The sequence below is a fragment of the Leucoraja erinacea genome, chromosome 27 (genome assembly GCF_028641065.1).
Source record: "Leucoraja erinacea ecotype New England chromosome 27, Leri_hhj_1, whole genome shotgun sequence".
Lineage (NCBI taxonomy): Eukaryota > Metazoa > Chordata > Chondrichthyes > Rajiformes > Rajidae > Leucoraja > Leucoraja erinaceus.
In genome coordinates this window covers 2932087-3076265 of record NC_073403.1, presented here as the reverse complement: position 1 = coordinate 3076265, position 144179 = coordinate 2932087, and the positions used below count along the sequence as shown (strand labels likewise).

The 144179-nt window shown below is 45.6% G+C and overlaps 2 protein-coding genes across 6 annotated transcripts; one reads left to right on the top strand and one right to left on the bottom strand.

Annotated features, from left to right (window-relative positions):
- The first annotated feature begins 10016 nt into the window (after positions 1 to 10016).
- Positions 10017 to 19779, top strand: psmb3 (proteasome 20S subunit beta 3). Its single transcript, XM_055656814.1, has 6 exons — positions 10017 to 10191; positions 14072 to 14256; positions 15019 to 15126; positions 16846 to 17023; positions 18223 to 18317; positions 19684 to 19779. The coding sequence occupies exons 1-6, from the start codon at positions 10189 to 10191 to the stop codon at positions 19730 to 19732; spliced, it is 618 nt and encodes a 205-aa protein (XP_055512789.1). The 5' UTR covers positions 10017 to 10188; the 3' UTR covers positions 19733 to 19779.
- A 10155-nt stretch (positions 19780 to 29934) lies between these two features.
- LOC129710095 (phosphatidylinositol 5-phosphate 4-kinase type-2 beta-like) lies at positions 29935 to 134419 on the bottom strand. Of its 5 annotated transcripts, XM_055656809.1 has the most exons (12): positions 134243 to 134419; positions 130055 to 130090; positions 106129 to 106226; positions 103729 to 103825; positions 87262 to 87330; positions 69430 to 69582; positions 61922 to 62068; positions 57597 to 57635; positions 42673 to 42786; positions 40516 to 40771; positions 32728 to 32852; positions 29935 to 30212 (listed from the first exon to the last, which is right to left on the bottom strand). In XM_055656809.1, exons 1-12 carry the CDS (start codon positions 134372 to 134374, stop codon positions 30132 to 30134), a joined length of 1347 nt encoding a protein of 448 aa, XP_055512784.1. In that variant the 5' UTR covers positions 134375 to 134419; the 3' UTR covers positions 29935 to 30131. The 5 variants fall into 5 exon arrangements, with proteins under 5 accessions (XP_055512784.1, XP_055512785.1, XP_055512786.1 ...); XM_055656810.1 differs by lacking the exon at positions 130055 to 130090 and having other exon boundaries at positions 29936 to 30212; positions 134243 to 134418; XM_055656811.1 differs by lacking the exon at positions 87262 to 87330 and having other exon boundaries at positions 29937 to 30212; positions 134243 to 134417.
- Positions 134420 to 144179: the final 9760 nt, after the last annotated feature.

Below are 144179 nucleotides of genomic sequence, written 5' to 3'. Positions count from 1 at the left end.
TCTCTGCCACAGAGGTTAGTTGAGGCTATATTTAAGAGGCCGTTAGATGTGGCCCTTGTGGCGAAATGGATCAGGGGGTATGGAGAGAAGGCAGGTACAGGATACTGAGTTGGATGATCAGCCATGATCACATTGAATGGCGGTGCAGGCTCGAAGGGCCGAATGGCCTACTCCTGCACCTATTTTCCATGTTTCTATATTTCTATGTTTCTACAATGAGTCAGCATTAGACAACAAATATTGCCTCATAGACACAAAAAGCTGGAGTAACTCAGCGGGACAGGCAGCATCTCTGGAGAAAAGGAAAGGGTGACGTTTCGGGTCGAGACCCTTCTTCAGACGGAGAGTCAGGAGAGACATAGGCTGTGATGTAGGGGAGATACAGAACAATATTGCCTGTCCGAGTCCATCTTTAATGGCTCCACTCGCCTGAAAATCTGTTTAAAAAGAAGACCAGCAATTTTTAAAAAATGTATTGTTTATTGTATATTGTTGTGAATCTGAGTAATTCTCTGCCACAGAAGGCAGCGCAGGCCAATTCAGTGGATGTTTTCAAGAGAGCGTTAGATTTAGCTCTTAGGGCTAACTGAATCAAGGGATATGGGGAGAAATCAGGAACGGGGTAAAGGGATCAGGGGGTATGGAGAGAAGGCAGGTACAGGATACTTAGTTGGATGATTAGCCATGATCATGTTGAATGGCGGTGCTGGCTAGAAGGGCCGAATGGCCTACCATTGCACCTATTTTCTATATACCTTTCATAGAAACGTAGAAATTAGGTGCAGGAGTAGGCCATTCGGCCCTTCGAGCCTGCACCGCCATTCAATATGATCATGGCTGATCATCCAACTCAGTATCCCGTACCTGCCTTATCTCCATACCCCCTGATCCCCTTAGCCACAAGGGCCACATCTAACTCCCTCTTAAATATAGCCAATGAACTGGCCTCAACTACCCTCTGTGGCAGAGAGTTCCAGAGATTCACCACTCTCTGTGTGAAAAAGTTCTTCTCATCTCGGTTTTAAAGGATTTCCCCCTTATCCTTAAGCTGTGACCCCTTGTCCTGGACTTCCCTAACATCGGGAACAATCTTTCTGCATATAGCCTGTCCAACCCCTTAAGAATTTTGTAAGTTTCTATAAGATCCCCTCTCAATCTCCTAAATTCTAGAGAGTATAAACCAAGTCTATCCAGCCTTTCTTCATAAGACAGTCCTGACATCCCAGGAATCAGTCTGGTGAACCGTCTCTGCACTCCCAATTTCATTGGGGATGAAATTTCTATTGATATAGGAATTATCATTGGGTTAGAGTCACCAGAATAATGTATAATTTCAACGAAAGCATAAATGCTTGATTGGTCTGATATCGAAGTTCCGTGATGTATATGACAATAAAGTAATAGAAATCTGAATCAAAAAATTAGATTTATATTAGTTTTTAGATTCAGATTTATATCAGTTTATTCTCGTATACACCAGCGTCCGACGAAATCCATTGTCCACATTAAGGCCTACAGAATAAACAGTGTATATGCATTACTGATAAATGCCACGTGTAGGAAGGAACTGTAGATGCTGTTATGGTAGGTAGATAAGACACAAAATGCTGGAGTAACTCAGCGGGACTGGCAGCATCTCTGGATAGAAGGAATGGGTGACGTTTCTGTCTGAAGAAGGGTCCCATCTTCCTGTTGCCGTCTAGCACTGACATCTATTAAACATTCACAAATCGTGCAAACAGATCCATTTAATTACATATCCATTGCAAGATAATCACTGAAAATTACTACAAGATTCATATCTTTGGGATCAGGCCGCTATGCGAGGCTTGTCCCGCCCGAATTGCTGGGTTGAACGTGACCTGGAACGGGGCCCCCCTGCGCCTATTGTCTATTGTCTGTTGTCTAATCCAGAATATTTACCCGAATGGGAAAACTGGCTGCAGGAGGAACTAATTCTCTTCCTGAAAAAATGATTCATTTTACACATTGGAGCCAATAGTGAACTTGGGCCCTAATTCGTCTTTGACTGAAAAATCCTTTCATCAGGATAGGCTGGAGGAACATCACCGTTATCATTTTTTAAACAACTGTGTTGGGAACTCCCTCAACACAAACCCTCAGCGCGGTTCTAAAACATCCCGGCCCAAACAAACCACCCGTTTGTTTAGAATGGACAATGCTTTTCGGGGAAGCGTGATAAATTAAACTGTGATAGAATATGGTTTATTGTATAAAACGTGTAATATCAAACATATTCTGAGTAGGAAGGAACTGCAGATGACGGTTCAAACCGAAGATAGGCACAACAAGCTGGAGTAACTCAGAGGGACAGGCAGCATCTCCGGAGAGAATGGACGAGTGACGTTTCGGGTCGAGACCCTTCTACATATTGTGTTGCGCTGCTGCGAGTAAAAATGCGATTGTTCTATCTGGGACATGTGGCAACAAAACACTTTTGATTCTTGACTCAAAGGGAGACCGCAGCATCCACCGACTCTGCTTCGAACATAAACGATTCGCCTCCACAAATCTCCACCTACATTCCCTGCCCCCTCCGGCCCCAATGAGGGGTTCCAAGTTTGACTAATCCAGTCCCTCCGGGCTAATTACACTGCCTCCTGACATCAATAACGAGGATTGAGTTTAAAAATACAGCCGTGACAAAGGCCATTTCCTTCCCCAAAATGCCCTGGTGTGCTGGCCCATGGCTATCGCCTTGGATTTAAGTGATTTTGATCCCTAAATCCCTCTAGTCCTCCTCGGGGTATGTTGCCCATCCAAAACCAGATTGCCCCCGATATCGCGAATCTCATTAATAGACCTCGACAGCATACAATTAGTTAAAATAAAAAGCATGCCTCGTCACCTTAAATGCGTTTAAATATGTAAAGATTCAATTACATTCTCAAATGAAATATCATTTTCCGATATCAAGGTATAATTTAGCGCCACAGTCCCACCGAACAGTTGCTTCTAAATTAAAGGGAGGTTTTATTCGGGATAAACATCTTAGAACATAGAACATAGAAGAGTACAGCACAGGAACAGGCCATTCGGCCCACAATGCATGTGCAGGAAATGAAGATTAAATATGTAGGAAGGAACTGCAGATGCTGGTTTACGTTGAAGGTCGAAACAAAGTGCTGGAATAACTCATCGAGACCGGCAGCATCTGTGGAGAGGAGGAATAGGTAACGTTTCGGGTCGAGAGTCTCCGCCTGGGTTTTCTCCGGGATCTCCGGTTTCCTGCCACACACCAAAGCTGTACAGGTTTGTAGCTTTATTGGCCTGGTATAACTGTAAAAGTGTCTGTAGTGTGTGCAGGAGGGTGCTAGCTGGTCGGCGCGGACTTGGTGGGCCGAAGGGCCTGGTTCCACGCTGTACAGGTATCTCTAAACAGAATAAAACGAAACACTGCCAATAAGAGGTGGATCAGGGCGAATGCAATATTCCATATCATCAGAGCCAAGATTATGAATGTGGCTTAATTTTCCAATTAATGTCAATATCCCTGCCACAAATGAATTCAAAAAGCCAACGTATTACACATAGCTGTGGCCATAGTCTTCGCGTCTATTTCATTCCCTTCACCAGCGTTCTTCATGGTAAGTGGTTCAGCAAATATATCGACAGCATGCAGCTCCCTTAGTTCAACGTAACGCTGTCTCACTAAAATTAAGATGTATGATTTATCGGTTTTGCATAAACAATTGATTTTTTTTTAAATCATACAGTCTCACAGACACATAAACAAGTAATTTAAAACGATGGGATCGGTGCGGTCGGCGAGAATAATTGCTCTCTGTAAATCATTCTGGTTTAAAAGGAAATCAGGAAGCCAGGACAATTATAAATATGTGTAGGATAGGAACTGCAGATGCTGGTTTAAAGCGAAGTCTGGCTTCATACTGAAGAAGGGTCTCGGTCCCGAAACGTCACGCGTTCCTTCTTTCCAGAGGTGCAGCCTGACCCGCTGAGTCACTCCAGCTTTTTGTAAGCTTCAATTGTAAATCTCATGGTATTTGTAAAACCATCAGTATCTATACATCATGTTCACTGTTAAGACGAATTAGTATGGTCGTTTTGAATTATAGGTAATGAAAAATACCAAAACACTCTCCTGATTCGCCTGATGTTAATATTTCCACTGTCATTGTTGTTTTACCTACTCGATAATGCCTAGTCTTCCTCGTCTGGAAATAAGATTCAAGATTCAAGATTCAAGAGAGTTTTATTGTCATGTGTCCCAAATAGGACAATGAAATTCTTGCTTTGCTTCAGCACAACAAAATATAGCAGGCACGCATACAGAACAGACATCAGTGTGTCCATATAACATTACATAAATATATACACACATGAATAAATAAAACAGATAAAGTGCAATTATACAGATAATGGGCTATTAATGTTCAGAGTTTTGTTTGAGTTGAGTTTAATAGCCTGATGGCTGTGGGGAAGTAGCTATTCCTGAACCTGAACGTTGCAGTCTTCGGGCTCCTGTACCTTCTGTTGAACTGTTTTGACTGTTTTACTGTTCTTTTTACAATCCATGTTCTAGGGATATCTAAATCCAAATTGTATTAGTTATTTATGTTACGACATCGGTTGGAAGCTGCATACCAAATCTCGTTGCGCTTATGTGCAATGACAATAAAATATATTATTATTATTATTCCACCTGAAGGTAGCGGGGAGCTGAGTGTGTGGCCAGGATGGTGTGGGTCCTTGATGATGCTGCCAACCTTTTTGAGGCAGCGGGAAGGGATATTCTGCATTTAAATTTGTCCACCACTTGGACAATTCCTCTTCTCCAACACCACACTGGCTCATCTGTTTGTATCTTTGTTTTCCATCATCATGACACACAATTTCCTTCCACGCATCTATGCCGGGATGCTTCATTTTCTGCGTTGAAGTGAATGCACTTTGCCGCAAGTTGCGACTCCAAAATGCACCACGTTACACTAGCCAAGTGAACATTTGGCATTTGAAATGAAAAAATCTTGACATTTTATTTCTTAAAAATATAACATAACATTTTATTCTTATTCTTAATAAGCATACTATGATAAAAAATTATGTTTATTCCTTATTTTCATTGATTGATTGTGGGGGGTTTTTCCCCTTCCCAAGTCATATTTTGCTATTCCCCGAGTATTAATGAATGAATTATTGCTATTACTATTATTAATGAATGCTATTGCTATTGCTATTGCTATTGCTATTGGGATACAGCGATGACAGAATTCCTCCTCATAGGCTCCAAAGCCACACTCAGCAAAATCAATAACCCCACTCTCACCATCGACGGCACCACTGTCTCCCCATCTCCCCAGGCCCGCAACCTTGGCGTGATCTTTGATTCCACCCTCTCCCTTGAGCCTCACATCCGCCATGTCATTAAAACCTCCTTCTTTCATCTCCGCAACATCGCCAAACTCAGACCCTCTCTCACACCGCCCGCTGCTGAAAGACTCATCCATGCCTTCATCTCCTCCCGACTGGACTATTGCAACTCACTTCTCCTTGGCATCAGCTCCACCTACATCAACTGACTCCAACTGGTCCAGAACGCAGCCGCCCGACTCATCACCCACACCAAATCCTGGCATCACATCACTCAAGTCCTCAAACAACTTCACTGGCTTCCCATCTCCCACCGGATCACCTACAAAATCCTGATCCTCACCTACCAAGCCCTCCACCATCTGCCCCCCCCCCCCCCCCCCCCCCCCCCCCCCCCCCATATCTCACTGACCTCCTCTCCCCCTACCAACCCTCACGCTCCCTCAGATCCACATCAGCCGGTCTCCTCTCCATCCACAAGTCCAACCTCTGCAGTTTTGGGGACAGAGCCTTTTCCAGGGCAGCTCCCAGGCTCTGGAACTCCCTCCCCCAACTGATCCGCAATTCCGTGTTCCTCACCATCTTCCAGTCCCGCCTCAAGACCCATCTCTTCACCTCTGCCTATCCTTAGCCCCACGTCCCCCTCCCTTTTTAATCTGTGCATTAATTGCCTCGTACTGTGTTTTGTATTGAATTCTGTCTTTACTTTGTATACTACTCATGTCTCTACTATTTATTTCATTCCCCTTACATGTTTTTCCTCTACCTGCTAAATTTTGTAAGGTGTCCTTGAGACTCTTGAAAGGCGCCCATAAATAAAATGTATTATTATTATTATTATCATTATTGCTATTGCTATTACTACTGCTATTGCTACTGCTACTGCTACTGCTATTGCTACTGCTGTTGCTACTGCTACTGCTACTGCTACTGCTACTGCTACTGCTGTTGCTACTGCTACTGCTACTGCTGTTGCTACTGCTACTGCTACTGCTACTGCTACTGCTACTGCTGTTGCTACTGCTACTGCTACTGCTGTTGCTACTGCTACTGCTACTGCTACTGCTACTGCTGTTGCTGTTGCTACTGCTACTGCTGTTGCTGTTGCTACTGCTACTGCTGTTGCTGTTGCTACTGCTACTGCTACTGCTGTTGCTACTGCTATTGCTATTGTTACTGCTACTGCTACTGCTACTGCTACTGCTGCTATTGTTACTGCTACTGCTACTGCTACTGCTACTGCTATTGCTACTGCTGCTACTGCTACTGCTACTGCTACTGCTACTGCTATTGCTACTGCTACTGCTACTGCTACTGCTACTGCTACTGCTACTGCTATTGCTACTGCTACTGCTACTGCTACTGCTACTGCTACTGCTACTGCTACTGCTACTGCTACTGCTACTGCTACTGCTACTGCTACTGCTACTGCTACTGCTATTGCTGCTACTGCTACTGCTATTGCTACTGCTACTGCTACTGCTACTGCTATTGCTACTGCTACTGCTACTGCTACTGCTACTGCTACTGCTATTGCTACTGCTACTGCTATTGCTACTGCTACTGCTACTGCTACTGCTACTGCTACTGCTACTGCTACTGCTACTGCTACTGCTACTGCTACTGCTACTGCTACTGCTACTGCTACTGCTACTGCTACTGCTACTGCTACTGCTACTGCTATTGCTATTGCTACTGCTACTGCTACTGCTACTGCTATTGCTACTGCTGCTACTGCTACTGCTACTGCTACTGCTACTGCTACTGCTATTGCTACTGCTACTGCTACTGCTACTGCTACTGCTGCTACTGCTACTGCTACTGCTACTGCTACTGCTACTGCTACTGCTACTGCTATTGCTACTGCTACTGCTACTGCTACTGCTACTGCTACTGCTACTGCTACTGCTACTGCTACTGCTACTGCTATTGCTACTGCTACTGCTACTGCTACTGCTACTGCTACTGCTACTGCTATTGCTACTGCTGCTACTGCTACTGCTACTGCTACTGCTATTGCTACTGCTACTGCTACTGCTACTGCTACTGCTACTGCTACTGCTACTGCTACTGCTACTGCTACTGCTACTGCTACTGCTACTGCTATTGCTACTGCTACTGCTACTGCTACTGCTACTGCTACTGCTACTGCTGCTACTGCTACTGCTACTGCTACTGCTATTGCTACTGCTACTGCTACTGCTACTGCTACTGCTACTGCTACTGCTACTGCTACTGCTACTGCTATTGCTATTGCTATTGCTACTGCTACTGCTGCTACTGCTACTGCTACTGCTACTGCTACTGCTGCTGCTACTGCTACTGCTACTGCTACTGCTACTGCTACTGCTACTGCTACTACTGCTACTACTACTGCTACTGCTACTGCTACTGCTACTGCTACTACTACTGCTACTGCTACTGCTACTGCTACTGCTACTGCTACTGCTACTACTACTGCTACTGCTACTGCTACTGCTACTGCTACTGCTACTGCTACTGCTACTGCTACTGCTACTGCTACTGCTACTGCTACTGCTACTGCTACTGCTACTGCTACTGCTACTGCTACTGCTACTGCTACTGCTACTGCTACTGCTACTGCTACTGCTACTGCTACTGCTACTGCTACTGCTACTGCTACTGCTACTGCTACTGCTATTGCTACTGCTACTGCTACTGCTACTGCTACTGCTACTGCTACTGCTACTGCTACTGCTACTGCTATTGCTACTGCTACTGCTACTGCTACTGCTACTGCTACTGCTACTGCTACTGCTACTGCTACTGCTACTGCTACTGCTACTGCTACTGCTACTGCTACTGCTACTGCTACTGCTACTGCTACTGCTACTGCTACTGCTACTGCTACTGCTACTGCTACTGCTACTGCTATTGCTACTGCTGTTGCTACTGCTACTGCTGCTGCTACTGCTACTGCTACTTCTGCTACTGCTACTGCTGTTGCTACTGCTACTGCTACTGCTACTGCTACTGCTGTTGCTGTTGCTGCTGCTGCTGCTACTGCTACTGCTACTGCTACTGCTACTGCTACTGCTACTGCTACTGCTACTGCTACTGCTACTGCTACTGCTACTGCTACTGCTACTGCTACTGCTACTGCTACTGCTACTGCTACTGCTACTGCTACTGCTACTGCTACTGCTACTGCTACTGCTACTGCTACTGCTATTGCTATTGCTACTGCTACTGCTGCTACTGCTACTGCTACTGCTACTGCTACTGCTACTGCTACTGCTACTGCTATTGCTACTGCTACTGCTACTGCTACTGCTACTGCTACTGCTACTGCTACTGCTACTGCTACTGCTACTGCTACTGCTACTGCTACTGCTACTGCTACTGCTACTGCTACTGCTACTGCTATTGCTACTGCTGCTACTGCTACTGCTACTGCTATTGCTACTGCTACTGCTGCTGCTGCTGCTACTGCTATTACTACTGCTACTGCTATGCTACTGCGACTGCTACTGCTACTGCTACTGCTATTGCTACTGCTATTGCTACTGCTACTGCTACTGCTACTGCTACTGCTACTGCTACTGCTACTGCTACTGCTACTGCTACTGCTACTGCTACTGCTACTGCTACTGCTATTGCTACTGCTACTGCTACTGCTACTGCTACTGCTACTGCTACTGCTACTGCTATTGCTACTGCTACTGCTACTGCTATTGCTACTACTACTACTACTGCTATTGCTACTGCTATTGCTGCTACTGCTACTGCTATTGCTACTGCTACTGCTATTGCTACTGCTACTATTGCTACTGCTACTGCTACTGCTACTGCTACTGCTACTGCTACTGCTACTGCTACTGCTACTGCTACTGCTACTGCTACTACTACTGCTACTGCTACTGCTATTACTATTGCTACTGCTATTGCTACTGCTATTGCTACTGCTACTGCTATTGCTACTGCTACTGCTACTGCTACTGCTGCTACTGCTACTGCTACTGCTACTGCTGCTACTGCTACTGCTACTGCTACTGCTACTGCTACTGCTACTGCTACTGCTACTGCTACTGCTACTGCTGCTACTGCTACTGCTACTGCTACTGCTATTGCTACTGCTACTGCTACTGCTACTGCTACTGCTACTGCTACTGCTACTGCTACTGCTACTGCTACTGCTACTGCTACTGCTACTGCTACTGCTACTGCTACTGCTACTGCTACTGCTACTGCTACTGCTACTGCTACTGCTATTGCTACTGCTATTGCTACTGCTACTACTGCTACTGCTACTGCTACTGCTACTGCTACTGCTATTGCTATTGCTACTGCTACTGCTATTGCTATTGCTATTGCTATTGCTATTGCTACTCCTACTGCTACTCCTACTGCTACTGCTACTGTTATTGCTACTGCTACTATTGCTATTGCTACTGCTATTGCTATTGCTACTGCTACTGCTACTGCTATTGCTATTACTCGCTTTGTCCTCGTCGCCCGGGCCGAGTCCTCCAGTATCCCAGCATTCAGCGCAGACCCACCCGGCCCCTCCGTTCACTTTCCGCACTCTCATGCCTGACAACCTAACCTGCTGGTCTCCTTGAGTGACATCGCAACCGGCCAATGGGAGAGCGGGGAGAGGCGGGGGCCGGCCGCTGTCGTCCAATAGCGTGGGGTCGTGGGGGGCGGGACAAGCAAGTTGGGTTGAGCGGCAGGCCGGGGCCGGAAGTGAATGATCCATTCCCAATTTGTTAATTGTCTATTCTATGTCCATTCGAGTTTTGTTTTCCCAACTCGAGCCGCAGCTGCCGGAGCTGAAACATCCACCGCGTCTGGGCCGGACACACTCGCGCAGGAATGGTGAGTAATCACACGTGTAAACGACTTAAAACACAACATCCCGCCACATTTGCAGCGTCAACTCGAGCGCAGGCTCACAGGCCGGGTTAGGCCTCACATCCCAATTCCACTTTCTCTTCTTCCCACCGTAATAATAATTGTTTCTTCCATCGTCCAACAGGACGTTTATCTCAGTAGCTGATCCCTCAGATCCACCCCCTGGACCTCAATTAGTGCCACTGGCATCTTGTAGAAACATAGAAACATAGAAATTAGGTGCAGGAGTAGGCCATTCGGCCCTTCGAGCCTGCACCGCCATTCAATATGATCATGGCTGATCATCCAACTCAGTATCCCATACCTGCCTTCTCTCCATACCCCCTGATCCCCTTGGCCACAAGGGCCACATCTAACTCCCTCTTAAATATAGCCAATGAACTGTGGCCTCAACTATCCTCTGTGGCAGAGAGTTCCAGAGATTCACCACTCTGTGTGTGAAAAAAGTTCTTCTCATCTCGGTTTTAAAGGATTTCCCACTTATCCTTAAGCTGTGACCCCTTGTCCTGGACTTTCCCAACATCGGGAGCAATCTTCCTGCATCTAGCCTGTCCAATCCCCTTAAGAATTTTGTAAGTTTCTATAAGATTCCCTCTGAATCTCCTAAATTCTAGAGAGTATAAACCAAGTCTATCCAGTCTTTCTTCATAAGACAGTCCTGACATCCCAGGAATCAGTCTGGTGAACCGTCTCTGCCATTTCACCATTGTGTCATTTTCTTGACACAACGGGTCAGTCGGCATCTGTGGAGGGAATTTTATGGACAGGCAGTGGTGAGGGTCGGGGCCCTTCCTCGGCGCCTGCTGTTCCTTGTGTCTCCCTAATAAAAAAGTGAATGTGCGGAAATCTTGTAAGGGGGGATCTTATAGAAACTTACAAAATTCTTAAGGGGTTGGACAGGCTAGATGCAGGAAGATTGTTCCCGATGTTGGGGAAGTCCAGGACAAGGGGTCACAGTTTGAGGATAAGGGGGAAATCTTTTAGGACCGAGATGAGAAAAACATTTTTCACACAGAGAGTGGTGAATCTGTGGAATTCTCTGCCACAGAAGGTAGTTGAGGCCACAGTTCATTGGCTATATTTAAGAGGGAGTTAAATGTGGCCCTTGTGGCTAAAGGGATCAGGGGTATGGAGAGAAGGCAGGGATGGGATACTGAGTTGGATGATCAAAAGCCATGATCATGTTGAATGGCAGTGCAGGCTCGAAGGGCCGAATGGCCTACTACTGCACCTATTTTCTATGTTTCTATGTTTTCCTTTTTTTCCTGTTATTTTTAAACTATTATTTGCTTTTTTTTAAACCTCTTTTTAAATTGTCCTCCACTTTCGCAATTGCTCTCCCAGAACCGAAGAAAATTCCAGATTCAAGGGGTTTATTGTCACGCCAGTTCCATGCACGGTGCAATCCCGTGTGAAAATCTTGTGCTGGGTGATTCTGTACAGTAAATTTAACATTAAATTGTAAAGTGAACATTAAATTGTAAACAAAATTACGGCAGATGTATGTTAACTTTAAAAAAAAAAAAATTTGCATCATTAGAGAGATAATTTTGGCCTGCAACCGAATATGCACGCTTAACTATTTAAGAACTTAAGACAACTTCACGATCTAAATGTTCCTCGTCAGTTACTTCCATTACTTGCAGTTGATTTACTTTCATTTTATAAATTTGAAGTGCCTTCATGTGTTATTTAGTGAATCTGTGCAGAATGTAATATTCTTGAATCAATGCATGAAATCCACTATCACACATGCCAATAGCCAATTGTTAATAGTCAGATTTATTCGGCACATACACAATAAAGTGCAGTGAAATGAATTTGCCAGCAGTGGTACAATAAAAAAAGAACACACAATACACAATAAAAAATTTAGCACAAAACATCCACCACAGCATTCATCACTTCTTCTTGCATATGGCATGCACAGCCGAAAGTTGTAGGACAACCTGTTCTATTTGATCTTATTTGATTGTGCATGTCGGGTTGATTGCATTCGTCGAAACAGGGCGGACCATGTGAAGGTTGCAATCTCCCTCCCCAGCATTCATCACTGTGGTGGAAGGCACAAAGTTTAGTCAGTCCTCCTCCATTTTCCCCCATGGTCGGGACCACAAACCTCCGCAGTCGCCGCTGCGGGTGGCCAGATGTGCAGGCAAGGCAAGTCCAGAATCGGTGCTTCCCTACCCGAGACCGCGGCTTCAGGATGATGTAGGCCGCAAGCCGGCGGTCGAAGATCTAAGTCCCCACCGCGCCGCGGTTAGAAATACTGCAGACCGCTTCAAGATGTTGTAAGCTGCGGTCAGTGGTCGGAGCTCTTCTCCTCCAGGGATCCCGCTCCGTGATCATTTAGTTATAATAATATCTATTTATGTTGTTAGATATTATACTCTGGTTGGTATGTGCTTAAATGGATTAAGTACTCTATACTTACAGTTTAGGTATTGTCAGTCCCTTGAAGTTTTTGTTGTCAGCTTGGTTCAAAGGTACTTCATTCAATATTACTTTAATGTCACGTACCTGGATATGGTAAAATCCCCTTTTTGCTTACAGTTCAGTAAAATTCTTATTATCTGTAGGTTCAATCACACTTATGTACAGGTACAAGAATGTAAAATAGACTGAAAAAGCTAAAGTAACTCAGCCCTAACTAGTCTGAAGAAGGATCTCTACCCGAAACGTCACCCATTCCTTCTCTCCAGAGATGCTGCCTGTTCCGCTGAGCTACTCCAGCTTTTTGTGTCTATCTTCGGTTTAAACCAGCATCTGCAGTTCCTTCCTACACAAGAATGTAAGAATAGTGGATTACATTGAGACAGTACGCAAGAGTTGGCCATATTTCTGGGACCATTTTGTGTGAATCATGTCCAGAGTTGTTAACTTGTTTTCCAGTTTGGTAATTACTCTCCTCCAATAGAAAGACATTTTGGCTCCTGTATTTGACTTTTTTTTAACTTCCCTGTACCAATCTCATTGAAGTTTACTATCAATTGCATTGGTTTAATGCAGTTAGCTGCATAATTAGAGAGATAATTTTTAGCTTCTGTCTGAATAATAGCACCTCTTTTTTTATTTAGACTCTGGAGAATATGCGGAAACAGGCCCTTTGGCCCACCCAGTCCATGGTGATCAGCGATCACCCTGTTCACTAGCACTATCCTACATACTAGGGACAATGGGGCTGCAAGGCAGCAACTCCACTGTGCCGCCCCGATCCTTTCCTTTAATCCAAGGCATGATTCATTTTGATAACCTTTTTAGAAGTATTTTGCCAGGAAATATGACCCATAAAACTCCAGCCAATGGATTTTACAGAAAGTCATGCCTAATTACAAAAAAATTGACATTCGGAAAATTTTCATTCAGATATAGTTTAGAGTTACAGTGCAGAGACAGGCCCTTCGGCCCACCAAGTCAGTGCCAACCCGTGCACTAGCACCTACACACTTGGAACAATTTACAATCTTTACCAAAGCGAATTAACCTACAATCCTGCACGTCTTTGGAGTGTGGGAGGAAACTGGAGCATCCAGAGAAAACCCACGCAGGTCACGGGGAGAACGTACAGACAACACCCGTAGCTTGGATCAAACAAGGGCCTCTGCCTCTGCAAGGCAGCAACTCTACCGCTATGCCACCGTGCCACCCCAATCCTTTCCTTTAATCTAAGACATTATTCATATTTTGCCAGGAAGTGTAACCTGTGAAATTTCAGCCTATAGATTTTACGGAACGCCATCCCTAATTACACAAAAATTGACATTTACAACATTGTTATTCAGATATTATTGTTTGTTAAAAACCACTGGATTCCTAACTAGTGCATGTCTTGCTTTTCCCACAGTCGCACATGTCATATAATGGTGGGGCTGTGATGGCCATGAGGGGCAAGAACTGTGTGGCAATTGCAGCTGACAGACGGTTTGGGATTCAGGCGCAGACGGTGACAACTGACTTCCAGAAAATCTTTCCAATGGGCGACTGGTTATACATTGGACTGGCCGGTCTTGGCACAGACGTGCAGACTGTGTAAGTATGTGAGTCAGACTGGGCGATCGTTTCGCTCAACGCCTAGGCTCAGTCCGCCTTGTGGCCTATGTGATCCCCCGGTTACCAAACATTTTAACTCCCCTTCCCACTCTCACACTGATCTTTCTGCCCTGGGCCTCCTCCACTGTCCGAGTGAGGCCAAGCGCAAATTAGAGGAATGGTACCTCGTATTTCACTTGGGCGGCTTCCAATGCAGTGACTTTGAATATTGACCTGCAATTTCAAGTAACCCCTGCTTTCCCTCTCTCTCCACCCCTCCCGCACCCCAGTCGACATAGAGTGATACAGTGTGGAAACAGGCCCTTAGGCCCAACACACCAGCCAACATGTCCCAGCTACAGTAGTCCCACCTGCCCTCCAAACCTGTCCTATCCATGTACCTTTCTTACTGTTTCTTAAAGGTTGGGATAGTCCCTGCTTCAACTGCCTCCTCTGGTAGCTTGTTCCATACACCCACCACCCTTTTTGTGTGAAAAAGTTACCCTCAGATTCCTATTAAATCTTTTCCCCTTCACCTTAAACCTATGTCCTCTGGACCTCAGTCCTGCCGGTTCCACTGGCCGCCTCCATTTATCCTTTCATTATCACCTCTTGCACAGCCAGCAATGGACCATTTGACTGCAGGGCAAGAAGTCTCTGATTCAAATCGGCGGCCCCTCCAGAATGCTAATAATCTAAATCCACTACTGTGAGCTGAAATCGTCCACCGCTCTTAATCTTTCTCCCATTTTTGTTTTCCAGTTCACAACGTCTCAAGTTCAGGTTGAACCTCTATGAACTAAAAGAAGGCAGACAGATCAAGCCCAAAACATTTATGAGCATGGTTTCAAATCTCCTTTACGAGCGACGGTAGGTTAAATGCTTGTGAAGTGTTTGAATTTATGCCGTGTAATATTGCCCTATTTTGAAATGTTATGTTCGGACTTGATAGGCCAGGGCTTTACTTCCTGTAGTGTGAGAGAGTCAAGAGTGTTTCAATGTCATATGTACCAAAACATAACAATGAAATTCTTACTTGCAGCAGGCACAACAGACTGAATCTGATGCAGAGTCTTGACCTGAAACTTCACCTATTCCTTGTCTCCTGAGATGCTGCCTGACCCGCTGAGTTACTCCAGCATTTGGTGTCTATCACCCCTGGAGTCACTTCTGGGCTGCAGCGCTTCAGTGACGTCTCTCTGTGTTTTTGTAAATAGCTGTGTCTCCCAGCTATTTACAATATATATTAATGATCTGGATGAGGGAATTGAAGGCAATATCTCCAAGTTTGCGGATGACACTAAGCTGGGGGGCAGTGTTAGCTGTGAGGAGGATGCTAGGAGACTGCAGGGTGACTTGGATAGGCTGGGTGAGTGGGCAAATGTTTTGGCAGATGCAGTATAATGTGGATAAATGTGAGGTTATCCATTTTGGTGGCAAAAAACAGGAAAGCAGACTATTATCTAAAATGGTGGCCGATTGGGAAAGGGGGAGATGCAGCGAGACCTGGGTGTCATGGTACACCAGTCATTGAAGGTAGGCATTCAGGTGCAGCAGGCAGTAAAGAAAGCGAATGGTATGTTAGCTTTCATTGCAAAAGGATTTGAGTATAGGAGCAGAGAGGTTCTACTGCAGTTGTACAGGGTCTTGGTGAGACCACACCTGGAGTATTGCGTACAGTTTTGGTCTCCAAATCTGAGGAAGGACATTATTGCCATAGAGGGAGTGCAGAGACGGTTCACCAGACTGATTTCTGGGATGTCAGGACTGTTTTATGAAGAAAGACTGGATAGACTTGGTTTATACTCTCTAGAATTTAGGAGATTGAGAGGGGATCTTATAGAAACTTACAAAATTCTTAAGGGGTTGGACAGGCTAGATGCAGGAAGATTGTTCCTGATGTTAGGGAAGTCCAGGACAAGGGGTCACAGCTTAAGGATAAAGGGGAAATCCTTTAAAACCGAGATGAGAAGAACTTTTTTCACACAGAGAGTGGTGAATCTCTGGAACTCTCTGCCACAGAGGGTAGTTGAGGCCACTTCATTGGCTATATTTAAGAGGGAGTTAGATGTGGCCCTTGTGGCTAAGGGGATCAGGGGGTATGGAGAGAAGGCAGGTACGGGATACTGAGTTGGATGATCAGCCATGATCATATTGAATGGCGGTGCAGGCTCGAAGGGCCGAATGGCCTACTCCTGCACCTAATTTCTATGTTTCTATGTTTCTCAATAGACACAATAGGTGCAGGAGGAGGCCATTCGGCCCTTCGAGCCAGCACCACCATTCAATGTGATCATTGCTGATCAACCCCATCAGTACCCCATTCCTGCCTTCTCCCCATATCCCCTGACTGTGCTATCTTTAAGAGCCCTATCTAACTCTCTCTTGAAAGTATCCAGAGAACCGGCCTCCACCGCCCTCTGAGGCAGAGAATTCCAGACTCACAACTCTCTGTGAGAAAAAGTGTTTCCTCGTCTCCGTTCTAAATGGCTTACCCCTTATTCTTAATGAATGATATTCCCAATTAATAATAACAAACCTTTTATCGTTTGATTAACGTTTTCATAATTATTTCTCATTCTTCCACAGATTTGGCCCGTACTACGTTGAGCCAGTAATCGCGGGGCTCGACCCAAAGACATTTCAACCGTTTATCTGTTCGCTCGACTTAATTGGGTGTCCAATGGAGACAGAAGATTTTGTGGTCAGCGGGACATGCGCGGAACAAATGTACGGCATGTGCGAATCGCTGTGGGAGCCCGACATGGTGAGTCCTTCCCGCCCTTGTGGCTTTGGCACTTGGACCTGTTTATTACCTTGGGCAAATAGAAACTCTGCTGGCTTCATCCACTTCGACAAAGCCCAAAACAAGTTATTTTTGGTCTCTCTCTGACCTTCAGCTGGTGGTACTTCTTTTTAAGTGAGTAATACGGATTCAATTCTGAGGCAGCCGTGTTTAATTATCCCCAGTTGCAGCTGTACAGTTTCCTGTGTAATGTTGTCATTCATCTGACGATTGGGTGGGATTAATTGAAAGCAAGCCTCCCGGATTAAAGGGGGCATCCTGTGATAACAGGTGTCTTGAATTTAGTTTTAAAAGTTCCAGACAACAGTTTGCGTTAACACTTGACAGCTGACAAGACAGTGCCCCAGAATCTTGTTCTGTCCCATTCCACAAGTCAAACTAATAGGAAATTATTAGACAATAGACAATAGGTGCAGGAGTAGGCCATTCGGCCTTTCGAGCCAGCACCACCATTCAATGTGATCATGGCTGATCATCCAACTCAGTATCCTGTACCTGCCTTCTCTCCATACCCCCTGATCCCTTTAGCCACAAGGGCCACGTCTAACTCCCTCTTAAATATAGCCAATAATCTGGCCTCAACTACCTTCTGTGGCAGAGAATTCCAGTGATTCACCACTGTCTGTGTAAAAAATGTTTTTCTCATCTCAGTCCTAAAAGATCTCCCCTTTATTCTTAAACTGTGACCCCTTGGTCTGGACTTCCCCAACATCGGGAACAATCTTCCTGCATCTAGCCTGTCCAACCCCTTAAGAATTTTGTAAGTTTCTATAAGATCCCCCCTCAATCTTCTAAATTCTAGCGAGTACAAGCCGAGTCTATCCAGTCTTTCTTCATATGAAAGTCCTGACATCCCAGGAATCAGTCTGGTGAACCTTCTCTGTACTCCCTCTATGGCAAGTGGCGTTTATTGTTAGTGTACGGGGTGATCGCTGGTTGGCGGGGGTGAGCCAACGGGTCTGTGTCTGTGCTGTATACCTAAAGTAAAATACTGAAGATTTACAGGCCCTCTGGGTTACGCACTTCTTCAGTTATGGACCGAGTCCGATGGGATGGATCTGCTGGCTGCTGTGGGATGCAGGCATTCACTTGCGGGTCGGGACGGGGTATTTAAACATTTCTGTTTCACTTTACCTACTAAATCCACGTTTCGATTTCAGCAAGCAGAAGACCTGTTTGAAACGATTTCTCAGGCCATGCTGAATGCAGTGGATCGAGATGCCGTGTCTGGAATGGGTGTCATTGTTCACGTTATGTAAGTATGGAATACCTTTACACAAGCTGTTGGTTTTCTGCTAACTAACTCCTTGTGAGCTGTCTCAGGGCAGGCATAAAATGACCAGCTGGCAGATCTTAAAGCAGCAGGGAAAGGATATATCTGAGGTGCTTGTACACTCAGGGCATGGAGACGGATTCCAAAATTCTCTGGAACGTCAGAAGTTGAAGGGAGATTTGATAGGTCCATAAAATACAGAGAAAAATAGACAAGGTAGACAATCAGAACCTTTTTCCCAGAACTAAAATGAGTAACACCAGAGAGCATGGCTATAAGGTGGGAGGGGGAATGATTTTCTAAACAGGGAGGGCTTATTGTCAGGGATGGAGGTGGGGGTAGATACAATCGATAGTGGCGTTTAGTTTATTGTCATGTGTACCCTGAGGTCAAGTGAAAAGCTTTTTGTTGCGTGCTATCCAGTCAGCGGAAAGACTATACATAATTACAATAAACAATAGGCGCAGGAATAGGCTATTCGGCTCTTCGAGCCAGCACCGCCATTCAATGTGATCATCATTTTCCTTTCTTATCGAATCCTGAAAATGCCTTTATTTTTTCAAAAACCCATTTGGTTTATTAACGACTGGCAGGCAAAGAAATTAGCGATTAGAAACATGGAACGGTGGATGCTGGTGTATACCAAAGATAGACGCAAAGTGCTGGAGTAACTCATCTTTGGAGAAAAAGGATAGTTGACGTTTCAATAGGGCCCTATCCTGACTTGGTCTGGCTTAATTGTGTCATGGAAACATAGAAAAATAAGTGCAGGAGTAGACCATTCGGCCCTTCAAGCAAGCACCGTCTTTCAATGATCATGGCTGATCATCTACAATCAGTATCCCATTCCTGCTTTTTCCCCATATCCCTCGCCATAAGAGCTAAATCAATCTCTCTTCAGCCAGTCAGTATGGGTGGCGTTTAACTGTCTCCTCAGTTTAATTGGGTATAACAATCATGCATATCTGAATATATTTAAAAAATAATAAAATCTCCCTTATTCCTTTTGTTAGTTAAGGGCCCGTCCCACTTGGGCGACATTTGCGTGTCACACAGGTGGCGCCTGAAGATTTCGTGAATCCCAAAATCCTGGGGCACCGCCCGCGCCACTGCCTACGCCATCACGTCTCGCCACGCGCCATGCGTGCGTAATGCACGTCACCACGCGCGCGTGACGCGTAATTGATCTCGTGTAAATGACGCGCAAATAACACCCAAGTGGGACAGGCCCTTTACCGCGCGTGGTTTTTGTGGTTCAGAGTTTATAATATAGCTGGAGGTCGCTTCAATTATATGCAGTTTGTATTGTTATGTCCCACACTCTAACCTATATATTTTTTCTTTGCAGTGAAAAGGACAAGGTTACCACCAGAACACTAAAGGCTCGCATGGATTAAAGATTGAAATTCCTCAGCAAACTTTGCAATACAGCCTTTGCTGGAAAGGGTTTAAAAAAAAACAGTTGTTATGCTAACCCTAAGCCAGAATTCTGCAATCTACAAATGTCCCATTACAGAATAATATGATCAGATCATCTGTCTGAGTAAATGTTGGTCAGTATAAATACTGGCCAGGATACTAGAGTGAACATGTCCTCGTGTGTCTGTATCTCTCGTTTCCCTTATTCCTAACCAGTCTGAAGAAGGGTCTCGATCCAAAACGTCACCCATTCCTTCTCTCCAGAGATGCTGCCTGTCCCGCTGAGTTACTCCAGCCTTTTGTATCTATCTGCCCTTATATAAAATATGCCCATTTGATCTTTCATTCGTCCAAGGCGGGGTTAATATTTCATCTGAAAACACTTCTGCTGGTTCAACGGCGACAAGCTTGAACCCCAAAAGTGAAACTTTAACCCACAATTTTGTTTCAGAGATGAGATTGCTGGGTGGAGTGGCTTGGACTATGGTCATTTTTCATGTATAAAGTGGCAGCTGTAGTGTTTCCTGGAGTATTAAAAGAAGAGAACAGGTTATATCTTAACTCTTGCGTATCCCACTATTCACTAAGACACGGGTCAGCTCCATTTCCTTTCCCTGCTCCCATTTCCTTCAGGATATTAATCAAATCTCTAGTGTTTAAGCATCCACAGTGCTCTAGGGTAGAGAATTCCAAATCCCCAACGATTAACTTTCCCACCTCAATCCTATATGGACAACCCCTTGTTGTAAATCAGAGTCATACAGCATCATCACCGTTCCCTTCGCCCCAACTTGACCACGCCAACCAAGATGCCCCATCTACACTCGTCCCACCTGCCTGCTTTTGGTCTGTGTCGCTCCAAACCTATCCTATCCATGCCAGAGGGTGGTGAATCTGTGGAATTCTTTGCCACAGAAGGCTCAGTGGATGCTTTTAAGGCAGAGATAGATAGATTCTTGATTAGTACAGGGGTCAGAGCTTAAGGGGGAAGGCAGGAGAATGGGGTTAGGAGAGAACGATAGATCAGCCATGATTGAATGGTGGAACAAAGACTCGATGGGCCGAATGGCCTAATTCTACTATCACTTATGACCTTACCTGTCTAAATGTTCCCTGAATGTTGTGGTAGTACTTCCATCCTCAGTAACAGGGAGAAAATCAACCATCATTTCACTTTCACTAAGAACCTTGAGTAAAAAAGCAAGTTGTTGGTGGAACTTGGCAGGGACCTACTGAGTTTCGCCAGAACTTGCAGATGTTGCAATTTTGAATGCGTCGATGAGATCACCTATCATTCTTCTGAACTCTGGACAATACCGGTTCATTCTATTGAATCTTGTACGACAACTGAAGCGTCCCAGGACCCGAACTAATGAACGTACAGTTGCGTACAGTTTTGGTCTCCAAATCTGAGGAAGGACATTATTGCCATAGAGGGAGTGCAGAGAAGGTTCACCAGACTGATTCCTGGGATGTCAGGACTGTCTTATGAAGAAAGACTCGATAGACTTGGTTTATACTCTCTAGAATTTAGAAGATTGAGAGGGGATCTTATAGAAACTTACAAAATTCTTAAGGGGTTGGACAGGCTAGATGCAGGAAGATTGTTCCCGATGTTAGGGAAGTCCAGGACAAGGGGTCACAGCTTAAGGATAAAGGGGAAATCCTTTAAAACCAAGATGAGAAGAACTTTTTTCACACAGAGAGTGGTGAATCTCTGGAACTCTCTGCCACAGAGGGTAGTTGAGGCCACTTCATTGGCTATATTTAAGAGGGAGTTAGATGTGGCCCTTGTGGCTAAGGGGATCAGGGGGTATGGAGAGAAGGCAGGTACGGGATACTGAGTTGGATGATCAGCCATGATCATATTGAATGGCGGTGCAGGCTCGAAGGGCCGAATGGCCTACTCCTGCACCTGATTTCTATGTTTCTATGTTTCTAACTCTGATCATGTTTCCCCCCCACCCCCGGATGAATTATGGAGAAAATGGAGACTCGGTTGATGCACACTGCGATATAGCAATGCATTGGCAGGTTGCTAATGCAGAGCTTCTATTGTATATATGGGAGTAGGGTTAGAGAGGGAAATATCACTCCCTCCACCTCCTTTGGTGTTTGAGAATCGAGTCCAGAGCATTTAATTGTTCTACGTAACGGAACATTGAAATTCTTACTTGCTGCAGCTTAACAGACCTGCAATAACAATGCAATAACACACAGATAAAAAATAATACAATAAATAAGAACTAATATTAGCTGACGACAATAGTGCAAACACTGAAGTCCATAATGCAACCACCGACACTGGTTTTCCATAGCAGATGGAGAAACAAGGAACTGCAGATGCTGGTTTACAAAATAAAAACCCAACACAAACTGCTGTAGTAACACAACGGGCCAAGCAGCTTGTCTGGAGCATCTACCCATGCTTTCAGATATGCTGCCTGACCCGTGGAGTTAGTCCAGCACTTGTGCCTTTGTCTTTGTTCAGACAAGATCATAATTGCTGAGGTTAGCGCCGTGCACTGTTCAAGAGTTTGTTGGTTGCTGGGAAGAAGCTGTTCTTGAGTTTGGAGGGTCAGGGTAATTAGTGGATCATTTCCACAACCAGGGTATCTCTCTCGGAGCCATAGAACAGACCCTTCAGACCAATGCCTGTGCGGAACTTGATGCCAAGTTAAACTAATCTCATATCCATATGATCCATGTGAGGGAAAGAACTGCAGATGCTGGTTTAAATCGAAGGTAGACACAAAATGCTGGAGCAACTCAGCGGGTCAGGCAGCATCTCTGGAGAGAAGGAATGGGTGGTGTTTCGGGTCGAGACCCTTCTTCAGTCTGAAGATGCTGCATGAACCGCTGAGTTGCTCCAGCATTTTGTGTCTACCTTCCATGTGATCCAGTATGCATATCCTCCATGTGCTTGAAGTGGAAGTAAATGTCAGCAGAACTTGCAAATCCACACAGACAGCACCCGAGGTCAGGATCGAACCCAGGTCACTGGCACTGTGAGGCACCAGCTCTCCCACCATGGCTGTGCCACTGTGCTGTCCTTTTGCCATTGGCAAACTTCGTTATTCAACTAGTGAGCTTGGCATAGTTGCAGCATTTATAAAACACCAGTTCATCACCTGCAGTCTCAGGTAAAATGAGTCGAGCATCTAGCTCATCTTCAAATGCTGTTGGATAAATGATCACGCAATTTGGACAACACTGCCTTAAAATCCTTACCTTAAAATCCAACTGCTGATCCCTTTCTTGGTCAGTAGGAACAGCTCAGCTTTTGGTTCAACTCTTTCCTCAGATGCTGCCTTACCTGCTGAGTATTTTTTATTTAAATGCAAATTTATCAGTTGCCTGCGACTAGTTATCCACAATGAGCATTGTGGAGTATTAAAGCACCTCATACTTGGTAGAGCAACACCTCATATTTCGCTTGGGCAGCTTACAACCCAGGGGCATGAATATCGATTTCTCTAACTTCAAGCAACCCTTGCATTCTCTCTCCATCCCTCCCCAACCCTATTTGTCTTGCTAATGTCACTCTGTCCCTTCTTCATCTCCTCATCCTCAGCCAACAATGGACCATTGTGGGCTCCACCTTTCCTGAGTCATCAATGGAGGCTCTGCTTTCTTCTGTACCTTCTCGTGTCTCTAGTTTCCCTCTCCCCGACTCTCAGTCTGAAGAAAGGTCTCGACCTGAAACGTCACCTCTCCCTTTTTTCCAGAGATGCTGCCTGACCCGTTGAGTTACTCCTGCAATTTTGTGTCGATCATAAGATATGGTAGAATTAGGCCATTTCGCCCATCAAGTCTACTCCGCCATTCAATCATGGCTGATCTATCTCTCCCTCCTAACCCCATTCCCCTGCCTTCTCCCCATAATCTCTGGCACCTGTACTAATCAAGAATCTATCTATCTCTGCCTTAAAAATATCCACTACCACAGCCTCCTGTGACAAAGAATTCCACAGATTCACCACCCTCTGACTAAAGAAATCCCCCCTTATCTCCTTCCTAAAAGAACGCCCCTTAATTCTGAGGCTATGACCTCTAGTTCTAGACTCTCCCACTAGTAGAAACATCCTCTCCACATCCGCTCTATCCAATCCTTTCACTATTCTGCAGGTTCCAATTAGGTCCCCCCTCATTCTTCTAAACTCCAGCGAGTACAGGCCCAGTGCTGTCAAAACTTACAAAATTTTTAAGGGGTTGGACAGGCTAGATGCAGGAAGATTGTTCCCGATGTTGGGGAAGTCCAGAACAAGGGGTCACAGTTTAAGGATAAGGGGGAAATCTTTTAGGACCGAGATTTTCACACAGAGAGTGGTGAATCTCTGGAATTCTCTGCCGCAGAAGGTAGTTGAGGCCACAGTTCATTGGCTATATTTAAGATGTTAGATGTGGCCCTTGTGGCTAAAGGGATCAGGGGGTATGGAGAGAAGGCAGGTACAGGATACTGAGTTGGATGATCAGCCACGATCATATTGAATGGCGGTGCAGGCTCGAAGGGCCGAATGGCCTACTCCTGGACCTATTTTCTATGTTTCTAAACGCTAATCATGTTAACCTACTAATTCCTGGGATCATTCTTGTAATCTGAAATGACCCTCTCTTGAGCCAACACACCCTTCCTCAGATATGGTGCCCAAAATTGCTCATAGTTTAGTGTAGTATGACCGGGAACCTGGTATCTAGCCTACTGTCGTTACCCAATGATGGCTTCAAAGGACAGCGGCAAAAGGCATTTAACAGATACTAGAGTAATTCCCAGGAACTCCAGTGCATCGGAACACAAAGGCGCATGTGATGGACGCATGTAACACACTGTGCCAAGGGTGATGATGGAGATAGATCCATTAGGGGCATTTTAGATAAGTATATGGATTATAGCGGGATATGGATAAGTATATGGATAGTGTGCAGGCATGGAGATTATGGGTCAAAGGGTCTATTCCTTGTGGGTATTGTTCTATGTTTCCATTCGTGGGCGAGTCTCGAACAAAGATAGATCATGACTAGATCAGGGCAGTCGTTTAAGACTCGAGCTACACGGGTGCATTCTTGCGGAGGGTTTTAAATCCAGGGAATTTTCTATTTTAGAGGATTGTGGAGCTAATAAAACTGGGTGTATTTATAGTCTTACAGAGTGGAAACAGGCCCTTCGGCCCAACTTGCCCATACCAACCAACATGTCCCAATCTACACTCGTCCCACCTGCCTGCATTTGGCCCATATCCCTCTAAACCTGCCCTGTCCATGTGCCTGTCTAATTGTTTCTTAAACTGTATTGATTGTTCAATGTTATAATTTACCAGCTGGTGACTTGACTATTAGTGTTGTGCGTATACGTACACATTCACAGACAGGGGGCTAAGACTAAGGGGGCTAAGTCTTTGAAGAGGAATTGCATACATTTTGGAAAGATCGGGGAGCGAGTATTGAAGGCTGTCAGAACTGGAGCACAAAAGGAGATGAGAGAAGAGTACTGTCTGTACGGAATTTGTACGTTCTCCCCGTGACCTGCGTGGGTTTTCTCCGAGATATTCGGGTTCCTCCCACACTCCAATAACGTGCAGGTATTTAATCGGCTTGGGTCTTATAGAAACTTATAGAAAGAATGGCTGATGTTTCGGGCCGGGACGGGACCCTTCTTCAGACCGATTCCTGGGATGTCAGGACTTCCATATGAAGAAAGACTGGATAGACTCGGCTTGTACTCACTAGAATTTAGAAGATTGAGGGGGGGGGTCTTATAGAAACTTACAAAATTCTTAAGGGGTTGGACAGGCTAGATGCAGGAAGATTGTTCCCAATGTTGGGGAAGTCCAGGACAAGGGGTCCTATTTCCTCCGCTCCATTCAAAGAGTTGAACAATCTCCACTATAGGAAATAGGCAACGTTTCGGGCCGAAACCCTTCCGGGTTTCGGCCCGAAACGTTGCCTATTTCCTTCGCTCCATAGATGCTGCCTCATGTTGGGGAAGTCCACAACAAGGGCTCACAGTTTAAGGATAAGGGGGAAATCCTTTAGGACTGAGATGAGAAAAACATTTTTTCACACAGAGAGTGGTGAATCTCTGGAACTCTCTGCCACAGAAGGTAGTTGAGGCCACAGTTCATTGGCTATATTTAAGAGGGAGTTAGATGTGGCCCTTGTGGCTAAAGGGATCAGGGGGTATGGAGAGAAGGCAGGGATGGGATACTGAGTTGGATGATCAGCCATGATCATATTGAATGGCGGTGCAGGCTCGAAGGGCCGAATGGCCTCTACTCCTGCTCTATTTTCTATGTTTCTATAAGTGTAAATTGTCCCGAGAGTGTGTAGGATAGTATTGATGTGCAGGGCTTGCTGGTTGTTGCCGACGCGATGGGCCGAAGGGCCTGATTCCGTGCAGTTTCTCTAAACCAAACTAAAACAATGAAGCCTGGATCAGATCAGTTGTGGGGAATGATGGAACAGATTGACCTACCCCTGCTCCCAATTTAAGATCTTATCTGTTTAAGAAGGAACTGCAGATGCTGGAAAACCGAAGGTAGACAAAGGTGCTGGAGAAACTCAGCGGGTGCAGCAGCATCTAAGGAGTGATGGAAATAGGCAACGTTTTGGCTGAAACGTTGCCTATTTCCTTCGCTCCTAAGATGCTGCTGCACCCGCTGAGATTCTCCAGCACCTTTGTCTACCTTAAGATCTTGGCTCATGATTACTCACAATCGTCTTGTTCATTATGAATGCATTTCGTTGTCTCTGTACTGTACACTGACAATGACAATTAAAATTGAATCTGAATCTGAATCTGAATGGAAGAGGGGTTGAGATCAGAGCCAACGTCTCCCAGTGAATGTGTAGAAAGGAACTGCAGATGCTGGTTTAAGACGAAGATGGACACAAAATGCTGGAGTAACTCAGCGGGACTGGCAGCGTCTCTGGTTTATACTCTCTAAAATTTAGGAGATTTAGAGGGGATCTTATAGAAACTTACAAAATTCTTAAGGGGTTGGACAGGCTAGACGCAGGAAGATTGTTCCCGATGTTGGGGAAGTCCAGGACAAGGGGTCACAGCTTAAGGATAAGGGGAAATCCTTTAAAACCGAGATGAGAAGAACTTTTTTCACACAGAGAGTGGTGAATCTCTGGAACTCTCTGCCACAGAGGGTAGTTGAGGCCAGTTCATTGGCTATATTTAAGAGGGAGTTAGATGTGGCCCTTCTGGCTAAGGGGATCAGGGGGGTATGGAGAGAAGGCAGGTACAGGATACTGAGTTGGATGATCAGCCATGATCATATTGAATGGCGGTGCAGGCTCGAAGGGCCGAATGGCCTACTCCTGCACCTATTGTCTATGTTTCCATGTCTATGTTTCTGGAGAGAAGAAATGGGTGACGTTTCGGGTCAAGACCCTTCTTCATTGAACCATAGAAAATAGTTGCAGGAGTAGGCCATTCGGCCCTTCGAGCCTGCACCGCCATTCAATATGATCATCCAACTCAGTATCCTGTACCTGCCTTCAGACTGAAGAAGGGTCTCGACCCAAAACGTCACCCATTCCTTCTCTCCAGAAACGCTGCTTGGCCCGCTGAGTTCCTCCAGTATCTCGTGTCTATCTTGTCTCCCAGCGAATGTCTGCCTCAAAACGTCCCAAGAGATTTCTCTTCCCGAAATAAAAATCACAGTTGATGATTTTGAGGGTCTTTCTCTTTAATTTTGCATCATTGATTTTCAGAAGTTAACAGCAGCGGCTCCACACCGACTGTGGGACGTTGGGACAAGCCCAGTCAAAAAAATCATGTAAAACACAGCCTCTCCGGAGAAATTAGCAGTGATATGGCCAGCCAGTTATGAATTGAGCTCAGAAGCAACTGAGCCTCTGTGCAACCAACATCAATTTATACATGGGTCACGGTTATACACTGAGGAGATACGCTTTCATCCGGAACTCTGTATAACAGAAGAGGAACACAAAAGCATTTGGTACACTGAGATTCAAAGCTTGGATCCGATGTGCACATATCCCAAAGCAACTGAATTTAGGCAGTAGTTTAATGTTCCTTTTGTCATCCTTTACAATGATCTCAAACTAGCTACAACTGCACTAGAATCTCTATTACAACATACACAGTGCAAGATTTGTACATTTCTTTCCCCAGCAATACAGTTAGGGTGTCAGAAGGTGAACTGCTATTTTTTATTGTTCTTACCTGTAATCTTTACACCTCTGACACCTTCTCTCTCCTGTTCCCAATTGATTTAAAAAAAAAAACGTCTGAATACTTAGTAAAATGGCCACCATCCTTTTAGTAAAGAAAGTCTCGTATTAAAAAGTCCATACAAAGTAATGGGTTAGTGATGGGTTCAAAATGTTAACTTGATTGGCTTTAGACATATGCATATCAATGGTCAATTAGTCACCAATTGGTGCACCTCATCCATTAATAAATGCTATACTACACATAATTAACAGCATACATGAACATTCTGTTAAAGGTTAAAGTGCCAATTAACTCCCTCTATGATTTCTGCAAACTACACATAAGTGGTTCAAATTCGATGCCTGCTAACACCATATTTTATTTGCACACATCCAGAATATTTTCTTTGCAATTTTTGCTGTAATATTTCTGACTCCTTAAGGACTCAATCAATTAGGTAGCTTTTTTCTTTTAACAAAACACTACCGAACGACATTATCATCATGATCACCTTTTTGTAACAGCAAATTCAGCAGAAAACTCTACATTTTGTCAAAAGAATCTTGAGGTTTTTTTTTTTTTTTTTTAAAGTTCCTTACAAAGGAGTTAGCTCTTTCAAAAAAACAAAAAACACACACATCTTTTTTACTCAATGTCTATTGACCTAGAAGACACAATGATATTGTCAACGGAGAAATAGCTTAAAGCATGATTACAGACAGTACGTACTTGGTAAGCCTAGTTGGCCACATCGAAGTAAACGCCAGCCCGCTTGCCAAGTAACGAAACAAAAAGTAAACTTCGATTACATTGGGGATGTTGCAGCTTAGTTCAGTTTACCCATGTTACACATCTGATTCTCTGGGCCATCCACAAATGGGTAACCAGGGGCATACAACATCCTATTGTACATGTGACACTGCTTTTTAGTAAACATTCCCCTTTCCCTTCCTCCCACGCCACCCTCCCTCCCCACCCAACCCTCAAACAAACAATGGTGTCTTTATACAGTTGCGTTGGTTTATTGACAGTTGCTAAAAAAAAAAGTCTTTACTTTCTTTCCTGCGATCAGACTTTTTTTTTTACATTTTTTTTTTTTTAATGGTTCCGAGAAAGAGCATGGCACAGGTCGACAGTGGCGGAACCAACCAGGGATGGGATGGGATGGGATGATGAGTGCAGCTACGCATAGTCACAGGCAAACTAGACGGGGGGGGGGGGGGGGCATTTTTTTCGCCCTGTTCGGACAACCTCTGAAACCGTTCTTCCAAAAAACAAAAGTGATTCTTGCCGTGGTCAAAGTGGCCCCTGCGGTCCTTCACTGCTTGTGATTTCCCTGCTCGGCGGTTTTAAGAACATGCAGAACGTCTCATTCTGGGTTGTGGCGTGTCACTGAAGCATATGCCGACAAAGACACACTCAGAATGCATGGCGGGGGGAAACGTCAAGAGTAATGCAAAATTCAAGGCAAAACACATTCGCCATTAAGTGTGGGTGTGTGTGTGTGTGTGTGTGTGTGTGTGTGTGTGTGTGTGTGTGTGTGTGTGTGTGTGTGTGTGTGTGTGTGTGTGTGTGTGTGTGTGTGTGTGTGTGTGTGGTGTTGTGTGTGTGTGTGTGTGTGTGTGTGTGTGTGTGTTGTGTGTGTGTGTGTGTTTGTGTGTGTGTGTGTGTGTGTGTGTGTGTGTGGGTCTGTGTGTGTGTGTGTGTGTGTGTGTGTGTGTGTGTGTGTGTGTGTGTGTGTGTGTGTGTGTGTGTGTGTGTGTGTGTGTGTGTGTGTGTGTGTGGGTCTGTGTGTGTGTGTGTGTGTGTGTGTGGGTGTGTGGGTCTGTGTGTGTGTGTGTGTGTGTGTGTGTGTTGTGTGTGTGTGTGTGTGTGTGTGTGTGTGTGTGTGTGGGTGGGTCTGTGTGTGTGTGTGTGTGTGTGTTGTGGGTGTGTGTGTGTGGGTCTGTGTGCGTGTGTGTGTGTGTGCGTGTGTGTGTGTGGGTCTGTGTGTGTGTGTGTGGGTGGGTGGGTCTGTGCATGTGTGTTTTTTTTTCTTTTGTTTCTAAAGGATGTGATTTTGAGATTAGTCTCTGCACTTTCAATACTGCACGCAGCACTACCGTGTCAAAGTGTTCGTTCCCACATTGCTGCATTGGCTACTGAGCAGTAGTCTCTCGTTGTGCGTGTGTAGGGTGCGCTGCGTGGCACTATGCGATGATGTTGGACATAAATTCTAAGAAACGCTTCGAGTATTGTTCGGGGTTGACTGTCGAGATCTCAGCACCAGCCTGCAATGCGCAAAAACACACAGTACATTATTCTAACACAGAACTGTGCTAAGATGCCATTAACCTGTTCAGTGCCACCCCCCACCCCACCCCCCACCCCCCCCCAAGTATACTCGGGACATGACCAATAGTGTAGAAAACAGCAAAAAAAAAACCTTGGCAGTGAACAAGTTAACCATTTAAGATCGAACACAGAAGCAGAGGAATACACAGAGTGCTGGAGTAACTCAGCGGGTCATGTGGAGAACATGGATAGATGGCGTTTCTATCAGTAACTCAGCGGGTCGGGTGGAGAACATGGATAGATGGCATTTCGTTGGAATGCATTTCGTTGTCTCTGTACTGTACACTGACAATGACAATTAAAATTGAATCTGAATCTTTCAGGCGGTCTGAAGAAGGGTTCTGACCTGAAACGTTACCAGGGTGGCACAGTGGTAAGATTCGCTGCCTTACAGCCCCAGAGACCAGGGTTCGATCCAGACTACGGGCGCTGTCTGTACAGAGTTTGTATGTTCTCCCTTTGATTGAGTGAGTTTTCTCAGGTGTTCCTGATGCCTCCCATTCTCCAAATTCGTACAGTTTGTAGGTTAATTGGCTTCGGTAAAATTCTAACGTGTCCGTAGTGTGTAGGAAACAAATGCTCCTACTGTGTAGGGAGTGGATTTGAAACTGGGATATCATTGAACTAAATGTGAATGATCGATGGTCAGCACGGATTCAATGGGCCGAAGGGCCAGTTTCCATGCTGTATCTCTGAACTAAACTAACACCATCATATGGTCTACGGACACGATCTCTGCTTCTGTAGACACCAGGAACTGCAGATGCTGGTTTCCAAAACAAAAAGTGCTGGAATAACTTAGCAGGTCAGGCAGTATGTGGAAACAAGGAACTGCAGATGCTGGTTTATTACGACAGAGAGACACACTCAGCGGGTCAGGCAGCATCTCTGGGGAAAAGGGATGGGTGACGTTCCATTGCGTACAGTTTTGGTCTCCAAATCTGAGGAAGGACATTATTGCCATAGAGGGAGTGCAGAGACGGTTCACCAGACTGATTCCTGGGATGTCAGGACTGTCTTATGAAGAAAGACTGGATAGACTTGGTTTATACTCTCTAGAATTTAGAAGATTGAGAGGGGATCTTATAGAAACTTACAAAATTCTTAAGGGGTTGGACAGGCTAGATGCAGGAAGATTGTTCCCGATGTTAGGGAAGTCCAGGACAAGGGGTCACAGCTTAAGGATAAAGGGGAAATCCTTTAAAACCGAGATGAGAAGAACTTTTTTTTCACACAGAGAGTGGTGAATCTCTGGAACTCTCTGCCACAGAGGGTAGTTGAGGCCACAGTTCATTGGCTATATTTAAGAGGGAGTTAGATGTGGCCCTTGTGGCTAAGGGGATCAGGGGGTATGGAGAGAAGGCAGGTACAGGATACTGAGTTGGATGATCAGCCATGGTCATATTGAATGGCAGTGCAGGCTCGAAGGGCCAAATGGCCTACTCCTGCACCTAAATGTTTCTATGTTTCTATGTTCCGGGTCAGGTTCTGCATCTTATTCTGCGGTTCCTTGGTGTCCCCGGCCCAAAATATCACCCATCCTGAGAATGGTGCCTTGCAGCCCAGACGTGATCTAACTGGGGCTTTGTCTGTCTGCATAATACATTCTAACCCCTCGCGGTCCAGACTGTGGCTGCACCAACAGTGGGAGAGACTGAGGGAGGTAAAACAAAAGTGTAAAAAACCATAAAGAATGAGAGCAAACAAATGCAGATCGATCCTGACTGTGGGCGCTGTCTGTACGGAGTTTGAATGTTTTAAGGATAAGGGGGAAATCCTTTAAAACCGAGATGAGGAGAACTTTTTTCACACAGAGAGTGGTGAATCTCTGGAACTCTCTGCCACAGAGGGTAGTTGAGGCCACAGTTCATTGGCTATATTTAAGAGGGAGTTAGATGCGGCCCTTGTGGCCAAGGGGATCAGAGGGTATGGAGAGAAGGCAGGTATGGGATACTGAGTTGGATGATCAGCCATGATCATATTGAATGGCAAATGGTGCAGGCTCGAAGGGCCGAATGGCCTACTCCTGCACCTAATTTCTATGTTTCTATGTGACATCATCTTTTATGTGACATTTTAATAACTCTGGCACTGGCCACTCAAATCAGCTGCCCTGGACATTTTAATGACTGTTTTTACTGTATTTTAATGTTGCTGTTTGACCTGCTTTTAACTATTTATACAGTTTCATCAGGGACTGGATTGTTTTTACTGTTATTATGTGTGAAATGTTTTAAGTTTCATGTGCGATGCTCCGGTATTCCCTGGGGAAACGTCTTCTCATTTTGCACTGTACAACTGTTGCTTTGCAAGATGACAATAAAGGTTGATTGATTGAGTGATTGATAGTGCTAGTGTGCGGGGTGATCGCTGGTCGGCGGGGAGTCGGTGGCCGAAGGGCCTGTTTCCGCGCTGTGTCTGTAAACTAAACCAGACGTGCGTGCAACTCACCCCGTGTTTCACTGTTTTGGCAGCATGGGCAGCTTTCTTCTTTGCGTCGTAGTGAGTTAAAATGTCGATTATCGCCATGAAGAAGACCTCCTTCCTTGGAGTATCTGGAAAATTAGCCAGCGTGACTGGCATTAGAGAACAAGAGCATTACTACACGGTGATGGTGCAAACACGAGAGAGAACACATGCTCACGGTGCTACCGTGGCAACACTAACTTCGCCGTTACTCAGAGTCACCTCCAGTTTAAATTCCATTTGGAATATTTTTGGAGGGGCCAAGAAACCAAGAGGAACCAAGAAGAAGAAGAGTGATAGAGTGATACAGTGTGCAGCCCAACTTGCCCACACCAGCCAGCATGTCCCAGCTGCACTCGTCCCACCTTCCCGCCTGCCTGCCTTTTGGTCCACATCCCTCCAAACCTGTCCTATCCATGTACCTGTCCAACTGTTTCTGAAACGTTGGGAATAGGCCCAGCCTCAACTACCTCCTCCGGCAGCTCGTTCCGTACACCCACCACCCTTTCTGTGTGTGGAAAAGGGTGTACATTTGCATTCTATCCGCGCGGGTGACAATTTACCAAGACCCCCAGTAAAGTGAGAGAGGGAGAGGGAGAGAGCGAGATGGAGCCAGCACGTTACAAGTGCACCATCTAAGTAGCTAACCACAATTTCCGTGACAACGGCCAATGCTAACAGCATGTCCGGTCATCCCCACGGCAACGGCGACTGCCTAATTAGCCGTTACATCGGCACGCCAGCAAACTGATGGAAACGTCAACAACCCGGTGGCTTGTGAGATTTAAAGTTAAAACAAGATACATTCCTGATACAGTACCACAAGTTAGTGACCACATATTACAACCCCGCCCTTATTACATCATGGCAAAATGAATTGTAGGCAGCCTCTCTGATGAATATTGGAATGACAGGAATGGTAAAATCTCACAGCTTCCTACCATATTGCAAAGACGTGCATATTTGTAGGTTTAGGGAATATTTGCATATAGTGCGTATTTGTAGGGAACTGCAGATGCTGGTTTACACCGAAGATAGACACAAAATGCTGGAGTAACCCAGCGGGACAGGCAGCATCTCTGGAGAGAAGGAATGGGCGACGTTTCGGAACAAGGCCTTCCTCCAGATCATCTACAGTGGGTAGGTGAATGGGCTTCTGTAAATTGTCCCTGGTGTGTAGGATAGAACCAGTGTACGGGTGGGCCGAAGGGCCATTTTTTCGCGCTCTATGTATGTGAACTATACTAATGTGCACCAAGAAGTCACAACTTAAAAATCGGCCCTGCTTCACAGTTGATGCATTAGATTCTTTTGGTTTCTCCCAAACGCCTCTCCCAGATGCGATAAATGTTTGTTACAAAAGGCTAATATAACACATTCATTTGTAGGATGTATAAAGTTGAATACATTTTGGAGCGATATATTTGATATACTTACAAAGCTCTTCAAGTCAAGAATAGAACCTAATACGGAATTGATTATATTTGGAATAATAGTGGAAGATATCAATTTAAATAAGGACCAAAAAGTTTTTTTTAATTATGGGTTAATAATTGGAAAGAAATTGATACTTAAATTTTGGAAAAATGCTATTCCAACTGTTAAAATGTGGATTAGGAATATGATGGACATAGCACGCCTTGAAGAAATGAGACTCCGACTAATAGATAAATATGACCAATTCTTAAGGAGTTGGTCCCCTTTTATCGACTTTTTGGAATCATGTGATGCAGTGGTACCCTAAAGATTGCTGATTTCAGGTCAGGTCGTGGATAGATCTACATCTCCGAATAAAGATTTGAAAATTTCTCTTTTAAGGGTCTTTTGCTCCTGTATCCACTCTCTACTCTTTCTTGTCTAATACGCAAACTTCACGTTTTTCTATTTTCTACTATCTACTTTTCCTCTTTTCCTCTTCTCCAATTTTTTTTTTTTCCCTTCTTCTTGTCTTTCTTAATTTCCTTTCAAAAACATAAAACTAGAGGTTGGACATAGAATGTATAACCATATAACAATTACAGCACGGAAACAGGCCATCTCGGCCCTACAAGTCCATGCCGAAAAAAAAATGTTCCCCTTAGTCCCACCTGCCTGCACTCGTACCATAACCCTCCATTCCCTTCTCATCCATATGCCTATCCAATTTATTTTTAAATGATACCAATGAACCTGCCTCCACCACTTCCACTGGGAGCTCATTCCACACTGCCACCACTCTCTGCGTAAAAAAGTTTCCCCTCATATTACCCCTAAACTTCTGTCCCTTAATTCTGAAGTCATGTCCTCTTGTTTGAATCTTCCCTATTCTCAAAGGGAAAAGCTTGTCCACATCAACTCTGTCTATCCCTCTCATCATTTTAAAGACCTCTATCAGGTCCCCCCTTAACCTTCTGCACTCCAGAGAATAAAGACCTAACTTATTCAACCTATCTCTGTAACTTAGTTGTTGAAACCCAGGCAACATTCTAGTAAATCTCCTCTGTACTCTCTCTATTTTGTTGACATCCTTCCGATAATTGGGCGACCAAAATTGTACACCATACTCCAGATTTGGTCTCACCAATGCCTTGTACAATTTTAACATTACATCCCAGCTTCTATACTCAATGCTCTGATTTATAAAGGCTAGCATACCAAAAGCTTTCTTTACCACCCTATCTATATGAGATTCCACCTTCAAGGAACTATGCACGGTTATACCCAGATCCCTCTGTTCAACTGTATTCTTCAATTCCCTACCATTTACCACGTACGTCCTATTTTGATTTGTCCTGCCAAGGTGTAGCACCTCACATTTATCAGCATTAAACTCCATCTGCCATCTTTCAGCCCATTTTTCCAAATATACTTACGTTATGACATAGTTGGCACCTAAAATTAGGTCCCACTGTATTGTTTTGTGTTGTACTAACTTCTAATAAAATAAAGAAAAAAAACAAAAAAAAGATTCTTTTGGTTTCTCGTATGCTGATGTATAACCCGGAGTATATTTACATTCTGACGATGGCATTCGTTAACGTTAGGCATTTTTCTTTCCAGCGTTTTTGGAATAATGGCAGGGACATTCACGGGACCCTGCCGTCCATCTGAAATATCACGCGATCTCTTCTCTGTTGCCTCCCACTTCCCTCATTGGAGGCAGAGTTAGTTCAGCCCCTGTCCCACTTAGGAGACTTAAACAGCAACCTCTGGTCACCTTGCCCGCCACCCAAGGTTTCCATGAGGTCACCGGTGATTTTGGTCACTCCCCCTAATGGTCGAAAGTGGTTTCCGCGTGGTTTAGGATTCATCTAGGTTGCTGTTATTTTTTCATCATGATTAAAACTAAAAATAGATCATTTTTTAGTCGCAGGTCGAGTCGAAACCGGTTTCCTTCATAGTCGAGGAAGGTTTTCAACATACACTTGGGAGGTGGTAGGAGGTTGTAGGTCACCTCGACCTTGATTTTTTTTTGGGTGGCGGGCAAGATCAGCAGAGGTTGCTGTTTAGGTCTCCTAAGTGGGACGGGGGCTTAGAGTCAGAAACAAGCTCCGGTTTCGTCCCACATTCCAAAGACGTTCCGGGTTTGTAGGTCAATTGGCTTTGGTGAGATTATCAATTGTCCCTAGTGTGTAGTATAGTGCCAGTGTACTCGCTGGTCGGCACAGGCTCGGTGGGCTGAAGGGCCTGTTTCCCAGGCAGTGCATTCCAGGCCACCTCCACTCTGTCAAAAACATGTCCCCACACATCTCCATGAAACCTTCCCACTCTCACCTGATGGCTATGCTGGACATTTCCACCCTGGGAAAAACTTTGCCCCTCTCACCTCAAAGCCATGCCCGCTAGTATTTGAGCTTTCCATCCCGGGAAAAATGTTCTTAACTGTTTTGTTAGACAGTTTCGTTGAACTGTTCTGTCAATCTCATAATTTTATTTGCTGCATCAGGTATCCCCGCAACCTTCTGCGTTACTGGGAGAACCATCCAAGTTTGTCCAACCTCTCCCTGTAGCTAATACACACTAATCCACGCATCATTTAGGTAAACACAAAATGCTGGAGTAAGTCAGCGGGTGAGGCAGCATCTATGGAGAGAAGGAATGGGTGACGTTTCGGGTCGAGACCCTTCTTCAGACTACCTTCGATTTTAACTAGCATCTGCAGCTCTTTCTTGCATAGTTTAGGTAAATCTCTGCTCCCTTTCCAAAGCAGCCACGTCTTTCCTGTAATGTTGCGACCAAAATTGGCTTCGGTAAAATTATAAATTGTCCCAGAACAAGGGGTCACAGTTTAAGGATAAGGGGGAAATTCTTTAGGACCGAGATGAGGAAAACATTTTTCACACAGAGTGTTGAATCTCTGGAATTCTCTGCCACAGAAGGTAGTTGAGGCCACAGTTCATTGGCTATATTTAAGAGAGAGTTAGATGTGGCCCTTGTGGCTAAAGGGATCAGAGGGTATGGAGAGAAGGCAGGTACGGGATACTGAGTTGGATGATCAGCCATGATCATATTGAATGGCGGTGCAGGCTCGAAGGGCCGAATGGCCTACTACTGCACCTATTGTCTATGTTTCTATGTCCCCAGCATGTAGTGTGGTGCTAGTGTACGGGGATCGCAGGTTGGCGCGGACACGATGGGCTGAAGGGCCTGTTTCCGCGCTGTATCCCTAATACCCCAAATCTCGTTGCACCTATGTGCAATGACAATTTAAAAAAATAAAATAAAAATAAAGATATTATTATTATATAAACTACAACTAAGAGCCATTTTACCAGCAGCTCAAGAGACTCCAAGACTGAAGATCAAACAGGTTTTCATTGCCTGTACCTCTGACTTGACTCCCCACAGTGACTCCTGATGTTACGGGGGAAAAAGACCAAGACAAACACAGTTTACAGTTGGATCTGACCATGCCCCCTCACTCCGCTTGCCAAATACAACACTGATGTGAAATTCAATAAAAACTATGTACAGCTGGAAGCGATAATCTTTAATTAGCACTTTTTTAACACCTACTGATCCAACTGCACAAATGTGCAAAATGTTGAATGATCAGAACTAGGATCACACAGGCCCCCTACTCTCAATCACAACCGTGCAGGGAATTTTACATTCCGTGTACGAGAATGATCCCGGGAATGACTGGGTTAGAGTATGAGGAGCCATTGTGGGCTTTGGGACTGTACGTACATAGAAACATAGAAATTAGGTGCAGGAGTAGGCCATTCGGCCCTTCGAGCCTGCACCGCCATTCAATATGATCATGGCTGATCATCCAATTCAGTATCCCGCACCTGCCTTCTCTCCATACCCTCTGATCCCCTTAGCCACAAGGGCCACATCTAACTCCCTCTTAAATATAGCCAATGAACTGTGGCCTCAACTACCCTCTCTGGCAGAGAGTTCCAGAGATTCACCACTCTCTGTGTGAAAAAAGTTCTGTAATTCAGAAGGATGAGTGGCGGGGGGTCTCAGGTGAAACCCACTGAATAGTGAAAGGCCTGGATAGTGGATGAGTGTTTAAGAAGGAGCTGCAGGTGCTGGAAAATCGAAGGTAGACAAAAGTGCTGGAGAAACTCAGCGGGTGAGGCAGCATCTATGGAGCGAAGGAAATAGGCAACGTTTCCTATTTCCTCCGCTCCATGCAGAGTTGAACAATCTCCACTATAGGAAATAGGCAACGTTTCGGGCCGAAACCCTTCCGGGTTTCGGCCCGAAACGTTGCCTATTTCCTTCGCTCCATAGATGCTGCCTCATGTTGGGGAAGTCCAGAACAAGGGGTCACAGTTTAAGGATAAGGGGGAAATCGTTTAGGACTGAGATGAGAAAAACATTTTTCACACAGAGAGTGGTGAAACTGTGGAATTCTCTGCCACAGAAGGTAGTTGAGGCCACACAGTTCATTGGCTATATTTAAGAGGGAGTTAGATGTGGCCCTTGTGGCTAAAGGGACCAGGGGGTATTGGGAGAAGGCAGGTACAGGATGCTGAGTTGGATGATCAGCCATGATCATATTGAATGGCGGTGCAGGCTCGAAGGGCCGAATGGCCTATTCCTGCACCTATTTTCTCTGTTTCTATGTTTCTTCTGAAGAAGGGCCTCGACCCGAAACGTCACCTATTCCTTCGCTCCATAGATGCTGCCTCACCCGCTGAGATAGTGGATGAGGATGTTTCCATTAATGGGAGAGTCTAGAACCGAAGACCATAAGTTCAGAATATAAGAATGTAGCTTTAGAACGGAGATGAGGTGGAATGTCTTTAGTCAGAGGGTAGTGAATCTGTGGAATTCATTGCCACAGATGGCTGTGGGAGAGGTGTCTAAGTGTGTTTTTCAGCATTCCAGCATCTGCAGGTCCCTAAATGAGGTGTGAGATTGCAACCTTCACGTGGTCCACCCTGTTTCGACTACTGCAATCAACCCGACGTCCACAAACAAGATCAAATAGAACAAGTTGACCTATAAATTTGGGCGTAAGAAGAAGAAGTCCCCTAAATCTCCAAACACCATTCTCTTTGTTCCTTCCACGCTCCCCGTCTCAACAATCTAAAGAAGGTAGTTGAGGCCACACAGTTCATTGGCTATATTTAAGAGTGAGTTAGATGTGGCCCTTGTGGCTAAAGGGATCAGGGGGTATGGAGAGAAGGCAGGTACAGGATACTGAGTTGGATGATCAGCCATGATCGTATCGAATGGCGGTGCAGGCTCGAAAGGCCCAATGGCCTCTACTCCTGCACCTATTTTCTATGTTTCGATGTTTCTAAAGAATTAAGAGTGTTTTATCGTCATATGAAGGATCTCAACCCACAATGTCACCCATTCCTTCTCTCCAGAGATGCTGCCTGTCCCGCTGAGTTACTCCAGCATTTTGTGTCTATCTTCGGTGTACACTAGCATCTGCAGTTCCTTCCTGGACAATCCACAGTTGCCTGACTTGGCCTTTATGAACCATTGCTTCCCTATGATGATGGTGCCCCCAACAATAGTGCTGCATTGGAATAGTTAGAAATGCCTGACAACAAAATGTTTATTTTAGTTTTAGTCACAGCGCAGAAACAGGGCCTTTGGCCAACTCAGTCCGTGCCGACCTAGATCCCTGCACACTAACGCTATCCTGGGAAAATTTCCAATTATACCAAGCCAATGAATCATCAAAGCTGTAAATCTTTGGAGTGTGGGAGATCCTGGGGGAAACTCATGTAGGTTTTTAAATAAATTCTTATAGAAACTTACAAAATTCTTAAGGGGTTGGACAGGCTAGATGCAGGAAGATTATTCCCGATGTTGAGGAAGTCCAGGACAAGGGGTCACGGCTTAAGGATAAGGGGGAAATCCTTTAAAACCGAGATGAGGAGAACTTTTTTCACACAGAGAGTGGTGAATCTCTGGAACTCTCTGCCACAGAGGGTAGTTGAGGCCACAGTTCATTGGCTATATTTAAGAGGGAGTTAGATGTGGCCCTTGTGGCCAAGGGGATCAGAGGGTATGGAGAGAAGGCAGGTACGGGATACTGAGTTGGATGATCAGCCATGATTATATTGAATGGCGGTGCAGGCTCGAAGGGCCGAATGGCCTACTCCTGCACCTAATTTCTATGTTTCTATGTAGGTCACAGGGAGAACATACAAACTCCGCACATACAGCACCCGTAGTCAGGATCGAACCTGGCTCTCTGGTGCTGTAAGGCAGCAACTCTACCGCTGTGCCACCCAAAATATATATATGTTTGTCAAATTTTCGGCACTACGACAGTTGACAATGGTTACAATGTTACAAAAAGGTAACTCCACTTACTGTCCTGGCTCTTTATAGCGTACACGTCCACTGTCGGGTCAAACTCCCCCAGGCCAAAGATTCGCGGGAAGTTCAACATGTTTCCGGGACTGTCTGGTGGAGTTCCGTACGAACCAACAGGATGGCTCATTCCGTCGTTTTCACAGTCCTCCTCTTCACCTTTCTCCTCCACCTCCACCTCTTCCTGTTCGGCTCGGTCAACGTCGTGGATGCCAACCAACAGACTGTAGTCCATGATCTTCAGCTGCGCTAAAAACTGTTCAAATCAAAGACAAATTATGGGCAAGTGAGGATGTTGAACCAATGAACCCATCATCAGGACCATCAAACTGCCCCAGGTGGTGTATTTCTCTCATCTCTGGGAGTTTGCCTAATAATATAACTGCAGATGCTGGAAAAACCGAAGGTAGACAAAAATGCTGGAGAAGCTCAGCGGGTGTGGCAGCATCTACGGGGGGGAAGGAATAGGTGACGTTTCGGGTCGAGACCCCTCTTGACCCTAAACTTACAAAATTCTTAAGGGGTTGGACAGGCTAGATGCAGGAAGATTGTTCCCGATGTTGGGAAAGTCAATATGATCATGGCTGATCATCCAACTCAGTATCCTGTACCTGCCTTCTCTCCATACCCCCTGATCCCTTTAGCCACAAGGGCCACATCTAACTCCCTCTTAAATATAGCCAATGAACTGGCCTCAACTACCTTCTGTGGCAGAGAATGGCACAGATTCACCACTCTCTGTGTAAAAAATGATTTTCTCATCTCGGTCCTAAAAGACTTCCCTCTTATCCTTAAACTGTGACCTCTTGTTCTGGACTTTCCCAACATCGGGAATAATCTTCCTGCATCTAGCCTGTCCAACACCTTAGGAATTTTGTAAGTTTCTATAAGATCACCCCTCAATCTTCTAAATTCTAGCGTGTACAAGCCGAGTCTATCCAGTCTTTCTTCGTATGAAAGTCCTGACATCCCAGGAATCAGTCTGGTGAACATTCTCTGTAATCCCTCTATGGCAACAGATCACGGGGAGAACGTACAAACTCCGTACAGACAGGCACCCAAATTCTTCATATTCGAATACAAAAGGCATCAAGCAAGAATCAAGTCCTCAGCACAGATCTGTGACAAAAAAAAACTGATGTCGTCCAGTGTCAGGTCACCGTCTGACCTTTGCTCCATAGATGCTGCCGCACCCGCTGAGTTTCTCCAGCACTTTTGTCTACCGTCTGACCAAGCTTGCTTCCTATATTGCAGTATAATGTGGATAAATGTGAGGTTATCCATTTTGGTGGCAAAAACGGGAAAGCAGATTATTATCTAAATGGTGGCCGATTGGGAAAGGGAGAGATACAGCGAGACCTGGGTGTCATGGTACACCAGTCATTGAAGGTAGGCATGCAGGTGCAGCAGGCAGTAAAGAAAGCAAATGGTATGTTGGCTTTCATAGCAAGAGGATTTGAGTATAGGAGCAGGGAGGTTCTACTGCAGTTGTACAGGGTCTTGGTGAGACCACACCTGGAGTATTGCGTGCAGTTTTGGTCTCCTAATCTGAGGAAGGACATTATTGCCATAGAGGGAGTGCAGAGAAGGTTCACCAGACTGATTCCTGGGATGTCAGGACTGTCTTATGAAGAAAGACTGGATAGACTTGGTTTATACTCTCTAGAATTTAGGAGATTGAGAGGGGATCTTATAGAAACTTACAAAATTCTTAAGGGGTTGGACAGGCTAGATGCAGGAAGATTGTTCCCGATGTTGGGGAAGTCCAGGACAAGGGGTCACAGCTTAAGGATAAGGGGGAAATCCTTTAGAACCGAGATGAGGAGAACTTTTTTCACACAGAGAGTGGTGAATCTCTGGAACTCTCTGCCACAGAGGGTAGTTGAGGCCAGTTCATTGGCTATATTTAAGAGGGAGTTAGATGTGGCCCTTGTGGCCAAGGGGATCAGAGGGTATGGAGAGAAGGCAGGTACGGGATACTGAGTTGGATGATCAGCCATGATCATATTGAATGGCGGTGCAGGCTCGAAGGGCCGAATGGCCTCTACTCCTGCACCTAATTTCTATGTTTCTATGTTTCTATTCAACGCTGTGCTTATTCCGTGTGTTGCAGCTGCTTCTGTTTAGATGAAGCATACTTTACCGACAATTACTGACCTCAACATCACGCTTGAGTTTGTCCAGAAACATCTTTTTATTTTCATCTCCTATTTGAATTCTCTGCCCTTCATTGAGAAAGTCGTTGTCCTTCAGCGTTGGCAGCTCCTTGGCCTGAAACAAAACAGACCGCACCTCCATATAATGCAAGTTGCACAACCCATTGATCCCAACGTACAGAGAATGGCCGTCACAGTAATAAAAAGGGACTGCAGATATTGGGTGACACCAAAGATAAGACACAAAATGGTGGAGTAACTCGGCTGGGTCGGGCAGCATCTCTGGAGAAAAAGGATGGGGTGACGTTTCAGGTCGGGAGCCTTCTTCAGACGTGAAAATTCAAGAAGGGTCCAGATTTGAAACGTCACCTGGACATTTCCCTCCACAGATGCAACCTGACCCACCGAGTTCCTCCAGCATTTTGTATCTATCTTTTGGATAGAGCAGTGCAGCCCAGGAACTGTCAATTTATGGTCCACAAGGTCAGTGTTGTACATGATGCCAAGTTAGTCACCTCTGCCTGCATGTGACTCTTCAGCAGAATCTAATGAGTCTATTATTCCACCCATATGTATATTATTCCACCCATCTGATCAGCTGCTCCTTGAGGTACCAAGGTCTAAGCGGAAGCTCAGAGGGGATAGAGCCTTTTCTGTTGCTGCTCCGGCACTCTGGAACACCCTGCCGTTGCACATCAGACAGGCCCCCTCACTGTCCATCTTCAAATCCACCCTAAAAACTCATTTTTATTCTCTGGCTTTCGACACTGGCTGAGACATTGCTCCTGTTTTTAGTGCTTTTAATGTCTTTTAATTTTTACTGTTTTATAGTCCTGTGTTTTACGGTTTTTAATGGTTTGTAATAACTTCTTGTCCATGAGTTCTCATGTACAGCACTTTGTCGCAACTGCAGTTGTTTAAAGTGCTTTATAAATAAAGTTATTATTATTATTATTATAATTACTGCTATGTCAAGTATAATTCTGTAACACATCCTCTTCTCCCCTCTCCCATCAAGCAAGAGGTATAAAAGCATGAAAACGCACACCTTCAGAATTAGGGACAGTTTCTTCCTAGCTGTTATCGGCTACTGAACCAACCTACCAACAACTAGAGAAAGCTCCCGAAGTACTATCGACCTCATTGGAGACCCTTGGACTATCTTTAATCAGACTTTACTGGACTTAATTTGCACTAAACGTTATTCCCTTTATCCTGCACCTGTATGCTGCGGATGGCTCGATGGTAATCGAGTGTAATCTTTGCACTAGGTAGACAAAATTGCTGGAGAAACTCAGCGGGTGCAGCAGCATCTATGGAGCGAAGGAAATTGGCAACGTTTCGGGACGAAACCCGGAAGGGTTTCGGCCCGAAACGTTACCTATTTCCTATAGTGGAGATTGTTCAACTCTTTGCATGGAGCGGAGAAAATAGGCAACGTTGCCTATTTCCTTTGCTCCATAGATGCTGCCGCACCCGCTGAGTTTCTCCAGCAATTTTGTCTACCTTCGATTTTCCAGCATCTGCAGTTCCTTCTTGAACATACTCTTTGCCCTGCCTGAAGAAGGGTCTCGACCCCAAAACGCCACCCATTCCTTCTTTCCAGTGACGCTGCCTGTCCCGCTGAGTTACTCCAGCATTTTGTGCCTAACTTTGGCCCGTCCGGTTCGCACGCAACAAAATGCTTTTCACCGTACCTCGGTACACGTGACAAAAAACTGTCACAGTCTGCCCTCTCCTCATTCTCATCCACTTCACCTCCCGGTACTTTTCCACCAGTCCCTCCTTCTCCTCACCTGCCACTCCCCTCTCATCAGCCCAACTCTCCTCACCTGTTGCACTCAGTTGCCTCTGATCACCTATTAACCCGGTATATAGACTCTCCTCACCGTTCACACAGTGCCATATTGTTCTCAGCATTCATACAAGACTCTCCAGCGATTTCCCGACTGCCTACTCGGATTCGAACCTGCCTGCCCCTGACCATTCCGTCCTGTCGTCTTCCCGGATATCACCTCAGCCTTCTGTCCCGACCACGGCCTTCGTCCCGTACCTCCTGGTTTCTGTCTGCCTCTCTCCTGGGCTGTTTGGTGAATCCCTGCAACGGCTCCTCGACTTCCTGCCTGGCTTCGACTCTCCTTTCATCTGTCCCTCGCTGGTTTGTTTGCATCGTGTGTTGGATCTCCTGGTTACTGGACCTTCCGCTACCCCGACTACGTCTCCTGCCTGCCCCTCTTCGGAACCCTCGCTCAATCCTGAGCCTCTGTGTGAGTACGGTGTACCCATTCCTGTGTTACTACTCTGTGCTGCTATTGGGTCCAAGCTATACCCGTTACATGAACTGAACTGTGCACAAATGGCAATTGACAAGAAAAATCACGGAAAACCACGAGGACACAGAAAACAGACATCTAGCGGGGTTATTTTTGTGGGGAAAGTTCTTAACTATGTTGCACAAGTAGGGTGTAAAGATGGCGTACAAATATTTGAGGAAAGCATTTGAGTAAGGTATTTGCAAATGGAAAGTTAAATTACATACACTTAGTCCTCCCTTTCACAGATCTAACTGTATCTATTTGTCTATATATGTAATTAATTAATTATTTCGGACGGAATAAAAGAATAAAAAGCAAGTGTGAAACAGCATACAAAAAACAAAACAAAAATATTCATAAACAGTATCTATAAATAAATGAAATCGTATGTGTCCGAAAGTCAAACTTATTATTTCCCACCCCTTATTCAACTGCTTGTAATTATCTTATACAAATTTAGCAGCTATATGTACACCATATGTACACCAGCCGCTATATGTACACCAAATTATTTACATTTGAACACTAATTAAATATTTACAAAGCCATACAAAAAAGAAAAAAAGAAAAATAAAATGAAAAAATCCCGCATATGCTATACAGTATCTTAGTCATATATACAACCCATCACTCTATAATCACCCTTCCCAATACAACCAGTATAACAAATATCCCACTCACCTATCCTCATCCCAATATCCTTTTAAACAAGTGTTTTTGTACATCTTTTTCAACTGAATGATGCTTGTGCTAAGTTTTATCTCCTGTTCCAGACCATTCCACAAATTCACACCACAGATTGCTAGGCACATACTTTTAAGAGTTGTTCTGACATTGAGTTTTTTTTAAATTATGTTCCCCTCTCAAATTATACCCACCCTGCCTTTCCATAAATGAGAATCAAAACTCGAGATGTATAATAATTTTTAGGCGGTGTAAGCTCTATTTCAAAGGAAACATCACTGCGCTATGATCCCTGGCATTTTTCTTTTTTTACTTTAAGTCTCGACACAAAAGCTCTACACCGCATCATAATTCTTTTATTTTTCCAACAGGCAGCTTATTCATCCATTGACAACTGAGATATTGTCTGCAAGCAACGCAGCAGAGGGAACAATGTTTCATTGACTATCCCCTTGTGTCCTTACACGTTCTTTCCTCAAAGTTGCTGACTTAATGTATCACGGGAACCGACGGCCCTGTATTAGCGTGTGTAAGCGATGGCCTTTCATCCGTAAGCCTTTACCGTAAGGTGTCAGTAGGACGTGCATCCATTAGGGTTGCGAGGAAAGACATTCTTGCCATAGAGGGAGTACAGAGAAGGTTCACCAGACTGATTCCTGGGATGGCAGGACTTTCATATGAAGAAAGACTGGATAGACTCGGCTTGTACTCGCTAGAATTTAGAAGATTGACGGGGGATCTTCTAGAAACTTACAAAATTCTTCAGGGGTTGGACAGGCTAGATGCAGGAAGATTGTTCCCGATGTTGGGGAAGTCCAGGACAAGGGGTCACAGTTTAGGGATAAAGGGGAAATCTTTTAGGACTGAGATGAGAAAAACATTTTTTACACAGAGAGTGGTGAATCTCTGGAACTCTCTGCCACAGAAGGTAGTTGAAACCACAGTTCATTGGCTATATTTAAGAGGGAGTTAGATGTGGCCCTTGTGGCTAAAGGGATCAGGGGGTATGGAGAGAAGACAGGTACAGGATACTGAGTTGGATGATCAGCCATGATCATATTGAATGGCGGTGCAGGCTCGAAGGGCCGAATAGCCAACTCCTGCACCTATTTTCTATGTTTCTATGTTCACTAAACAGTGCCTCTCCAATGGTAAGCCAGTATGAGTGGTGTTACGCCATTTTAGGAGCACGAATAATTATGGTTCAAAATAGCATTTATTTTTACTCAACATCTCTCAACAAAGAGGTGCAGCATTCACGATGACCGAAGACTCATACATTTTGCTTTGTCGCTACTGCAGCACGGTGGCGCAGCGGTAGAGTTGCTGCCTTACAAAGCCTGAGACCTCGGGTCGATCCTGACTACGGGTGCTGTCTGTACGGAGTTATAACCTTCTCCCTGTGATCGCTTGGGTTTTCTCCGGATGCTCCGGTTTCCTCCCACATCCCAAAGACGTTTGTAGGATAGAACTAGTGCAAGAGCGATCGCTGGTCGGCGTAGAATCGTTGGGGCGGAGGGCCTGTTTCCACGCTGGATCTCTAAACTAAACTAAATTTTGCTGCTTTAATGACCAATGCACAGAAATATTAAACTTCACAAGCATATCCTTCAGGATTGAGATTACGGAGATCAGCAGACATGGATTTGAGTATAGGAGCAGGGAGGTTCTACTGCAGTTGTACAGGGTCTTGGTGAGACCACACCTGGAGTATTGCGTACAGTTTTGGTCTCCAAATCTGAGGAAGGACATTATTGCCATAGAGGGAGTACAGAGAAGGTTCACCAGACTGATTCCTGGGATGTCAGGACTGTCTTATGAAGAAAGACTCGGCTTGTACTCGCTAGAATTTAGGAGATTGAGAGGGGATCTTATAGAAACTTACAAAATTCTTAAGGGGTTGGACGGGCTAGATGCAGGAAGATTGCTCCCGATGTTGGGGAAATCCAGAACAAGGGGTCACAGCTTAAGGATAAGGGGGAAATCCTTTAAAACCGAGATGAGAAGAACTTTTTTCACACAGAGAGTGGTGAATCTCTGGAACTCTCTGCTACAGAGGGTAGTTCAGGCCACAGTTCATTGGCTATATTTAAGAGGGAGTTGGATGTGGCCCTTGTGGCTAAGGGGATCAGGGGGTATGGAGAGAAGGCAGGTACGGGATACTGAGTTGGATGATCAGCCATGATCATATTGAATGGCGGTGCAGGCTCGAAGGGCCGAATGGCCTACTCCTGCACCTAATTTCTATGTTTCTATGTTTCTATGGTCAATGGCTGTATTTCAGTCATCATTTACTAACCAGGAATATAACCGGTAGCATTTGATCATTAGCCAGTTGACTAATTGTTGTGAGACCAAGATGCTTCTTGTCAGTGAATGTTGGTGATCAGGAAAGCTGCTATAAATATAAACACAAAGTGCTGGAGTAATTCAGCGGGTCAGGCAGCATCTCTGGACAATGTTCATAGGTGACGTTTTGTGCCCGGGACCCTTCTTCAGAATGCTGCTCCTTCTATTCACAAAGCTACTACAATACTGATTTTTAGGGTGAGGCGAAATTTAAATCTCCAACCAGGTTTCCCGTCGGGCCACTTTAGTTTCAGTTTAGTTTATTGTCACGTGTAGTGAGGTACAGTGATAAGCAGTGATGAGTTACATTCATCAGCCACATAGTAACATTCGAAAGCTAAGAGAAATCAAAACCATTAGCAAACCCACCGTGCTGGTCTGAGGAAAAGATTGGTGTAGATGGGGCATCTTTGTCGGCATGGGCAAGTTGGGCCGAATGGCCTGCTTCCATGCCGTAAGACTCTATGACCTTTTCTCCAATGCCTATTAAAAATGCATAATGCATGCTGTGTGTGACTCAATCACCGTTAGTGTGTTTATTTATGTGCTGGAGCTGCACAATTAATGCAGTGAGTTTGCAGTGTGCTGCAGATGATTGATGTGCCAAGCGCATACACCCAATACCAGCTGAAGTCAGGCCGACAGCCCATTCATCTCCTGCCTGTTTGCGAGACGGAATGGCTGCACGACAATGGGCGACACACATCAAATAAAAAGCTATTCATTGTGCGAGATGTGCAGATGTAAAGGATTATTGGAGAGGTGACAAATCGTCGGGATACAATGAGCAAAGAAAAAGCCCACTACAGGGTGTACCACCTGCAGGCCAGCGACAGAGCCCGCTCGCACTGTGGCTACAGGCACCTTCGAACCAAGGTGGGTGAGTGGGTGAGTGAGTGAGTGAGAGTGAGTGAGAGTGAGTGGGTGAGAGTGAGTGGGTGAGAGTGAGTGGGTGGTGAGAGAGAGTGAGTGAGTGAGTGTGGGAGTGGGTGAGAGTGAGTGAGTGGGTGGGTGAGAGTGAGAGTGAGTGTGTGGGTGAGTGGGTGAGTGAGTGAGTGGGTGAGGTGTGAGTGGGTGAGTGAGGGTGAGTGGGAGTGAGTGAGAGTGAGTGACTGAGAGTGAGTGGGTGAGAGTGAGTGGGTGAGTGGTGAGTGAGTGGGTGAGGTGAGTGAGTGAGTGAGTGAGTGGGTGAGTGGGTGAGAGTGAGTGCGTGGGTGAGTGAGTGAGTGGGTGAGAGTGAGTGAGTGAGGTGAGAGAGTGAGAGAGTGAGAGGGAGAGTGAGAGAGTGAGTGGGTGAGAGTGAGTGGGTGGATGAGAGTGGAGTGGGTGGGTCAGAGTGGGTGGGTGAGAGTGAGTGGTGAGTGGGTGTGAGAGTGGTGAGTGTGAGTGGGTGAGTGAGTGAGTGGGTGGGTGAGAGTGGGTGGGTGAGAGTGAGTGGGTGAGAGTGAGTGGGTGAGAGTGAGTGAGTGGGTGGTGTGAGAGTGAGTGGGTGAGTGAGTGGGTGAGTGGGAGTGAGTGAGGGGGGTGAGAGTGAGTGGGTGAGAGTGAGTGGGTAGAGTGAGTGAGTGAGATGTGAGTGAGTGAGTGGGCTGAGAGTGGGTGGGTCAGTGAGTGGGTGAGTGGGAGTGAGTGAGTGGGTGGGTGTGTGTGGGTGGGTGGGTGAGTGAGAGTGTGGGTGAGTGGGTGTGGGAGGGAGAGAGGGTGGGTGAGTGAGAGTGTGTGAGTGGGGGTTAGTGGGTGAGGGAGAGAGTGGGTGAGAGTGAGTGGGTGAGTGGGAGTGAGTGAGTGGGTGAGAGTGAGTGGGTGAGAGTGAGTGGGTGAGAGTGAGTGGGTGAGAGTGAGTGGGTGGGTGAGTGAGTGGGTGAGTGGGTGTGAGTGAGTGGGTGTGAGTGTGTTAGTGAGTGAGTGGGTGTGGGTGATTTAGTGAGTGGGTGAGAGTGAGTGGGTGAGTGGGTGTGAGTGAGTGGGTGTGAGTGAGTGGGTGAGAGTGAGTGGGGGTGAGTGAGTGAGGGTGAGTGAGTGAGAGGGTGAGTGGCAGCACAAATAATCAAACTGCCCACAGGCGATGGTGGACCCCTGATGATCGGGACGGGAGGTGTGGCACAGATCCAGCACCTCAAAGCCCTTGGGCGGCACGGTGGCGCAGCGGCAGAGTTGCTGCCTTAGACCCGGGTTCAATCCTGACTACGAGCACTGTGATCGCGTGGGTTTTCTCCGGGTGCTTACGTTTCTATTTACTCCGCATCTCCCACCAAAGAGGTACGGCCTTCACAATGATCAAAGGCTCGTGCATTTTGTTTTATGTCTGACCCGGCACGATGGCACTGCGGCAGAGTTGCTGCCTCACTCTGCCAGCGTTGATGGTTTTCTCCAGTATGAGAGATGTTGAGGAGAAACCTGATAGAAGTCGTAGTAGTTTAGTTTATTGTCACGTGTGTCGAGGTACAGTGAAAAGCTTTTGTTGTGTGCTGACCAGACCAGTCCGCACATGATTACAATCGATCCGTCCACAATGCGCAGACGCACGATAAAGGGAATAACATTCAGTGCAAGATAGTCTAGTAACGTCCAGTTAAAGATACTTCGAGTGTATCCAGTGCGGTAGTTAACGGCACAGGACCTCGCTCAAGTTGTTGATAGGATGGTTCAGTTGCCCGATATAGAATTATGAGACATCGATAGGGGAGACAGTCCCAGGGTGGAAATGGAAATGACTAGACGGCATAACTTTGAGGTAAGAGTGGGAAAGTTTAAAGTTTAATAGACAATAGGTGCAGGAGTAGGCCATTCGGCCCTTCGAACCAGCACCGCCATTCAATGTGATCATGGCTGATCATACCCAATCAGTACCCCGTTCCTGCCTTCTCCACATATCCCCTGACTCCGCTATTTTTAAGAGCCCTATCTAGCTCTCTCTTGAAAGCATCCAGAGAACCGGCCTCCACCGCCCTCTGAGGCAGAGAAATCCACAGACTCACCACTCGCTGTGAGAAAAAGTGTTTCCTCGTCTCCGTTCAAAATGGCTTAGACTGCCTTATTCTTACACCGTGGCCCCTGGTTCTGGACTCCCCCAACATCGGGAACATGTTTCCTGCCTCTAATGTGTCCAAGCCCTTAACAATCTTATATGTTTCAATGAGATATCCACTCATCCTTCTAAACTCCAGAGTGTACAAGCCCAGTTGCTCCACACCGGCGAGACCAAGCGCAGGCTCGCCAATTGTTTCACTGAGCACCTTCGCTCAGTCCGTCTTAACCTACCTGCTATCCCGGTGGCTCAGCACGTCAACTCCCCCTCCCATTCCCACACTGACCTTTCTGTCCTGGGCCTCCTCCACTGTCAGAGTGAGGCCCAGCGCAAATTGGAGGAACAGCACCTCATATTTTGCTTGGGCAGCTTACACCCCAGTGGTGTGAACATTGACTTCTCTAACTTCAGCTAGCCCTTGCTTTCTCTCTCTCTCCATCCCCTTCCCAGTTCGCCCACTCGTCTGACCGTCTCCGACTACATTCTATCCTTGTCCCTCCCACTCCCCTGACATCAATCTGAACAAGGGTCCCGACCCAAAACGTCGCCCATTCCTTCTCTCCAGAGATGCTGCCTGTCCCGTTGAGTTACTCCAGCATTTTATGTCGACCAAAGTTTAAAGGAGATGTGCGGGGCAGTTTTTTGTAAATAAAGGGAGGTGGGTGACTACAGGTGCACAACCTTTTATCTGAAAGCCTTGGGACCAGACACTTGTCGGATTTCGGACATTATCGGATTTCCGAATGGAAGATTTTTAGTGTAGGTAGCGCGGGAGGCTTGAAAAGTCTGGAGCGGCTGCCTCCTCCCCGGAGACCGGGGAATCATGGAAAATCATTGCATAAATGTTAGTCAGTTAGTTTGGAGGGATTTTATGTGGTGGTGGTGGGGTGGGGGTGAAGGGGGAAACTTTAATTCTTAGTCCCCTACCTGGTCGGCGACTCCCAACATCGCGGAGCTGGGGGCTCCATCCGGCCGCGGGCGGCGCCGGTTGGAGCTACGACCCCGGCAACTCTGCCCCTGGCTGCGAGGCGCTCCAAATCCAGCGCCGCCCGCGGCCGGACGCCCGCAGAGCCCCAGCTCCGCTTATGCTGGGAGTTGGCGGCAACAGCGCTTCGGAGCTTACCGAATGGCGAACCGGTAAGGCATTACTCCCCGCTGGTATCCCAGCGATGCGACCCGCCGACTCCCACATTCGCGGAGCTGGGGCTGCGGGCCGCGCTGGATTTGGAGCGCCGCGCAGCCAGAGGTAGAGTTGCCGGGGTCGGAGCTACAACCGGCGCCGCCCGCGGCCGGCCGCCCGCAGCCCCAGCTGGGAGTTGGCGGCCACAGCGCTGCGGAGCTTACTGCACGGCGACCCGGTAAGGCATTGACCGCTCCCCGACCAGGTAGGGGACTAAGAATTAAAGTTTACCCCTTCACCCCCCTTCACATAAAAGCCCTCCAAACTAACTGACTAACATTTAAGCAATGATTTACAGATGTTTAAGTGTCTCCCCGGTCTCCGGGGAGGAGGCAGCCGCTACAGTAGTACAGACCGTGGGTCGTTTCGGGTCAAGTTTGGCGCCAAACGCGAGCTTTGGTGTGCAGACGACATCCTGGAAAAATGGCCGGTTTCCGGAACTCCGGATAAAAGGTTGTGCACCTGTAGTATGTGCTGCCAGTGGTGGTGGTGGAGGCATAGTGGCGTTTAAGAGGCTTTTATATAGGCACATGATATGCAGGGAATGGAGAGATGTGGATCACAAGCAGGCTGATAAGATTAGTTTAAGTTGGCATCATTTGGCACAGACCGTTTATATATATTCTGGTACATTATCGATTATGGAGTCATACAGCAATGAAACAGGCTGTTCGGCCCACACTGACCAACATCTCCCATCCATACTAGTCCCATCTGCCTGCGTTTGGTCCATATCCCTATAAACCACTCCTATCCATGTTTCTGTAACAGATGTTTCTTAATCATTGCGTTTAATGGGATTCAGTTTAGAAGAACAGGTACTCCCAATAGGATGATGCCCTTCCAGAAATAACACAAACACATTACAAAATTACATTGGTAACTGAGAAATTCACCAGAGGTTAAACATCACAAAAACCCATGCACATGTCTCTGGATCAATTGTGTCAGTTACACTAGGGACAGGGATTAAGTTGCGTTATTTCGAGTAGGTTTAACATTGCCATTATGATGTCCCGTTCAATCTTGTTCTTGCAAGAATTATCTGGGGAAGTCTTATTTTGCATCGACTGCCACTGTTAATTCTGAGGAACATCGTTTTTCTCTAACACGAAATACAGGGGAACTCAGCAGGTCAGGCAGCATCTGTGGAGGGAAGGAGTCAGAAGATGTTTCAGGTCAGGGGCCTTCTTCAGACTAGAGCGCACAGCTGTTGCCTCCACCCCTTCCGCTCTTCTCTTTCTGCCGATTACCTCCCCTCTCCTCCCTCCCATCAGTCTGAAGAAGGGACCTGATCCAAAACGGTGCTCTCCATTTCCCTCCACAGATGCTGCCTGAACCACAGTGTTCCTCCAACACCTTGATCTTTGCTCGAGGCTCCATCATCTGCAGTCTCTTGTGTCTTCATTGTTTTTCCCAAAGCTTTGTCTCCCTGGTCTACCACCGTCTCAGACTACTGGCGCCAAAGACGGCCCCCTGGGCCTCGGTCTAATTGTCTTGGAAATGCACAGAAGCAGTGAAAGTCTTAGTTATGTGAACCGTCGACAGATGCAGCAAGCGATCAGGCCATTCAGCCCTCCGGGTCCATGCCAGCCATCGAGCACCACAATCACACTTTTGTTCTAAGTTATCTCACTTCCTCAACGACTCCCTACACAATAGGGGCAATTTACAGAGGCCGATCAACCTACGAGCCAGTTGTGATGTGGGAGGACCCTGTAGATTTGTTGTTGTCACGTGTACCGAGACACAGAGAGAATCTTTTTTGACGCGTGCTATCCAGTCAGCGGAAAGACAATACACGATTACAATCAAGCTGTCCACAGTGTACAGATACAGGATAGAGGGAATAACGTTTAGTGCAAGATAAAGTCCGATTAAAAATAGTCCAAGGCTTTCCAATGAAGGAGATAGTGGGTCAGGACTGCTTCAGTTGCCTAATAACAGCTGGGGAGAAACTGGCCCTGAAACTGGAGGTGTGCGTTTTCACACTTTGGTACCTGTTGCCTGATGGGAGAGGGGAGATGAGGGAGTGAGACTCGTCCTTGAGACCTGAAGGAAACCCATGCGGTCACAGGGAGAACATGCAAATTCCACACAGACCGGGTAAGGATCGAACCTGGGACTCTGGCGCTGTGAATAGACAATAGACAGTAGACAATAGGTGCTGGAGTAGGCCATTCAGCCCTTCGAGCCAACACCGCCATTCAATGTGATCATGGCTGAACATCCACAATCTGGACTTTCAGAAAGCCTTTGATAAGGTCCCACATAGGAGATTAGTGGGGAAAATTAGGGCACATGGTATTTGGGACAGGTTGGGGAAGTGGGCAAATGCATGGCAGATGAAGTTTAATGCAGATAAATGTGAGGTTATCCACTTTGGTAGCAAAAACAGGAAGGCAGATTACTATCTAAATGGCGTCGTTGGGAAAAGGGGAAGTACAACAGGGTCTGGGGGTTCTTGTTCATCAGTCTATGAAAGTAAGCATGCAGGTACAGCAGGTAGTGAAGAAAGCGAATGGCATGTTGGCCTTTATAACAAGAGGAATCAAATATAGGAGCAAAGAGGTCCTTCTGCAGTTGTACAGAGCCCTAGTAGTGAGACCACACCTGGAGTATTGTGTGCAGTTTTGGTCCCCTAATTTGAGGAAGGACATTCTTGCTATTGAGGGAGTGCAGCGTAGGTTTACAAGGTTAATTCCCAGGATGGCGGGACTGTCATATGCTGAGAGAATGGAGCAGCTGGGCTTGTACACTCTGGAGTTTAGAAGGAAGAGAGGGGATCTCATTGAAACATATAAGATTGTTAAGGGCTTGGACACACTAGAGGCAGGAAACATGTTCCCGATGTTGGGAGAGTCCAGAACCAGGGGCCACAGTTTGAGAATAAGGAGTAAGACATTTAGAACGGAGACGAGGAAATACTTTTTCTCACAGAGAGTGGCGAGTCTGTGGAATTCTCTGCCTCAGAGGGCGGTGGAGGCAGGTTCTCTGGATGCTTTCAAGAGAGAGCTAGATTAGGAGACCAAAACTGTACGCAATACTCCGGGTGTGGTCTCACCAATACCCTGTACAACTGCAGTAGAACCTCTCTGCTCTTATACTCAAGAATAGTTTTACCCTACATACTTGGGACAATTTCAGTATAGTTTATTGTCACGTGCAGAGTCAGGGGATATGGGGAGAAGGCAGGAACGGGGTACTGATTGGGGATGATCAGCCATGATCACATTGAATGGCGGTGCTGGCTCGAAGTGCCGAAAGACCTACTCCTGCACCTGTTGTCTATTGTCTATTGTCAGTACCCCGTTCCTGCCTGTAAGCAATAGTTCTACCAGCTGTGCCACCCTTGTTCATCCCTGGTGGCACCTTCTCAAGACAACAGGAGAGCCAACGCACTCTAATGCAAGCCCCTTGGGACTTGGTATCGGAGTGTTGCTGCAATGTTTTGTTATGAGCTATCCTCCTGCTGTGAAACTAATTATTACACATGATCTCATCTACCGCTGGGTGTGTCTCACTAAAGGGTGGCGCTGCTCAGTGGATGCCCCTGCCTCATAGCTCTGGCACCCTGAGTTTCAATAGACAATAGACAATAGGTGCAGGACTAGGCCATTTGGCCCTTCGAGCCAGCACCGCCATTCAATGTGATCATGGCTGATCATCCCCAATCAGTACCACGTTCCTGCCTTCTCCCCATATCCCCTGACTCCGCTATTTTTAAGAGCCCTATCTAGCACTCCCTTGAAAGCATCCAGAGAACCGGCCTCCACCGCCCTCTGAGGCAGAGAATTCCACAGACTCAGCACAACTCTGTGAGAAGAAGTGTTTCCTCGTCTCCGTTCTAAATGGCTTCCTCCTTATTCTTAATCCTGACTTCAGGTGCTAGCTGTGTGGATCTGACACATTCTCACTGTATCTGCATTGGTTCTCTCCGGGAGGGCTGGTTGCTTCCCTTAACCCAAAGAAGAGTGGGGCGGAATGTTAATTTGTGACTGTAATTTAACACTGTGTGAGAAAGAACTGCAGATGCTGGATAAAATCAACGGTAGACACAAAATGCTGGAGTAACTCAGCGGGTGGGGCAGCATCTGTGGAAAGAAGGAATGGGTGACGTTTCGGGTCTCTCTCTCTCTCGAGAGAGAGAGAGAGACTCTCCATAGATGCTGCCTCACCCGCTGAGTTACTCCAGCATTTTGCGTCTACCCTGTAAATCACCCCTCGTGTGCATGTGATTGATAGAAACTGGGAGGAGAGGATGGGGAGAATAAAATGGGATTAGTTTACTTGTTTTGGGCGGCACGGTGGCGCGGCGGTAGAGTTGCTGCCTCACAGCGCCTGAGACCCGGGTTCGATCCCGACTTCGGGCGCTGTCTGTACGGAGTTTGTACCTTCTCCCCGTGACCTGCGTGGGTTTTCTCCGGGATCCTCCCACACCCCAAAGATGTAAAGGTTTATAGGCTAATTGGCTTGGCAAATTTGTAAATTTTCCACAGTGTGTGTAGGGTAGTGTTAATGTGCGGGGATCGCTGGTCAGTGTGGACTAGGTGGGCCGAAGGGCCTGTGTCCGCACTGTATCTCTAAACTAAATGGATGCTTGCTAGTCGGCACAAATCCGATGGGCCGAAGGGCCTAATTCCATGCTGTCTGGCTCATGCCAATAGGAGAAGAATCCTTAAACCTCTGTATCCTTTATGTTCCTGTTAATTCCATCAATCCAAGATTTTCCAAAGCTTTTTATCCCCTTGTACTTAAGATTTTTTTGGGGGGGGGGGTATCAGAAATAAAATGATGCAGTTGATTGTGCATTATAGTTTTAATGATAAATACATTGTTTTAACGTCAGTTGTATTTCTGAGGTAAAAGCATTGCTGTAAAGTTGCTTTCTGAGCCAAGGGTGACATACAGTGCAACAGAGCAGTGGGGTAGCATAGAAGGCGTGGGGGTTGTTGTGTTACACAAATGCAGCTGAGAAGACTGGGTAGAGTGGATGTGGAGTGGATGTTTACATTAGTCGGAGAGTCTAGGACCCGTGGCCATAGCCTCAGAATAAAAGGACGTACGCTTAGAAAGGAGATGAGGAGCTGTGTCTTTAATCAGAGGGTGGTGAATCTGTGGAATTCATTGCCACAGACGGCTGTGGAGGCCAAGTCAATGGATATTTTTAAGGTGGAGATTGATAGATTCTTGATTAGTACGGGTGTTATGGGGAGAAGGCAGGAGAATGGGGTTGAGAGGGAAAGATAGATCAGCCATGATTGAATGGAGGAGTAGACGCGATTGGCCAAACAGGCTAATTTTCCTCCAACAATATGAACCTATAAACATAAGACAATTATGCAACTCGCAAATACAGATCACCGTACCTTTTCTTTTCCACTGGCTTCCCTTGAGACTGTTGAACCCTACGGAGTTAAATAACAAGAAATTATTGCCAATGTCTTTTTAAAAGGAAATTAAAATGATTCTGTTCTTGGATTCCATGCAATATAACCACACTAACATAGAAACATAGAAATTAGGTGCAGGAGTAGGCCATTCGGCCCTTCGAGCCAGCACCACCATTCAATATGATCATGGCTGATCATCCAACTCAGTATCCCGTACCTGCCTTCTCTCCATACCCCCTGATACCTCCATACCCCCTGATCCCCTTAGCCAGAAGGCGGGAGATAAAGAAAATAGCCACAAAATGCTGGAGTCACTCAGCAGGCCGTGCAGTATATCTGGAGAAAAGGAACAGGTGACGTTTTGGGTCAAGACCATTCTTCAAGGGCCTTGGGATGGTGTCCGAGCCTATCACCGATCGCCCACCCGTACACTAGTTCTGTCTTACAAACGAGGGACAATTTACAGAATTCAGTTAATCTACAAACCTGCAATGTGGGGGGAAACCAGAGCACCCGGAGAAAACCCATAAGATCACAAAAGGAATAGGTGACATTTCGGGTCAAGACCTTTCTTCAAGGATCTCGACCGGAAACGTCACCTATTCCTTTCCTCTGGAGGTGTTGCCTAACCGCTGAGTTACTCCAGCATTTTGTGTCTATCTTCGATGTAAACCAGCATCTGCAGTTCCTTCCCATACAGGAGGGAGATAAAACCAATTAGAGTACACTCTGGTTGATCCCGGTATTAAGGCATCCGGAATTCGCAAACTACTGGCAAAAATATGAACCAACTTCAGAACTTTCAACACCATTAACTTGAATTTGGCACTCCGACTCCCTTTTGTTCATGAGCCATCAACCATTAGCCCACAGTTAAGTGGGCACCTAGAAACATAGAAAATAGGTGCAGGAGTAGGCCATTCGGCCCTTCGAGCCTGCACCGCCATTCAATATGATCATGGCTGATCATCCAAATCAATTTCCCACACCTGCCTTCTCTCCATACCTCCTGATCCCTTTAGCCACAAGGGCCACATCTAACTCCCTCTTAAATCTAGCCAATGAACTGGCCTCAACTACCTTCTGTGGCAGAGAATTCCACAGATTCACCACTCTCTGTGTAAAAAATGTTTTTCTCATCTCGGTCCTAAGAGGCTTCCCTCTTACCCTTGGACAGACATGAGATGCTGCCCGGCCCGTTGAGTTACTCCAGCGTTTTGTGTCTATCTTCGGTGTAAACCAGCATCTGCAGTTCCTTCCCTACACAGTGGTCAACTAGATCGGGTTAGGTGAAAGTCTAAGCAGAGCCTATACTTGATGAATTTGGTTTCATGACGATAAGCTCAAACCAGTGGATTTTATTTCAAGTATTATGCAAAGTAACTGTGGAAAGAGATTTTTAGTTTACTTATTTTTATACATAACCGCAGTGCATTGTGCACTGATTAGCAGTGATATCCTCTCTGAAGACTTGGTACTTCATGTGATGGTAAGTACAGCAAATTGATTTATTTTTGCTATATTTTACATTGATACTGTTCTTAAATTAATATTATTAGTCTGTAAAGCAGTGAGGTTCAACAGTATGAATGGAAAATGCAGCAAGAAATATTCTTTAGACTTTAGTGATGCATAGAAACATAGAACATAGGTGCAGGAGTAGGCCATTCGGCCCTTCGAGCCTGCACCGCCATTCAATATGATCATGGCTGATCATCCAACTCAGTATCCTGTACCTGCCTTCTCTCCATACCCCCTGATCCCTTTAGCCACAAGGGCCACATCTAACTCCCTCTTAAATATAGCCAATGAACTGGCCTCAACTACCCTCTGTGGCAGAGAGTTCCAGAGATTCACCACTCTCTGTGTGAAAAGTGTGGAAACGGGCCCTTCGGCCCGCCGTGTCCATGCTGACCAGAGATCACCTGTGCTCTAGTTCTATCCTACAGACAAGGTACAATTTACAGAAGCCAATTAACCGACAAACATGCACGTCTTTGGAATGTGGGAGGAAACCAGAGCAGCTGGTGAAAACCCACACGCAGGTCACGGGGAGAACGTGCAAACGCCATACAGACGGCACCCGATCAAACCTGGGTCTCTGGCGCTGTAAGGCGGCAACTCTACCGCTGCGCCACCGTGCTGCCCCCAGAATTGCTCTGGAAAGTGGAAGTGGTGTAAACATAACGCGATGAACGGCCTCTTGTCCTGGAATTTCCTACAGTTTTATATTGTACAGCTCAGCAGTTTTGGATTCAACTTTGGCCCAATTGATTCCCATGTCTGTGTACCATATTGTGCTGTGGGTTCAGTACTAAAGACCCGAGGGCAGCCAATAAATTTTTATTTATACAATGGATCCATTCACTTTCTATACAATGCATTTGACTTTTTCTAAATTAAGTTAACTTATACTCTGCATCTCATAATTATTCACTTGAGTCAATAATTAAACTACTCGCCCACTCCATAATTAGTTGACTTACAAATAATTAATTAATTTAAGAGCTGGACTTGAAATATTCGGTGCTGAACAGGTTATAATTCAACCATTGTCTGGTAATTATATTATTATTAAGGAGCTAAATGCATTCAAATATTAGCAAGCATATTCTCTGTGGCCATTAATAATATTCTGGGATATTCTGCCAAATACTCAGACCATTTAGTAGACCAGCTAATCCACTTATCATAATAAAATGCCATCATTTTTACTCTCATTGACATGGGTCATTATTCTGAGACCCAATCATGTCCCCTAATCTCAACCTTTAAAAAACGTATCTGTTGGGATTTGTGACTGTTATTTATTTATTCCTTCGCTCCATAGATGCTGCCTCACCAGCTGAGTTTCTCCAGCATTTTTGATACCATATAATGTTACAAAATTGACTGGCCATTAACGCCATAAAGAGCTCACTGCCTCTGCCACAACTGTTCCACGTTCCAACAATCTTCCATTTAAAGATATTGCTCCTAAATTCTCTTGTTGTCACTTCAGTTTTAAATCGATGACCCGTTTGCTGGCTCCATGACCAGTGGAAATAATCTTGCATTGTTCGCCCGAGAAAGCTTATAAAGCATGTGTGTGTGTATATATAATATACATATCTGTGTGTGTATATATAATATACATATGTGTGTGTGTGTATAATATACATATGTGTGTGTGTGTATAATATACATATGTGTGTGTGTGTATATAATATACATATGTGTGTGTGTGTGTGTGTGTGTATAATATACATGTGTGTGTATATAATATATATGTGTGTGTGTATATAATATACATGTGTGTGTGTGTGTGTGTATAATATACATATGTGTGTGTGTGTGTATATAATATACATGTGTGTGTGTATATATATAATATACATGTGTGTGTGTATATAATATACATATGTGTGTGTGTATATAATATACATATGTGTGTGTGTATAATATATATATGTGTGTGTGTGTATATAATATACATATGTGTGTGTGTGTATATATAATATACATGTGTGTGTGTATATAATATACATATGTGTGTATATAATATACATATGTGTGTGTGTGTATATAATATACATGTGTGTGCGTGTGCATAATATACATATTTGTGTGCTATATACACACACACACACGTGTGCATATATGTCTATATATGTGCGTATATATATATACACACACACATATCTATATATATAATATATATAACATTATATATATATTAATTGTTTATGTGTGTGTGTGTGTGTGTGTGTGTGCATATATATATATAATATTATCTATTTATATATATGTGTGTGTGGGTATGTGTGTGCATATATATATATAATATTATCTATTTATATATATGTGTGTGTGTGTGTATATATCGTTATAGCTTCTACAGTTCTGCAGGAAGAAACAGCAGATGCTGGTTTAAACTGAAGGTAGACACTAAAAGTTGGAGTAACTCAGCGGGACAGGCAGCATCTCTGGCAAGAAGGAATGGGTGACGTTGCGGGTCGAGGCCCTTCTTCAGACTCGACCCGAAACGTCACCCACTCCTTCTCTCGAGAGATGCTGCCTGGCCCGCTGAGTTACTCCAGCATTTTGTGTCTACCTTCGGCAGTACAAGAATCTAGTCCACCCACAGAATCTTGCATGGTTTCTCGTGTTTAAATACGAAGAGTGACATAAATCCAAAGACCCTTTCCCTGTCTAAAGAAGCCATTAGCGTTCATTGGTTCCGCTTGTGTATTGTGCTGCTGTTAAATGGACACACACTTAAAACATTCCAATGAAGGTGGCAACTTGTGCCTGAGTCGTACCTTCAGATCATATTTCCTGTGGACAGTAAGTCTGTGACTAAATACATTTCGTGTTACGGTCATATATGTCTCCACGCCGTCCACTGTTAACCGATACATGCCCAGGAACTGGGGAAGTAGTGTGTTGCCATGGCATTCCACAATATACTGGAGAGGAAAAACAAAAGATGACGTTAAGCAGAACAATGTTAGAAACACCACGATTTCATTAACCTGCTGACATTTCAGTTTAGTTTAGAGTTAAAAAGGTTAGAGTTGCTGTCTCACAGCGCTAGAGACCTGGGCTTCGATCCTGACTACGGCTGCTGTCTGTACGTTCTCACCATGACCTGCGTGGGTTTTCTCCAGGACCTCCGGTTTACTCCCGCACTCAAAAGATGTACAGGTTTGTAGATTTATTTGATTGGTACAATTGTAAATTGGCCCTAGTGTGTCTCGTAGAGGGTCAGGGTGCAGGGATCCAGGCAGAAGGGCCTGTTTCCATGCTGTATCTCTAAACTAAACAAAATGGGCCCTTCAACTCATCGAGTCCATGCCGAACATCGAACACCCATTCACACACCGGAAATTGGAGGAACAGCACCTCATATTCCGCCTGGGCAGCTTGCATCCTGATGGCATGAATGTTGAATTCTCCCAATTTTGCTAGCCCTTGCTGTCTCCTCCCCTTCCTTAACCCTCGAGCTGTCTCCTCCCATCCCCCCGCCCTTGGTCTCCTCCTCCTCCCCTTTTTCCTTCCTTCTCCCCTCCCACCCCTCATCAGTCTGAAGAAGGGTTTCAGCCCGAAACGTCGGCTATTTTCTTCGCTCCATAGATGCTGCTGCACCCGCTGAGTTTCTCCAGCAATTTTGTGTACCCATTCACACTAGTTTATGTTATCCTACTGTTGCATTCTGCAGAGGAGGAGGAGCCATCTTGGGGAACGGCTGCTAACCAGCAGCCGTCCGTTTAATTCATTTTTTCCCCCAGTTTTTTGTTAGTTTTGTTCGTTGTTTTTTCGGAAAAATTGACTTCTTATTGTGGGGGGAAGGAGGTAACCTTACTTCTAGGTCCCTACCTGGTCGGTGAGGCAGCTTTTTCTCTGGGCTGCCCGTCGACCCGTCCTCGTGGCCTACCAGCCGGCGTGGAGCGCCGTTTCCTGGTGGGGACCGCCCAGCACCTCGGCTTCGGTGACGGCACAGCGCTGGAGCGCCATCGCGGGCGATGCCTTGCCTGGGTCGCCGCGCTGGATCGACGCGCTGGAGCTCCGGTGAGCTGGATCGCCGAGAGCAACACCTCCGGGCTGCGGGTCTGCGGAGCGGGCGGCGCCGACATTAACATCGGGAGCCTGGGAGCTCCAACTCGGTGCGTCCTTGTCGGCTTCGGAAGCCGACAATCCCCTGCTGGGAAGCGGCCGTTCCAGGTGGCCCAGCCGCTGTGAGGACTCTCCCGACGCCGGGGCAAGACCACCCGGCTAGAACGGCCAGGAACGTCGGGCCTCCGTTGAGGCAACTGCGGTGGCCTTAATAGGCCTGACTTTTGGGAGAACTGGGGTTGGGGACTGGACTTTTGTGCCTTCCCCCACAGTGGTAACCACTGTGGGGGGATGATTTTTCTGTGTGTGTAAGGTACTTTGTTAGTCTGTGTCCAAGATGTAGGTATGTTACAAAACCTACCTGAATTGTGGCTGAGCATCTGCCCTACCCCGTGTGCGCGATTTTGGCGCTGTTTAGAGGGGGCGGGTTTAAAACGCGATTTTTACTAGGCTGTTGCAATCGAAAATGTTCAGCCTAGTAAATCATTAACGGAAAATCGCTGAAAGACCCCGTCGCAAAAGGTATTATTAGTTTTTATGGCCTTGTATAATAGTTATAGTAGTTTAAAAATCACTCTCTCAACCCGCAACCTCTCGCAGCCCCAGGGTTTTATAAAGCAAACAATTAAAGGTATGTACCTTATTTTTACATTAAATGGGGCTTGTATATAACCCTGTGTATAAAGTTTTCTATAGCGAGTAGTTCATTTTGGGCTCTTTATATCATGCAGTATTTTTCTGGGCACGAGGGCACAAATCCAGCGCAATGTGAACGTTCTAAACCAGCGCGTTCACAGGAACCCACTAGAAAGCTGATTTAAATTTACTTTAATTTACAGCAATTGAACACTAAATTCCTTCCATTTGGCCTATAAATTGATGTAAATGAGATTTAAAAATCATGTTTTATTGTGAATTATTTGTGAATATTATTTGGACACTTGGGCTATTTAAAAATGTTAATCATTTATTAAGAAATGGATAGATGTTTAGATCTAGTAATTGAAGTTTGAAATTAGCTACAATTGGGTAACTAACTAATTATATGCTTTAATTTCAGGTCATCCAAGTAAGATTATTTTATATTTGTTTTAGAATGCTTCAATCTATGATAACTGAAAATTTCATTCAGTTCTCTTAAGTTTTAAGAAGGTTATGGGCTTTTGACTGTCCACGATCACAGCTTTTTTGTTATGTCCATAGAAAATCAATAGGGAACAAGATGCTAATTTCCGAGTATGAAAATAGCCATAACTTTTTTATTACTTGAGATATGAAAGTGAATTAGGTGTCAAATTAAACTTATTGTTATGCTTTATCTGATGGGATAAATTGCACACTTGATTTTTTAAATCTCAAAATTTTGTAACATTGCTACAAGATGGCTGTCGGAAGAGAGAGTGTACGCTGGTGCGCTTTAGCTGCCGCTGCTCTCTGTTCACATTGTGTTTTTTTTTATTTTGTGTCTTTGGATCTTTCATTTGTGTATTGATGATGTCCTTATTATTTATCTTTCTCCGACTATATGTTTTTTTTCTCTTCTGTTTAATCTTTGTAAGGTGACCTTGAGATTTGAAAGGAGCCCGAAAATAAAATTTATTATTATTATTATTATTATTATCCACTCCCTACACACTAGGGACTATTTACAGAAACCAATTTTGCATGTCTTTGGAATGAAGGAGAAAACCAGAGCACCCGGAAAAAATCCATGCGGTCTCAGGGCGAACGTGCAAACTCCATACAGACAGCATCCGAGATCAAGATCGAACCCAGGTCCCTGGCGCTGTGCGGCAGCAAATCTATCCCTGCGCCACTCTGCTCCTCTCTAGAAAGCCGATTCTTGCTGGGCATCGAATCCCACGGTGCAAGCCAATTCACAAGATGCAAAAGAATAATTCCCACTTTTACTTGGACCTACATTCCTGCCTACATCAACCCTCGTACAGAGCAGGAAACGTTTTAGAAGGAACTGCAGATGCTGCTTTAAACCAAAGTTGGACACAAAAAGCTGGAGTAACTCAGCGGGACAGGCAGTGTGCTGGCCTTTTGGTGTGCTGGCCTTTATAATTCAGAGCATTGAGTATAGAAGTTGGGATGTAATGTTAAAATTGTACAAGGCATTGGTGAGGCCAATTCTGGAGTATGATGTACAATTTTGGTCGCCTAATTATAGGAAGGATGTCAACAAAATAGAGAGAGTACAGAGGAGATTTACTAGAATGTTGCCTGGGTTTCAGCAACTAAGTTACAGAGAAAGGTTGAACAAGTTAGGGCTTTATTCTTTGGAGCGCAGGTTAAGGGGGGACTTGATAGAGGTCTTTAAAATGATGAGAGGGATAGAGTTGACGTGGAAAAGCTTTTCTCACTGAGAGTAGGGAAGATTCAAACAAGGGGACATGACTTGAGAATGAAGGGACTGAAGTTTAGGGGTAACATGAGGGGGAACCTCTTTACTCAGAGAGTGGTAGCTGTGTGGAATGAGCTTCCAGTGAAGGTGGTGGAGGCAGGTTCGTTTTTATCATTTAAACATAAATTGGATAGTTATATGGAAGGGAAGGGAATGGAGGGTTATGGTCTGAGCGCAGGTATATGGGACTAGGGGAGATTATGTGTTCGGCACGGACTAGAAGGGTCGAGATGGCCTGTTTCCGTGCTGTAATTGTTATATGGTTATATGGTTAGGCAGCATCTCTGGAGAGAAGGAATGGGTGGCGTTTCGGATCGAGACCCTTCTTCAGACTGGTCAGTCACCCATTGCATCTCTCCAGAGATGCTGCCTGTCCCGCTGAGTTACTCCAGCATTTTGTGTCTATCTTTGAGTCAGAAACATTGTCCATTTTATGAATGAATGAATACGTTTATTGTCATCGCACAATATTGTGCAACGAAATTCCATTGCATCTCCTCCGGTTAAAAAAATACAAACACGCCAACCATTGACACATATGTACACTTATTAGTAAAAATAATAAATAAGTATTTAAAAAGAATTTTAAAAGAATGTTGCATTTCTTGGAATTACATTTTGCTTCCCCAGTGTTCTCTGTTGGAATTAAGTTCTTTTATGGCACGTGGGTAGAAACTATTTTTTAGTCTACCGGTGCGAGCCTTCCGAGACCTGAATCGCCTCCCAGAGGGTAGCAGAGTGAAAAGGTGGTTGGCAGGGTGGGATGTGTCCTGCTTGATGTTTGTGGCCCGGCGCAAGCATCAAGCCCTATATATATCATCCAAGGAGGGCAGTTTAGCGTTTGTGATGCTCTGTGCAGTTTTTATAACTCTCTGCACCGCCCTCCTCTCAGCCACAGTGCAGCTAGCAAACCACACCAGGATGCCACAGGAGAGGATACTTTCCACGGCGCATCGGTAGAAGGACAGCAGCAGCGGCTGTGAGACGTTTGCTCTCCGCAGAGACCTCAGGAAATACAGCCGCTGCTGTGACTTCTTCACCAGAGTGACGGTGTTCATTTGCCATTTGAGGTCCTGGGAGATGTTTATTCCCAGGAACTTAAAGCCAGTGACTCTCTCCACCATGTCTCCTTTTGATGTATAAAGGAGCATGTTCCTCTCTCCTCTGCCTCCTGAAGTCGACGACCAGTTCTTTTGTCTTTGATGGGTTGAGTACCAGGTTGTTTTTGGTACACCAGACAGTCAGTTTTTGGACAGTTTTTTACCTCCATCTTCATCATGGGGCATCTGCAGGGTTCGTTTTACTCAATGCCTTTAAGGATATGGACTTTGGACCCAGTCTCTGTGGGCTAATATAACATCAAGCAGAGCTTTTATGTGTGAGTCATCGATGGAACATCTGGTGCTAATTTTTAACCAATAGGTCACAGCAACAAAAAAACTCAACTTCTTAAGGCTTATTAAATCCTGGTGTAGGTGACAGGTTTCAGTCGGGGAGAGTTGCTTCTGGTCATATTTCCCATCAACAGCTAGAGTTATATTATATACACACATTTCTTCCTAAGCAACAAAAATGTGCTACTTCATAAGGCTGATTAAGTCGTAGTGTAGGCAATATATGTTAGTCTGGTGGAATGGCCAGGTCATCATAAGATCATAAGTGATAGGAGTAGAATGAGGCCATTCTGCCCATCAGGTCTACTCAGCCATGCAATCGCGGCTGATATATCCCTCCTAACCCCGTTCTCCTGCCTTCTCCCATTAACCCCTGTCACCTGTACTAATCAAGAAATCATATTTCCCATGTGTATATGTGAGTGTATACTATGTGTATGTATATACCCTGTGTGTATATATGTGTATATATGCTATGTGTGTGTACTTAACTATATATATATACACACACACAAACACACATATATATATATGTATATATACACATATATACTATTCATGTGTAATCTGTGTATGTTTATGCATATATACATATTATGTGTGTCTCTATGTATGTGTATATGTGTGCGAGTGTTTATACGTCTGTGTATATGTGAGCATGTGTTTATACATGTGTGTTTGTGTGTATGTATGTGCGTGTGTCTGTATGTGTGCGTGTGTGTTTATATGTGTGTGTGTGTGTGCGTGTGTTTATATGTGTGTGTTGATCAGCCTTGATCATATTGAATGGCGGTGCAGGCTCGAAGGGCCAAATGGCCTCTACTCCTGCACCTATTTTCTATGTTTATATGTGTGTGCATGTAGTACATAATACACACGTTTTTTTTCCTTGTAAACACTTGCTTCATCTCTCTATACAGACACTTAAATCGGCCCTAGTTTAACTTCCTTGATCATTGCACAGTAATCAATCATTCAGGCAGCCAAGATTACACGTTTTAGCTCAAGGTTAGTCCTCTTCCAGCTTCAGTCTCGTTTGAAGCAGTTGACAAAAGTGTCAATCAGAAATAAATCTCTTTCCCTTCCTCAAAAATACATCTCTTCCGTTCTCCTCCCCCTTTTCCCCACCTCCTCAAAATAAATTAAATCTTTCTCAAGGTGCAATAGGTTTCATATATTTTCATCAGCGAACTACTCCTGTCTAACGGCTTCAACAAGAGGCCAGAGCAGTACCAACGTATTGCTCACATAGTATAGTGTGGTTTAGTTTCGAGATGAAGTGTGGAAACAGGCCCTTCAGCCCACAACGACCAGCGATCGCCCGTACACTAGCACTATCCTACACACTAGGGACAATTTACATTAACCAATTAACTTACAAACCTGCACGTCTTAGGAATGCGGGAGGAACCTATGGTGTACATTTTTGGTCTGCAAATCTGAGGAAGGACATTATTGCCATAGAGGGAGTGCAGAGACGGTTCACCAGACTGATTCCTGGGATGTCAGGACTGTCTTATGAAGAAAAGACTGGATAGACTTGGTTTATACTCTCTAGAATTTAGAAGATTGAGAGGGGATCTTATAGAAACTTACAAAATTCTTAAGGGGTTGGACAGGCTAGATGCAGGAAGATTGTTCCCGATGTTAGGGAAGTCCAGGACAAGGGGTCACAGCTTAAGGATAAAGGGGAAATCCTTTAAAACCGAGATGAGAAGAACTTTTTTCACACAGAGAGTGGTGAATCTCTGGAATTCTCTGCCACAGAGGGTAGTTGAGGCCAGTTCATTGGCTATATTTAAGAGGCAGTTAGATGTGGCCCTTGTGGCTAAGGGGATCAGGGGGTATGGAGAGAAGGCAGGTACGGGATGCTGAGTTGGATGATCAGCCATGATCATATTGAATGGCGGTGCAGGCTCAAAGGGCCGAATGGCCTACTCCTGCACCTAATTTCTATGTTTCTATGTTTCTATGTTACATATAGCTGCTAAATTTGTATAAGATAATTACAAGCAGTTGAATAAGGGGTGGGAATTAATAAGCTTTGGCTTCTTCCTGCTCCTTTTCAGACACATACGATCTCATTTATTTATAGATATTGTTTATGACACTTTATAAATATTCTTGTTTTGTTTTTTTGTATGCTGTTGCACACTTGCTTTTTATTCTTTTATTCTGTTCGAAATAAGTAATAAAATAAATAAATAAACCTGGAGAAAAGCCATGCAGGTCACGGGGAGAAGGTACAAACTCCGTACAGACAGCACCCGTAGTCAGGATCGAACCCGGGTCTCTGGCGCTGTGAGGCAGCAACTATACCGCTGCGCCACCGTGCTGCTCTAGTTCTTCCAGAGCAACTTCCAGATGTTTTAATCACAGTGCTTAATAAGACCAAACTTTGCATGCGTACCTGATGGTATTTCTTTAAAATATTGTGCATTTCCGCGACATCCTCACTAGTTATGGTTTTAATGACGAATCTCTTGTCGTACGTAGTTAAGAACCGAGCTCCCATTCGGTTTTGTGCATCGCTGTTGATGGGGGCACTCCGTGTTACCGAGTTCTGAAAGGAAGAACAGCTTTGAAATCAGACATTGTAGGAATACCATCACAAATTGCAGGCATGGTGATTTATGTTCTAAGGTCTTACTTCTGAAACTTGTTGCCGCAGGTAGGGGTTGTGTCGGATGCCATAGACACGTTTGATGGGAATGCTGAATAAACAGTCCAGAAGGGAATAGAGGTTTGTGCTTGTAAGAAGGAACTGCAGATGCTGGTTTAAACCGCAGACACAAAATGCTGGGGTAACTCAGCGGGGCAGGCGGCATCTCTGGAGAGAAGGAATGGGTGACGTTTTTGGGTCGAGACCCTTCTTCAGACAAGTCAGGGGAAAGGGAAACGAGAGATATAGACAGTGATGTAGAGAGCTATGGAAGAAATGAATGAAAGATATGCAAATAAAGTAACGATGATAAAGAAAACTGGCCATTGTTAGCTGTTTGCTAGGTGAGAACAGGAACCTGGTGCGACTTGAGTGGTGGAGGGTGGGGAGAGAGAGGGAGTGTACGGGTGGGGGAGGGGTGGAGAGAGGGAGTGTACGGGTGGGGGAGGGGTGGAGAGAGAGGGAGTGTATGGGTGGGGGAGGGGTGGGAGAGAGAGGGAGTGTATGGGTGGGGGAGGGGTGGAGAGAGAGGGGGAGTGTACGGGTGGGGGGAGGGGTGGAGAGAGGGAGTGTACGGGTGGGGGAGGGGTGGAGAGAGAGGGAGTGTATGGGTGATGGTGGGGGAGAGAGAGGGAGTGTACGGTGGGGGAGGGGGGGAGAGAGGGAGTGTATGGGGGTGGGGGAGGGGTGAGAGAGAGGGAGTGTACGGGTGGGGGAGGGGGGGGGGGAGAGAGGGGTGATGTGTACGGGTGGGGGGGAGTGGGGTGGGGGAGTGGAGAGAGGGAGTGTACGGGTGGGGGAGGGGTGGAGAGAGGGAGTGTACGGTGGGGGAGGGGTGGAGAGAGAGGGGGAGTGTATGGTGGGGAGGGGTGGAGAGAAAGGGGGAGTGTATGGTGGGGGAGGGGTGGAGAGAGGGAGTGTACGGTGGGGGAGGGGTGGAGAGAAAAAGGTTTTAGTGTATGGTGGGGGAGGGGGTGGAGAGAGGGGGAGTGTACGGGTGGTGGGGGAGGGGTGGGAGAGAGAGGGAGTGTACGGGGTGGGGGAGGGGTGTTTGTGCTGATTGGATTGGATGATTTATGATGGGCAAAGACCCAATGAAGCATAAAGGCATAGAATAAACTTGCCATTTTTTTCTTCTCAATAATGTCGGGCCGGGAAGATCATCAAAGACCCCTCACACCCCAACCATGGACTGTTTGCCCTCCTCCCATCAGGGAGGCGGTACAGGAGCCTCAGGTCACGTACTAGTAGGATGAGGAAAAGCTTCTAGAACAACACAATCACACTGCTGAACTCGGAGTCCCGACAATAGATTTCTCTGGTCCCTCCGTCCCCTTTGTTTAATCATTCTGTATTTCCTGATTATTCTGTATCTTCCCTCTTTCTATTTTTTTTGTGTTTCTTGATGTACAACTACTACGGACTGACGCAAAACTGCATTTCGTTGTACTGATACTTGTGTTTGTGCGATGACATTAAAGTTGAATTGAATTGAATTGAATTTATTATCATATGTCCCGAAATGGAACAACAGAATTCTTACTTGCAGCAGCACGACAGATATGCAAATATATTACTCTGTAAAACCCATAATAAATCACAAAAAAACAATCAGTGTATATATATGTATATATATATATACACATTTTTAAAGACAAATAAACAGACAATAATAGCGCAAATTCAAAACAATGTCCCCAAGTCCATATAGATCAGAGCCTATTTGGAGGTTGTAGTGTTTAATAGCCTGATAGTAGTTGGGAAGAAGCTGCTCCTGAACCTGGACGTTACAGTTTCCAGGCCCCTGTACCTTCTGCCTGATGACAGTGGTGAAATGAGAGTGTGGCCAGGGTGGTGTGGGTCTCTGATGTACATTCCATGCAAGGGGGCTAGTTTTCAAACGCTAATCATCAGTCATTCTTGGTCCCAAATCTCTTGAAATTACTTTTTCAGAAAGTTGTCCAATGATGGGGAAAGTTTAAGAGGTCTTGATATGGTCCACCAGACCACGGCGTCACTTCCACGCCACTTTCTTTCGCTTCCCTGCAGACATTAACTCTCATAGTCTGTTCAAAATGAAAAACCAACCCTTCAAGGTGAGGCAAGAATAACATTAGGCAAAGAAAATTGAATGACGCTCACTGTATGACCATTTTTGGCTATCATCTCCATCGTTCAAACTGGATTCTGCACGTTAATAGGTGCCAAAAAAAACCTCTATACATATTGCTTTTAGATCCATCCATTTTGCACCATCATCCAGATTATTCATTAAGTACTTGCACAGACAAGGTGATGGGTACAGGGAGTGAGGTAGTTGAGGTGAGTACTATCACAATGTTTAAAAACAGATTTGGACAGGTGCATGGATAGAATAGGTTGAGAAGGATATGGGCCTAACGCGGGGCAGGTGAGATTAGAGCAGATGAGGCATATTGGTCGGCATGGGTACGTTGGGCGAAAGGGCCCGTTTCCACGCTGAATGACTCTATGGATGGAAATGTCAAGGACTAGAAAGGGTAGCTTTAAGGTGAGAGGAGCAAATTTCAAAGGACATGTGCGAGGCAAGTGGGTTTTTTTTTGCATAGAAAGTGGAGTGTGTCTGGAACGAATCTGGAGGTGTGCGTTTTCACACTTCACCACTTCTTGCTTGATGGGAGGGGAGGAGAGAAGAGGGAGTGACCGGGGGTGAGACTTGTCTTTGATTATGCTGGTGGCCTTGCCGAGGCAGCGTGAAGTGCAGGTGGAGTCCAGGGAAGGGAGGTGAGGCACGGGCCTAACCTGCCCGTGTTAGGCCCATATCCTTCTCAACCTATTCTATCCATGCACCTGTTCAAATGTGTTTTTAAACAATGTGATAGTTCCCACCTCAACTACCTCACTCCCTGTACCTCACTCGCTTCTCCCCCCCACCCCCTATCAGTCTGAAGAAGGGTTTTGGCCCGAAACGTTGCCTATTTCCTTCGCTCCATGCAAAGAGTTGAACAATCTCCACTATAGGAAATAGGTAACGTTTCGGGCCGAAACCCTTCCGGGTTTCGGCCCGAAACGTTGCCTATTTCCTTCGCTCCATAGATGCTGCTGCACCCGCTGAGTTTCTCCAGCATTTTTGTCTACCAGGGAAGGGAGGATGGTTTGTGCGATGGTCTGGGCTGCATACACAATTCTCTGCAAGGAGCTCCTTAAATGCTTGTATGGGCTTGTTCGACATAAACTCCATAAATAATCGTCTCCAATCTTAGCCAACTCTTGTCTCATACCATTGTTGTGTCGTCGATTCAAATTCAGGGCCACAGTCTCAATCATCTACGTCACTCTCCGTGTTAATGAACCGTTATACCACAATGTCATTGCTCCCCCCAGACTTGAAACAACTGGCTCCCCCCTTCTGAAACTCCCCCAACTCTCTCCCCAGGCAAAATTCTATTCCTTCAATTGCAAATACCCTCTCACCATCCAATCTGTCTGTAGTGATGTGTAATAGAGTACAACTCCATATGTTTAAAGTTAAATGGTGATTTAGCTAAGCCTACCACAAGCTGAAGGTGAGGGTCATTCAATTTTCTCCCACTTCGTATCTCCTTTCTCATTTATTACTTTTCCTTTATAATAAATTGTGGAGCCTTCGGAGTTTAAAATCTTGGATTCGCCTAATTCTACACTGCTATACAAAGGCTTAAAGTGCATACTTCTAAGTTCCGCTCTGGTACCATGCAACAGTGGACAGTTAAAAACACAAATTTCTTATAAATGCTGCCAAAATACATATATTTTGTGTTCTGTTTTGTGCAGGCACACAATGGGCTGCTTATTCATTCTACAGACCTGACAACTTGTTTTACATGTCCAATTACCAGGTTTTATAGCATACAGGCACTTTGACATTCATTAATGATTAAATGCCAGAGGTTTCAGAATAGCTGCTCCAAAAATAGCAGCTTTACCCAAGGCTATTTCACTTTTATCATCATAGAAACTAAATTAAGTTACTCAGCATTTACGGGAAGCTTGGTTACAGCATTTGCTGGGATTTGGACATAGGTGACAGGCAGTTTTTGCAGCATTGTACCTTGTCTTTCACAGGTGGGTCAGAATCATGGAATTCATTTATGATTCAGTGATGATATATTTATAGAACAAGGAACGTAGTAGACCTGTATTGCACAGGAACAGGCCCTTTGGCCTACAATGTCTGTGCTGCATATGAGGCCGCCACGTTAATGGGCAACTGAGCCACGCCACCAACAACTGGAGAGTCTTAAACTACTACAGTATTTACCTTATTGGAGACCCTGCCCAGTCCATCATCGGCTCTGACCTTCCTTCCATCGAGGTGATTTATCGCAGTCGCTGCCTCAAAAAGGCTGGCAGTATCATCAAAAACCCACCATCCTGGCCACACACTCATCTCCCTGCTACCTTCAGGTAGAAGGTACAGGAGCCTGAAGACTGCAACAACCAGGTTCAGGAATAGCTACTTCCCCACAGCCATCAGGCTATTAAACCTGGCTCGGACAAAACTCTGATTATTAATAACCCATTATCTGTTATTTGCACTTAATCAGTTTATTTATCCATGTGTGTGTATATATTTATATTATGGTATATGGACACACTGATCTGTTTTGTAGTAAATGCCTACTATGTTCTGTGTGCTGAAGCAAAGCAAGATTTTCATTGTCCTATACAGGGACACATGACAATAAACTCACTTGAACTTGAACTTGAACACTTGGGCTATCTTTGATGGGAGTTTACTGGCTTTGAACGTCATTCCCTTTATCATGTATCATCTGTACACTGTGGATGGCTCGGTTGTAATCATGTATTATCTTTCCGCTGACTGGTTGGGAAGGCTACAAAAACGTTTTTCACTGGAACACGTAACGATAAACTAAACTCAACTCACTCGGTCTAGGTTTATTATTGTCACGTGTATGAGGTCAAGTAACAATCTTTGTTTTGCAGGCTTTCCAATGAGAGCAAATGTTACTATGTACAAGTACAATCTGAACTTAAAGGTTCTCAGTCAAAATTACTGCTGAAAATATACTTGCCCTGAAAGTGTAATGATGTGGAGCCCCTTGATAAAATGGTCATACCTTTAAATTAAAGGTTTAGATTTAATTTTAGAGATACAGTATGGAAACAGGCCCTTCAGCCCACTGAGATGATGCAACACTGAGGATGCTCATGGCCATTACTTCTATGTTATCCCACTTTTTCACCCCCTCCCTAACACAAAAGGTGATTTCACAGAGGCCAATTAACCTACAAAGCAAATTGGAGCACCCAAATGAAACCCACATGGTCTCAGAGAGAACATGCAAACTCAGCACCCGGGTCTCTGGTATTGTGAGGCTGTGCCACAGTGCCGCCCTGATAATTCAGCTCCTAGTTTAATCCCACGCAGATGTGCCACACTTTACTTCACTTTCTACATAAAAGTTACTTGCGGTTAATAATTTTTCCTTCCAGGCTTGCTATCAATGAGAATGTCGTTTACTATAGATGTGTGTTTGATGGTCAGCACAGACTGGCAGGGTGAGGAACTAGTTTCCGTGCTGCATCGTTCTAAGACTAACTCTTAAAGCATGTTCAAAAGAATCATCAGACGGAGCTGCAGCAGAGATGGTTGAAGCTTCGAGGTCCGAGGAGGAGATATCACCAGCAACTTGAAATGGACCAGCAATATCGAAACAATGGGAGAGTAAACACTATACTTCCAATGCCTCTGCTTCCTGTAGATACTGTAGATGGGTGGCACAGTGAGACCCGGCTGTGATCCTGTCCTCTGCTGTGCCTGTATGGAAAGTGGTGCAACATGCTGGTAGTCGCTGGTCGGCATGGACTCGGTGGCTCCAAGGGGCTGTTTCCATGCTGTATCTCTAAACTAAACTATTTATTAATAGAAGACGGGCACAAAAAGCTGGAGTACCTCAGCGGGCCAGGCAGTATCTCTGGAGAGAAGGAATGGGTGATGTTTCGGGTCACCCATTCCTTCTCTCCAGAGATGCTGCCTGTCCCGCTGATTTAAGCAAACTTTTTGTGTTTGTCTTCTGTTTAAACCAGCATCTGCAGTTCCTTCCTACACTATTTATTAATAGTATATCTGACCTGTTTGGATAGCATGCAAAACAAAGTTCGACACTGTACCTCGAATAGTATATCTGACCTGTTTGGATGGCATGCAAACAGAGTTCGACACTGACACCTAAACCTAAATGGTCACAGGGAGAAAGATTTTAGATTTTCATGAGTAATATCGCAAAAGGAAAAACTGAAGTATAGAAAAGCCCTGAACACTTGAGGTTTCAAAACGGGTCGAGGCTGTGGATTGTAACACACTAACTTCATTGTGAGGGAGAGTTTTAAATGTTGGAACTGTCAACAGATGGCTATTATCATCCAATTCTACATCTTGGATATTTTGCACTGGAGACTATTTTTGGCATGAAGCTGAAAGCTACCTCCAATGCCCGCCTAAACCCTTCAGGGAGAATAATGACAAACATGTTGGGAAACTATGATCTACTGCATGCGGGAACGGAGGATGAAGAAAAGGCCACTGTTACCTAGTTAGCAGCCCCTGTGTCCACTGCCATAAATCAGAAACATATATTTTTTAAGTCGTAAAATTACCAGGTTATTAGTTGAAAAGGCAGCAGGTCTGTAAAAATGACAACATCAGGGGGCAACAAAAAAAGAGACATATTGCTTTGTAGTACAAAAGGTTTTTATAACTTCTGCCATGATGCAATGTTTGTATAAGTGTGTGTTAAAGCCAAAAGTCTTGCAAATGCCTCTCACACACTTTCATCCACTTTTCTGCTATAAAGTGAGGATTTAACGCTCAATTTGCCCAGTTGAAGCTTATGTGTCTTGTGGATCATTGATTAACAACCTTGTGACGGGAAACAGTGGCTTCACGTCCCAACCGGCCATGAGACAATGTAAATTAGCAACTGAACTGAAGACAAAACCACAAGCCGGCCAGAAAATGAAAAAAAAATCACCATCAGAGTTTAGGGGTGATTTTAAATAGTTCAAACACAAACAAATTCCAGTGAGACATGCTTACAAACCACCAGCAAGCCCCCCCCCCCCCCTCATATAAAGACATTAAAACTCTTATCCAAGGCTATTGGAAACCTGCACATTCTCCCTGTGACATTGTGTCTTTGTATAAGCATTTGTAGGAGTTTTAATGTATCTCAATAGACAATAGACAATAGGTGCTGGAGTAGGCCATTCGGCCCTTCGATCCAGCACCGCCATTCAATGAGATCATGGCTGATCATCCCCAATCAGTACCCCGTTCCTGCCTTCTCCCCATATCCCCTGACTCCGCTATGTTTAAGAGCTCTATCTAGCTCTCTCTTGAAAGCATCCAGAGAACCGGCCTCCACCGCCCTCTGAGGCAGAGAATTCCACAGACTCACCACTCTCTGGGAGAAAAAGTGTTTCCTCGTCTCCGTTCTAAATGGCTTACTCCTTATTCTTATACTGTGGCCCCTGGTTCTGGACTCAACCAACATCGGGAACATGTTTCCTGCCTCTAGCGTGTCCAAGCCCTTAATAATCTTATATGTTTCAATGAGATCCCCTCTTATCCTATTTTTAAGAGCTTTATCTAGCTCTCTCTTGAAAGCATCCAGAGAACCTGCCTCCACCGCCCTCTGAGGCAGAGAATTCCACAGACTCACCACTCTCTGGGAGAAAAAGTGTTTCCTCGTCTCCGTTCTAAATGGCTTACTCCTTATTCTTAAACTGTGGCCCCTGGTTCTGGACTCCCCCAACATCGGCAACATGTTTCCTGCCTCTAGCGTGTCCAAGCCCTTAACAATCTTATATGTTTCAATGAGATCCCCTCTCATCCTTCTAAACTCCAGAGTGTACAAGCCCAGCTGCTCCATTCTCTCAGCATATGACAACACATCTCGATCACATTCTCTGGATACCATTGGAGACTTTACCAATATGGTGAACATTGCTGCAACTTTCATATTACCGCTGATCCTCTCAGTCTGAAGACGGGTTCCGACCACAAAGGCCACCTATTACTTTTCTCCAGAGATGCTGCCTGACCCGCTGAGTTACTCCAGCATTTTGTGTCTATCTTCACATTGCTGCAATATTGAACAACTTGGGCATGTCCACCAACACCTTGGCTAGAATAGGGACACAAGTAACAGTAGATGCTCGAGTGAACAGTGATCTGTTGAGTAACAGGAACGTCTCGAGTGAAACCCAAACTGCTGGCAGAACTCAGCAAGTCAGGCAGGGAAATGATGACACCCTTAATGCCCCCTGTCCCACTTAGGAAACCTGAACGGAAACCTCTGGAGAATCTGCGCCCCACCCAAGGTTTCCGTGCGGTTCCCAGAGGTTGCAGGTGGTTGCTGGAGGTTGCAGGTAGTGGAAATAGGTAGGGAGACTGACAAAAACATCCAGGAACCGCACGGAAACCTTGGGTGGGGCGCAAGGTCTCCAGAGGTTTCCGTTCAGGTTTCCTAAGTGGGACAGGGGCATTAGAAACCTCATGTTATAGAAATTTGCGTTATAAAGACAATTATGGAAGGGAGAAGGGGCTAAGGGGCGAGAGTGTTTCAACTTGCTACGTTATTTTTCCTACAATATTTAAAAAATAAAAGCCTTTACAATAATAAGATTATAGGAGTGTTGTATCTGTGGAATTCACTGCCACAGATGGCCGTGGAGGTCAAGTCATTGGGTATTCTTAAAGCGGAGATTGCCAAGTTCTTGATTAGTAAGGGCGTCAAAGGTTACGGGGAGAAGTCAGGAGAGGCAAAGATAGGTCAGCCTTGATCAAATGGCTGAGTGGACTTGATGGGCTGAATGGCCTAATTCTGCTCTTATGATTTATGAATGAAAGGGTATGAAAGATTGAAGGATAAATCTTCAGCATCAAAGATAAAGCCTAATGCCATTGAATTGGTGCTTCAGAGACCTAACTAGATGGTTGGTATTAACACAGTTCCAACAAGAACATAAGCTTCAATGGATTTACGTCTCAGTCTGGGACCATGACGTGCTGACAAACGTTCAAATGCAACAGGGACCAAAACTTGTGAGTTACTGTGTTGTTGCAAAAGATGACTATCTTTCAAACCGTCGTGCAGCTGGACGATCAAAGCGGTGTTTCAGCACATCTGTTGAGAAGGCGGAATTAAAAGTCGACACCGAAACAGGCTTGTCTTTATTTTAACCATACTGCATTCTGTCTGCAGCGGCAAGTTTTGCAGAGACTTGTCAGAACAGGAAGCATGAACAACCTGTACTGGTGATAACATTGTCTTGCAAGATCGGAATGTCTGCACTTCATGTTTTCCATGCGATTGGACTGAGCCAGGGTTTGGTCCATATCCCTCCAAATTTGCCCTATCCATGTAACTGTCTGTTTCTTAAACATTGGGATAGTCCCAGCCCCAACTACCTCCTCTGACAGCTTGTTCCGTACACCCACCACCCTCTGAGCCTGCACCGCCATTCAATATGACGTGCTGATCATCCAATATGCACCGTACATTCAATATGATCATGGCTGATCATCCAACTCAGTATCCCGTACCTGCCCCCTCTCCATACCGCCTGATCCCTTTATCCATATCTAACTTAAATATAGCCAATCAACTGGCCTCAACTACCTTCTGTGGCAGAGAATTCCAGATTCACCACTCTCTGTGTGGGAAAAATGTTTTTCTCATCTTGGTCCTAAAGGATTTCCCCCTTAACCTTAAACTGTGACCCCTTGTCCTGGACTTCCCCAACATCGGGAACAATCTTCCTGCATCTAGCCTGTCCAACCCCTTAAGAATTTTGCACGTTTCTATAAGATCCCCCCTCAATCACCTAAATTCTAGCGAGAATGTACTAACTCTGTAGACCCGTAGTCTGGATCGAAACCGTGTCTCTGGCACTACAAGGCAGCAACCGCAGTGCCACCCCATATTATTAAAATGTGAAATTATAACTGGCACGATTGTTATTTCGAGGGGTTTTATGTGTAGGCTGCAGGTGTTTGATTATGGAACAGCAGGGTTGGCAGGGAGGCCATATATAAAACATGTCAGCAGTTATTTACTTTTAGCTGGATAAGTCAGCCATTGAAAAGATGAAGCAATAAAGTCTTATCAAGGATGATAAGCAGAAAGAACTGGGGCAGCTGTAAACATTACTTAACAGGATATTTTGAAATGCACGCTGCAAATGGTATGCAGCTGCTTGACAATGCTTGAAGTGGGTAGTTAACACGAGGAATGTGGCAATCTCCGCATTCTGGCACGGTGCAAGGCTATGCAAGCCAGCGTCAACTCCACTGTTCAACTTGCAATCCAGATATTTTGCCACTTTTAGTTCATTCTCCGTAACCCCCAAGTCCTCTGATTATTAGAGCCGGGGAGATCGAGGACCAGAGGGCGTAGGTCGAAGGTGAAGGGGAAAAGATTTAATAGGAATCTGAGGGGGTAACTTTTTCACACAAAAGGTGGAAGGAAATAGTTGAGGCTGGGACTAGTGTAAAGTTCAAGAAACAGTTAGACAGGTGCATGGATAGTCTGAAGAAGGTCCTTCAGTCTGAAGAAGGGTTTCGGCCTATTTCCTTCGCTCCATAGATGCTGCTGCACCCGCTGAGTTTCTCCAGCAATTTTGTGTACCTTCGATCTTCCAGCATCTGCAGTTCCTTCTTGAATACATGGATAGGACAGGTTTGGAGGGATATGGGCAGTTGGGACTAGTGGAGCTGGGATTTGTTGGCTGGTGTGGGCAAGTTGGGCCGAAAGGCTTGTTTCCGCACGGTATGACCTCATGTTCTCCTTCTCCCCCACCTCCACTATCCCAAACTTCCCAGCTCTTTGCCCAAGTCTCCTGTCTCTAGCTGAGGGGCCTGTCCCACATAGACGACTTTTTAGGCGAGTACAGGAGACTCTGCGCTCGCCACATGTTCGCTGGCGGTCTCTGGCGAGTCTCCTTCATGGACGCGAGGAGTTCCCGCATTCGGGGAGCTGGTCGCGGCCTCAGTATTGTCGCCGCGACTTTTCCGCCACGGAGAAAATCGATAATCCTGCAGTCGTGGGTGCAGTTGCCGTGGGGTCGACACTTAGTTCTAGTTTTTTTTGTTTTTTTTTTTAATTTCTTTATGCACAACTACTACGGACTGACGCAAAACTGCATTTCGTTGTACTCGTACTTGTATTTGTGCGATGACATTAAAGTTGAATTGAATCGAATTGTAGGTAGTCGAAGTAGTCCTTGGTAGTTCTAGTTAATCGCCTTTTCATTGGCTCATTGGGGGAAAAAAAACGTAAGCACGAGTTTTTCAGAACCAAGAATAACCGACTGGTAATGTTAAATGTCCACCGAACTTCACAGCTGGGTATCTGTGGCTTATTAAAAGTTGTATTCCTCCCCCCCCCCCCCCCCCCCCCCCCCCCCCCCCCCCTTTTAAAGGACTTACCATACACTGTAGGTACACAAAAATGCTGGAGAAACTCAGCGGGTGCAGCAGCATCTATGGAGCGAAGGAAATAGGCAACGTTTCGGGCCGAAACCCGGAAGGGTTTCGGCCCGAAACGTTGCCTATTTCCTATAGATACTGGAGATTGTTCAACTCTTTGCATGGAGCGAAGGAAATAGGCAACGTTGCCTATTTCCTTCGCTCCATAGATGCTGCTGCACCCGCTGAGTTTCTACAGCGTTTTTGTGTACCTTCGATTTTCCAGCATCTGCAGTTCCTTCTTAAATACCATACACAGTGCTAGCCGTCTTAACCTTCCTGCTCATCGCGGTGTGTGTCAGTAGCACCTTGGCTTTGCACCGTGTGAATTTCAGACAGCATTCCCCCCACCTTTGCGTTGTGTTTGTGTGTGTGTGTGTGTGTGCGCACATTCCACTCTGACAGTCGCCAGCAGTCCGTTGAAAAATCGCCTAAGTGGGACAACCCCTGAAGTAACATTTTGTTTGGGCAACTGCAGCCCTGCGATATGAATAATGATCTAATTTGATGTACCTCTTGCATTCCCTCTCTCTCCGTTCCTCCCAACACCCTCGTCATCCTATCACTGACATCCTGCTTAGTTTCACTGTCTGTATCCACACATTATCACATTCTCCACAGCCAACAATGGACCATTGTGGGCTCCACCATTCCTTGACCATCGTTGCTGGCTCAAATTTTTTTCTCTTCTTTCCTTTCATTCGTAAATTCTTTGTATTTTCATACCTCTAGTTTCCCTCTCCCCCGACTTTCAGTCTGAAGAAGGGTCTTGTCCTGAAACGTCACCTATTCCTTTACTCCAGAGGTGCTGAGTTACTCCAGCATCTTGCGTCTAGTTAAGTAACCTCACACTCTTATTGTCTCGGCTTAGGCTCGCGTCTGTAACTTTACTCCCTCAGTCTTTGCTAGCCTGGTCTGGCTAGTTCAATAGTCAGGAAAATATTATTGTCCTTGTATGGTGGTGTGCATGCTTGTGAAAATTGACAGCTTAAAAGTTTCACCTTTTATTTGCTTAGCTTTGATGGTTGAGATGTATATTTTGGGTGCATTTGGAGAAAGTATTTCTCTAGAAAGACTCTGGACCATAGAACAGTATGGTGATATTGATCAGTATGGATGTCAAGGTTTATGGGGAGAAGGCAGGTGAATGGGGACCATTGCCAACCTCTGGCAGTGAGATGAAGTCTCACACCCTGCCCTCTGTTGAGCTTCATGTTCGTTCACCCTGCTCTATTCAAAAACCATCTCCATGTTTGTTTCTCATTCGTCTCTTTGGATCTGTTGTCAATAATGACAATTGGCTTTAACCATCATTGACTGAAGGTGTGTACGAACATCCCTTTCCAATGTCCCCACCCCTCATAAGATCAGCCTGAAGAAGGGTCTCAACCCGAAACATCACCCATTCCTTCTGTCCATGCCTGTCCTGCTGAGATACTCTAGCTTTTTGTGTCTGTCCCCACCACTAAGTTGTACATAGAATAAGAACTGTTTAGATTGTGTTAAGTTCTGTTTCACCACGTTTCAAAACTTTGAAATCCACGATTTCATCCTTGATAGTTTTGTTTAGAGTTTATAGATACAGTGTGCAAACTCAGTGGCCTATCTGCCCACGAGTCCGCCCCGACCAGCGATCACCCTGTACACCAACACTATCCTACTTTTGGCCCAACTTGACCACACCAGCCAACTAATCTACAAACCTGCACGTCTTTGGAATATGGGAGGAAACTGGAGCACCCACAGAAAACACAGGCGGTCAATAGACAATAGACAATAGGTGCAGGAGTTGGCCATTCGGCCCTTCGAGCCAGCACCACCATTCAATGTGATCATGGCTGATCATCCCCAATCAGTACCCCGTTCCTGCCTTCTCCCCATATCCCCTGACTCCGCTATTTTTAAGAGCCCTATCTAGCTCTCTCTTGAAAGCAACCAGCGAACCGGCCTCCACCACCCTCTGACACAGAGAATTCCACAAACTCACGACTCTCTGTGAGAAAAAGTGTTTCCTCATCTCCGTTCTAAATGGCTTACTCCTTATTCTTAAACTGTGTCCCCTGGTTCTGAACTCCCCCAACATCGGGAACATGTTTCCTGCCTCTAGTGTGTCCAAGCCCTTAACAATCTTATATGTTTCAATGAGATACTCTCTCATCTAAACCCCAGAGTGTACAAGCCCAGCTGCTCCATTCTCTCAGCATATGTCAGTCCCGCCATCCCGGGAATTAACCTTGTAAACCTACGCTGCACTCATTCAATAGCAAGAATGTCCTTCCTCAAAGTAGGGGACCAAAACTGCACACAATACTCCAGGTGTGGTCTCACTAGGGCTCTGTACAACTGCAGAGGGACCTCTTTGCTCCTATATTCAATTCCTCTTGTTATAAAGGATTCAGATTCAATTTTAATTGTCATTGTCAGTGTACAGTACAGAGACAACGAAATGCATTCTGTATCTGTGACAACATGCCATCCGCTTTCTTCACTGCCTGCTGTACCTGCATGCTTACTTTCATAGACTGATGTACAAGGACCCCCAGATCCCGTTGTACAAGGACCCCCAGATCCCGGTCACGGAACAGACTCCGTACAAACAGCACCCGTAGACAGGATCGAACCCAGGTCTGTGGCGCTGCAGTGCAGTAACTCTACTGCTGTACCACCGTGCCGCCCTGACCATTAGCAATGATACTTTCTTCTGTTTGGTCGGCAGATTTCCTCAGGCATAAAATAACATTGTCTCGCAACTTTGATTCAACAAATGTGGCAACCATTTTGCACTCGGGATTCCAGAAGCAACACCAATTACACATGCATCTGACCTGTTGCTGGAGGGTGGGTGTTGCTTGGATACTAAGTTGGCCGTAATCCTTTACAGTTTCATGGCCTTTCACGAGAGTGCTGCCAGGAGCAATGTGCTATATTCATTCACTGCCACTCTGCTTTTAAAATCCCGATTCCAGTTTTCAAATCTTCCCTCAGTCATCACCTCTAATCATGCAGCCTCCTCCGTCCTCAAAGCCAACCACTCATTTCTGACTGTTATTTCTTGGTCAACAATTTGGTTTAGTTTAGAGATATACGGCACGGAATCAGGCCCTTCTGCCCGTCGAGTCCGTGCCGACCAGCGATCCCGCCCACACACACACTAATACTATCCTGGGGACAACTTAGAATTTGACCGAGCCAATTAACCTGTACGTCTTTGGCGTGTGGGAGGTAAACGGAGCACCCGGAGAAAATCCACGCAGGTCACGGGGAAAATGTACCAACTCCGTGCAGACGGCACCCGTAGTCAGGATCGAACCCGGATCTCTGGCGCTGTAAGGCAGCAACTCTACCGCTGCTCCACCGTGCTGCCTCTAAATATTCTAAATCAGTACCTCATTGGCATCCGTGTCGTCAGGTTCCAACCACAGCCCTTCCCTCATGGACTGCTTCACCTCTCTCATCCTTCAGTCAATTATTAGAATCTACCTTTGTGACCGAGACTTTAGACATTTAGTCATACATCACCAGAACAAGGGGTCACAGTTTAAGGATAAGGGGGAAATCATTTAGGACCGAGATGAGGAAAACATTTTTCACACAGAGAGTGGTGAATCTCTGGAATTCTCTCCCTCAGAAGGTAGTTGAGGCCACAGTTCATTGACTATATTTAAGAGGGAATTAGATGTGGCCCTTGTGGCTAAAGGGATCAGGGGGTATGGAGAGAAGGCAGGTACAGGATACTGAGTTGGATGATCAGCCATGATCATAATGAATGGCTGAATATTCAATATTGAATATTGAATCGGTGCAGGCTCGAAGGGCCGAATGGCCTACTCCTGCACCTATTTTCTATGTTTCTATGTTTCTACCAGACTGTTTCTCGTTGGGTATTTTTGAAGCAGATTGACAGGTTCATGATTAGCAAGGGTGTCAAAGGTTATGGGGAGAAGGCAGGAGAATGGGATTGAGGGGGAAAGATGTTTCAGCCATGATTGAATGGTGGAGTAGACTTGAGTCTGCACCTGTGACTTATGAAGTGATATAATACTGCACTGGTATGGTTATTGATTACATTTATCGATTGATACAGCATGGAAACAGGCCCTTCGGCCCACCTAGTCCATGCCAAACCCCCATCACCCATTTATCCCAGTTCCATGTTATCCCACATTTGCAACCACGCTCCACCCACTTAACCCATTAACACAATGAACCTACAAGCCCACACGCCTTTGGGATGTGGGAGGAGATCAGAGCACCCGTTCCGAGGAGCCCCATGACATCACAGGGTATATGTGCAAACTCCGCACAGACAGCACCCTAGGGCAGGTTCGAACCGAGGCCTCCGGTGCCATGAGGCTGCCTGCCGCTCAACCAGGTACGCCACTGTGCTGCCTGCTAGTTCTGACCAACCTGTTTGAAGTTTTTGAAGCAAGAGGGTGAATGAGGGTGAATGTGGCATTCCTAATGCAACAGAGTATTGACTAGCGGAGGTTACACAAAAAAACTGGAGAAACTCAGCGGGTGCAGCAGCATCTATGGAGCGAAGGAAATAGGCAACGTTTCGGGCCGAAACCCTTACGGGTTTCGGCCCGAAACGTTGCCTATTTCCTCTAGTGGAGATTGTTCAACTTGCCGAAACATAGATACAAGGAGGAAATTGGCAACGTTTCGGGCCGAAACCCTTCTTCAGACTGAGGGTAAAAACAGAGTATTGACTAGCATTGCACTGCAGCTTTCTACCACACTCTGGCCCCTCTCACCCTGGCCACAAACTCTTTGAATCACTTCCCTCTGGAAGGCGACTCCGGACTGTCAAAGCTGCCACAGCCAGACATAAAAACAGTTTTTATCCACGAGTAGTAGCTCTACTCAACAGCCAAAAATCTGTAGCCTCCCTTTGATCTGGTATTTTGTAGGTTCACGTGCTTGATCAATGGTGTTTTATCATTAATGTTTTATTATTATTAATGTTTAGTGTTTTCTTAGTCATTCGTAACTGTCACTGTATGTCATGTTGTTACTTGTGGGCAGAGCACCAAGGCAAATTCCTTGTATGTGAATCCTTGGCCAATAAACGCACTTACTTACATTACTGTTCAATGGAATTATTCCCTTTCTCTCCATCCCTCCCCCTTCCCAGTTCTCCGACCAGTCTGAATGCCCCTGATTACATTTTATATCTGTTTAGACAAAAATGCTGGAGAAACTCAGCAGGTGAGGTAGCATCTATGGAGCGAAGGATATTTCCTTCGCTCCATAGATGCTGCCTCACCCGCGGAGCTTCTCCAGCATTTTTGTCTACCTTCTATTTTCCCCAGCATCTGCAGTTCTTTCTTAAACATTTTATATCTGTTTGCTATGCTTGGTTACCTTCTCTTCGCTAACAATAATCCATTCTACATTTCACTTGATCTCCACCCTCTTTGATGTCTCTTTTTCATACTTTACAATTGCTTATCTCTGACTCCCCCCACCCACCCCACCCCCGACTCTCATTCTGAAGAAGGGCCTCGACCCAAAACGTCACCCATTCCTTCTCTCCACAGATGCTGCCTGTCCTGCTGAGTTCCTCCAGCACTTTATGCCTGTCTTCAGTTTAAACCAGCATCTGCAGTTCCTTCCTAAACCGTTCAATGGAAATCGGTAACCGTTCACAGATACTTGACAAGGTGGAGTCGCATGCATTCATTTCAATACATGCCTTATGCAATAAAAGACAATTATCGTTCTTATCAAATGCATTGAACATCAACGTTTGCATGCAAATGTCATGCAACTGTGCATTGAGGTTGCATGCTAGAAAATAGTGCTTTTAACTCTTTTTTTTTTAGCCAATGAGGAATGCAATTAGTTGCATCAGGATTTCCAATGAGTCTTACCCAGCTTGTGAGTAACATACAGGACAAACTGTACAATACGGAAGACTCAAGAAGAAATTGATCACACTCAAGGCTCTGCCTTCGCAACATGTTAATAGCAAACCTCACGTCACCTACAGAAGTTCGTGCAGTGCGGAGGAGAGGATGTTGTGGTGACACTGAGACGCAAGTTGCCATTTTAAAACTGACCTGGCGGGCTAAACCCATGTTCACTGTTACTTTATCCAGCTCCTGTGTTGGAAACTTTGACAAAGACCGCTATAAACAATAAGAATTGAAGAAACATAAACACACGCTTATATCCTGAGAACATCACTTGCGATCAATGTCCCTGCTTGTGAGGAAATGAAAAGACATTAAAAAAGGAGGAATCAAAACCAGATTACAATCAATTTTATCAAACAGGGTTGTAGCAGCTTTAAACATTCTCAGTGTTCACACTGCAAATGTCATATGTCATATCTACTCCTACTCTTCTGATTCACTAACTAACATTATCTTCAGAGCAGGCATTAATTTATCTAAACCAGAATGTTTTCCTCGCAACAGCGAGGGTTTTCTCCGAGTTCCTCTCACACTCCAAAGACGTGCAGGATTAGTTTAGTTTAGAGATTCAGCGCGGAAACAGGCCCTTCGGCCCTCCGAGTCCGTACCGACCAGTGATCCCCGCACATTAACCCTATCCTGCACACACACATGGGACATTATTTTTACATGTTCAAGAAGGAACTGCAGATGCTGGAAAATTGAAGGCAGACAAAACTGCTGGAGAAACTCAGCGGGTGCGGCAGCATCTATGGAGCGAAGGAAATAGGCAACGTTTCGGGCCGAAGCCCTTCTTCAGCAGCCGCTGAGTTTCTCCAGCAATTCTGTCTACGGTTTTTTTTAACATTTACACCAAGCCAATGAACCTACAAACCTGGATGTCTTTGGAGTGTGGGAGGAAACCAGAGATCTCGCAGAAAACCCTCGCAGGTCAAGGCGAGAATTCAGAAACTCCGTACAGACAGCACCTGTAGTCAGGGCCGAACCTTGGTCTCAGGTGCTGTAATGCAGTAGCTCTACTGCTCTGCCACCGTGCCGCCCCCTGGTTTGAAGGCTAATTGGCTATGGTAAAATTGTAAATTGTCCCTAATGTGTATAGGGCACAGATGTCGTAGTGCCAGTGACCCAGGTTCAATAATAATAATAATAATAATAATAATAATAATAATAATATCTTTTATTGTCATTGCACATCGGTGCAACGAGATTTAGTTTGCAGCTTTCAACCGGTCAAAAAAATTTAAATAAAATAAACTGTGTGACGTGATCATCTGAGGGAGACAGTCCAGGGGGGATGGGGGGCACTCAGCAGGGCCGGTTCAGAGCCGCTATAGCTCTGGGAATGAAGCTGTTTCTGAGTCTGGAGGTTCAGGCGTAGAAGGCCTTGTAACGTCTGCCGGAGGGAAGTAGTTCGAACAGTCCTGAGGCACCGTGTGTGGTAGATGCCCTCCAAGGCTGGTAGCGGTGTCCCAATGATCCTCTGCGCTCTGTGGACGACGCACTGAAGAGCTCTCCTCTCCGCCTCCGTGCAGCTGAGATACCACACAGAGATGCCATACGTTAATATGCTCTCCGTGGTGCAGCGGTAGAAGGTTGTCAGCAGCTGTTGGGGCAGACCAGTCTTTTTCACGATCTTCGGTGTTGCCTGGGTGGCGTTTGGACCTGTGACCGGGGTAATTTCCTTGGCTCTGGCTTCCTCCCACATCCCAGCGTGATGTGGATAGGCAGCTTAACCAGTCATCGTGAAATTGCCTGTAATGTCTGGTGAGTTACAGGACGTGGGAATAATTGACCCAAGTCTGGAAATAAATGTCAGGAGCAATAACTGTGATGAGGAAACTACTGATTGTTGTCAAAATTAATCGGTTCACCATTTTTAAGGCAGAGATATGGACAAAATCTTGATTAGAATGGGTGTCAAGGGTTATGGGGAGAAGGCAGGAAAATGACTCACAGCTTAAGGATAAGGGGGAAATCCTTTAAAACCGAGATGAGAAGAACTTTTTTCACACAGAGAGTGGTGTATCTCTGGAACTCTCTGCCGCAGAGGGTAGTTGAGGCCACAGTTCATTGGCTATATTTAAGAGGGAGTTAGATGTGGCCCTTGTGGCTAAGGGGATCAGGGGGTATGGAGAGAAGGCAGGTACGGGATACTGAGTTGGATGATCAGCCATGATCATATTGAATGGCGGTGCAGGCTCGAAGGGCCGAATGGCCTACTCCTGCACCTAATTTCTATGTTTCTATGAGATTAGGAGTCAGAGATCAGCTATGATTGAACGGTAGAGTGGACTTGATGGGCCGAATGGCCCAAATCTACTCCTATAACTTGTGAACTTTGTGAATATCCTTTAGACCAGCAACTCTGCCATCTTCATGAAAATGTTTTCGAGGCAGTTCCAGACCCACAGCTACATTGTTGGCTCCAGCCCAAGAAAAGTCCCAACAGCCACTTGGCTCAACTGCAATTAGTGAAGGACAATAAAATTGGGCGACACGGTGGCGCAGGTGGTAGAGTTGCTCCCAAACAGCGCCAGAGACCCGGGTTTGATCATGACCTTGGGTGCTGTCATGTGTGGAGTTTGCACGTTCTCCCTGTGACTGCGGGGGTTTCCTCCAGGTGCTCTGGTTTCATCCAACGTCCCAAAGAGTTAGGTAGGTTAATTGGCCTCCGTAAATTGCCCCTGTGGTGTAGAGAGTGGCTGTGAAAGTGGGATAACATAGAAATGGTGTGAACAGGTGATCGATGGCCAGCGTGGGCTCAATGGGCCATCTATCAATCAATCGAAATCTTGCAATAACGACACAAGGTGTTGGAGTAACAGCAGATCAAGTAAAAAATGTTAGTTTAGTTTGAGATACAGCGCGGAAACAAGCCGTTCGGCCCATCGAGTCCGCGCCGGCCAGCGATCCCCGCACATTAACACTATCCTCTACACACTAGGGACAATTTGTACATTTGCCAAGCCAATTAACCTACAAACCTGTACGTCTTTGGAGCGTGGGAGGAAAGTGAAGATCTCGGATAAAACCCACGCAGGCCACGGGGAGAACGTACAAACTCCGCACGGACAGCGCCCGTAGTCGGGATCGAACCCGGGTCTCCGGCGCTGTATTCGCTGTAAGGCGGCAACTCTACCGCTGCGCCACCGTGACCAAGCATTCCTGTAAAACATGGATAGGTGTCCTTTTGGGTTGAGACCCTTCTTCAAACTGATTGTGGGGGAGGGTGGGGAATGAAAGCTGGAAAAGAGCAGGAGCAGGCTCTGCATGGCATGGGGGGGGGGGGGGGGGGGGGGGGGAAGGTGGGAGTATTGGCTATATTTAAGAGGGAGTTAGATGTGGCCCTTGTAGCTAAAGGGATCAGGGGGTATGGAGAGAAGGCAGGTACAGGATACTGAGTTGGATGATCAGCCATGATCATATCGAATGGCGGTGCAGGCTCGAAGGGCCGAATGGCCTACTCCTGCACCTATTTTCTATGTTTCCATGTTGCTATGAAAAGGGGAGAGGGCTCTTGGATCGCCAGAGCCCCCATGAATAAAATGAAAGCACATAGAAACATAGACATTAGGTGCAGGAGTAGGCCATTCAGCCCTTCGAGCCTGCACCGCCATTCAATATGATCATGGCTGATCATCCAACTCAGTATCCCGTACCTGCCTTCTCTCCATACCCCCTGATCCCCTTAGCCACAAGGGCCACATCTAACTCCCTCTTAAATATAGCCAATGAACTGGCCTCAACTACCCTCTGTGGCAGAGAGTTCCAGAGATTCACCACTCTCTGTGTGAAAAAAGTTCTTGTCATCTCGGTTTTAAAGGATTTCCCCTTTATCCTTAAGCTGTGACCCCTTGTCCTGGATTTCCCTAACATCGGGAACAATCTTCCTGCATCTAGCCTGTCCAACCCCTTAAGAATTTTGTAAGTTTCTATAAGATCCCCTCTCAATCTTCTAAATTCTAGAGAGTATAAACCAAGTCTATCCAGTCTTTCTTCATAAGACAGTCCTGACATCCCAGGAATCAGTCTGGTTGCTTCGCAGAATCTAACTTCATGCAATTAAAAAAAAGCCGCTGTGGTGATGGATGAATTGTTCAGCCGCAGGAAGCCAATGCAGAATGTACACTTCATATAAACGCTGGCTGCATTTTACAAAGCACAGAGATATCTAGTGGTGCAAGGTGGCTACTGCATGCACTGCCCCAGAGAGATCCAAACTTCGATCAAAAATTAGATAGTTTAAAGTAGGATGTCAGATTCGGATTGACATTTATTGTTGCATGCGCCAATTAAGGTGCAGTGATATTTGAGTCACCATGCAGCCATGCAATTAGAAAGAACACAACGCAATTAAAAAGAATGATAGAACTGAACATAGTGATCACTGTTACACAAAAAAGCTGGAGAAACTCAGCGGGTGCAGCAGCATCTATGGAGCGAAGGAAATAGGCAACGTTTCGGGACGAAACCCGGAAGGGTTTCGGCCCGAAACGTTGCCTATTTCCTATAGTGGAGATTGTTCAACTCTTTGCATGGAGCGGGGGAAATAGGCAACGTTGCCTTTTTCCTTCGCTCCATAGATGCTGCTGCACCCGCTGAGTTTCTCCTGCTTTTTTGTGTAACCTTCGATTCTCCAGCATCTGCAGTTCCTTCTTAAACATAGTGATCACTGTGATGGGAGGCATTAAAACACAGTCAGTCTTCTTCCTAATCCAAACTAATGCTAATATTTCTGCAGGTAGAGGGCAAGAGGGAAACAATTAATATTTCTGATTATATGACATTTTAAGTGTTTCCAACTTTTTCTCTTAACTCATTATAACAATTAACTGTGTAGGGAGGAACTGCGGATGCTAGTTATGGTCTATGGACCGACCATATGGCCTATGGTATATAAACACACTGAACTTTTATCTCCTGTTCTGTATTATGTTTACATATTCTGTTGTGCTGCAGCAATGCAAGCAAGAATGTTGTGGTCCTATCTGGGACACATGACAATAAAACTCTCTTGACTTGACTAGTTTAAATCAAAGATGGACACAAAAAGCTGGAGTAACGCACGGGTCCCGAACATTATGGAGGGCACTGTATGATGGCTAAACACTTTAGACTCTTGTATAATATTTTAACAGAACAAAATGTAACCATATAACAACTACAGCACGGAAACAGGCCATCTCGGCCCTACAAGTCCGAGACGAACACTTATTTTCCCCTAGTCCCATCTACCTGCACTCAGACCATAACCCTCCATTCCTTTCCCATCCATATGCCTATCCAATTTATTTTTAAATTATAAAACTGAACCTGCCTCCACCACTTCCACTGGAAGCTCATTCCACACAGCTACCACTCTCTGAGTAAAGAAGTTCCCCCTCATGTTACCCCTAAACTTCTGTCCCTTAATTCTGAAGTCATGTCCTCTTGTTTGAATCTTCCCTACTCTCAATGGGAAAAGCTTATCAATTTGATCAAACAGGATTGTAGCAGCTCTGTCTATCCCTCTTATCATTTTAAAGACCTCTATCAAGTCCCCCCTTAACCTTCTGCGCTCCAAAGAATAAAGACCTAATTGATTTCAAATTGTTTGTCAATGCCTACGATACAGCAAATTTGGAAATTGTGCTGCTATGAGCTGACTGGTTTAACGCTGAGAGTCCCCAGGGGGGCAGGGTGTACCCAGACACACAAAATACATGTGGAACAAGTGGACTTTGAAATGTCAATAAAGGTGATATAACACAATTCTGGTGCAACACTTAAATAAACAAGAGAGTGTGTATCTCCAGCCTTGCACAAACACAGATTCCAATTCGGGAGAACTGTTCAAACAGAAGTTTCATGAAACAATTATCTTAAAGATCTGCAATCCAGAATTTCACAAGCATCGACTAGCCTATAAAGATACCTTATTCATTAACGGGACACAGGCATTACTAGCAAGGTCTGTAATTATTGCCCACCCTCAACTGTCCTGTCCTTGAGCTTCTTGCTGGGTCATTTCTGTGGGCAGTCTGGTGTTGTTCCCAGATCAGGTCAAGGAGAGATGGTAGATTTTCAAAAAGGAATTGGGCAAGCATTTGAGGGAAAACAATTTGCATGGTTACAGAGAACAGGAGCTGCTGGAATGCTCTGCAAAATTGGCAGGTGCTTGATGGGCCAAATGGCCTCCTTTGTGGGTAGCTTGACGATAGCTTCCTTTCGGCCAGACGTTATTGGGCGGCATGGTGGCGTAGTGGTAGTGTTGCTGCCTTCCAGCACCAGTGATCCGGGTTTGATCCTGGTACGGATGGTTGTCTGTATGGAGTTTGTCTGTTCTCCAACCCCCCCGACACGTGTGGGTTTGCTCCGGGTGCTCCGGTTTCCTCCCACACTCCAGGTATACAGATTTGTAGTTGAATTGTAAAGAATGTTAAATTGTCCCTAGTGTGTGTAGTAGGGTAGTATTAATGTGTGGGGACCGCTGGTTGATGCGGCCAGGGTGGGCCGAAGGTCCTGTTCCCGCGCGATATATCTCTAAACTAAACTAAGGTTAGTTTTTACAATGTTACAGATAAACAGATGGTGGAATCTTGAGCAGGTTTCTCCAGCACTTTGTGTTTTACACCCATCTGGTCATCAGTTGAGATACCAGCATTTCATTTCAGTGCATATTTGACAAACCTATCCTCATCTCCGGTATAGACAAAACTGCTGGAGAAACTCTGCGGGTGAGGCAGCATCTATGGAGAGAAGGAATAAGCGACCTTCCGGGTCGAGACCCTTCCTCAGACTCATCTATGGTGTGGTCACTCTCAATTCTGTTTCTGGGTTAAAGGTAGAAGGTTTTGTATTTTTATTAGAAGCCTACTGCCGCACTGACAGCCATTATTTGCCTTACAATGCAATTGCTGCCCATGAACTTCATCTCACCTGGATCCACCCATCACTTGTCAGCTCCTGCCTCATCCCTCCTCATCACCTTTCATTTGATTCGATTTAATTTATTGTCATTGTCTTCAATTAAGAGACCACAAAATTATTTTTCCCCTTAGTTATATAAATAATTTAAAAAAACACAAAATCACAGAACACAGTAGTCCACAACACAAACATCCCCACAGTGGCACCAAAGTTCCCCACTGTAAGGGAAGGAACCAAAGTCCAGTCAACCTCCTCGCTGATGTTCCCCAATGTTCACCCGGGCGCCCCGAGGTTCAGACCCTCTCGTCGGGAGCGATGGAACCCCGCGTTGAACCGGAGAACATCCTCAGCGGCCCGGACCTCTGAATCGGCCACCTTCCACCGGAGTCCGCGGCTCCCGATGTCCACAGGCCGCGCTGGGCGGAGATTCGTGCTGGCGACCCCCGGCAAAGGGTCCCAGGACTCCGCGATGCTGAGGTCAGCGCCGCCCGCGTTGGGAGCTCCGTGATGTTGGAGCAGCGGCCCAACACTCCGGAGCTCCAGGCGGCGATCCCAGGTAAGGACTCGCCCGCTCCCTGATGTTTCCAGCGCCTCGCCGCTGCCGCTGCTGCCGCTCCGGTCCCGGCAGGAAAGGCCGCGCCAATCCAGTTAGTAGGGGGGGCGAGGGCGCGACTCAAGATAATAGTCGCATCCTCATCAGGAAGCAACTGAAGGATGTTTCCCCCCATACCCCCTTCCCCCCCCCCCCCCCCCCCGGCCCGTTCCCCCCCCCCCCAACCATTTAAAAAACACAAAAAACACAAAAAAAAACATACTTTAAACATAAAAAAAAAAAAAAAAAAAAAAACAGACCGTGGGCGGAGGCAACCAGTAACAGCGCCACTGGATATCATACTGGCTACCTCCTTTTTACACTCTCAGACCTGATGTGTGGTCTTGACCAGAACATTGGCGATCCTTCTGCCTCCACAGATGTTGACTGACCCATGGAGTTCCTTTCGCAACTTAAGCTAATTTAATACAATCATGTTTTATTATTAATGTTTAATGTTTTATGTGTCATTCCTAACAGTCACTGTGTTTTTACTTGCGGGTGGAGCACCAAGGAAAATTCCTTGTATGTGAATACTTGGCCAATAAACTCATTCATTCATTCAGTCATTCATTCAAACACAAAGTGCTGGAGTAACTCAGCAGGCCCTGGAATATTCGTGGAGGTATATGGGCAGGCAACGTTTCGGGCTAGGACCGAAGAAGGTCTCGACCTGAAACATCATCTGTCTATTCCCTCCACAGTTGCTGACTGACCCGCTGAGTACATCTGCCAGTTTTTGTTCTGCGCAACATTCAACCATCTGCATGCAACATCCAGGGGTCTTTGTGGAATTTTGCCACAGTGGTCTTGTAGAAAAGGATACCATACCAGAACAAACAGATTGCTCAAGGAACTCAGCGGGTCAGGCAGCATCTCTGGAGAGAAGGAATGGGTGACGTTTCGGGTCTCGACCTGAAACGTCACCCATTCCTTCTCTCCAGAGATGCTGCCTGTTCTGCTGAGTTACTCCAGCTTTTCAAGTCAAGTCAAGTCAAGGTTTGATTGCCACATACACATACAAGATGTGTAGTGAAATGAAAGTGGCAATGCCTACAGATTGTGCAAAAAACTACAGAACAGAATAGAACAGAATCAGTATTTACATATTAGAAATAAAACTGCAATTTTAAAAAGACACAGCACAACAGTAAAAATATATATAGTAAGTTAGTCCCTGTTGAGATAAGAGTTTACAGTCCTAATGGCCCTTGGGAAGAAACTCCGTCTCATCTCTGTTTTCACAGCATGACAACAGAGGCGTTTGCCTGACCGTAGCAGCTGGAACAGTCCGTTGCTGGGGTGGTAGGGGCCCCCCATAATGTTGCTGGCTCTGGATCTGCGCCTCCTGATGTATAGTTCCTGCAGGGGGGGGCGAGTGTAGTTCCTATAATGTGTTCGGCCGAACGCACTACTCTCTGCAGAGCCTTCTTGTCCTGGGCAGAGCAGTTCCCAAACCAGATTATGATGTTGCCGGACTCGATGCTTTCTACAGCTCCAGAGTAGAAGCACTGAAGGATCCTCAGAGAGACTCTGAATTTCCTCAGCTGCCTGAGGTGGTAAAGGCGCTGCCTTGCCTTACTCACCAGTGCTGCAGCGTGTGTTGTCCATGTCAGGTCCTCTGCGATGTGGACTCCCAGGTATTTAAAGCAGTTCACCCTATCCACAGAATCCCCATTTATCTCCAGTGGCGTATACGTCCTCGTATGTTGTGCCCTTCTAAAGTCCACGATCAGCTCCTTAGTTTTTATGACATTCAAGAGGAGGCTGTTGTCCTGACAGCAGAGTGCCAGATCAGCCACCTCCTCCCGGTAGACCTTCTCATCGTTATCGGAAATCAGGCCCACCACCACAGTGTCATCAGCAAACTTGATTATAGAGTTGGAGCAGAACCTGGCCACACAGTCATGTGTATACAGGGAGCACAGTAGGGGGCTGAGGACACAACCCTGGGGGGATCCTGTGCTCAGGGTGAGGGTGTTCGATGTATTTCTTCCCATCTTGACTACCTGGCAGTGAGAAAGTCCAGGACCCAGGCACACAGGGTCGATCTTGGAGTACCTTCAGAGGTCTGTTTTACACTAAAGATTCCAGCTTTGGCAGTCCCTTGTGTGTCAAGGTGCATTACATTTCAGCTAATGTATCTCACATGTGAATACACTTGCTGATCAATCCGAACCGCACTCCCAAGCTCTGGAACCTGCCTCTCAATTATTAATAATACGGTTTATTACCACAGAACAAGCAGCTTGAATTAAAGTTTCTGCCCTGCAGTCAGCTGATTTAAATCAACATTTTAAGTAGTGTTACTGTGAAACTGGGAAAAAGGTTCCCGCAACTAAGGAGAGTGGTTCAATTGTTACAGCAAGTGCTTACATGCCAGAGGCATTAGTATTTGATGTTTAACGTAGCTGTGGGTATCGTTAAAGGCACTGCAGGTTTCTGTAAGCCAAATGCATGGAAATAAATATAGATGGCTTACCACAACCACAATGTTTCCATTAGTTAAAGATCTGTGGAAAAGGGAATCTTTTAAAAGGTTCAGAAAAAAAAGTTCCAGTACAGGCACCTTGCGTTTTACCCCACTGCGTGTTATGCATTTAGAAACATAGAACCATAGACAATAGGTGCAGAAGTAGGCCATTCAGCCCTTCGAGCCAGCACCCGCCATTCAATATGATCATGGCTGATCATCCACAATCAGTATTTGAGTATAGGAGCAGGGAGGTTCTGCTGCAGTTGTACAGGGTCTTGGTGAGACCACACCTGGAGTATTGCGTACAGTTTTGGTCTCCAAATCTGAGGAAGGACATTATTGCCATAGAGGGAGTGCAGAGAAGGTTCACCAGACTGATTCCTGCGATGTCAGGACTGTCTTAGGAAGAAAGACTGGATAGACTTGGTTTATACTCTCTAGAATTTAGGAGATTGAGAGGCGATCTTATAGAAACTTACAAAATTCTTAAGGGGTTGGACAGGCTAGATGCAGGAAGATTGCTCCCAATGTTGGGGAAGTCCAGGACAAGGGGTCACAGCTTAAGGATAAGGGGGAAATCCTTTAAAACCGAGATGAGAAGAACTTTTTTCACACAGAGAGTGGTGAGTCTCTGGAACTCTCTGCTGCAGAGGGTAGTCGAGGCCAGTTCATTGGCTATATTTAAGAGGGAGTTAGATGTGGCCCTTGTGGCTAAGGGGATCAGAGGGTATGGAGAGAAGGCAGGTACAGGATACTGAGTTGGATGATCAGCCATGATCATATTGAATGGCGGTGCAGGCTCGAAGGCCCGAATGGCCTACTCCTGCACCTAATTTCTATGTTTCTATGTATCCCATTCCCGCATTTTCCCCCATATCTCTTGATTCCGTTAGCCCCAAGAGCTAAATCTAACTCTCTCTTGAAAACATCCAGTGAATTGGCCTCCACTGCCTTCTGTGACAGAGAATTCTGCAGATTCGCAACTCCTTGGGTGAAAATCCTCATCATTGAAAAGCAACGTGTAAATCAAAAAGAGCGTAAATCAAACGTATGCCGGGCATCACGCACAGCTACACTGCCACACGGCGCCAGGTATACATTTGAGAGCGTTATTCCGAAAATAGAACCCCGTAATTTAAACTTCGGTAGCAATTGCACTTACAACAACTGGGACTTGAAAATGGTGCCGGAATGGCGACTCTATACTGAAGATCGACTCAGTGGGTCAGGCAGCATCTCTGGATAGAAGGAATGGGTGACATTTCACATCGAGACTCTTCTTCAGACCTTCCTTCTCTCCCATTCCTTCTCTCCAGGGATGCTGTCTGCCTCGCTGAGTTTTATCCCAGCAATTTGTGTCTATCTTCCGTGTAAACCAGCACCTGCAGTTCCTTCCAATACAAATCTGCTTCCAGCCTTACAGTGCATTGCTACGGTACACTTCTACTGCGTCTGAGATGCTTATCCAATATGTATCTGAGTGCTTATGCATAGTGATACTTGTACTGTACAGTATACAAAAAATGTACCTTGGTACCTGTGGCACATAGAGCACCAATATCAATACCAATTAGGCAAGCGCCTTATTCTAAAAATGCGGAAATTAAGCATGCGTAAAACGCGAGGTGCCTGTATTTAAAATGGTTGCAGCCTTGCAGGTACGGAGAGAAGAGAGTGCAAGTATGTTGTGTGAGTGAGACAGGCTGAGAGGGACAAAGGGGTCCTCGCTGAAGTCAACAGTCAAATTTGCCAGAAGCCATGGTGATTACACAGGCCTCTGCAGAGGAGATAAATCCTCCGTCCACAGGAGGCAGCGAGGCTGGCTACTGCCCTCGACGCCAACTCTTTGTCCAAATGGGCTGTCCGCCTGGAGATTAAAGAATGATTGAGAACTGTTATGGGAGCGGTATGTAGTACACTGAACCACGTACGTCCTCACAGCACTGAACTATGCCGCAGAGGAACAGGCCCTTTAGTCTCCACAGCCAGTGAATTGTGTTGTGCAACTCTTTGTTTCGAATAGAAAGAAGCTCAGACCGAAGACGAAAGAATGTGGCCCTGCAGAGTACTTGGCCGTTTATCCAAGCTCACGCCCGTACCAGGATCTGAAGTTGGGAACAAGGCTGGTCAACAAGAGCGTTTATCTTCAGGCTGCTTTCCCCCACCCCCCCCCCCAGTCAGCTGTTTCACTGTTTGTGGCAGCTGGTCAATGAAACAAGAGCGCCTTTATGCACGCACAATATTCAATGCTGCGATACTTCAGGGTGCTTTCACCCCCACCCCCCCCCCAGGTGTCAGCTGTTTCACTGTTTGTGGCAGCTTTCATTGGCAGCGCCCCTCCGGTTGTTCACCGGTGTTGGAAGGAACTGCAGATGCTGGTTTACACCGAAGATATGCTGGAGAAACTCAGCGGGTCAGGCAGCATCACTGGAGAAAAAAGAATAGGTGACTTTTCGGGTCGAGACCCTTCTTCAACTGAGAGTCGGGAGGAGTGGGAAAACTAGAGGTTTGAAAAGGTGCAGAACAAATCAGAGCACCGTTTGATTCATGAAGGTGGAGGCCACGGTGTCCAAGTTGGTCAAGAACACACAAGTCAAACATCCTGCAGAGCTTGTGCCTCAGCAACGTTCAGTTCACCTTTCCTTCCCCCCCTCCCATCAATGCACGCACAATATTCAATGCTGCGATACAGATCTCCGTTCAGCGCAAAGCGCAGCGGGTAGAGTCGCTGCCTCACAGCGCCGGAGACCAGGGTTCGATCCTGACCTCGGGAGGTGTCTGTGTGGAATCTGCGTGTTCTCCCTGTGACCGCGTGGGTTTCCTCCGGGTGCTCCGGTTTCCTCCCACGGCGTGCAGGTGTGTAAGTTAATTGGCGGTCTGTAAATTGCCCCTCCGGTAGGGAGTGGATGTGAAAGTGGGAAGAACCGGTGTTGGAAGGAACTGCAGATGCTGGTTTACACCGAAGATAGACACAGTTCCTCCTGCTGGAGAAACTCAGCGGGTCAGGCAGCATCACTGGAGAAAAGGAATAGGTGGCTTTTCGGGTCGAGACCCTTCTTCAGACTGAGAGTCGGGAGAGTGGGAAAACTAGAGGTTTGAAAAGGTACAGAATCAAATCACAGCCAGCACCGATGATTCAGGAACGGTGGAGCCCACAATGGTCCATTGTTGGCTGTTGAAGAGCTGATAATGAAGGGATACTAACAGCGAAACTAGCAAGACGACTAGGCTGGTGGAGGAACCGAGAGGGAATGCAAGGGTTCCTTGAAATTAGAGAAATTAATATTCATACCGCTCGGTTGTAAGCTGCCCAAGCGAAACATGTGGTGCTGTCTGTTTCAATGTTGCTTCTTTCAATCAATCAAAAATCTTACCTTATGGTTACTTATTTAAAATACCACTTTTCATATCTGCACCTATAAACATAGAAATTAGGTGCAGGAGTAGGCCATTCGGTCCTTCGAGCCTGCACCGCCATTCAATATGATCATGGCTGATCATCCAACTCAGTATCCCGTACCTGCCTTCTCTCCATACCCCCTGATCCCCTTAGCCACAAGGGCCACATCTAACTCCCTCTTAAATATAGCCAATGAACTGTGGCCTCGACTACCCTCTGTGGCAGAGAGTTCCAGAGATTCACCACCCTCTGTGTGAAAAAAGTTCTCCTCATCTCGGTTTTAAAAGGATTTCCCCCTTATCCTTAAGCTGTGACCCCTTGTCCTGGACTTCCCAAACATCGGGAACAAGATGTTGGGGAATAAATCCACATCATATTTTGTTACTTCTTTTACAGATTGTATTTCTATCTGACCACCAGGCTGGGCAGTGATCTGTATTCTTAAAGTGCAGCAATCCTTCCAGCAAAGGTCCTCCCCACCATGTTGATGGATTTAGACCACTGACAAAAGAAGGAATAGAACAATATCTCCAAGTCGGGATGCTGATTGACTTGGTCAACACATCTGCCCCTCACAATCCCTACACTCTCGGAGCAGACATCGCAGGTTCAGGAGCTGATACAACGGTAGAGTTGCTGCCTTACAGCACCAGAGACCCGGGTTTGATCCCGACAATAGACAACAGGCAATAGGTGCAGGAGGAGGCCAATCAGCCCTTCGAGCCAGCACCGCCATTCAATGTGATCATGGCTGATCATCCCCAATCTGTACCCCGTTCCTGCCTTCTCCCCATATCCCCTGACTCCGCTATTTTTAAGAGCCCTATCTGGCTCTCTCTTGAAAGCGTCCGGAGAACCTGCCTGAGGCAGAGAATTCCACAGACCACGGTTGCTGCCTGTACGGAGTTTGTACGTTCTCCCCATTACATTGATTTTAGTTCAGGTGATTCAGAATTTCAGACCATTCAGTACCGTTGTCTCTGTACTGTACACTGGCAATGACAATTAAAATTGAATCTGAATCTGAATCTGAATCCGAATTGATTCCTGTTCAAGAATTTGGCTCTGATGATTTAATGAACCAATATTTCTTTTACGGATGTACCCAACATCAGAACAGGACCTCACCTATAGTTTACTTCACAGAAGCAGGCCCCTGGGTTAGATGATTCACACCATAGTTTAATTATTCCCTCTTTGTCTTCCCCCATCTATTTCCTTCTCCCTCTTGTGCTCTTTGAACTTCCCCTTAAATGCATGTATACCGTTCACCACAACTTCTCCATGCAATAGCAAGTTCCGCATTCTTGGTTCCAGCAACATTTCCCCTCAACTCCCTGAGATTTTTTCGAGACTACCAGAACCAAAGCTTTGGCCTTCCCCATAAGTGGAAACTATACATGACCTATTACATCTTACTTTGACCAGAGTTTAAAAATACCAACAAAATAAACGTTATTAATCACCATGAAACTGTCATGTTGTTGCCCGAAACTCTTGACTGACTCATGACTCTTGGGGAAGAAGACCTGGCACCTTGCACGGACTTGCACGCATCAATGTGACCAACTCTTTATTCTCCTCTGAAGCAACCAGCCTGATCGCTACAAAGAATCAAACAAAAACCACAGCACTTCAAAGTAAGTGTCTTGCCTTCCCAAATCAACTAGGAATGGTGCGGCACAGTGGTACAGCTGCCGGAGCTGTGCCTCATAGCCCTGTCCCACGGTGCGAGTTCATTCCAAGAGCTCTCCCCAGTTTAAAAAAAATCAAACTGGTGGTAAGCACGGAGAATGAACGTAGCTGGTACGTCGGAGCTCGGGGACGTCTCCTTGCGCTAACGGCAGGTACTCGGGAAGACTCGCTAACGGCAGGTAGGCACGGGAAGACTCGTGAAGATTTTTCAACATGATGAAAAATGTCCACGAGAGCCCCGAGTACCGACGAGTGGCCGTTACCGTAAATCTCCGAGTTCGAATCAGGGCAAACTCGGGAGAACTCGTGGAATGAACTCGTACCGTGGGACAGGGGTTTTAGAGCGCCCAGAAACAAGTACAAGCCAGTTACAATCCTGATCTCCGTTCTATCTGTGGGGAGTTTGCACATTCTCCGTGACCATGTGGGATTCCTCTGGGTGCTCCGGTTTCCTCCCACATCCCAAAGACGTCCCTGGCTTCCCGGTTGAGTGGCCTATGTAAATTGCCCCTAATGTGTAGGGAGCGGATGTGGAAATGGGAGAACATAGAACTAGTGTGAACAGGTGATCGATGGTTAGTGTGGACTCGGTGGGCTGAAGGGCCTGGTTCCATGCTGAATCTTTCAATCAATGAATACGCAATAAAAAATCCAGCCCGCAATGTTGCCATATATCAGAACAACAGAGGCAACAAAATGCAATCTGAAGAAGGGTCCCGACCTGAAACGTCACCTATCCATGTCCTCCAGAGATGCTAGCTGACCTGCTGAGTTCCTCCAGGACTTTGTATTTCATTCATTCCTGCATATGAACTTCTTTGTGTCTCCAACATGTTCCCGGTGTTGGGGGAGTCCAGAACCAAAACACAAAATTGACACAAAATTTGGAGTAACTCAGTGGGTCAGGCAGCATCTCTAGACAAAATGAATGGGTGATGTTTCAGGTCGGGATCCGTCTTCAGATACATTGTTCCAGAGTGTAGAATATAGTTCTCAGCATTGTAGCATAATCGTTCCAGAGAAAAAGTCAAATGTGTAAGAAAGAACCGCAGATGCTGGTTTAAATCGAAGGTAGACGCAAAATGCGGAAGTAACTCAGCGGGTGAGGCAGCATCTCTGGAGAGAAGGAATGGGTGACTTTTCGGGTCGAGACCCTTCTTCAGACTGATTCAGACTGAAGAAGGGTCTCGACCCGAAACGTCGCCCATTCCTTCACTCCAGAAAAAGTCAAATGTACGCGGTGAGGCAGGTTGGAGAATCGTGACCGAACGCTAGCTTGTGGAAGGACTTCAGAACTCTGATAACAGCGGGGGAAGAAATCATTCCCGAGTCTAATGGAAAGTGCTTTAGTCGGCCACCCCAATCCAAATCACAAACAGGGATGTGTTGCCTAGGCTTCACACAAATCGGCTCCTTTCAGTCTTAAATTTCACAACCTGAACAAGTCCTGGAATCCAATTTCAAAATGAAGAGGATACATTGTTGAATTATAAAGAAATCACGTGCCTTTACATCTGAAGATAGTGAAAATAAACTAACCTGGTAATCCTGATCGTCAATGCAAAATCTCTCCCGCAGATTCCTAAAAACCATCGGACAATACTCCTTAAATTTGAAACGACTTGGGAGATTCTCCCTACAAAAAAGATAATCAACGGTTGCTTCAAACTGTGTTTTATTTAAACCACTTTTTTTTTGACAAAACACAAGTGTCCAATATGCTTAAGGCATCTCTCACTCCAGAAATCATTCACCCTCGAGTAAAATAGCAAACTAGAGAAACTAAAGGGTCTGTCCCAATTAGGCGTTTTTTTTTAGGCGACTGCCGGTGACTAGGCTGTTACCACACGGTCGCCAGTGTGTCGCCTGTACGGTCGTGAGTCGTCCCCTCAGTTGCCCAAAGAGTCGTAGCGTTTTTCAGGTCGCCACTGGATTTTGAAATGTTCAAAACTTTTCGGCGACTGTAGGCTTGTCGTGGCTTGTCGTCTCCTGACGTAGGTGCTGCCGTAGATTGTCGGCAGCGCTGACTTCGGTGAATTCCATTGTCGTAGTCGCCAGCAGTCGTCTAAAAAAAAAAAAAACGCCTAGTAGGACAGGCCCTTTAGTCAATTCAAAATTCTTTTTGCTGTATCTGGGATGAATTATTCACAGCAACTCAGTCACTCCAGTTCTTGTAGTTCCTTTTGAATAGTTTAGTTTAGTTTAGAAATACAGCGTGGAAACAGGCCCTTCAGCCCACCGAGCCCGCGATGACCAGCGATCACCCCGTACACTAGCACTATCCTGTACACAAGGGACAATTTACAATTTTTACCGAAGCCTGTTAACCTATAAACATGCGTGCCTTTGGAGTGTGGGAGGAAACCGGAGCACCCGGGGAAAACCCAGGCAGTCACAGAGAGAACGTAAAAACTCCGTACAGACAGCACCCGTAGTCAGGATCGACGATCCTATAACTAGCAAGGCAGGTCACTCGATGAAAAACATGTAGTACGGTCATGGGCAGATTCATGGGTAATTTAAGGTCCCATTTCCGTAACCGGCTTCCGTCTCCGCACCAAAGATCCCGTAGGATAATAGTGCGGTTACGGAAACATCCTCGTAAAACTAAAAGTTATTTGGTAAAAATCTTCTCCTCATTTTCAAAATTTTAATTTATTAACACAAACTGTTCCCCTGCAAACTGCGAGTCGGGTCGGGTCGGGTCGGGTCAGGTTATGGATGAAAAAAAGGCCCACGTTCCGTTCCGTTGCGTACTACACGTCAGCCCATTGCATTTCGCAGGAGTGATCTATCTTGCTCCGCTATAGGATCCTTGGTCAGGATGGAACCCGGGTCTCTGGCGCTGTCTCTGCCACTGTGCCACCGTGCCGCTCTTGGACAGGATCAGCTCACCAATGTTTTCCAGCCTCATTTCAACCAAGTGTTTTGACTCTGCCCTTTCCTCCCACAGTCTCTATACTCTGCCGTGGGAACACAATAAGGGATACAGTATAGAAGTTGGGATGTAATGTTAAAATTGTACAAGGCATTGGTGAGACCAAATCTGGAGTATGGTGTACAATTTTGGTCGCCCAATTATAGGAAGGATGTCAACAAAATAGAGAGAGTACAGAGGAGATTTACTAGAATGTTGCCTGGGTTTCAACAACTAAGTTACAGAGAAAGGTTGAATAAGTTAGGTCTTTATTCTCTGGAGCGCAGAAGGTTAAGGGGGGGACTTGATAGAGGTCTTTAAAATGATGAGAGGGATAGACAGAGTTGATGTGGATCAGCTTTTCCCTTTGAGAATAGGGAAGATTCAAACAAGAGGACATGACTTCAGAATTAAGGGACAGAAGTTTAGGGGTAATATGAGGGGGAATTTCTTTACTCAGAGAGTAGTAGCGGTGTGGAATGAGCTTCCAGTGGAAGTGGTGGAGGCAGGTTCGTTGGTATAATTTAAAAATAAATTGGATAGGCATATGGATGAGAAGGGAATGGAGGGTTATGGTATGAGTGCAAGCAGGTGGGACTAAGGGGAAAAAGTTGTTCGGCACGGACTTGTAGGGCCGAGATGGCCTGTTTCCGTGCTGTAATTGTTATATGGTTATATGGATAGGAACGTAGGGATAATGCTGATAATGCTGACCATACCACTCAAGAACATTGAAAATTAATTTAAATTTAAACAATACAAACCAAATACAAATGGCACAGACCGTGAGCTAAAAGAAAAAAATTCGCCAGTTCATTTCAGTTAATTTGATATATTATAAAACCTTACGCTTGTGCAGATCTTTCGGAGCTCAATGAAATAAAGTTCAAAGGGATTATTCTGGGTCTACTTTATATATGAAGGTTTAATAGTCCCAGTACAGCCGGTTCAAATCATTAAGTCTGTGGGTATCTCCTATTTTTATCTACACGATTAAACTATGAAAATCACCGTTCACCTACTTGTTAAAAAGGTGATTGTCCACTTTTATCTTGCTGAAGGCTTTGAAGTCATCTGGCATCAACATAACAGGAATCTGAACATGACTCAGTTCATTGATCTGCAAAGGAAACAGTTAATACTGTAAATTCACTTTCATGGCAAGACGTGTTAGTTCCACCGTTTAAAATCGGTGCACTGGGCTGGCTGGAACGCCGCTGGAATTTAAAAAAAGAATGAAGATTGTAGGACGCAAAGCAATATAAGTAAAGTAGGAGAAACTACATTTTTCTTTTAGGTAGACAAAAATGCTGGAGGAACTCAGCGGGTGAGGCAGCGTCTATGGAGCGAAGGAATAGGTGACGTTTCGGGTCGAGACCCGAAACGTCACCTGTTCCTTCGCTCCATAGACGCTGCCTCACCCGCTGAGTTTCTCCAGCATTTTTGCCTACCTTTGATTTTTCCAGCATCTGCAGTTCTTTCTAATGCATTTTTTTTTTAATGTTAGTTTAGAGATACAGCGCAGAAACAGGCCCTTAGGCCCTCCGGGTCCACACCGACCAGCAATCACCCCTACACTAACACTATCCTACACACACTAGGGACAATTTACATATTTGAATGCTGACCGGTGGCATCGTGGCTTGGTTCGGCAACTTGAGCGCCCAGGAGCGGAAAAGGCTACAAAAAGTAGTAAACACTGCCCAGTCCATCATCGGCTCTGACCTCCCTGCCATCGAGGAGATCTATCGCAGTCGCTGCCTCAAAAAGGCTGGCAGCATCATCAAGGACCCACACACCATCCTGGCCACACACTCATCTCTCCGCTACCTTCAGGTAGAAGGTACAGGAGCCTGAAGACTGCAACGTCCAGGTTCAGAAATAGCTACTTCCCCACAGCCATCAGGCTATTAAACGCAAATGAAACAAAACTCTGAACATTAATAGGCCATTATCTGTTTTATTTGCACCTTATCTGTTTATTTATTCATGTGTGTATATATTTATTTAATGGTATATGGACACACTGATCTGTTCTGTATTCATGCTTACTATATTCTGTTGTGCTGAAGCAAAGCAAGAATTTCATTGTCCTATCTGGGACACATGACAATAAATTCTCTTGAATCTTGAATTTACTAATCCAATTCATCTGCAAACCTGCACTTCATTGGAGTGTGGGGGGAAACCTGAGCACCTGGAGAAAACCCACACGGTCACAGGAAAAATGTACAAATTCCATGCAGACAGGGTCCTTGGTCAGGATTAAACCCCGGGATTAGTCGGGGATCTACCACTGCGCCCACATGTCAAATTCAGTGTTATTTCAGTAGCAATGTATCAAGATCGAGCAGTCTGAATGTTGTGTGTAACCAAACTCAAAATACTTTTAAGTGAAACATCCCTTGTGTCTCCTGCCTGAATATGAAATTCATGTACCGATGATGGACGTTCGTGCACACTGGAGCACAGGGAACGATGGGAGCAAGACTATTCACTAGATGGTAAGAAATAGAAGCAAGAATAGATCATGCAGTCATTCTTATCAATAATATCATGGTTATCTTTTATCAGTGCCACTTTTATACACAAAGGAAGTTAGATGTGGCCCTTGTGGCTAAGGGGATCAGAGGGTATGGAAAGAATTGGACAGGTACACAGATACTGTTTTTGAGGGAAATCAGCTTAATGATCATATTGTAATGGGGCATGTGGCAGGCTCGCAAGTTGGGCCGAAGGGCCTGTTCCTGCACCTGTATTTCTATGTTTCTAAAGTTGCTATTGTAGGTATAAGTAAGCTGCCAGTGTGGGTAGTTGGGAGAAATGGGCTCCTTATCACAATAAAATTGACAATCTTTAAGAAACAATTGGAAATGTTGGTAAATCAGACAGGACATTCATTTTTGCCAAGGGGAAATGGGCTTAAAGCAAGTGGCTTTACTGGTGTAGAATAGGGACTTGGTTGGATACACCATCCCTGGCTAGGACAAGTTGGGCCGAAGGGCCTGTTTCCAATCTGTATGGCTCTAACTCAGTAAAGCCTGCATACATTTTCGGAATGTGTAACACTCTTGGAGAGCGGGTGTATTGGGCGAATTGGGCTCCGTATTGAGATAAAATTGACAATCTTTGAACTTCAATGAAACCTAATCCTTTAAATGTTGGTAAATCTGCCAGGATGCATTCATCTTGAATTGCCAAGGGCAAAACAAAAAAGGTCAAGTGGCTTTGTTTTTGATCAAAGAAGTATGGGACTTGGCTGGATACACCATCCCTGGCTAGGATAGATTTCAGGATGCATAGAAATACATTTTGATTTTCGTTCCGTCTAAATATACGATTCACTTTGCATTACAATTCTCGAATCAGGGGAAAATCAGGAGAACTCAGATTGATTCAGATCGTACAGTGGGACATTGTCATTGTCAGTCCCACACAGTATCAGAGACAACGAAATGGCATTCAGACAACGAAACTCTCTTGAGCCTCCCAGCATGTTTCTAGTAAAGAGCAAACCATTGAGAGACCAGGGCACTAGTTCCCGAAACACAGAAAATTCAGGTTGTAAGTGATTGTTCAAAAGCTGGTGAACATCAGTCCTGCACGGGTCCATTGTCCTTCCCGCAATAAAAGGCCTGTGCTACTGTAAAAAGGTAATCATCAGAGTGTTCGCAACGAGCTTTTCACTTGTATTCGGCACATCGGAGAAGTCCGTAGCGGGTCCGTAGGATAGTTAGTGGATAGTCCCGTAGCGGCTCGTCATTCGGGTAAAAGTGAACAAAATTGCAGCATCACGAGTACCATACAATAAAACAACAATAAACACATATTAACATCCACCACAGTGAGTCCACCCGATCTCCTCACTGTGATTTCCCGAGTACCTACCGTCTCTTCCCTCCTCTTCTCTCGTACGAGGGGCGATACCCCCCCCATTCTCCGAGTTCGACATCCGGGGAAAACCTCAGGAGAACTCTTGATTTACCTCGTACCAGTGGAAACAGGCCCTTTAACAACCCCGGAGGAAGGCCCATCAGCGCCAGAAACACGTCCGCCACAGAAACGTGTGGAGACTGCGCCGTCTTCAGCCAACGCCGCCCCTCTTGGGCGCCGATCTCCCCCACCGGGCGTCTAGTAAAGAGCAAAGTCGAACCTCCCCAGGCTGCCAGTTCCGCACACAAACGAGCTCGGCCGCTCCGAAAGGAGCCTCGTTCAAACCCTCGGGCTGGCCGCCCTCACGGGAGCGAGCTCAGAGCGAGTCCTGACGGGCTCTGCCTCCGGAGCCGGGAGGTCGTCAGCTCCATTAGACCTCAGCGCAGACGGAGGCAGAGAAGGGGAATACGACAAAAAGGTCGTATTCCCCCGCAGGGAGAGACTGCAATCCCCGGTACATGTGGCACAGTGGCGCAGCGGTAGAGTTGCTGCCTTAGAGCGCCAGAGACCCAGGTTCGATCAGGGCTACTGGGATGCTGTCTGTACGGAGTTTGTACGTTCTCCCCGCGGGTTTTCTCCAGGATCTCCGCTTTCCTCCCACACTCCAAAAAAGTACAGGTTTCTAGGGTATTTGGCTTGGTATAAATGTAGATTAAACATAGAAACATAGAAAATAGGTGTAGGAGTAGAGGCCATTCGGCCCTTCGAGCCTGCACTGCCATTCAATATGATCATGGCTGATCATCCAACTCAGAATCCTGTACCTGCCTTCTCTCCATACCCCCTGATCCCTTTAGCCACAAGGGCCACATCTAACTCCCTCTTAAATATAGCCAATGAACTGTGGCCTCAACTACCTTCTGTGGCAGAGAATTCCAGAGATTCACCACTCTCTGTGAAAAATGTTTTTCTCATCTCAGTCCTAAAAGATTTCCCCCTTATCCTTAAACAGTGACCCCTTGTTCTAGATTGTCTCTAGTGTGTGCAGGATAGTGTTAGTGTGCGGCGATCGCTGGCTGGCACGGACTGGGTGGGCCGAAGGGCCTGTTTCCGTGCTGTACCTCTAAACTAAAAGCCATTTCACATTCCATTCAGAATCACAGAAGAGTTGCTTAAGAGGAGGCGGCAATTCAGCTCAATGACTTTGTGCCAGCTCTCTGCAAGACCGATCTGGCGGTTGCTCTTTCCATGCTCCATCGCACGGGAATATCTTTATCAAATCAACTAATTAAAGTTCATACACCTGGGGCCAGAACCGGAGGCATAATCATCAAGTCACAGTCCCATCTGTTCTTTCAACAAGTTCCTCAATTAGCAAAAAGATCGACAAAAAATGCTGGAGTAACTCAGCGGGTCAGGCAGCATCTCTGGAAATAAAGAATACGTGACGTTTTGGGTCGGGAACCCTTCTTCAGACAGTTAGCAACACAGGCGATAATCTGAATTTCCAAATTTAAATTCAAAAGTTTATATTCTAAATTATTACGCAAGATATTGGCCCCCCATAGCAGAAGCGTCCACGTGGTTGGGCTGGGAGCTGGAGGTATCCTGAGCTAATTCTGCTACCACCATCATCTATTGCGATAAGTGATGGCTTCCCACTGATTGTCGCCGGAAGCTTGCGTCCTTTTCAGGATGGACGATGACAGCCATGTCAACATTTGAAACGTGGAAGATGGAGACGAAAGAAGAAGAAGATGCAAGATGGTGTGAAAGTGGCTGGGAATTAGAACAAAGCACAGGAACTCTCTAGAATTTAGAAGATTGAGAGGGGATCTTATAGAAACGTACAAAATTATTAAGGGGTTGGACAGGCTAGATGCAGGAGGATTGTTCCCGATGTTGGGGAAGTCCAGGACAAGGGGTCACAGCTTAAGGATAAGGGGGAAATCCTTTAAAACCGAGATGAGAAGAACTTTTTTCACACAGAGAGTGGTGAATCTCTGGAACTCTCTGCCACAGAGGGTAGTTGAGGCCAGTTCATTGGCTATATTTAAGAGGGAGTTAGATGTGGCCCTTGTGGCTAAGGGGATCAGGGGGTATGGAGAGAAAGCAGGTACGGGATACTGAGTTGGATGATCAGCCATGATCATATTGAATGGCGGTGCAGGCGCGAAGGGCCGAATGGCCTACTCCTGCACCTAATTTCTATGTTTCTATGTTTCTATGAACAAGAGGCTATTCGGCCCACAATGTTTATGTCGAACACAGAATGCCATGATACTCCACTCCACTCTGTTTGCAGTGATCCATATCCCTCCATATAATCTCTGCATATATCACTAACACTATCCTGCACACACACACTGGGAACAATTTACAATTACACCAAGCCAATTAACCTACAAACCTGTGTGTCTTTGATGTGTGGGAGGAAACCGGGGATCCTGGAGAAAACCCACGCAGGTCACGGGGCGAGCCTACAAACTCCGTACAGACAGTATCCGCAGTCAGGATTGAACCCGGGTCTCTGGCGCTGTGAGGCAGCAACTCTACCGCTGCTCCACCATGCCGCCCAATTTATCTAGCAGGGTTATAGCAGAACTACATGGACTAAGACTGAAGAAAGACTGGATAGACTTGGTTTATACTCTCTAGAATTTAGGAGATTGAGAGGGGATCTTATAGAAACTTACAAAATTCTTAAGGGGTTGGACAGGCTAGATGCAGGAAGATTGCCCCCGATGTTGGGGAAGTCCAGGACAAGGGGTCACAGCTTAAGGATAAGGGGGAAATCCTTTAAAACCGAGATGAGAAGAACTTTTTTCACACAGAGAGTGGTGAATCTCTGGAACTCTCTGCCACAGAGGGTAGTTGAGGCCACAGTTCATTGGCTATATTTAAGAGGGAGTTAGATGTGGCCCTTGTGGCTAAGGGGATCAGGGGGTATGGAGAGAAGGCAGGTACGGGATACTGAGTTGGATGATCAGCCATGATCATATTGAATGGCGGTGCAGGCTCGAAGGGCCGAATGGCCTACTCCTGCACCTAAATTTCTATGTTTCTATGACTAAGGATCAAGTGGCAGATAGCTCTCTCGTTCCAGCACCAGATAGCTCACAGTGATCAAACTGTTCGCAGTGTAACTGTTTGCCTTTTTTGTCCAGATATTTCATGCATGGACCCTTAGTCACTTCTGGCCAGACGTCTCAATGTGCAAACAGCTTGCAGGAAGGACATGCAGCCGTGAGCAGCTGACGCACAGCATTCAGGATCAGGAATGACAGAAAACCAACCTCTCAGCAATGGGAGGAAATAGCATTTAGCCTCTCATTTGTTAGTTTGTGCCTTAAACCCAAGCCACAGCCTTCACATTAGAAAAAATAGCTGATTTGATAGCGACACAAATGCATTACTACGACAAAAAGCTTTTCACTGTATTTCGGTAGACGTGGCAATAATAAGCTATACTCTCCTGGCATGGCCACCTGTCCATTAACCCAGTAAACCGTACTCCAGCAACTCAAGTAAAAAGGAACAAATGAGAAGGAATGGGTGACGTTTAGGGTTGAGACCCTTCTTCAGATTGATCAGTCTGAAGAAGGGATGCAAGCAGAAGCCTTCACCTGGTGCATCCCGGGCAATGGTGACGACAGAAACTGTACCACAGTGACTGACTGAAGTAGCCAATTCTGCAACCATCGACCGCCAACCGTCACTGACCGACCGGAAAGACGTGATATAGATGATGGCCGGACACGAGGAAGAAGAAGGGACTCGACTCGAAACGTCACCCATTCCTTCTCTCCAGAGATGCTGGCTGTATTTTGTGCTTAAATATTTTGGATTGAAATCTTCGATTTAAAACAGTTCTTTCCTACACAAAGGAACAAATGAGTTGTATGCTTTTCTTATTGCACAAGTTGCTAACTAAACCCATTTCTTTTGCTTTGCCACGCCCAAAATGGTTATGTCTAGTCTTGCAATGGTCATTTAATCCAGCAAAGCATTGTGTAAAAGCCCCGCAGCAAACACAGGCTCTAGCACTCTACCTGTTCAGGCACTCCTTCCACTTGTCCCGAGAGGATGAATGATTGTTATTTCTTCTTGAGAACGAATGAGTCAGACTTTAATGATTATCACAACTGCTGTGAAACTCACTGACAGACAGAATGATTCAATTGTTATTAACCAAACTTGCAAGAAGGTCTGAGAGGCAAAGTGTTTGTACAACACTACATCTAAAAATAATAGAATTAGATATGAAACAAAAGAGATTTCTACTGCCAGGATGTACGCCTTTTAAAAAAAATTACATTTGGGAGAACTCAGCGGTGGCACGGAGGCGCAGCGGTAGAGTTGCTGCCTAATGGAGCCAGAGGCCCGGGTTCGATCAAGACCTGTGGGTGTGGTCTGTACGGGGTTTGTCCTCGCTGTGAGACTCTGTGACTCTATAATAGGACACGTTTAGAGGGATATGGGCCAAACTCAGGTGGGTGGGCCTAGTGTGGATGGGGCATGTTGGTCGGTGTGGATGGGGCCTAGTGTGGATGGGGCAGTGTGGATGGGGCATGTTGGTCGGTGTGGATGGGGCCTAGTGTGGATGGGGCATGTTGGTCGGTGTGGAGGGGGGCTAGTGGGGATGGGGGCATGTTGGTCGGTGTGGATGGGGCCTAGTGTGGATGGGGCATGTTGGTCGGTGTGGATGGGGCATGTTGGTTTGGTTGGTGTGGATGGGGCCTAGTGTGGATGGGGCATGTTGGGCGGTGTGGATGGGGCCTAGTGTGGATGGGGCATGTTGGTCGGTGTGGATGGGGCCTAGTGTGGATGGGGCATGTTGGTCGGTGTGGATGTCTACTAGTGTGGATGGGGCACGTTGGTCAACATGTCTACTAGTGTGGATGGGGCATGTTGGTCAACATGTCTACTAGTGTGGATGGGGCACGTTGGTCAACATGTCTACTAGTGTGGATGGGGCACGTTGGTCGGTGTGGGTGTCTACTAGTGTGGATGGGGCATGTTGGTCGGTGTGGATGGGGCCTATGTTGGTCGGTGTGGATGGGGCCTAGCGTGGGTGGGGCATGTTGGTCGGTGTGGATGGGGCCTAGTGTGGATGGGGCATGTTGGTCAACGTGTCTACTAGTGTGGATGGGGCATGTTGGTCGGTGTGGATGGGGCCTAGTGTGGATGGGGCATGTTGGTCGGTGTGGATGGGGCCTAGTGTGGATGGGGCATGTTGGTCGGGGTGGGGACTGGTGTGGATGGGGCATGTTGGTCGGTGTGGATGGGGCCTAGTGTGGATGGGGCATGTTGGTCGGTGTGGATGGGGCCTAGTGTGGATGGGGCATGTTGGTCGGTGTGGATGGGGCCTAGTGTGGATGGGGCATGTTGGTCGGTGTGGATGGGGCCTAGTGTGGATGGGGCATGTTGGTCGGTGTGGGTCAGTTGAGCAGAAGGGCCCGTTTGCATGCTGTGTGACTACAAATAGCCCGGAATTTACTCATAAATATGGTAATTTTGGCCCCCGCTGTTTAAACGATCCAGGATTTTCATGCAGATGTCCCAAAATAACTTGCTGATAGTAGACACCATATTTTTCGACACACACTCCACCACCAGACTGCTGGGGGTATCAGAGGCGAAGCTGGAGTTTTTACACTGGAGAATTGGCTCTCAGCTCCGCTCCAGCCCACAGCGTGCAGGATCAATAAGCCTGGCAACAAATGGGAAACATAAGACTGCAGGAAAGCTAGGAGAAGGTAAATGAATATATTTTCCAAAGAGTAAAATATTTTCAGCATTTGCTGTTTGAGGTCCGACCACTGTTTTGACCACGTTCTTGGATTCAAGAATACTTTACTTCAGTGAGGCAGACACAGGTCTTTTGCAAAAAAAACGAGGTGAAGGTTGGCAGAGCGCATTGCCAGGTACATCCAGGTGAACAGCATTGATACAAATCATCAGTCCCTAATAAATGGCTGTCTAAAGTCCTGTTATTTTTGTTTCCTCAGCTGGTAGAACCACTGCCTCGCAGCTCCAGAGACCCATTTTCGATCCTGACCTCGAGTGCTGTCTGTGTGGATTGTGCACGTTCCCCTTGTGACTAAGTGGGTTTCCTCCAGGTACTCTGGCCTCTGGCCTCAGTAAGTAGCCCCTAATGTGTTGGGAGTGTGGATGTGAAAATGGGATGACATAGAACTTGTATGAACGGGTGATCAATGGTCGGCTTAGACTTGGTGAATGGAGGGGGCCTGTTTCCATGCTGTATCTTTCAATCAACTCTCAAAAGCAGGTACACAATTTCCTCCCTTTCATCCTATATCCAGCTTCATTTCAGCTACCTGACTCAACACATCGCCTAGTCATTCCCTCCACAGATGCCGACTAATCTGCTGAGTTACTCCAGCAATTTGCGGTGTCCGGCATCTGCAGTTCCTTCTTTTCCGTACGGGGTATTGATAAGGAGAATGTACGAGTCTTTTATCCAGAGCAGGGGAATCAAGAACCAGAGGACATGGGTTTAAGGTGAGAGTGGAAAGGTTTAATACGAGCCTGAGGGGCAACCTTTCACACAGAAGGAGGTGGGTATATGGAATGAGCTGTCAGAGGCGTAGTTGAGACAGGGCCAATAACAACATTTAAAAGATTTTAAAGACCCCACTAAACAGGTACATGGACTGGTTTAGTGGGATATGGGCCAAATGTGAGCAGCTTAATTGGGGCATCATGGACAAGTTGGACCGAAGATCGACACAAAATGCTCTTCTTCAGTCTCGACCCGAAACGTCACCCATTCCTTCTCTCCAGAGATGCTGCTTGTTCCGCTGAGTTACTCCAGCATTTTGTGTCTAACTTCGATTTTAAACCAGCATCTGCAGTTTGTTCCTACACAGTTGGGCTGAAGGGCCTGCTTCCATGATGTATAACTCTACATACTCTCTTCCTTTACCGGGAAGAATTTTGCCTCGTATTTTGGTACCTCGCCTCAGCCTTCCAATTGAATGCTCTGTACTTAGTCGTTCCACACGGCTTTCTGTCTTATGCATGCTATAAGGTTCGCTCTTGTTTACCTCATTTTGAGCCTGAAAAGCCCTAGTTCCTGCAGTCTTTCCTCACATCTCAATCCTCTGATGTCATCCTGTCAAAGCGACGTTGCCAGGTCTGGGAAATCTTTCTTACATGACCTCTGTAAACATCTCAGGCTGCACTCCGCTGACTTGCGTACACAGTTCAGAGTCCTATCTGCCTGGTTGCCTGCTGAGAACCCTGCGTACAGTGAGTAACATTATGTTAAACAAAATACGTCACCAAACTTGGTGCTTGTGGATCAATAAAGATATAAACTACATAAAAGTGAAATCTAATCTTAACGTACCTGCTGCCGAAACTTAGCGTGTTGTCAGAGAAGGTGCATCTCAGTTATGGAAACTTCATAATGAGGTTTGTGACCACCCAAATAATAGATAATAGGTGCATTGCCAGCGCCGCCATTCACTGTGATCACGGCTGATCATCCCCAATCAGTAACCCGTTCCTGCCTTCTCCCCATATCCCTTGACTCCGCTATCTTTAAGAGCTCTATCCAACTCTCTTGAAAGCATCCAGAGAATTGGCCTCCACTACCTTCTGAGGCAGAGAATTCCACAGATTCACAACTCTCTTGGCAAAAAAGTTTTTCCTCATCTCCGTTCTAAATGGCCTACCCCTTATTCTTGAACTGCGGCCCCTGGATCTAACCTCTAACGTGCCTCTAACGTGTCCAATCCTTTAATAATCTTATATGATTGAATAAGATCCCCTCTCATCCTTTCAAATTCCAGTGTATACAATCCCAAGACCGCTCCCCTCCAGACTCAGTGGTTTAATGGAGCTTTTATTGTTGCATGTGCTAAGTGCAAACGAACAGGAACGTAATTTTCTTATAAATAGTCCAGTGGAGTATTGCAATACCTACGCACATCCCCAATTAGCAAATTGTACAGAAGTACAGACTTATCCCACATGCAAGAGGTGCCCTAAAGCCCAGTCCATACTCTAGGTAAAATGAGCAGTGCCCGTTCCAGGCAAGCCCCAGGCTGCTGTAGGGCCTCCAGGCATGTAATGAGTCAATAATCAGGCATTCTGTCTCTGTGAAATTGGGTAATAGATAAAAATTCACCAGGGCCCGGTAGAGAATTCCATGCTTTTTTATACAGCGTCATTTGAACTCTTACACCCTTCTAAGAAGGCCCTTAAATTAACATCTACATACCAAACAGGGGTGGTGCAACAATAGAGTTACTGCTTCGACCAGGAGGTTCGACCAGCCCCGACCCAGGGTAGATGGCCCGGCAAGGGGGAGCTGAGATCCCCCCCCCCCCCGATGCAGGAACATGATCGCCCCTACACGGAGGGCCCACCACCAGCTACGGGAGTCAACGGAAGGCTCAAGGACCCCGACAGCGGGAGAACAAAGAAGGGAAGAGATTGAACTTTTTTTCCCCTTAAATCACAGTGAGGAATGTGAGGAGTCACTGTGATGGATGTGTATGTAAACATGTATTTTGTGTGTCCTGGTGCTTTTTAATTGTATTACTGTGTGGCAAATCAAATTCTTCATATGTTGCAAAACATACTTGGCTAATAAAGTGATTATGATTATGATGATTACAGCACCAGAGACCTGGGTCAGATCCTGAGTACGGGTGATGCATGTACAGAGGTTGTACGTTCTCCCCGTGACCTGGGTGCTCCGGTTTCCTCCCACATTCCAAAGACGTACAAGTTCGTAGGTTAATTGGCTTCGGTAAAATTGTAAAATTGTCCCTCGTGTGTGTATAGGATAGTGCTGGTGTACGGGGATCGCAGACTCAGTGGGACGAGGGGCCTGTTTCCACGCTGTTTCTCTAAACTAAAACCAAACTGAATTAAACTACTTACAGAGAACGCATCGAGCTGACCTGAATGTCACTGTCCAGGGGGCAAGAAAGAACATGAACTTTTGCGCTATTTTATTGCGTCAGTTTGGCACATCCTCAGGGCTTCAAACCTAAATTACTCTCCAATGCAACCACTGCAGTTCTACAGACAAATCCATCCATCACTGTAATAGCAAGGCAGTCCAACAGACACAAGGTCTGAAGAGGGTTCCCAACCCAAAACATCACCTATCCACCCCACGTCCCTAACGTCACGATGCCATTCCTTTTTGTGTCTCTTCAGCGATGCAGTTCTTCCCTCTTAGAAACATAGAAATTAGGTGCTGAGCCTACTCCATGGCTTTCATCCAACTCGGTGTGTCTGCCTTCTTCATACCCCCTGATTTAAAACAGCATCTGCAGCCTTCTTTGGCCAGAGATTCACCATTCTCCGTGGATTGTTCTCATTGTCACCTTGTCGTGGCGGAGATGCTTGTGTGGACCTGAGATCCTGAGAGCGATGCCGTCTGGAGCTATGCCCCTCGTAGGGTCACCCATGGCGGTAAGGTGGAGGGGGAGGTCTCTGACAAAGAGCAATCCAACCAAGACCTCAACGGTGGAACAGGAGGAGGACGATGGCTGACCTTAGTGGAGCGTCACAACGGCTGGGAAGGCGGATGAAGGCTGCAGCAGAAAAGGGTCTCCAGTCGTCTTGGACTCCATGCCACTGGATCCTGACCCAGATCTGTCAAGGGCCGTGGGGTGGCTGTCTGTGCACCAGTCTCCCCACGTTAAACAAAGTCACGCACAGGCGCAATTCACGAGAGGACAGTCATACTCGTTTCGAGTGACCGCCGATGATGAGCCCCTTCCTACACATCACCAAACCACGTTCTCCAGAAATGCTGTCTGACCCGCTGAGTTACTGCAGCACTTTTCATTTATAACCGGGATGGGGACTTGTTTAGGTCACTGGGAAAACTCTCAGGAGATTCGTAACGTTCACTTCAGCATTCTTCCCATCTCAGTTTCACATCTCGTCCAAATGAGCCAATGAGTAAATATATAAAGTCTACACCAGGGCCAGGTTAAAGGTTTATTACACAGACTCTCTTCATGATAAGGTTGTTAAACAAGGATCAATGCATTTTGTTGTCTCTGTACTGTACACTGACAATTAAAGTTGAATCTGCATCTGAATCTGAATCTGAATCCGAATCAATGGAACGGAATGAGATTCTATTTTCTCTCTAAATTTGAAGCAAAATAGGTGATCTACTTGAAATAGAACAACATTTCCTGGAGATTTGACAGTGCTCGATTCTGGATCCGAGGGCATAGCTTCAATATAACGGATCAGACATTTAGGACCAAGATGTGGAGACGTTTCTTTAGTAACATGCTTTGTAAATCTTTGCAATTATTTGCTACAGAGCGTCTATGCTTAGTCACTGAGCATATTTAAGAATAAACCTGGTCGATATTTTTTTTGGGACAGTCAGAAATTCAAGGGATATGAGAGGAGGACAATAAAAATGGGCAGCACAGTGGCCCCACGGTTGAGTTGCTGCCTTATAGTGCCAGAGACCCAGATTCAATCCTGACTCGAGGACTCAGTGACTCCAGAGTTTTGCGCCCTTTAATGTAACTTGTCTAGTTGGCCTGCATCCAAGAACGGAACTCACTATCAAAACATGGAGGGGACGGGGGACACAATTTTTTGGCGGCCGCGCGCGCAAGCGCACACTCACACGCGCGCGAGGCTTCGGAGGCTCAATCCAGCGCTAAATGCAGCTCTACTGCCCGTCTCACCGGGTTAACTAACAACCCTGTCTGGACTGACGGGACACCAGCACTGCTTCTCCACGCTGGCCCTATTTCCCGCAAGCCCAGACAGGTTAACCTGGCGGGGATGTCACCTACCTCTCAAAACATTGGGGGGGACGTGTCCCCTCTGCCCCCTCCACCCCCCTCGGGTTTTCCGCCCCTGCCTGCATCACTGTGGATGCACCTCTGGTCGCCCGAATACTGGAAGGATTTTGATGCAAGCTAGACCATGCCAAGGCAGCGAGAAGTGACTCAGCAGGTCATGTGTAAGAAAGAACTGCAGCTGCTTGTTTAAATCAAAGGTAGACACCAAATGCTGGAGTAACTCAGCAGGTGAGGCAGCATCTCTGGAGAGAAGGAATGGGCGACGTTTCGGGTCAAGACCTATCATCGGACTTACCATCTCTGAAGAAGGGTCTAGACCCGAATCGTCGCCTATTCCTTCTCTCCAGAGATGCTGCCTCACCCGCTGAGTTACTTCAGCATTTTGTGTCTACTCAGCAGGTCAAGCAGCTTCAGTAGAGAGAGAAACACAGTTAACGTTTCTGATCAAGCATTGATTCAGTTTCTCTTCCCACAGATACCGCCTGACCTGTTGAGTTATTTACAGCATCTTCTGTTCATATTTTAGAATTGCTGCAATAGCGGTTCTTTTTCCACTAACGCACCAATTTTTATTCAGAACTTCAGAATCATTCTGCTTACATCGCTGCTGAAGAAATATCACTTCCATCAGCTGATCTCCTCCAATCTAAGACCAGAGGAACGGGTTTGGTCACTTAAAAATAAATGTGAATTCAAATATAGATCTGATATAAATTGCTTTTCAGTAACACATATCAACATAGTTTACAAAAGAATTTCAGCTACAAAACAGGCCACATTTCTTCAGTGGTAAAGAAAGCTTTTGATGTGCTGGCCTTTATAAATCAGAGCATTGAGTATAGAAGTTGGGATGTAATGTTAAAATTGTACAAGGCATTGGTGAGGCCAATTCTGGAGTATGGTGTCCAATTTTGGTCGCCTAATTATAGGAAGGATGTCAACAAAATAGAGAGAGTACAGAGCAGATTTACAAGAATGTTGCCTGGGTTTCAGCAACTAAGTTACAGAGAAAGGTTGAACAAATTAGGGTTTTATTCTTTGGAGCGCAGAATGTTAAGGGGGACTTGATAGAGGTTTTTAAAATGATGAGAGGGATAGACAGAGTTGACGTGGAAAAGCTTTTCCCACTGAGAATAGGGAAGATTCAAACAAGGGGACATGACTTGAGAATTAAGGGACTGAAGTTTAGGGGTAACATGAGGGGGAACTTCTTTACTCAGAGAGTGGTAGCGGTGTGGAATGAGCTTCCAGTGGAAGTGGTGTCGGCAGGTTCGTTTTTATCATTTAAAAATAAATTGGATAGTTATATGGACGGGAAGGGAATGGAAGGTTATGGTCTGAGCGCAGGTATATGGGACTAGGGGAGAATATGTGTTCGGCACGGACTAGAAGGGTCGAGATGGCCTGTTTCCGTGCTGTAAATTGTTATATGGTTATATGTGGTTGTGCAGAACAGAAGTCGGCCCTTCGGCCTTCAATGGCCATGTCGAAGGCAGACACAAAATGCTGGAGTAACTCAGCGAGACAGGCAGCATCTCTGGAGAGAAGGAATTGGTGACGTTTCGGGTTGAGACCTTTCTTCAGACCATGTCGATCTACACAAATTCCATCTTCACCCGTGAGGTCCATATCCTTTAGAGTCATAGCATATCAAAGCTGCACAATCTGGAACAGTGCAGGGAAGTTCATCTTATGATTATTTCCTGTGACGATTACCCATCACACAGACCAGTCTGCCCACCGTTGATGCAGAAAGCTGGAGTAACTCAATGGGTCAGACGGCATCCCTAGAGAAAAGGAATAGGTGACGTTTTGGGTTGAGACCCTTCTTCAGCCAACATGTTCCAGCTACACTTGTCTTACCTGCCTGCGTTTGGTCCATATCCCTCCAAACTTGTCCTATCTATGTACTTGTCCAACCTGTACCAGGTAGGTACATATCTTGTTACATGTGACAATAAACTAAACTTTATATTGACCATAAGACTTTTCCCACCTCTCTTCACCTTATGGATACAATGAACCACACGTTATTGACTCTACATTATATTATTCACGTTACTATTTAGTGTACATTGGGAAGAACAAACACAGATTGTACTTGCAGTAACCTGCCACTTTCAATCTCCATCGCACTCCTCTTTTGGTCTTCAGACTCCTACATAGCCAACTGAAGCACAACCTTAGTTCAAGAACGTTAGCACCTTATCTATCAGCACTCTGGAACACCCTGCCGTTGCACATCAGACAGGCCCCCTCACTGTCCATCTTCAAATCCAGTGTTAAAACACATTTGTACTCCCTGGCTTTTGACCATGCCTGAGACTTTGCTTCTGTTTTTATTGTTTTTAATGTTTCTTTATTTTACATATCTTTTCCTACTATTTGTTTTGATTGTTATTATTGGTGTGTATTAACTTTTTTGTCAATGATTAGTGATGTACAGCACTTTGTTGCAACTATGTTTGTTTTTAAAGTGCTCTATAAATAAAATTATTATTATTATTATTATTATTATTAGGGACGTTACAACCAACCTCTGGGCACAACTTTGAAGTTAATATTATCCGATAAACACATTTTTCTTTCAAATCTCCAGCGTGTATAAAATCGTACAAGGATTAGATAAGGTAATTGCACAGTCTTTTGCCCAGAGTCGGGGAATCAAGAACCGGAGGACATAGGTTTAAAGTGAGGGGGTAAAGATTTAATAGGAACCGGAGTGGCAAACTCAGCTTTACCCCACTCTTTTTGTGTCTCTCTTTCATAATAGATATATGTATAGCCAATGATATCCACAACTCTTAGTTAGGGGTACACAGTGGCACAATGGTATAGCTGCAGCCTCACAGTGCCGGGTTCAAACCTGACTACGTGTGCTGTCTGTGCGGAGTTTGCACGATCTTCCTGTTTTTCTTTGGCCGCCCCGGTTTCCTCCCATATTCCAAAGACGTTCATGTTTGGTAGAAGGCAGTGAAGGCCAATTCTCCGGATGCTTTCAAGAGAGAGTTGGATAGAACTCTTAAAGATAGCGGAGTTAAGGGATATGGGGAGAAGACCGGAACGGGGTACTAATTGTGGATGATCGGCCATGATCACATTGAATGGCGGTTCTGGCTTGAAGGGCCAAATGGCCTACTCCTGCACCTATTGTCTATTGTAGGTTAATTTGGCTTCTGTAAATTGCCCCTAGTGTGTAGGGTGCAAAAGTGGGATTATATGGAACTAGTTTGCGAGTGACCACTGGTCAGCATGGACTCGGTGGGCCAAAGGGCCTGTTTCCACACTGTATTGCTGAGCTAAACTAAACTGCAATTTCCTGGTCATGCACCACTGACCCAAACTTCGAAAAAGAAAATGTTACCAGAATTGTAGATTGACACATTCACAACCCATAAAATTCACATTTCACAACTACTTTTTGCCATACATCTGTAAAACCGCTTTCTGCATCTTAGATGCCAGAATTGGCTCAGTTTACTCTCACCTCAGAGTTGGAAGGTCAAAGGTTTAAGGCCCACTCAGAGACACGAGCATCTAAGCCAGTCTGACACTTCCAATACAAGGCATTAAACTGCCTGCCCTCTAAGGAGCAGCACATCAAAGCTGCACAATCTGGAACAGCGCAGGGAAGTTCTTCTCATGGTTATTTAGTGTGATTTTTACCCATCACACAGACCATTCTGCCCACCATTGACACAGAAAGCTGGAGTAACTCAACGGGTCAGACGGCATCTCTAGAGAAAAGAAATGGGTGACGTTTCGGGTCGAGACCCTTCTTCAGACCTCGACCCGAAACGTCACCTATTCCTTTTCTCCAGAGATACTGTCAGACCCGCTGAGTTACTCCAGCATTTTGTGTCTATCTTCTGTTTAAACCAGCATCTGCAGTTCCTTCCTCCCCACCATTGACTCCGCCTGCATTTCACACTGCGTCTCCAAACCAGCCAACATAATCAAGTCATTCCATCTCCCTTCTCCCGTGAGACAGACGATACAAAAACTTGAACGCACATACCACCACACTCAGGAACAGATTCTTCCCCTCAAATCCTTTTGCTATGAATGCTAACATACCATTCGCTTTCTTCAATAAATGTGAGGTTATCCATTTTGGTGGCAAAAACGGGAAAGCAGACTATTATCTAAATGGTGGCCGATTGGGAAAGGGGGAGATGCAGCAAGACCTGGGTGTCATGGTACACCAGTCATTGAAGGTAGGCATGCAGGTGCAGCAGGCAGTAAAGAAAGCGAATGGTATGTTAGCAAAGGATTTTTACAAAGGATTTGAGTATAGGAGCAGGGAGGTCTACTGCAGTTGTACAGGGTCTTGGTGAGACCACACCTGGAGTATTGCGTACAGTTTTGGTCTCCAAATCTGAGGAAGGACATTATTGCCATAGAGGGAGTGCAGAGAAGGTTCACCAGACTGATTCCTGGGATGTCAGGACTGTCTTATGAAGAAAGACTGGATAGACTCGGCTTGTACTCGCTAGAATTTAGGAGATTGAGAGGGGATCTTATAGAAACTTACAAAATTCTTAAGGGGTTGGACAGGCTAGATGCAGGAAGATAGTTCCCGATGCTGGGGAAGTCCAGGACAAGGGGTCACAGCTTGAGGATAAGGGGGAAATCCTTTAAAACCGAGATGAGAAGAACTTTTTTCACACAGAGAGTGGTGAATCTCTGGAACTCTCTGCCACAGAGGGTAGTTGAGGCCTGTTCATTGGCTATATTTAAGAGGGAGTTAGATGTGGCTCTTGTGGCTAAGGGGATCAGGGGGTATGGAGAGAAGGCAGGTACGGAATACTGAGTTGGATGATCAGCCATGATCATATTGAATGGCCGAATGGCCTACTCCTGCACCTAATTTCTATGTTTCTACGTTTCTATGTTTCACTGCCTGCGGCACCTGCATGCCTCCTTTCATTGACTGGTGTACATTCCATCTCCCTTCTGACAGACAATACAAAAGCTTGAACGCACATACCACCACATACCACCACACTCAGGAACAGATTCTTCCCCTCAGCTATCAAACTACTCAATGCCGACAATAGACCTTTTTCTCTGGAACTGTAACACTACAATGCAGAAAACTATATTTTGCACACTGGTGTGTTTTTATTTGCTCTACCTGTTGTACTTGTATATGTGTAGGAAGGAACTTCAGATGTTGGCTTACATCGAAGATAGACACAAAATACTGGAGTATCTCAGCGGGACAGGCAGCATGTCTGGAGAGAAGGAACGGGTGACGTTTCAGTTCAAGACTATATTATCTGATTTGACTGGATAGTACGCACGCAAACAAAAACCTTTCTCTGTAGGCACACTTGGGTCTATTTACATTTACACCAAGCCAATTAGCCTACACACCTGTACGTTTGGAGTGTGGGAGGAAATCAGAGATCACAGAAAAAAATCCAAGCAGTCTCTCCACGGAGAGAACGTACAAACTCCATACAGACAAGCACCCGTAGTCAGGATCAAAACCAGGTCACTGGCGCTGTAATGCAGCAACTCTACCGCTGCACCACTGTGCCACCCATGGTCTCAAAACATCTTGTGGTCTCGTATATCTATTGGGGTCAAGGAAAGAGCGTTCACGTCGCGGCCCCGTTTCCACCAATCTTTCCACCGCCACGCACAAGAAGTACAAGAAACGACAAGACATATCCTTTCATAGCAAAAGGATTTGAGTATAGGAGCAGGGAGGTTCTACTGCAGTTGTACAGGGTCTTGGTGAGACCACACCTGGAGTATTGTGTACAGTTTTGGTCTCCAAATCTGAGGAAAGACATTCTTGCCATAGAGGGAGTGCAGAGAATGTTCACCATGATCATATTGAATGGCGGTGCAGGCTCGAAGGGCCGAATGGCCTACTCCTGCACCTATTTTCTATGTTTCTAAGACAGACACCATTGTATTCAGATGCCGAGAAGTGTGTTCAGCTCTGGCTGAACAACTTCTAATCTTGTGTGTGGACTCGATAAGAAGATACATCTATGATTCTCTAACAATGCTCCTTCAAAATTAAATCATCCCTCTACACATATTTAGATCTTCCTCAGCTGCTCAAAGGCTTAGGTTGGGCAGGCCTGTTGGTTCCTTGAAACGCAGAGGAGTTAATGAGGCCCTTGATCTTATAGGGATCAGGGTGTAAGAGAAGGCAGGTGAGGGGGGGTGGGATCAGCCATGTAAATGAACCTAGCGGTTTCAGGCCCAGAGAAATCATGGCCCAGAGGACATATTTTTACGGTCTAGTGCGGAACCATTTAACAGAACCCGAGAAGGCAGCTCTCTTCACACAATGGGTGTGTGTGTACTATAAGAAGATATATCTATGATTCTCTAACAATGCTCTTATTTATATATCCCTCTTTTTAGTCAACTTGCATTGACCCCAAAGTGCTTCACACAATTACATTACATTTTACACGCAGGCAAAGGTGGGTGAAATGTCTTGTTCCAAGGACACAACGACAGAATGCACTCCAAGCGGGATCGAACCAGCTACCTTCCGGTTGCCAGCCGAACACTTAGCCCATTGCACCATCTGTCATATATGGAACAAGCTGCCAGAGGAGGTAGTTGAGGCAAGCACTATCACAACATTTAAAAGACATTTGGATAGGTACATGGATAGGAAAGGTTGAGAAGGATATGGGTAAATGCAAGTAGGTGGGGCTAGTGTAGATAGTTGGTTGGGGTGAGCTAGTTGGGCCGAAGGTCCTGCTGTATGACTCTATGACTTTAAGTACAATGATTCACCCACCCATCGGTTTCAAACACAGATTGAATGGTAAACAGATGACGCAACAGAGCAAAAATCTGCAGATGTTGAATATCTGAACTTTTTTTGGCTTTTTAGAACATAATATCTCCAGTTCTTATTTTTATTTTTTTATTTTGGCTCCAGCAGAAGATGCAACATCCTCTCTTTAACTCTTGCCTTCTCAGCATCCGGATATACAAATAGTCCTTTTTGGATCAACAATTCTCTTTTAACTTATTTTAATTTTGCATAATGCAGTCAGTGTTCACGACGTGGTCTTCTCCACACATGGGTGAACACTTTGCAGACCACTTTGTCTAGGGTGACCAAGAGATTCCAATGGCCAGCCATTTTAATTCTCCATCCAATTCCCGCCAATGGATTGTAAGGTACAGCATGGAAACAGGCCCTTCAGCCCACAATCCCTCGTTCACCTCGTTCTACTTTGTCCCACTTTCGCATCCACCCCCTGCACACTGGAGGAAATTTACAGAGGCTGATTAACCTACAAACCCATACGATTTTGGGATTGGGATTTGGGGTTGCCAAAGACAGGCAGCTCGATTTGTTACTAACACCTATGATAGAGAAGCGAGTGTCACCAAACTTCTGAATTCTCTGGTTGGGGTGGAACCCTCTCCAAGACAGACAGACGTGAAGCTCACCGTTTGACCTGTTTTTACAAAATGTTAAATGGTCAGCTCGACATAGACTACAAGACCTACACCAAACCCAAACCAATTAGGAGCAGACGAGGGCATTCGATCCAATTTGTGATCCCAACTACAAAGACAGATGTGTACAGCAATTCGTTCTTCCCCCGCACAATTAAAGCATGGAATAATCTCCACCCAACTATAGTTACCCAACCAGATGCAACTACATTTAAAGTAGCTCTTTCTTCCCAATAACCCTTTCTGGCTTAAGCCCTCCCTTCACCACCTCCAGTTTAAATTCCATTTGGAATATTTTGGAGACCAAGAAACCAAGAAACCAAGAACCACCATATCCATGGCATCCAGCAAGAACCTATCTGGTTTCCATCTCTGAACTTAAAACATACTCCATTTTTCACTTTCCCCCAATTCATCGACCTGAGAGGATTTTTTTTTCTCTTTCTCCACAAATGGTGTTTGATCTGGTGAGTATATCCAGCATTTTGTTGATTCCTCAGATGGTATCATGGACAACCAGTCAGAGCAAACTGGTCCTAAAACCTACACTCCTTCCTTCCTCAGCAGCAATAGGGGCAACACAGTTGGGCTAGCGAGGGGGTTGAAAATACCAGATTTGCTTATCACTTCCCATCCTTCCTCTGGTGTTTATTTACATTTCCTAGTCTGGATGCTCGGGGAAACACTCATTCAGAACATAAAGGAGGGATGGTTAGACTGAGAAGTCACAAAGTCAGCAGCCTCTCAACACGAAAAACGTCACCCATTCCTTCTCTCCAGAGATGCTGCCTGTCCCGCTGAGTTACTCCAGCTCTTTGTGTCTATCCCATTTAAACCAGCATTGGCAGTTCCTTCCTACACAATACTGTTGAAACAATAATTCTTCAAATCTAAAATATCATCCCAAACCACTGGAATACACCTGGGTTTCATGGTGTAGCCCTGCTCTTCAAAGCGGCAAAATCACCACCCAATTCATTCAATCTATCTTACAGTTCATCAGCAGTTCTATTGTCCAACTCCTGAACAAACCTCTTACATAGAAACATAGAAAATAGGTGCAGGAATTTTACAAGTTCCCGTGGGGGAACTCTTACTCAGAGAGTGGTGGCTGTGTAGAGCTTCCAGTGAAGGTGGTGAGGCAGGTTCGTTTTTTATCATTTAAAAATAAAAATAGGTGCAGGAGTAGGCCATCTGGCCCTTGGGACTAGGGGAGATTATGTGTTCGGCACGGACTAGAAGGGTCGAGATTTAATATGATCATTATATGATTATTATGGTTATAGGAGTAGGCCATTCGGCCCTTCGAGCCTGCACCATCATTCAATATGATCATGGCTGATCATCCAACTCAGTATCCTTCTCTCCATACCCCCTGATCCCTTTAGCCACAAGGGCCACATCTAACTCCCTCTTAAATATAGCCAATGAACTGGACTCAACTACCTTCTGTGGCAGAGAATTCCACAGATTCACAACTCTCTGTGTAAAAAATGATTTTCTCATCTCGGTCCTAAAAGACTTCCCTCTTATCCTTAAACTGTGACCCCTAGTTCTGGACTTCCCAACATCGGGAACAATCTTCCTGCATCTAGCCTGTCCAACCCCTTAAGAATTTTGTACGTTTCTATAAGAACCCCCCTCAATCTTCTAAATTCTAGCGTGTACAAGCCGAGTCTATCCAGTCTTTCTTCATATGAAAGTCCTGCCATCCAGGAATCAGTCTGGTGAACCTTCTCTGTACTCCCTTTATGGCAAGAATGTCTTTCCTCAGATTAGGAGACCAAAACGGTACGCAATGGCTTACACAAGCAAAAGCACAAGATGCCGGTGGAACTCTGCAGGTCAGGCAGCATCTGTGGTGCAAATGGAAAGGCAATGTTTCGGGTCGGACCCAAACCAGGGTCTGCCCATCCCCTCCACAGATGCTGCCCGACTCATGGATTTCCTGCAGCACTTGAGTTTTGTTCAAGATTCCAGCATCTGGTAGTCATTGCGTCTCCCAACTGCGAGGATCTCCTTCCTCATGATAAACTATCCAGAAGAAGATCGTTCATTGGCTATAAGAAGCCAGTTTATTGGGTATATTTAAGAGGGAATTAGATGTGGCCCTTGTGGCTAAAGGGATCAGGGGGTATGGAGAGAAGGCAGGTACAGGATACTGAGTTGGATGATCAGCCATGATCATATTGAATGGCGGTGCAGGCTCGAAGGGCCGAATGGCCTACCTCTGCACCTATTTTCTGTTTCTATGTTTCTATGTTCACCCCTCGGACATGTTCTGCTCTTTGCTCTTTTAGGGTTTCAACTTTTCAATTTTACAGTCAAAGTTATTATGGTGCCGGAGGGTGTGTATCAGCCCCTTGAGTCAGTGTCGGTTGCTGTAAGGCAAACCCCACCCAATCCTGTAGTCAAGAAAGAACTGCAGATGCTGGTAAAATCGAAGGTAGACACAAAATGCAGGAGTAACTCAGCGGGTCAAGCATCATCTCTGGAGAGAAGGAACGGGTGACGTTTCGGGTCGAGACCCGAAACGTCACCCATTCCTTCTCTCCAGAGATTCTGCTTGACCCGTTGAGTTACTCCAGCATTTTGTGTCTACCCCCACTCTATCCTGTTCATTTATTCCCCTCACCAAATTCCTTTCAAAATCACTCACTGTCCGTGCTAGGCAGCGAGCTCCACACTGGGCCAACCTGGATCATAGATCATAGAGTCATATAGCACGGAACAGGTCCTTCGGCCCAACTCATCCTTGCCGACCAAGTTGCCCAACAGAGCTAATCAAACTTGCCTGCAATTGGTCCTTATCTCCCCAAAGGTATCCTGTCTGTAAAACAATGCAAATGTCCTTTAAGTTTCATGATTGTACCCACCTCTGCTATTTTCTCTGGCAGCTCGTTACATACACATACCACTCCAAAAGTTTCCCCCTCAGTTCCTTTGTAAATCTTTCCCTGCTCACCTTAAACGTACACCCTTTTTATTTCGAAACCCCTACTCTCGCAGAAAGCCTATGACTATTTACCTTATCTATACCCCTCGTGATTTTCTATACATCAATAAAAAGATTTATGCCCTGGCTGAAGTTTTAGCAACTGAAAATACACAACTGCCAAATAAAAACCATTCTTAAAAAAGTCCGAACGGGTATAAAATAGACATATAGATAACGTGTACAGCAGGAACCCTTTCCCCTTATCAAAGGTGAATGAAACTAGAGGGCATAGAATAAGGATGAGGGTTCTGAGGAAGACCCTTTTCCACTCAGAAAGGTGAAGAAGGTTTTATCATGCCATAAGGTCATGTGATAGAGCAGAATTTGGCCATTCGGCCCATCAAGTCTACTCCGCCATTCAATCATACTGATCTATCTCTCTCTAACAACATTATCCTGCCTTCTCCCCGTAACCTCTGACATCAATACTAATCAAGAATCTATCTGTGCTTTAAAAATATCCAATTGACTTGGCCTCTACAGACTTCTGTGGCAAAGAATTCCACAGATTCACCACCCTCTGACGAAAGAATTGCCTCCTTTAATTCTGAGACAATGACCTCTAGTCCTTGACTCTCCCACTTGTGGAAATATCCTCTCCACATCCATTCTATCCAAGCCTTTCACTATTCGCTTGCAAAGGATACAGGAGGATATATGTAAGAAGGAACTGCAGATGCTGGTATAAACCGAAGATAGTCTGAAGAAGGGTCTCAGCCCAAAATGTCACCCATTCCTTCTCTCCAGAAATGCTGCCTGTCGCGCTGAGTTACTCCAGCTTTTTGTGTCTAAGAGGACAGTATGCAGTAAATGGCAGGACCCATAACATCATTGATGTATAGAGAAACCTTGGGATACAAGACCATAGTTTCCTGCAACCCTAGCATATGAAGTGGTTAAACAGACATATGATATCCTTGCCTTCATCAATTGAGGCATTGAGTATAAGAGTCAAGAAGTCATATTGCAACTTCACAGAACTTTAGTTAGGTCACAGTTTGAGTATTATGTACTGTTTTGGTCGCCTCATTACAGACAGGATGTGGAGGTTTTTGGATAGGGTACAGATGAGATTTAGCAGAATGCTGCCTGGATTAAAGAGTATTAACAATAAGGAGTGGTTGAACAAACTTGGAATGTTTTCTCCGGAACATCAGAGACTGTAGAGAGACCTAATAGAAGTTTATAAAATTGTGAGAAGCAGAGATTGGGTAGACAGTCAGAACCTTTTTCCCCAGTGTGGAAATGTCAAATACTAGAGGGCATAGCTATTGGGTCAGAGAGAGAAAGTTTAAAGGAGGCGTGCAGGGCAAGATTTTTCACAAAGACTGGTGGAAGCAGGTACAATAGTGGCATTTAAAAAGCTTGCAGATAGAAACATGAATATGCGGGGAATGGAGGGATATCGATCACTTGCAGGCAGAGATTAGTTTAGTTTGGCATTTGTTCAGCAAAGGCATAGAGGTTCAAAGGGCCTGTGGTGTAGAGTACTATTCTACGGTGAGTACCTGGAATGCGCTACTAGAATTGAAGCAGAGTTGTTGACAGCATTTTAAGAAGTGTCTAAAAGTGATCTTGAATTGACTAGGCAAAGAAATTACAGGCCAAGTGCTGGGAGATAGAATTAATATAGATGGTGCTTACTGCTTGATGTGGTGGGCCAAATGGTTCATATCTATGCTGCATGACTGTTTGGATGAGTGGCACAGCAGTGCAGCAAATTGAGCTAGCTGCTGGCTCACTGCTCCAGCCCGGTAGACACAAAATGCTGGAGTAACTCAGCAGGACAGGCAGCATCTCTGGAGAGTTGGAATGAGTGACATTTCCGGTAGAGACCCTTCTTCAGTCTGAAACAGGCCATTCAGCCCACTAAGTCCACGTCGATCACCGATTCACACCAGTTCTATATTACCCCACTTTCTCATCCACTCCCTGCACACTAGGAGAGATTTACAGAGGCCAATTAACCTACACATCCTTGCAGCGGAGACCCAACTCGGCCTCGGAGCTGTGGCGGCGGCAGCAACCACCCGCGGAGTTTGAACCGGCCCGTTTGCAGAGCACGGTTGAGCCGCGGGATTTACCATCGCCCGGTGGGGTCACAACATCTGGAGCCTGGATTGCCTCGGCGCAGAGGGAGAACAAAGAGGGAAGAGACAGAGACTTTAAGATTTTGCCTTCCACCACAGTTAGGAGGTGTTTGGTGAACTCACTGCAGCGGATGTTAAATTTGCCTTGATTGTGTGTTTTTGTCATTTTTCATTATATGTATGAGTGCAGGGAAACAAAATTTCGTTCAGGTCTGAATGACAATAAAGGACCTAATCTAATCTAATCTAAATCAAAAAAGCTGGAGAAACTCAGCGGAGGAAGCCCACGTGGAGCGAAGGAAGGGCAACGTTTCGTGCCGAAACCAATTTATTTCTTCGCTCCAGACAGGCTGCACCCCTGAGGTCAGGATCGCTTTTTGGGTCTCTGATTCTGCGATCTGCAGTTCCCTCTTCTACCTGTCTGCGCCGTGTGCCCCCTCACAGGGAGAACCAAAAAAATAGGCAAAACTGACAAGAACAGGGTCTCCTGTGCTGCGAGGCATTTAGTCCAACCACCCTCACGCCGTAAAAACACAGACACTCCTGTGCTAATTTAGTCCAACCAGCTCGCCGTAATGTGTGCTAACAAATATCTATTGACATTCACTCTCAAGAGTGTCTAATAGTTGTGCATTTCCACAGAAGGGGCTGTTATACCAATTTAGCAGTGGGCATCCTAGAATTACAGAGAGGACACTGGCAAAGAAATAAACTATTGCACACATACCTACTGTCAAAACACACACACATATTCAAGGGGTAAAACGGCACAATTCATTGTAATTCATTAAATGTTTTTGGCTGTGAAATTACAGAAATCTTTAGTCTCAAAATTATTAGCACAAGAAGATTAAAATTGAGAGAAATGCAATTTATAATTGTTGCTAATCACCTAGTTTTGCATTTGCAAAGTTTATTTTAGAATGTAATTGAGCAAATGTGAAGGGAGGGGGGCGGGAACCTAGGCCGCAGAAGCCTCGGCCTCGCCTGAGGAGCGCGTCCAGCGAAGGGGCGCGGAGGGGCGGGGGGGGGGGCTGGAGGCCCAACAGCAGCAGGAATGGCCTAGAAAAGGTGGGTTGGTGAAGCCTGGGAGAGGCCTGTGGCGAGTTAACCCCCACCCCAGAGGCCGAATACCAACTCAAATTAAAACCCGGCGCCAAAACCACGAGGGAATTAAAAACATATATATATTTATAAACCTAAAATAAAAACTCTGCCCCTTCCAGGCGCTTAGGAACAAACTCCACCTCAAGGAAGCCAAAATAAACCCAAATTCCTCCTAAAACAACCCAGTGAATGAAACCTCGGCCTCCCCTCAACAATCCCCTTCAAAATAAATCACTAAATATTTAATTCTCTCTCTTTTCTCATTGAAAACAAAGTCCTGCCCCAGGCCCAAGCTGCTTGCTTGCTTTTAATCCTGAGTGCGTTCCCCTCTTCCAAGCCTCAACACATTTATTTATTTCCTCCCTCCCTGCCTGCCTGCTACAAAGAAAAGCAAATTATATCATTTTATATGCATCAAAAATCAACAACAAAATAAATACATGAACATGGTCATTTGCAACATCTAATTGTGTTTCCCATTCATTAATGAATGAGACCTCTCTCTCTCTCCTCTTGCAAGCTGACAAGCCTTCAGATCTATCCTCCTCCTCTCTCCCCCTCAACAAAAATCCCATGCAAAATAAAAATTAAACTCTTAATTTAAAATGCACCCTGTTCAAATTAATGCATAATCTTAACCCTGCAAAGAAAAGCGTTTAAGACAGTCTTAAGGCATCCCCAACACCCCAAGAGAAGATGCAATTTCTTTTTTTTTCATATTTAAATACACAGATAAATCAATAATTACTGCTGCAAAAAAAAAATAGGCAGATCTGATCTTACTTACAGTGTGGTTCACTCCCCACATGAGGACACTAAGCAGGGGTTCACTGGCTCTGAACAGCTTCACCTTCTGAGCCACAAAGTGTTTCTTCTTGGTTTTGGTCTTGCTGGCACTGGCAGTACAGTTGGCTGCCATTTTTTGTACAAAAAAAAAAGAAATCCCCCCCCCCCCCCCCCCACCCACCTTCCAAAAAAAAAAAAAAATTAAAACACCAGTAGAAAATCTTAATATTCCCCTGCTGCAATATCTCCCCCTTGCTCCAGCTCTGCCTCTCAGCACTTGTACTTTACAATTCCTCTGCCTGATGGTGCATTTCGGGGGCAAGAAGCAAATGTCATGGCAGCTCCTGTGAAGTGAGAACCAAAAGCCCTGTGAATGTCTCTTGTTTGTCTGTCTGCCTCTGTGCCTCTCTGCTTCTTTCTCCAAGCTCTAAGGCTACTCCCCCTTGCTGCTGCAAGAAGACTCTGCAACCCAAATGAACATCACCCTGTTCCACACTGCAGAAAACACTGCCATCTACCAGCGACAACAATTACTGTAGTCCTAATATTTACAAATTAATGGCGATAAATATTAATGCCAGTGCATTCATCAACATCAATAAAAAAGGGCGTTGGTTTGTATCACTCATCAGCCTGGGTTCCAGTTCAATTTCAGATTCAGATTCAGATTCAATTTTAATTGTCATTGTCAGTGTACAGTACAGAGACAACAAAATGCATTTAGCATTTCATAGAAACACAGACAAATAGGTGCCGGGGTAGGCCATTCAGCCCTTCGAGCCAGCACCACCATTCAATATGATCATGGCTGATCATCTAAAATCAGTGTGTAAGGAGGAACCGCAGATGCTTGTTTAAACCGAAGATAGACACAATAAGCTGGAGTAACTCAGCAGGACAGGCAGCAACTCTGGAGAGAAGGAATGGGTGACGTTATGGGACAAAATCAGGGTCTCGACACGAAACGTCACCCATTCCTTTTTTCCAGAGATGCTGCCTCTGTCCTGCTGAGTTGCTTCAGCTTATAGTGTCCACCTTTGATTTAAACCAGCATCTGCAGTTCTTTCCTACACTTAGAAAATAGGTGCAGGAGTAGGCCATAATTGAGTTACTTTTTGTGTCTACCATCTAAAATCAGGACCCCGTTCCTGATTTTTCCTCATATCCCTTGATTCCTTTAGCCCTAAGAGCTAAATGTTTCCATTTGGAACATGCATAGAACAGACTGCTATACAGCATAGGAACAGGCCCTTCGACACTCACCCATGCCGAATACTTCATAAATGTGTACTTCATCTTCTTGCGTAATGCGTGCACAGCCTAAAGTTGTAGGACAACTTGTTCTATTTGATCTTATTTGATTGTGCACATCAGGTTGATTGCATTCGTCGAAACAGGGCGGACCACATGAAGGTTGCAATCTCCCACCTCATAAATGAGTACTGTCTATCCAGTAATGTTGAGGGAGTACCACATTGTCAGAGGCTGCGTCATTTGCTTTCAAAGTCGGAATAAGAGATCCCATTGTGCAATTTTAAGACGAGCAGGGGAATTATCCCTGAATCTCTCCAAAATATATCCCTCAATTTATGATTTCTCAAAGCCCCATTGTGGAGAAATCCAGCAGAAATTTTGTTGGGAAGTAAAGGATAATCAGATAAATTGAACAGATATCTGTGTCTGTGTTCATGGAAGAAGAGAAATAAAACCTTCAGGAAATAGTGGAGAACCCATTCCTTCTCGCCAGAGATGCTGCCCGTCCCGTTGAGTTACTCCAGCTTTTTGTGTCGATCTTCAGTGGAGAACAATAGGTGTACTATGAAAGAATGGCTAACAGAAAAAAGGATATGGTAAAAATGAGTAATGGAATAATTAAAGGGATCAAACGTTATAAATTCCCAGGGTCTGGTGACAATTGTCCTTGGGTTTTGAAAGAAGTGGCAATGAAGATAATTAATACACTAGTTATCATATTCCAGAATTCCATAGATTCTAGAATATTGAATAATTGATTGAATTGATGAAAGATACAGCATGCAACAGGCCCTTTGGATCACTGAGTCCATGCTGACCATTGATCACCAATTCACACCAGTTCAATGTTATTCCACTTTTGCAACCAGTCCCTACACACCAGGGGCAATATACAGAGATCAATTAACCAACAAACCCAAATATCTTTGGGAGAGGTGAGGAAACCAGAGCACCCAGAGGAAACTCACTTGGTCACAGGGAGAACATGCTTCTGTAAATTGTAAAAACAAATTGTCCCTAGTGTGTAAGGCAGTGTTAGTGTTTGGAATAGACGATAGACAATAGACAATAGGTGCAGGAGTAGGCCATTCGGCCCTTCGAGCCAGCCCTGCCATTCACTGTGATCATTGCTGATCATCCACATTCAGTACCTCGTTCCTGTCTTCTCACCATATCCCCTGACTCCGCTATCTTTAAGAGCTCTATCTAACTCTATCGATCGCTGGTCGGCACAGACTCGTAGGGCCGAAGGGCCTCTTTCCAGGCTGCATCTCTAAAGTCCTAAGTAAAAAGTCTGGGAGATGATGGCCTGTAGTTTGTCTGTGGATTGAGGATGGGTTAATTGACAAGGAACAGGGAGTAGGAAGTAATATATCCTTTTTGGTTTGTGAGCCTGTGACAAGAGGGAGGGCAGGGATCAGTTTAGTTTAGTTTAGTTTAGAGATACAATGTGGAAACAGGCCCTTCGGCCCACTGAGCCCGCGCCGACCTGCGATCCTCGCACACTAACACTATCCCAAACAACTAGGGCAGCTTACAATTATACCAAGCCAATCAACCTACAAACCTGGACTTCTTTGGATTATGGGAGGAAACCAGAGCTCCTGGAGAAAACCCACGCAGGTCATGGGGACAATGTCCAAACTCCATACAGACAGTCTCTGGCAGTGTAAGGTAGCAGCTCTATCGCTGCGCCACCCTACTTGCACTTGCATTCGACCTGTGCATGATCTGTATTAACTATTGCAATATGGGGATCAAATGCAATAGTTCCAGCTATTTTAATGGTGTAAAGCTCGACAGTAGTGTGGACCATGATAACAGGGCTGCCAACTCTCACGCATTGAGCGTGAGAATCACGCATTTCGCCAAATTCTCACGCTCTGTCGTGAGAAATTCTGACATCAACGAAAAATTCAAAAACTCATATCAACTGCATAGGCCGTAGGTGTTGGAGAGCCAGGTCTGAGGGAGGGATGGAAGCAAAAGCAGCGGCGGGACAGAGGTGGACGGGTAGCCGGGACTGGCAAGTGTTTGCCAGGCTGGCGAGTGTTTGCCGGGCTGGCGAGTCGCTCGCTGCCGCTCCGGCCATGGAGCAGCCTCAGTGCAAGAGTCCCGGGCCGTCGGAGGCATCGGAAGCGTTGCACCGCTGTCATAAGAGTCTCTGTGCCGAATTCGTCCAGGTGACCAGCATAGATCATGCTGCGGTTCGGTGCATCCTGGAAGACAACCAGTGGGAATAAGTACCAAGCACTGCTGGGAATAAGTACCAAGCACTGGGTGGAAACGGGAAGATAATGGCCTTCAAATGGTGGTGGTTGGAGAACGCAACCTGCTTGCCTGCTAGATTTTCACTTACTGTAACTGCAGGAAAAATGTTCCCGATGTTGGGGGTGTTCAGAACCAGGGGTCACAGTTTAAGAATAATTGGTAGGCCAGTTACGACTGGGATGAGGACAGACTTTCTTCACGCAGAGAGTTGTGAATCTGTGGAATTCTCTGCCACAGAAGGCAGTGGAGGCCAATTCACTGGATGTTTTCAAGAGAGTTACATTTAGCTCTTATGGCTAGCGAAATCAAGGGATATGGGGAAAAAACAGGAAAGAGGTACTGATTTTAGATGAACAGCCCTCGTGGCTAAAGGGATCACGGGGTATGGAGAGAAGGCAGGTACAGGATACTGAGTTGGATGATCAGCCATGATCATATTGAATGGCTCGAAGGGCCGAATGGCCTACTCCTGTACCTATTTTTTATGTTTCTATCATATTGAATGGTAGTGCAGGCTCGAAGGGCCGAATGGCCTATTCCTGCACCTATTTTCTATGTTTCTATGCTTGAGTATATGGCAATAAAACTCGATCACTTGATTTTGAAGCATTCATGCATGGTGGAGGTATAATGTAGTCATAGAGTGATACAGTGAGAAACAGACCCTTCGGCCCAACTTGCCCACACCTGCCAACATGTCCCGGCTACACTACCTGCTTTTGGTCCATATCCCTACAAACCTGTCCTATCCTTGTATCAATCTAACTTTTTCTTAAATGTTGGGATAGTCCCTGCCTCAATTACCTCACCTGGCAGCTTGTTCCATACACCCACCACCCTTTGTGTGGAAAAGGTTACCCCTTAAAAAGTTACCTCTTAAAAATACTTCAAACAAAAATCATTGAAAATCATACTTCTGCAATGCACTAAAACATTATTTTAATACATCAAATTTCAAAAAGTCCCTAAAAGAGGACACCCCTCTCCCACACCCTCCCCCCACTCAGTTGCTCCACTACCTCGCCGGGTACCCCCAAGATTCAGATTCAGATTCAGATTCAACTTTAATTGTCATTGTCAGTGTACAGTACAGAGACAACTAAATGCATTTAGCATCTTCCTGGAAGAGCGACATAGCATATGATTTGAATAAATATTTACATTAGCATATATACAGACATATTGTTTTTCCTGTGGGAGGAGTGTCCGGGGGGGGGGGGGTGATTGGCAGTCACCGAGGTACGTTGTTGAGCAGAGTGACAGCCGCCGGGAAGAAGCTGTTCCTCGACCTGCTGGTCCGGCAACGGAGAGACCTGTAGCGGCTCCCGGATGGTAGGAGGGTAAACAGTCCATGGTTGGGGTGAGAGCAGTCCTTGGCGATGCTGAGCGCCCTCCGCAGACAGCGCTTGCTTTGGACAGACTCTATGGAGGGGAGCGAGGAACCGGTGATGCGTTGGACAATTTTCACCACCCTCTGCAAGGCCTTCCGGTCAGAGACAGAGCAGTTGCCATACCATACTGTGATGCAGTTTGTAAGGATGCTCTCGATGGTGCAGCGGTAGAAGTTCACCAGGATCTGAGGAGACAGATGGACCTTCTTCAGTCTCCTCAGGAAGAAGAGACGCTGGTGAGCCTTCTTGATCAGAGTCAAGGCCAGTGATCAGTGATCGCTCAGCCTCCCCACTTTCAAAAACACTCCGTGGCGCCTGGTTCAGACAAAGAGCACTGCCAGATGTGAGCGGAGAACTGAGGCCAGTTGTCGGTGATGTCTGAATCCCATTGTTCACGCTTCGTGTTTCGGAGTTGGCTAATGTTATTGATTGCAATTAACCTGATTTGTAATTTGACAAAACCTTAATTTATTCATCCGGAATTTCCAGGGGGATGGGATAAGTGTAATATTAAAATTACATGCAAGGTGTCAGGCTGTCTGTCACAACATGTAGCCCCGATAACCCATTATTTCCTTCAGTTAAATATTGGGAAGGTAGCACTATTGTCATTTGCCACTCAACTATTATGTTTGTTTACCTCACAGACTATTTCTAAACCCCCCCCCCCCCAAAATTCCTTTGACATGTTGAATACAAATGTCCCCAATCTCGTTGTTTTATTAATTGAACACATATATGAACATGCTTAAGGAGTGTAATCAGATGGAAACTGATTCAGATGCGATGTTTAAGAGCTTGTTCAAAGTAGGGGCATATTTTAAAGGAGTGACAGAGATACTTGCAGGGGAATGTGTGGGGAGGTTATTATTTGTCTTTAGTTTTAGCTTGAACCAGGACATCTGAAGATTCAAAGTTTAATATAGTAATTGTGCTGATACTGACTCCAACCAACCACGTAATTAATATCATCCATTCCGGAGGATATATTTTTCTGATGTCATTTAAACTTCACTTGGATTTCAATCACTTCAATGTAAAAGTAATTGGGAATGGGGAGCATTGGAACAAAAATTTGCCCTCGGTACATATTAACTGTAATATAATAATGTATGCATGTTGGTAGGTGCAATCAAAACAAAGATCTTTTTATCATTGTTGTGTTATGAATACCACAGAAAATAATATGTACTCTCAAGATCACATTTAATAGAATAATATTGCTTACAAAATATAGTTATTGGACTTGTCATTTCAGTAAAGTCCCAGCTGAGAGGAAGACAGCAAAATACTGAAAATATTGGGGGTGAAAATGACTTCAGGACAGTTTGTTAGGAAAATGAAGGAAATGGTAACAGAATACTTATACAGCTGAGTGGGTATAATTTTATGGATGCGAAATTGTGTTCGCCCAATTGATGACTTCTTTGACAAAGTAACTAGCATGTTAGATATCAAGGAAGCCAACGGATGTTAAACTAAATTTGGTCTGTGAAGTACTCCATAAAAGATTACCGCATTAGATAAGCACCTGTGGACTTGAACGTACTAGGTTCAGGGAATCAGACATTCGGCTTTATGTGTAGGTCAGTTGTATTGTCAGTGCAGAGGGGCTAGGAGCAAGGCCAAGTGTGCATCCAGAGTTAAGGTCTGGAATAGTACTAGGCGTGCAGTCAAAGCTGGGATATTTTGAGTGTTCAGCACTGGGAACCTAAGCAGGTAAGCATCTATGATCAGGGTAGAATAGGGGGCCAGGTGTAAGGCTGGACTCAGGGTCAGGAATGAGAGAAGGTATGCAACTGGAGTCACGGTCAGGAGTAGTACCAGGTGTGCAGAGAGACCCAGGTTGGTCAACATGGGCCAAGTGTTTGATTATAATCTGATTACCATACATGAATATACTAAGATCATTCATGTGCTGCACCTGTTGATTGGAGCCTGACTCTAATGCGGAACACAATTTAGCTAACCTTATTCATAGCTAATCCAATTTAAAGCATAAATATTGCATTCAAGTGTAAGTTAAAAGAATCGTTACAGTATGCACCAGATTGCACAATTTCAAGCTGAAAAATGCAGAAGTTCTGTACCAATGGGAGGGGGGGGACACCCTCCTCCCACACCATCATCCTCCCTCCCCCCCCCCCCCCCCCCCCCCCCCCCCCCCCCCCCCCCCCCCAGGCTACGCTCCCTCGGGCTTGGTCTCTCGCAGATTCTCACTCCCAACTCTCACCCAATGTTGGCAGCCCTGATGATAAGGACACAAGGGGATTCAGGGAAGATAGACACAAAATGCTTTGGATAGAAGGAATGGGTGATGTTTCAAGTCAACACCCTTCTTCAGACTGGGATTCAGGGAGTTGTTATAGATTGGCCAAGTAAATAGACAAGGGCATAACAGATGGAATACAATGGGGGATCGAAAGATGTTGCCGTTCAAAGGTATATTAACTTTCAGTGAGCCATGTTTGAAGGGCCATATGACAGAGCATTGACAGCCCTCTGATGTACAGATTTCTGCTGATTTATAACCCTGTACATAAAGGAGGCTCTCCTCAGTACAGTCCTCCTTCATTGTGTGAAGCATGAAAGTGTGCAATAGTTCAACTCGCTGGGATCTGATGCGGAATTCTTTCTGCTAATCTTGGCAAGGATTGATGCAAACTAATTTAATCTGTGCTTGGATGAGTTTGTAAATTACACAAATTGCTCGAAGATTTGCAAGAAGCAAATTCACTGCCAAACAGGGTAAAGGCTGATTTGTAAACGTGACACAGTGTAACATGAAAAAGAATTCAACTCACGTGATCACGTCTTTATGACAAAGAAGGACTTGATTTGACATGAAAGACACATATGCTTTCTGTCTTCTACTTTGGTGGTCCCATGGGAGCGGGAATTACAACTTGAGTTTGAGTTTCATTTATTGTCACGTGTACCGAGGTACAGTGAAAAGCTTTTGTTGCGTGCTAACCAGTCAGCGGAAAGACAATACATGATTAGAATCGAGCCGTCCGCAGATAGTCTGAAGGTTTCCAATTTAAGGAAAGGGGTAAGCCATTTAGAACGGAGAGGAGGAAACACTTTTTCTCACAGAGAGTTGTGTGTGTGTGGAATTCTCTGCCTCAGAGGGCGGTGGAGGCCGGTTCTCTGGATGCTTTCAAGGGAGAGCTGGATAGGGCTCTTAAAGATAGTGTAGTCAGGGGATATGGGGAGAAGGCAGGAACGGGGTACTGATTGGGGATGATCAGCCATGATCACGTTGAATGGCGGTGCTGGTTCGAAGGGACGAATGGTCTACTCCTGCACCTATTGTCTATTGTCAATGAGGTAGATAGTAGCTCAGAACTGGTCTCTAGTTGTTGTTCAGCTTCCACTCCAGTTCAGTGGGATTTGAGGAAGAGAATACGGACTCCATGGACTCTGTCACAGTGGGGGAAGGTGATACCCGGCAGGGCAGGTGGGGTTTGCTTGGGTAGCTTACAACCCAGCGGTATGAACGTTGAATTGTTGTTACTAGAATGTTGCCTGGGTTTCAACAACTAAGTTACAGAGATAGGTTGAATAAGTTAGGTCTTTATTCTCTGGAGTGCAGAAGGTTAAGGGGGGACTTGATAGAGGTCTTTAAAATGATGAGATGGATAGACAGAGTTGATGTGGACAAGCTTTTCCCTTTGAGAATAGGGAAGATTCAAACAAGTGGACATGACTTCAGAATTAAGGGACAGAAGATTAGGGGTAATATGAGGGGGAACTTCTTTACTCAGAGAGTGGTAGCGGTGTGGAATGAGCTTCCAGTGGAAGTGGTGGAGGCAGGTTCATTGGTATCATTTTAAAATAAATTGGATAGGCATATGGATGAGAAGGGAATGGAGGGTTATGGTATGAGTGCTGGCAGGTGGGACTAAGGGAAGAAAGTTGTTCGGTACGGACTTGTAGGGCCGAGATGGCCTGTTTCCGTGCTGTAATTGTTATATGGTTATATGGTTATATGAATTCTTTATTTTTAGGCAACATACAAACACTCCCCCTCCTCCATAGATATGCCATTTATTGTCACTATACATGTACAGTGAAACTGAAACGCGTGTAGAGCCATCCCCCTCCCCCAACTCGGCCAGTCAGATCATCTCTCCCTCCTGCTCTCTCCAGACCATCACCCACCTTCCTCCAAGTCAACTAACCAGTTCCACGGTTCGCAAAGATGTATCCAACCTGCCTGATGTCAGCTGTTGCCTGTCCTGATTTGTTCTAGTCTTTTCTTGCTTCCAGTACCACCCCCCCCCCCCCCCCCCCCCCCCCCCCCACCGCAACCCACCCAATTAATCTGTAGAAGGGTCCTGAGGCAAAACATCACTTCTCCATGTTCTCCGTATATACTGCGTTGAAAGGAACTGCAGATGCTAGTTTACACCGAAGATAGACACAACATGCTGGAGATACTCACCAGGACGGGCAGCATCTCTGGAGAGAAGGAATGGGCGACGCTCTGTAATTGTTACATGAGAGAGGTGAGCAGATTCAGATTCAGATTCAGATTCAATTTTAATTGTCATTGTCAGTGTACAGTACAGAGACAACGAAATGCATTTAGCATCTCCCTGGAAGAGCGACATAGCAAACGATTTGAATAAATAATAATCACTGCAGCATCACTGTAGAGAAGGAATGGGCGATGCTTCGGTTCGAGAAGTCTGAAGAAGGGTCTTGACCCGAAGTGTCGCCCATTCCTTCGTCTCCAGAGTATCTGTCTGAGTTACTCATCCAGCTCTTTGGCCATAAAGCCATGAGTGTTTCGGGAGCGTAGAAGAGGACTGATCGCACGTTTACCGGGTGTTGAGAATAATCCTCACAATAAACCAGCAATCTCAGTGCCACCCAAACCAGACACACTTGACTGATGAGAAACAAGAGGTCCTCTGACTGCAATATATAATCCTCGTTGCAGTACTAAGATACGCTGGGGAAGCACTATTTTAGTTTAGTTTAAAGATACTGACTAGTGATCACCCTCCACACTAG

Excerpts from the sequence above, each read along its gene's own strand:
- psmb3 (XM_055656814.1), top strand. Across the intron at positions 14,257-15,018 it reads GGCACAGACGTGCAGACTGT|TTCACAACGTCTCAAGTTCA; the intron begins GTAAGTATGTGA and ends TTTGTTTTCCAG. Across the intron at positions 17,024-18,222 it reads CGCTGTGGGAGCCCGACATG|CAAGCAGAAGACCTGTTTGA; the intron begins GTGAGTCCTTCC and ends TTTCGATTTCAG.
- LOC129710095 (XM_055656809.1), bottom strand. The coding sequence starts at position 134,374 with ATGGCAGCCAACTGTACTGCCAGTGCCAGCAAGACCAAAACCAAGAAG. Across the intron at positions 130,091-134,242 it reads TGTGGGGAGTGAACCACACT|ACAGGATACCTTTGGGGAGA; the intron begins GTAAGTAAGATC and ends ATTGTTTTACAG. Across the intron at positions 32,853-40,515 it reads CGCTATAAAGAGCCAGGACA|TCACGCTGGCTAATTTTCCA; the intron begins GTAAGTGGAGTT and ends CTCTAATGCCAG.